The following is a 131,027-nucleotide window of genomic DNA, read 5'->3' as shown; positions in this document are numbered from 1 at the left end:
TATGACCAAAGTTGTAAGGACAACTACAAAAAGGGGGCATAATGAAGAAGTAAAATCGGAGACTGCAGTCTAAAAAGATTATGTCCAGACATTGGCAATTTTCAATCTAACCTGTGGTGACTCTGCGATTGCAAACAGGAATCTAGTTTGTTAATCGAACCATTATCAACAAAGATCACAATGGAAAATAATGAAATCTTATATAATCCTGGTCCATCTCACAACCATTGAAAAGAAAACATTCCCTCCATTCCCCCCTCCCCTCCTCCTAAAAAAGAAAATGAAATGAAAAAAAAGATGAAACAAACACGGATGCAGGAACTCCTTTACGGACATTCCCATGCAAAGCCTGTAATATTTTCGCTTAATGAAAGCGGATATCATTACGTCATTCCCACACACACTTTAGTAAACTGTAGTTATCCTCAATGATAGTGTTTGGCAGAGATTCAAATTAACGATGGTTTAAAACGTTGATGTGCAGACATTTTGGTTTTTCTTGATGTCTGGACTCCTTTGACACAACATCCAATCAGCAGAACGAAACCGACTGCACACAGCTCCACCTGCTGTGGGAAACAAAATCCCTGAGAAGTGTGCGCTTATTTTGCGCAAGTGTGGTAAAGTATGATGTAATGATAGTGGCAAGAAGTACATTTGCAGGACGGTATGTTGGGGGTGTGTTAGAACATCAATCCCATGAGTGTATGAGGGCAGTACAATTTTAAGACGCACAAGAATCTTTCTGGCATTTAAAAAATCGTTTTACAATTCCTTACGGTTCCATTTTCAATTTGCCTCTGCAAAATACAGCTCATCGGGCCAGCAGAAATGGAGAAGTTTGAAATTTTTAATTCATTTCGTAAACAGAAATGACAAAAATCGTATATTTCAGCTGTATAAATGTAAAGCTTGCCTTAAAACCATCCCCCCCCCCCCAAAAAAAAAACCAACAACACACGAGTGGTAACTCTGATATATCTTACATGCATGGGAATATTCTTTTATTTGGATTTGCTAAAAATAACAATTTTCCAAAATTCATATACAACATACATAAAATTTGTGAGGGCAGATATGACATCATCAACTCGCTCATTTGACTAATGTTTTCCAAAAAAAAATGAAATTTCAAAATGTCACATTTTCCTTATTTCTCATCCGATTTTTTTTTTCATATCGTTCTGTAGGGAATTTTTTTTTTCATGGCCAACCTTACGCGAATTCAACATTTAGATCGTGATCATCACAAACAGAAATGTAGTTTCTGCATTTTGATAAGATTTACCATACTGTTGAAACAAGTTGTGTGTGTGATTGTTCTTTTTTGTTTGTTTGTTTGTTTAATGCTCAGAATAATCTTGCATGCTAAAATTGGTCTTACTTACGGCATCCAAATCTTGAATATAAGTAATAGACACATCAACTTTCATGCGTCTTTCGTATACGAATGTTGATATTTTTGATTGATTAGATTTATTAGTGAAAGTGATGTACGGTACCTGTGTCAAAATCCATCCTGGTATTTTTACCAAATTTTATTCTCATCGATCAAAAAAAACCAAACAACTTTAAAAAGTATTTGTTTTGAGTATTTATATTTTTAAATATCAGTTACCATTCATATGCCTTCATGCATTTATGGCAACAGCGAGATTGCTTAGGTATGATTTTGTCTCCTTCTGTTGTTTATTTCCTTGGTTTACCACCCCGGTAATTTCGAGATGGAAAAGGATAATCCGTGTATATCCTTATTTATTTACACAGTCGCCTATTTTCACAGACAATCTGGCTTTGATATCAATTAATTTGCTTTCCTACATATCGCTCTCAGACGTAAGGCTGGTAATAAGAAATATGTAAAGTTGAATTATCTCCACTGTAGTTGCCGCATGTGTCTACAAATATTTTTTTGAGGTTATGACTTGAATAAAGGAAAACTAAAACTGTGTGTATAAGATATCAATCGAGGAGGTATCATTTCTTACAGTCACAATATTCGTCCCTTCTCAATAATATAGTGAAATTACGTCATATTTTGAATAAAGAATCAAAATGCCCCATAAAAGCGTTTCCACTATGAATCGCGGAGGTGAGTAATTGACATAACTTAAATCATAAGATTCGCAGGGCGGCGCTTCTCAGCAATTCCTGAAGTTTCGTGGCATTTTGAAGGTGATATCTTCATTTTAAAAGTGCATTGATTGTTGATATTCTTGTTTCTTTTCATTCTTTTTTGTTTGTTATTGTACCAGTCGGTCCTGTGCTATTTCGTCTGTTTGTTGTTTGCATTTTAGCTATGATATCAATCATTATCATATGCCAGTGAATTAAAACGGCAATTAAAATGGTTGTGGTTCGATTCAGAAATTTAATAAGGATTATAATTTCTAGTTGGGTCCATTGTGGATACCTATACATCCTCTTAATGGTCTCCTCCCACCTTCTGGTATTTTGGGACGATTACTGTTGTTGTTTGCTCCTATTTATTTGTGGATTTTCTAGGCCGAGGACCCAGTAAAATTTATTTGCTTGTTTGTTTGCTCTTATTTTTCATATAATGAAATTGTGTACGCTTTGTATTCATAATTCTGTGTTCTAATGTTTTGTAAAGCTTCAAATATTTTCCATTTGCTTCCGTGATTACATGTGTTTTGATGAATTCGTCATTGGGACATCAAATAAAGATATCGGATAAGGAAATAGATTCAACTTACTCTCAATTTCCATTAGGTTGATAAGTGTTGGACTCCGGGGGTATTCCCCACTTCTTTCCCATCAATCGACATTGCACTACTCTTATACATCGTTGTTCAGGAAAAAGGTGGAAAGTCCTGGGGTTATCAGCAAATTGTAAAATAAAAGCAACGTTCAACACATACATCTATCTCTATAAATCTATCTATCTCCATTTGTATCTCTGTATATTCATGTATACAATGAAGATATTATTTACCGCGTATATGAATAGCTCATTATTATTTTTTCAAATGATAGGATTTATTGATTTATTATTTTTTTATGTTCATTATTTTTTGTATGTTAACATAGTATTATTTGTAGATTAAGATAAGATCATCAAAATATTATAAAATATTATTAAAATAAGCTCATTATTTTTTATGTTGACATACGTGATATGTATACAGCGTACTTTCATTAGTCAGTGGGAGTTCGGTTGTATATGTATTTAAATTATGAATAAAATACACGTGTATATGTTAATGTATAATATACTCATATGCATATATATATATATATATATATATATATATATATATATTGAAACAAGAAAGCAAAAACTGACCAGAAACAAATAAAAGATAGTGGAAACTTTTCTTTGCTCAAAGTTTTCATTATATATATGTATGTATATATATATATATATATATATATATATATATATATATATATACATATATATATATATATATATATATATGTGTGTATACATATATCATAGATAAATATGTATATCAATCATTGTCTGTATAGGATATCATCCTAAGTATATTGTGTTACGACTGACAGCCATGTTTTGTAATTACATCAGAGCCCCCTCGTTGAAGATTCTGCAAGAGATGTTACAGCACATTGCTCAAATCAATGTGAAAACACAAGACGATGTAAGAACGTGTTTAGAGATGTGTGGTGTGCAATACAAAAATACATTTAGAAATACCAAAGGCTCCGTCATCAGTAATAAAAAAAAACAACAACAAATGTTTAATTCAAGTAAATGAATACAAATTAGTCAGAACAGAATATACTGGAGTAATTATATTGATATCACATATATAGCAAAGATTACATACGCGTGAAACTAGGATCTACTCTGAAGGCATACGTGGAATAACTGTCGATTATCTTACTTTCATTTACGAATCTTTCTTGATCCATCTCGCCAGAGGAGGGATCCTAATGGGTTCTACCACAACCAAATAGTCTTTAGCAATTCATTTATGCCTAGTACGGGACAGGTTAAATGCTCTAGTCGAAGATGCTTTCGTCTCCTAAACTAGTCCCGTTACCATTACCTGTCTATCAATCACCGGAGGGATGCTATGAAAGTCACGTAATATTTCTCGGGGTTACCTTTACTTTTTTTTTTACTGCATAATGAGAACCCATTTAAACCCCATAATACCTAAAGGTGAATAAATGAAAGACTTGGAAAATCATTATTGTTCGCCACTCAGCTCGTCACTGCCTTTTGATAATGTCATTTCAGTTTTATCTGTCGAAAGTTCAACAACATGAAACTACCAAGTAGTCTGTATCACAGAGATATAAATGAGGACAGAAAAGGAAAAAACAAAAACAAACAAACAGAAACTCCACACAAAAACACTTTCTTTGGCAAGATAACGCTCACTTTCCTTGAAACACTTGCATTCAGGTGTTCCTGCTTGGCGCAAAATGACCCGTTGCATATATACCTTTACCACTGTTCATCATATTTTTAACTCTGTCACTGCAAATGATAAATCTACGGTGTATGATATCTGTGACTGCTCTTAGCAGTTGTCTGCAGAGGATTAAAAGGTGACGATAAAGTCGTGGGAAAGGCAGCGTCAGCGTGACATGAATACATCAGAAACGGCGCGAGACATCGGATTGCAAGTGAAGCACTATGCAGGGCTCGGTTTCATAAAAGATGTTAGTATGGCAACTCTTGTTGGAATAGGAACTTCTCGTAGCAACATCCACTCAGGGAGCCGGATTCTTGTCGTTGCCATGACAACTGTAATTCAAGCAAGAGTTGCTATCATAGCAACTTTTTATGATATTATCATCATCATTATTAAATGTGGCCCAGAATGGCTCACCATCCGAACTTAACCACCAAAGAAGAACTATATGGAAAAAAAAAATTGGACGCATTATTGACAAAGATACTACGGAGAGCCATATTCTTTTCTCAATCCCTTAAGAGTACCTTAAACGCGTTTCTCGTTGTTACACAGGAAGCTTGCGCGTGCGGGACAAGAGATAGAGAAATAGCTTGATTCTTGGCATAATAGGCAGAATGGGCGAGGCACGTTGTACTCGCATGCAAATAATAAAAGGACGAGATTGTCTGTTTTTGATAAAGGAATAGTCCCACACCTTCCATATAGTTCTTCTTCGGTGAATTGAAGGACAGACTTACACCTGCACAGGAGGCTTCTTTTCAGCTGCTTCTATCTCTTTTTCTTTCCATCCTGTGCTACTTTTGCAACCAAAATAATTGCGGAGTACGGGCGGTGCGTAAACGGCGCAAAACAAAAATAGTATCACGGTCGTGATCGACATGATTACGATCAAAGCGATGAATCCTGGCGAGGTAATACTAACATCCCCAGCTTGCTTGATATCGGGTTCGTCATTACCAGAGCGTGGTTTGGCATTGATTTGATTGGTAGATTCCGCGCGAAGTGGGTCTGTTGGGGGCGCCGGGGTTGTACAGAGTGTGGCCACGGAAACGATTGGTCTTTGAGCCATGGTTGGGGGCTCGCTGCAGAGAACGGTCGAGGCCCTTTCTCCCAGCTTTTCGGCCAAGGCCTGGCGAAAGGGATCGAGGGAGCAGTCACACAACCAAGGGTTACCAACAGCTCCAATCTCCTCCACTCCCTCCAACTCGACTTCGGACAATGAGAAGGTGGACAGGTGATTGTGGGAAATGTTCAGACGCACAAGATTGATTGAGGAAAACGTGCCCGGCATGACACTAGTGAGTCTATTTCCTGATAGATCGATCGTCCGTACGCTAATGAGCCCGGTGAAAACACCTCTGCGGAGGACTTGCAACCTGTTGTACGACAAATCGACAAAGTCGAGTTTTCTCAGGTCTTTGAAGATGCCATCTGGGAGATCTTCTATGAGGTTGTTATCGAGGAGTAGCCTTCGGAGGTTCACAAGGCCCTTGAAGACATCCTGGTCGAGGTGGTGCAGCTTGTTGAAGTCTAGGTGAAGCATCTCGATCGTGGAGGACTCCTGGAAGACACCAGTAGCAATGGATCGGATGCGGTTGTGGCTCAGGTACACCCACTTCAGACTGGAGGTGTCATTCAGGGCGTGAGCCGGGATGACTTGCAGCTCGTTCCAGAGAAAGTTGATGCACTTCAACCGATAAGCCCCGGCAAAAGAATTGCTAGAAATCTGTAGACAGTCAGCACACACACACACACACACACATACACACAAAAAGAAAAAAATAGCACTCGTCAGGACATGTAGGAAACATGGTATTCAACTGACAGATAACCTTATTCGTGATGGCAATACAATTTACATCTCTCAAAAGAAAGCTACGACGTTCGATGGTTACTATAACAGATCATCACTCTTTCTCGTTCACTGAGAGTGTATATTAACTGATGGTAAAGTCACCAAGAGAATGAGACAGAAATAGACCGAGGGACAAAAAGAAAGACAGAAAGGGAGAAACCTGATCTACAACTGCTCTCATTCTCGGAACTTTCCTTACCGTTGTCACGTGGTTCTCCAGTATCTGTAGGTACTTCAAGTGCGAGAAGGTGCTGAACGTCCATGGTTGCACGGCGGTGATGTTATTCTGGTTAAGGTTGAGCACCTTCGCTGCGGAGCATTCTTGCGGGACGCTCATCAAGCGTCTGCGAGAGCAGTCCGCGTTTCTGGCCCATGAGACGTAGTGGCATTGCCGGTTGCAGGGGTTTCCATCAGTGGCCTCGATCAGAAAGATGTTATTGTCGCACAGAAGCAAAAAGAGGGCCACGCAATACCAAGCAAGGAGGCGAGATGTGAAGACTTGCTTATTGGGATTCATGTTCGTCCTACCGAATGGGAAATTAGGGAGCAAAGTACATAGTATTATGCCTGAGGAATCACACAAACACGTTGTACACAGACACGATCATCAAATTTGATCAGGCTGGCATAATATTATGCATAGGCCTACACACTCACATAAATTCAAGGCGACCACTTTCACAAAAATGGTCGCACTCATTGTACAGCATTTGTAGTTACCAAGGTTACAGATGGATAATAACCAATCAAATGCAAGTATTTTATAGGTATAACCACGGTATCTACAGTTACTGCACCTGCTGGGCCCTGTTGCATAAAAGCTGAGATGACAGATAAGTAAAAAAACAAACAAACATGAGTCTCTGAATACTCAATTCTGATTGGCTAATGCCTGATTTATGTTTGATATTCTGACTTATGTTTGATTTCATCTTTTAATGCAACAGGGCCCTGGTAATATAGTGCTTCCTCGTCTCTATAGAGCTTGACTTGGTGTCTGAATGAATAACAACAACAACAAACTACGAAAATGACACTGCAAAATTACATTTCTATTTTGTTAATTGACTGCCATTGTATATTATATAAAACCTATAGAGAACTCTTCAAATTAAGTTGTAGGAACTCCTTGTACATTGTTATATGGGAGCTCTGCATGCCATAGTCCCTTCGCTCAATATCTGGCATGTTTCGCGTCAGCACTGGTATCAGGTTGTTGTTGTTTTGCTTTGTTTTGTTTTGTTTTTGACTCGTTTTAACACGATCTTTCTCTTGATGTAGGTAAATCTGTAAGTTTTGAGGACTAGTATTGGGAGCGGTTAAAGATACTATTTTCTTTTAACCACAAATTAGTTTGGGATATTTTGAAAATGTTTTGTTTATCACATTGTCATTTCTTAAAGTTATTGATTGACGAGAATCCGCAGCACTACCTTGTAGATAGAGCAAAAACATCGGAGTATTCTGGATGCACTGTTGTTGCAGCTCCTGAAACGATGAGTGTGTAATTATTGACATTTAGATCTCAACGATGCATGGGTTTTTCCACTGTAAGTAAACAAGGTCACAGGACGCCACTTCAACTTATGATTGACAATCACTTGTAGCCTTACCAACTGATATGGGCTGTGTGGTGAGGTATTTCAGATCTTCCACTCATACTGGTCGTGCATGTCCATGAACGTGACATAACATGGGTTACAGTCACGATGAACTGTCACAATCGTCTTTACTCAAGCAATTTTAGCATTGACATTGGGCGGGAAAACAGACCCGATGGCACTTAGTCGTGTACATAACTTTAACAAGTTAAGACATTAGTAAGGCCTACTATCATTGCGGCATTCAATACAAATGTACTCCCCAATGCTGGACAAAACGACAACAGCAACAGCAAAGAAATCGCGTAAAGTCTAGGTTTAGGCTCGGCCCGGGCCACTCAGATACCGTGTTGATACGACGTTCCAGACGTGTCGAACGACCGAATAACTGTCAGAACCACTCGCAACTAGGCCTACATTTTGTATGCTTTACCCCTAATATTTTTGTCGCAATTTCTGCCTTACCTATACGTACCGTTTTCTCTACAGCGTATACACTTTTCTTTATAGGAGATTATAGGACTATATAATTGGCCTATATAGGCCTACACCCATTATACTCCTCAGGTACGCATCGTATTTGAAAAAAAGCCTCTTCCCGGGACAGCAGTTACGACATAAACACGAAAATATAACCTGTAAAACCTTTCCGTGCTGATTTTGTTTTGACTCGTTTTGTTTTGCTTTTTTAGTGATGCCGTAGTTTGCTAAGTAAGAACCCCCACAGTATACGTGATCTATTTTTAACAAACTGAGTATTCTTTGAGAAATTTCATGAGAGTTTTACTAGTATTGCGACTCTGATGGCTGGGTACCGTATTCTATTTAACAGTGGTGGGAAGTCGATGTATGCCAACAAGACTAAGTATATAAAACTTACCTCCCCCCCCCCCCCCCCAAAAAAAAAAAAAAAAAAAACTCTAGATAAGATTTAGTTCGAACAAGTTGAATAAGTTGACAGACGAGTAGGCCTACTGGCCATCTCGTTTAACGTCGTTAACACAGACCTAATAAGAAACGTCAGCTCTTTTTTGTTTGTTTGTTTGGGTTATTTTTTTTTTGCATCTATCCTTTGTAGAAACGGGAATGGTCAATAATGCATGTATAGTTTACGTGTAAACAGTCACGCTTAGGGGCATACGGTGTGTACCCGACACGCACTCCATCACCCACCCCACCCCTACCTCAGCCCGCCGGTACATATTCAGTAAAAGGCGTAAACTGTCCAACCCTGGTACCTGGTACGTATTTTGAGTGAACCGCCTTCTGCAACAGAGTATGCTGCTACACACATTGTACGATATTGTCGAGCTATACACATAAACAAAATTACACACGGTCCATCAGCATGGACAAGGCCTGTTTGCTGGCTTGACTTAAGTAATACTAATGGTCACTCACCACTGGAGATTTCTGTTATACGTTGTTGTGGATAATGGTTGCAGGACGTTTCGAGCTTTCAGGTAGTTGTACAGGGAATTCACATTGCGCCTTCTTTCAGCAGCTGATTTTGTTATTGCTATTCAAACGATCGTGCGACGCCACCGAGGAACAGCTATACAAAGAAGAGAGCATAGAAGCGCACTGCGCTTCTATACTCTTTACAAAGGGGGTACAAAGGTTACCCAACTGTAAACTCAATAATGCGCGTCGTCAAGATTACGATCCTCATCGCAACCCCGCTTCCAAACTGCTGAATACAGATGCAATAAACAAGTCTGTGCAGCAATAGAGGTACGCTACACGAGGACAATAGACGGGGAATCCCCCCGGCCGTAATCGGTCCATGGCGCATTGCATGGTACACGCATACACCACAAGCCAGCGACCACCTCCCAGGATGCACGATCGATACCATCTGGTAACAAATAAAAGAGGGGCTGGTAACGGCCGCGATATGTTGTCACGTTTTGAATAAGTTTCGATTTCAAATTAGCAAATCTATTAACAAATATAGGGTTGATAATTCGAGACGGTTTTTGTTTGTTACAACTACGTATCGTTAAAGCATGCATGATAATTCACTAAGATGATTGTGTATTGAAAATAAAATCGTTAATGAAGCCTGCAGCCCGTATAACGAAGACAAACTATGGCCATGCTCGGTTTCAAGAGTTGGTATATGATTCTACAATGGTTTTTTTATTCTACTATCTGGCGTATATAAGTTTTAACCCCCTCCCCCTTTTTTTGAGGGGGGATGGAGGGATGTTGGTTGTTAGTTTGTTCACATTTATGTAGTGTTTGCCTGGCAGCTTGAATTTTAATGATACAGCACATATTTTATTTTATTTTACTCCCTAGTATTTCATTCTCGGACTTGGTCACCATGGATACGCATGGTCAAGTTAGTTCTCTTTTTAATGACATTAAAATTCTGAGATCACTGTTTATTAAATCATTTTGTTGAGGTCATGCGTCAAGTACCATCATTGCGATACGTGTTTTTTACCACTGGGGTTTCGACGAAAAGGTGGGTCAAGTTTGGTGGGTCAAGATGTGAATATGTAACGAGAGACTGTATACAAGCCCAGATGAGGCGTCTGTCAGTATGATACACCTAATTTGCACAAGCAACCCTTAGTGACCTGAAAGATGCCGAACCGACATTTTGAGGAACAATTTGCTAACTTTTGTTTAAATTCGAAAAAATAATTCGAAAGAAGACGGGATGAGCCGCCATGATAGCAAAGCTCATGATAGTGTCAGGGCCACGTCTTTAAAAGTATGTGTGTGTGTGTGTGTGTGTGTGTGTGTGTGTGTGTGTGTGTGTGTGAGTAGGGGGGGGGAGGGGCCCAGTTTATGTTTCTGATGACACTTCCGGGTGTCATCAGCTAGCATGAAAAAATGGTGTATTCAATTATTTATTTTAACGGTTATACTACTACTATTACTAATAGTACTAGTAGTAGACGTAATAATGATAGTAATAATAATAATAATAATAATAATAATAATAATAATAACGTTAAGTAAATTAGCAGTGTACCAGTGAATCACACATGATGTACGTCATCGACAGAATCTTGGTTAATAAGAATTTTTTGTGGGCGTATCAGAGCAATCTTAACCCCCCCCCCCAAAAAAAAAAAAATATATATATATATATATATATATTTCTCGACTCACAGTTAATGAAATATATATGATTATATATATATATATATATATATATATATATATACATATATATATATATATGATAGAAAGCAGACAAATATGAAACATATGGTATATATTTGTATATTCTTTCATTCTACACCAGTCCTATAATGATCAGAGAATGATAGATTCACAAGTCAACATGTATGTGCTTTGCATAGGTCCTTTTTGGTGAAGTTTGAGTAGGATAAACACTCGCTCCTTGCTGGAGTGAAACATGGACAAGAAAATATTACAGACAAATTATTAACATTTTCATATATTTCATATCAAATGTGTTGAAATGTAGTTTTCAACATAACGTGTCTGCACTGAGAATTATTTACCAATGTAAGACCTTAAACATAACTGAATTTTAGAAAGGGGGCGTGAACGTTACTATGAAGCTACACTATAGTCGGGTTTTCACCTTCTGGGAAAGTGCGTGTGACCGTGATCTCCAATCTCAAACTACAGCTGCGTACCAGCCTATTAAATCCTATATTTGGTCATCCCACCCATCTGTCTGTCTTTCTGTCTGTATGTCTTTCTCTCCCTCTCTTTCTCTTTAAAGGACAAGTTCACCTCCATAGACATGTGGGTTGAGTTATTGCAGCAATATTAGTAGAACACATCAGTGAGAGTTTGAGGAAAATTGGACCACCCGTTCAAAAGTTACGAATATTTGAAGTTTCTGCTCAGTCACTGCTGGATGAGAAGACTACTACAGCTTATGATGTCACGTGAGTACAACGATATAAAGAAAGAATAAAGAAAATTCAACATATTTCCATTTTTCTAGCATAACAAAAGAACACTCGACTTCTCTCTTTCAATAGGCAGGGGAATTGATATTACCCTTAACATACGTCAGTAGCAAGTCGAAGAAATGTGCACTTTAATCAAAAAGTAAAGTTTTGTGAAATTCTCTTTTTATTTTCCTTATATAGTTGTACGCAAGTGACATCATACACTGTAGTATATAGTCTTCTCATCCAGCAGTGACTGCGCAGATAATTGAAATATTCGTAACTTTTGAACGGATTGTCCAATTTTCCTCAAACTTTCACTGATGTGTTCTACTAATATTGTTGCATTCTCTCAATCCTTATGTATATGAAGGTGCAATGGACTCGTCCTTTAAAGGCATTATTTACCATTTGCAGATAAAACAAAAACCCAGCTTCAGTGCTTCAAATAGTTCTAAGATGTGAGTTAGGGATAGAGACAACCAGTGTAAAAGAAAAAGAAGTTAATAAGTATAATCAATGTTAAGTATTGTTAGATATAAAATATGAACAATATTTAAAATGGAACTCTCTCTAGACTAAATCGTTTACAGATATGGTTTAGTGAGAAATATAGTAATATCTTCTTATATTTTAGGCTTTATTGCAAAATTTCTATACGGTAGGATGTTTAGTGATACTACAACTAACCTAGACATGTGCATGACATGTGATAACTCAAATTCTTTTTTAATCACTGCTCGCGATGGAAAATATCACCTTTAATTTATTTCTGAGAATTGATCAATCCTACAGTTGACAGAGAATGAAAAACAGCGGGTATATTTCCACCGTCCTTCTTCTGTCAACAGATTTATACACGTCACTATGGAGTATTGTGAGAGTGGTGTAATCGATAATTACTGAATACAGCAACGCGAAGACCCTGGAGCGTACATTCTCAGCGATCTATATATAGAACAATGAACAATCTATTTATGCAAAGCTAACAAAGGGCAGTATAGAAAAACAGAAAGTGAACATTTTCTTCGGTGGATTCACGTCTGGTAAAAAAAAAAAAAGTTCCCATTCCCAATATAGCTCATGAGTCTCCTTTGCAGGGTCGACCACTGTGAAGGGAGGGGGATTCCCGTATAAGCCACGTCTTGATGACATCACTCGAAAACAGCACAAACAACTGCTCAAAACAGATCTAATTTAAACAAGGAGATCGTTTATGAAATACGAATATAACATTCTTTTAAGAGAAGAAAGTTTCAATAAGGAGATAGTCTAGTATAATTTCAACATAGACTGCATGCATGGCTGCTTTTGATCAACAAATTATCATTCAACAAAATACTGGAACCTGGTGGCCTGTGTATTAAGTCTATGGGGATTTCAGAATTTAGTATGGAACTGGTCAAGTTATTCTGAATTTTCAAGTACCTTTACATTACTATGTATTTCCTTTTTCAGAGTCTAATGATACAGTCTTTAGCTCGCATGCCGTTCTATTTATATTACAATCTATATCAGTGTATGATCATACACAATAATTATACAATCATGCACAAATCATACACAACATAATATTCACACACAATGTATATTTCTTTCGTCAATTTTTTCGTATTTATGACACTGTTATTGTTGAGTGTGTCTTTTATTAGGTAAGATGTATTTACATTTTATTCTGTATATTTTCTTTGTCTTTGCCTTGTATCTTCTGTTCAATCAAGGAGGCAACCTAGGCCTTTCACGTCTAATTGATTATTGATATAATAAAGAACGTTGAAAAGCACCATTCGTTAGTATTATGATTCAATCTGTCCTTGCTTGCCAAAACATTTGACTCATCTATAACATTTTGTCAATGGCGTGGAAATTTACCCTCTATTATACGGTGTACAAGTCATAGCCGCACGAGGAGGTGACTGGACCTACTCGAAGTAATGTTGGGGAGTAAACCGCTTATAAAAGCTTTTAACACCGATACTGAAAGAAGTCAAACAGGAAGTACATACCAGACATGGTTTGGGGGCATGCTCATCCTTATTGATTAGTACACGTATCACCATAAATCGGGTCGCAATAACATGACTTGTACAGATCTGTCTTTCGTACATTTACTGATCATGCTTGTCCATCCATTTTATATTTACCTTCTGTCGTTTATTTGTGTGCATGTGTGATTGATTTTATTGTGTTTTTATTCTATTTCTGCATTCTGTTTTCATACAAGAATATAAGAGGAAGCCAATTGAATAAAGCTTCTGAGCAGTGAATTACGTGGACACATGTTAAATGTGTAATGCACCATTACTTTATAGTTATAAAGACAATACAAACTCGGAGTTTTCTGATTTCCTATACATGTACAGCCAATCTAATAGTGTCATTCACCTCAGTTTTGAGTGTGAAGTGATCACCAATGTGAATACATCTACACTGATTTTGTCATGGATCGTATAGAAACCTCGACACTGCCAAAATTTGAGATACATCCCCAAGCAGGGATGTGGGAGACCTGAAAAGTAAACCCAGAAGGAAACTCAAGACCGTAAAAATCAGCGGAACAGAATGAATAAAATTTTATAGGCACAACATTGAAAACTTGATCAAAATTGGATAAAAATGAGGGAAATTATAGGAAATCAAAAGGTTTCGTTATTCTAATAAAAAGAAGTTCTGGGGGCGTTTCATCAACGAGTTCGTCGGAGGTTTTCACCGACAAATTTGCTATCAGCCAATCAGACACAAGGATTTCAGTAGCTTTTAACAGTTGTCGGTGTAAATCACTGACAAAAAGTTTCATGAAACACCCCCCTGGAACAGTCTATATGAATATTTAGATATGTAAGCGGACGATGCCAACACATGGTGATTATCATCTCACAATTTTCCATTAATCGTATACAAAAAAGAGAAAAGTATAATGAAATTCAATTTATGTGATTGAAATGCGAAGTATGACGTCATTCCCGACTCACTGATATCAAAACAAGACTGTAGCGTAATTGTGTTTAACCAAAACACTGAAATTTCAAAATTTTATGTACAAGCTATAATAATGGCAGCTTACATGACTGTGTTGCGAAGACAGTCATTATCATATCCATTGACTGTACGATTAATAGCTGTTTTGAGACGATCCACTCCAAATGTTCATAACTCTCTTAACTTTTATCCGATTTTGATCAATTTGTTCTCTGTTGTGCTTATATAGAATGTTACCACATTTTCTTTCTTTTTTTTTAATCAAGTTATCAAACTCTTACCTGGTCCGGAATTCTCTTTTATAAATTTGACCCAAGACGAGAAGATGAGAATGACCAAAGGTTATTTCGAACCGGACGTAAGAAAAATAAAACATAAAACGAAGTTTCAGACATTTTAATAAAAACAATGATGCTGGTTGCGACATGCACTATCATCATAAAACTACACTGTAATTATGCAGCGGGGAACAATATTTTTGTTTTCGTTGTTCTTCTAACTTTTGCTTTCATGTGAAAGTAATAAAACAAAATTTTATGACAGATTTGTCCAATACCCGTTTAATGTAAAACAGGTCGGCAGTCGAGTAAGGGGTGTACTTTTTTTTTTTGTGCATACGATAAGATAAAGATCTACATGACCCGGTTACCTGGATACAAGAACTTCATTAACTGATTTGAGCTGAAATTTCTGAAGTGAAATCAAGAGGAATTATTTGCATCAGCGTTGTATATAGGAAAGAAAATATTGCAGTAATTAAATCATTCACCAAAATAGTAATTTCAAATCGACGCGAGTGCCGAGATGACGTCACTGTCTCTCTTAACCCTTTCAGTGCCAAGGGGTCAAATACGCACAATTTTTATACACATCCCTGTGGACCAGAAATTATTGTGGCATTCAGAGGATTAATAAGCAAACACTATTGTGAAAAGTATCCCTGTTCCATCATGGAGCTGATACAGAGCTTTAGTAGCTCAATGGTTTCATGAAAAAAGGGGGAAATTTTGATAACCTATTTACTTATTTTTATGTCCCGGATTTTTTTATCAAACATCTGTCATTCTTTTCGTGTACTTTGATCGTAGACACGAATGTCAATGTAAACATGATGTAGTATTGCCCTTTACACTCTATACAAGTACTTACAGTGATCGCAATGTTACGAAAACACGTACAATAAGGATCACACTAAAAATACCATATGACAAAATCTCATAACATGTAACGCCCCCCTCACATTAACTCTGACAGATAGCATGTATGTCTATGTGTACTCACGCATAATAATGAATGTATGTATGCCTATAGTGTATGCTAATTATGTACTCACGCATGAAAATGAATGATACTTGATGGTAATGTTATTGCGTCATGCACACGAAGTTTGTGTTTTTTATACAAAAGTAAAACATTATTGCAACAGACTTGCACAACAGACTTTTAATTTGCACCAAATATTGCACTAAATATTGCATCAATATTGCACCAAAATGATCAGTCACGTTAGATTCTCGACGAATATTCGGCTATTGTGCATGCAGTTACAGAGGCCTCGACAAAAACTTTCTCTCTTTTTTAAGACTGATTTGACACTGTGTTTGAAATGAGCCTGAAGTCCACAACTCGACATATCAACGAAATATATATATATATATATATATATATATATATATATATATATATATATATATATGTATATACATATATATATATATATATATGGACGTACATGGTATGTATACACATATGCATATATACATACATACATACATACATACATTCATACATACATACACTATATTCTAACATGAAAGAGTTAACCAGTGTTACCAAGGTAGACTCTTTGCAGATAAAAAGAATGTCTTCTCAAGGATGATGATTTTCTTTCTTTGCTTTTGTTTGGTTTGTTTTCTTTTTCGAGGAAGGGGATTTCATATTCCTTCAAGGGGGGTAAGCTATTCAATGGACTGCATTTGAACAGGTTTCACAATACCACTGCTATTGATCGAGGGGATGTTCGATAGGCGTCGATCCGTTTTCAGGTTGGCGGGGGAGGGCGCAAAACTTGGATGATGATATGAGCTAATTTCAAAGAGACCGATCTGGGGGAAGTGTGTAGGAGGAGGATACCCCCCCCCCCCCTTTAATAAGCACAACTGATATGTGCCTCTAAGCATATTCATTTTAAAAGTATTTCATTTTAATGCTATTTTTTCGCGTAGTTGTATATAAATTGTAGTATAATTATGTTCCTCATCTCTCGTGGTCTGACCTGGCAAAGTCCGAATATTTGATGTTTGTTGCATGCAGTTCGCTTGATTCACTTACATGTTTTATCAGCTTAGGTGTAATATTTTCCTAACATGGTGGATGGGGTGCAAAATAATAAATGTATTTGAACTTCTTACCCCTGAAAGGTTCTTACAAGGCTGGGATTCAGATAGTGGTTGTAAGACAAAATGCTGTAAAGATTAATTTTGTGTACCCTTAATTTATAGAGGCTTGATGGGTGTTGACATTATTTTAGTTACAGTTTATTATTCAGAAGGTTCGTTGGTCTGAAAGTTTGTTATTCCGAAGGTTCGTAATTCCGAAATGAATTGAAAGTCGTTATTCTGAAGGTTTGTCAATCCGAGAATGAAATAAGATACGTTATTCCGAATGTTCGCTTATCCGAAAAACGAAATGACGAAGGTTCGTTGATACCCACCTGTTTGCTTGTTTGTTTGTTTGTTTGTTTGTTTGTTTTTTGTTTTTGTTTGTATTTTTCTGATTAAGGAACCTTCGGAATTAAGAATCTTATTTCGTCTGCTGATAAACCAGACTCTTTTCATTTTCGGAAATATGAAACTTCGGAATGTTCGGATTCACGAACCCTATTTCATTTTCGGTTTAAATTTCTGTGTTCCGAACAACGAAATTTCAGACTAACAAACATCATCCCTTTATATTATCTCCTGGTATAATTTGCTTGATATGCGGTTCTCGTACTACATGAAGCTCTAAACTTAAACTTCGAATCGATATGATTTTCTTAATTTATTCCTCAAATTGATATCATACAATACCATGAGCAATGGATGACGTTATTATTCAAAAAGAAAATGACCATGGCCGATGCCAATTTCAAAAATATCTTACCATGAATGATATCACGTCGTTTGTGGGTGAATTTTTGTATATCCCTTGAAATTCCCGGATAACTGCTTGAAGTTTTGCAGCTCATTGACCTGTGTTTTCATTGTGCAAACCAATCTGAAATTCCATCAGCTTCATATTCAGTTCTACATGCTTAATTAGGATTAATTGGCATGATTGGGGCATATATCCTCACAGATTGTGGTGCATTAAAGTTAATCGAATTGACTGTATCCTTGATAAAGTACAGGAGACAAACATGACAAAGGAGGACGCGCTGTTGGTAAACCTGCTTCTCTTACCATCTGCTATTCTGACACGAATTGCTTTTATAGTAATGCCAGCAGTCAACTCTGGGGCATATGATTATACAAATGAATCAGACTTGCAAAGCAACAACTTATTATGAAAACATTATTTCAATGCATGAAGGTTTCATGACAACGGTTGATAATATATCAGCAGTATAAGTACTTGGGTTTACTTGACTTCAGCGACCTAAATGAAGAGGGTTCAAAACAGTTCCCCTCACAACAATCAAAAATTATTGGTAGAAAAAAATCCCCCCCCCCCCCCCTCGGCAGCAAAAAAAAAGACACAAAAATGGCGCTAAAAATAGCACTCAATATCAAAATCAAGGCATTTTATATGTCGTTTGAGAATAACAATATGAGTTCATTCCTCTCCGCTGTCACAAACATCCATTGTCCATTCGGACTCTTTTCACTCTTGACTTGTGATACGAATCAAACTCTATTTATAAACACCCCACATTATGTCCTCCCGCTTTGTTAAAATTATTTTCCATCACACCCTACCCACGCACTGATTACACAATCCAACAAAAGAGTGTGCTGCAGTTTATTCTTTGATCAGAAAAATGTGCGTGACAGTTTCAAGGTCGTCAAATATGTTTCCCTCCTTTGATTTTTTTTCTTCCTCCTTTCTTTTTATAGTATAGATGAAATGAAGGATATTTATAGATTATGACTGGCCTGGGAGCGAAATTAAGCTAATTGTAAAGACTTATTCATCCGAAGGCTTTGATATAAATGAGCAAATAAGTAAATAACAAAACTTATATATATATATATATATATATATATATATATATATATATATATATATATATATATAAATATATATATATACATATATACATAGATGTGTGTGTGTGTGTGTTTGTGTGTATGTGTGATAAAATGGCAAAGGATGTTCGAGGATGTCAAGTATGCACAAACAGATGGAGTAATACCATTTTTGTTGAGAAATAGACATAAAGGGAAGTGTATGTTAAAAAACATTTTCATATGAAATATAAATGCTCTAGCAAAGATGACAACAGCTAGTAAAGCCAACGGCACATTGTATCGGCAATATGTCACCCATTCCTTGAGGAAGTTCATACGGGCTTTAAGAAAATCAAAGAGCAGTTTGTGTGAGAATGTGTCTTGACACTTCTGCTGTCTTGATCAGGGAGCATCAATAAAACATTAGATTTTTTTTTTTGTTGAGAATCAACACCATGTTTTTCCGTAATTTAGACCATAAAGTTAACCATCGCGCTCATCACACATGACTTGCACAAACATTGCATCACAGATGCTTATCTCATTGAATTTAAAAGCAAACATACCCTGTTGGTACGAATGACCTTTTTCTTCTCATGTGCGAATTGGAACCCAGACTGACTTATAAGATCCATAGAGGGCGCTGTGTGTGCTCGGCGTGTTTTTGTTTTGTTTTGTTTTGGTTTTGTTTTGTTTGTTTGTTGTTGGTTTTTTTTGACGAAGTGACACTAAGGAAAAGATGAAGCGGTAATGAAATTTAAAGAATAAGTGGTTATTCCTAATTTTGTTGTCATTTTCCTCCAAAACGACGACCATAATCATAATACTCTCATGACTTATCAAAAATCAATCTACGAGTAATTCAAATATGAACGTGCCACACTTGTCATTTTTAAGACTTCTATTTCAATCTCCAAAATCATAATGTTATTCTATCCCGTTAAAACTGAAAATATTCTCAGAGTCTTTCATGTGACTTCTTCTTGAAAGGAACGCATCAGGCGACCGTACATGGCGAATTACAGTCAACCTTGCCTAACATGCCTCAGTTGAGTCACACAAATCGAAAATTTTGCTAAGTCGAAGAAAAATTCCATACCTGGATGGTTATCAACATGCAATAATTTATCGTGTAAGTGAAATTTCCCGTACATGCAAAAGTTTTTTTTTTCTGATCATTTTGAACTTGACTATTCAGGGGAAGTATAAACTCTTTGCTACGTGATACGAAAAGTGTCATTTTTTATTTGTAAATCAAATTTACTGTTCTTTCATATTCCTTGTAATTTTTGTCATCTATCTATTTTTTGTTGTACGGTATTGGACAGTATTTTTTAGGTGTCAGATTTGTATTTTGTAAATTTGTTCTGACTTTGTTCAGAATGGGTGTTGATGCAAGCATAATGGTGTGTAAGCAAAGACATGTCCCTGCAGTCGCCCTTAGAATGCATTTTTTATTTATGGTTGATTTGTATGTGTTTTATCGAAAAATGGAAACGCGTCCAACAAACTCTAGACTCTAGAAAGTTCCAGTGATCGAGAGATTCGCTACTGTCGTGCAGACTGTTGGGTGATATATATATATATATATATATAATATATATATATATATATATATATATATATATATATATATAATATATACATATATATATATGAATATATATATATTCATATATATATATATATATATATATATATATATATATATATATATATATTCAGGAGCAGACGTATACTCTTGTGTGTATGTTTTGCTTCAGAAACGGATTTTTAATCTAACATCACATCGCATCCTGGTCGCTGATGAAGAATGCGATGACTAACCTGTTTGGTGTCTTGTTCTAAAACATGCGCTTTCATCGCCAGGATAAAGCGTTTTAATGCCATTTTAGGTTTTAATCTCATATATATATATATATACATATATATATATATATATATATAATATGGTTGAGATTATACGCATTGCTTGCGCGAAAAAATGAAGAAACAAACTGGTAATGCATTTTGGGCCAATAAAGCATGAGTTTATTTGGCTCAAATTTTCAGCGTCCTACCGTCCTTCTTTGTCAAGACTCCTGAAGAAAAAAAAAATGCATTACAAGTTTGTTTCTTCATTTATATATTTATCTATCTATCTATATATATCTATATATATAGATATATATATATACATATGTATATATATATATATAAATATATATAATATGTACATAATATGCATATACATGAAGCAGTTTATGTTTATTTCTCTCTCTCTCTCTCTTTCCCTCTCTCTGTCTGTCTCTGGTAAGCAGTTAAATATTTCAAAAGATGGGTTTCAACAATTTAAAGATGTATTCTATTTATTCATAATATATGCAATTAAACAGTACTGTATCAGAAATAGTATACAATTCTAAAGCTTCAGTGACTTACATAAAATTGCACATTTTACATATACAACGAGATTATGATTACACATACAGGATCAAGTTGAAGAAGTAATTTCTAAACTTCGGCTAGGATTAGGAGCATACTTCTCTCATATATCATCATAGATATCAAAATATCATGATCAGTCGTTATATATCCTTAGATTGTTAGATGTCTTCAACTTTCTAAAACTTCCGTTTGAAACGGCATGTATTACATGGCAAGAGTTAACTAGACCGCTCCTTTTTCCAACATCGAAAGAGATCGTTTATATTATCAATCAAAGAGGAAGAAAATTAGATTTCTACACAATAAAAAAGTAGAGCCAACGCCATCAAAGCAATATCAATCGGATTCTGAAGCATATTGTTGACGTTATTTGCACATAGTAGTCCGACGCGAGCTAGTTGCAAGTGCAACTATTTGAACAAACACAAACGCCTCACATTCACTAAGTGATTGCCGAACATTGATTATAGACCAACAGCAATATTGCTAGGTAAATCACAAAGTACAATCTGAAAGAGCAGGTACACGAGGTATATAATAATTATGTGCACGTTAAAGTGAGAGATCTCAAATGTGAATAATCAACCATAACTTTTTTTAAAGCACATTGAAAATGACATTGGATATCAGTCTCCCTCGAAATGACACGTAAGTTGGTATAAATGAAATTTGGTGAAATAATGAATACACAGACGATCAAAATACAGCAATGCCATCCGTGGGATCAAGTGATCTTCTCCAGGTATAGATCGAGTGCTAACTGATCTAAAGAGATGGTAGAGTTGTAGGTTAGATAAGGTTTCATGTTTCCAACTTAGTTGTGAGATAATGAGAAACCTCCTATGGAGTATGAAAGAGTGTACAGTTCTAAGAGGAATTCAAAGCTGTTTTTTTTAATGAAACTTGGTTTCAAAGTAACTGAGATATCCAGAAACAGTGGTCGTAATAAAAGGAGAGACCCACCTTTTATTAGAACCACTTTGTTTTACTTCTATTTTGATATCTCAGCCAATTCAAAGCCGATTCTCATCAAACAAACTTTGAATACCTCATAGAATAGTATGCTCTTAAATATTTCATACAAATAGTTTCTAATAATCTCGCATAAAGTTAAAGTCTGAATCTCCCATCTCAATCATAAGACAATAACCGTCCCTTTAAAGGGAAGATAAACCCAAAGAGCAATGTGGATTGAGTGAAAGCAGCAAAATTAGTAGAACACATCCGTGAAAGTTTGAGGAAAATCGGACAATTGATGCAAAAGTTATGAATTTTTAAAGTTTTGGTGTTGGAACCGCTGGATGAGGAGACTACTAGAGGATATGACATATGAGTGGACAACAATACAAAGAAAATATAAAGGAAATTCAACAAAAATTCACTTTTCTAGAATTATGAAAGAGCAATGGACCAACCGCTTCCAGAAAGCAGGGGGAATAATTGCTACCCTTAACATATGTAAATATCAAGTTGATGGAATTTGTAATTTTCATGAAAAATGGATTTTTGTAGTATTTTCTTTATATTTTCTTGGTATTGTTGTCCACTCATACGTCATAACATCTAGTAGTCTCCTCATCCAGCGGTTCCAACACCAAAACTTTAAAAATTCATAACTTTTGCATCGATTGTCCGATTTTGTTCAAACTTTCACTGATGTGTTCTACTAATGCTGCTGCTTTCACTCAATCCACATTGCTCTTGGGGTTTATCTTCCCTTTAAATGCCGGTAAAGTGGCGAAGCGGCGCAAATTTCCCCCTTGAAATGTAAAGTTAGATCAGGGAGGTGGAAGAAGGTGCTCTTCCACCTCCCTGGTTAGATGGTACATCGCACAAACAGAATGTATCCCCATCATCTCTCTCCGATTTGAAAAGTTACAGAAGCATCGGCTGTTCATTTCCTGGAGTGTAGGTTGACATCTGTTATAACCATGTCTCTCGATCTGTATGACGACAGTCTTTTTTTTTTGGGGGGGGGGGAGGGGGTATTGTTCTGGACAAAATGCCAAAAATGTTTCATTGGAATTTGGAAAACGTCTGGTTTTTAATCGCCAATTAACATAAGCCTTTGTTGTAATCGAATGTACAGATGAAACGGAATTTCCCCAAAGCCGGATTCCGATTCATCGGATGTCATCTCCCTGTAATTTCATTTGCTTGATTTTTAACACAACCCGACAGGACATCCCATTTCCTCAACCCTGAAATATTTTAGGGTGAAAAAAAAATCCATTGTCGCATCGTGGTCGTTAGAAATGAAAGTAAGAGGTCAAGATGCAATAGATTTCAAGTAAAGTTGAAACAAAAGTGCATAATGACTCGACCCTTTTGCAGTTGCCATGGTTACGGTGCATGCCGATTTGGGAAGATGAATGGTGCATCGTTGGGTAGTGATTGATAAACATTAAAGTAATAATGATACGTAAATACACTGTACGATGTGAAATAACTTATTCACCCTTAAACATGAATAAGTCTATGAATACATGTTGAAATATTGCATGACTGGACGGTATTTTTATTGGTTGAATACATGTGTTCATCCAATTAGCGCAACACAAAACACAAACTACAAGTTGACTGATGGCGACACTTGGAGTTGACCAATCAGGAGAGGAGTTATAGCGGATCTGACCAATCTGGAGAGAGGTTATAGCGGACCTGAATTAGACAACGGGTGTTGCCGATTTGCAACAATGCACTTCGTCACTGATTATGATCGTGAAATCTGTGCTATTCAAAGTGATATAGTATCCTCTGCTCGTATTTCCTCAGTCGACTTCCTTGGTCGTGTAGAGCGGTTCTCTGACGATCTTTTCGTGCAAGTCGATGAAGAGGGGGATGTAGGTGAGGAAATCCAAAAAGTCCACAGTCCCTTTCCCGTTACGATTGAATTTTTCCATGACCTGGCAGATTGGAAGCAAAAGATGGGGAAAAGCACTGTCAAATGTAACTGAAACAAAAGCTGTGTGCAAATGCCTTAACTAAACCATTGCAAAACAATCCCGTTGAATTTTTGTATCGACTTATCAAATTATAACATAATTTGCTCGTTGCCTGGATTATTTTGTCACTTGTATCATGATTGTTCCGTACTTATCACGAAGGCAACACATCACAATATTCATGCAAACATACAGATGCCTAACTATGTAGTGAGAAGTATCACGGAAGGGAGGAAAATATTGGTGGCATAGCAACATGTCACACGCATTTTCTCTGAGAACAAACAAATCACCACCACCAAACCAGACTTAAGTAACAACAAAACTTTATTCCTTCCCTCCGTCGCCTCGAGACCCTTCGTCCCCTGTCTCGATCCATCCTCTTCTCCAACATGGGGCGAACAGGCCACACCCACTTTGCACAAATGCATATTAATGACAGAAGAATTCTAAGCACAGATTAAGTGTGTACGCACTCATTATGTACACACATTACTTACCATTTCCATGTGTTCCTTGCTGAGGCCTCCAGCCTCCAGCTCCACGGCCAGATTCTTGATGGGGACTTCCCCGGGATACCCTCCCTCTTCCTCGTCCTCCAGGAGGTAAAAGAGCGCCTTGGCTCGATCCATCTTCACGTCCAGGGCTTCGAAGTTGAGTTTGTTGATGAGCTTCTTGATGAACGGCCTTCGGAGGGAAAGATTTCAAACAAAACATGTTATACACTATTAGATAGATACAGTATAGATAGGTTGCATTCCTGTAAAATGCTACCAGTAATCTATTCATTAAAGGATTGTGATCTCCTTGGGAGGGGGGGGGGGGGGGGCGCTGTGGCATAGTAAGTGAGACTCCCGACTCCCAGTCGGAGGACGCGAGTTCGAATCACCCAGTGCTTACGTCGTTGAACAAGATGTTTTTAACCACTACGTCCCTCTCGATCCAGGTGTATAAAAATGTAATGGACACCGGGCAATGCTAGGGTATAATTAATAACATGGCTCTCTGGTAGAGCAGTGGCAATACTGAAGAGGTTACCCTGGGTAAATAAGATCTTATTATTATTACTATTATTTCAAGAATGACTATTGCTATCACTGCTCAGGTAAGCAAGATGTAGAATTTACAAGTGGAAATCCAAAGTATTCCTGGATGATGTTCTTTAATAGGACGAACTTTAACGGAGAAAATACTCCTCTCGAAAAATATTTCTGTTGGAAATGTATTGAATATTACATAATTCAAAAACGTACAATTTAACAAACAGTGTGATGGTAATAATGACGTATGCAAATTCAAAGAGAAAATATGTAAAAAAAAGGATATAAAAATGATGATAAAAAGACTTACTCGAGCCTCGAGATCTTCTCGGAAAGAGCAGCAACAATGGTGAAAAGTTTGAAGTCGATTCGATGTCTCTGCGGCAAGTCAAGCACCTGTTGCATAGCGAGAATAAAAGAAAATCGAATGTTACGCAACAATCGGATCACAAAATGCATTTCAGACACGTCATGACACGTGAATTTTGGCCCAATCCGACCAAACTTTGCATACTCCGTCCCCCTCTGTTTTTATCACAGGTGTCTAGAAAATTGGAAAGTGAGAAATCTTCTGTACTTCGATACCGTAAAATTGAGTTATTAAAAAAAAAACGAAAAAAATGTGGAGCTGATGACTGCTACAATGAATGATCAGAGCCTCGAGTTTCATACGGAAAAGAAAAGATAAGTTGGTAGTATGTGCATTTCTTCCCCGATAAGGGTGAAACATTTACCCTTTTATTTGTTTGACCTTACTCTTGTTATTCATGTCAACTTAACCCTTTCTGTGCAAGAGTCTTTGGACAGTATGTATAACTCTATGATAAAGGTGGAAGTTTTAATTTAAATTGGGAGAGAGCGCATGTACTTTTTTTATCATAGAGGGCGTAATCTCTAATTTGACAAGTAATGTTTATCTCTTCTCACCCATACGTGATACTTACGTGGTAGACATACTGGCACTCTTTGTCCGATATGAGGTGGCTGTTGATTTGATGTAATAACCTCTCCACTTTGTCTGTCTCCACTTCGAAGTGCTGATGGGGAACAAAGAGAGCAGTATACAATTGCGTAAGATTCAGTAAGGTCACAGAGGTCGGTAAAAAAAACCCCAACAACATAAAACGCGAAAAAGACAACCCCACTCCCCCAGATTATGATATTAGATTACAACTTGCACTGGCTACGCTTTCTGCAGAAGCTATCTGGCGGGTTAAGTGCATGGATCCCTAACATAAAAAAATAAACAGACAAACAAACGAAGAATGAGCGTAGTATGGAATCAATGATACGCATAGAAAATGAACAATTTACTCATGTCAGAACTAATGTCCCAATTAGTACATTCCACTTATTAAGGCACATGGTAATCTTTCTCCTACATTTATCCCAAAAAGGCACGCTTGGAAGAATGAAAGATGGATTTTCGGGGTTTACATCGTGTGTATAAGGAGTCCTTGAAAGGATTGTTGTTTGGCGAAAGAAAATCCTACATAAAGATGAGAGTGTAGGAGAGAAGCGACATAGGAAGAGTGTAAAGAAGGCAGATACTGAGAGTCACCAAAACATCGAAGGGAAGCGGTGAGCTGGAAGTTGAGGTTGCACTATAATGGAAACTGGATAATAGGAGACAGGGACCATGGTGGGGACAGTTGTCAGGAAGAATAGAGCGAGAATCATGCGAAAGGTTCCAAAGTCGGTGGGAGGAGAAAGATGGACAAGAGAGGATGGAGGAGACGGGGAATGATGTGATGCAAACTTTCAAGAAGAGAGAGAGAAAAAAAAGCATAATTCCAACGATTCTAATCCGTTTCCTCCCAAAGATTGTACAGTATCCTCCAAAAGATTCTAATCTGTATCCTCCCCAAGTTTTTCATCCGTATCCTCTCAAAGATTCTAATCCGTATCCTCCCAAAGATTCCAATTCGTATTCTCCCACAGATTCCAGTCTGTATCCTCACCTCCTCCTGGTTCATCATGTTGTAGAGAGGACTCTGTTTCCGCCTGAACTCTGGTTTGGAAGCGTCTCGCGATGACGAGACGTTCTCCTTCAACCGATCCTGCAGGTCCTCCAGCAGTTTGGTCTCTCCTGGAAAAAGGGAGGGAATTCGGAGAGGACTTTAAAGCAGACGGTCCCGGAGTTAAAGGGATAATATAGTTTTGGTTGAGATGGGGCTTCAGCTTTTTTTTGCGAGATGATTAGAAATTACTTATATAAAATACTAAAGAGCATACAATTCTTAGAGGAAATAAAAGTTTATTTAATGAAAATCGCTTTTGAAATGACAGCGATATCCCAAAACAGAGTGTTCCTAATAACTGGTGGGTCCCACGTTTTATTAGGACCACTTTGTTTTACTTTGTTTTTGGATGTCGCAGCCATTTAACTGCAAAACCGAATTTCATCAAATAAACTTTTAGAATTAATTCCTTTTAGAATTAATTCTTTTTTAATTAATTTTCAGATGCGTAGTTTATAATATCTCGCAAAAAGTTTACATCTGAATCTCTTACTGAATGTTCCTACAACATGTCATTGCTGACTTTAAAGGGGAGGCTCACTGACTGCAAATAGGGGGAACATTGTCGTCTGCAAAGAGACAGGAAGCTGTGACGTATACGAACCTTGAAGCTCTTTGACATATTTAGCCGCCGCCTCCAGTCGCTCCTCTGTGATTTGCTTCTCTACCGACAGTCTGCATACACTGGCATCGCTCTCCGCCTGCCAGAGAAAATAATACACACGTAATATTTATGAAATCGTGCTGGGGGAAAAGACTAACAATAAGGCAAAGACTTCCAGGCAATTTTTGTAAAGAGTTCGTTTGCGGACATTCAACTTTTCGTCGTCACAAGGCGTCGATAGTTAATGCTCTTCACGTGTTTTCTTTACAATCCTGAAGAGCTATGTCTTTCTCTATGAGCATGAAATTTGTAAATTTGTGTGTGCGTGTGGATCACAAAGCTAAGTTTATTTCCTTTCATTTGAGAGTGTAATAAAAATGTGTGAGAGGTTTGAGTCATGATTCAATGTTTACCCCCTGTGGTGTACAAGCTAGTCCGGTACTGTGATATTTAATATGGTTGTAATGGATCGAAATCCACTGAAGTTGGCTAGTTCGTGTGTTTCTTTGAGGCAAAATCATTGTAAGGGAAACCACAAGCCTCCAACGCCCTCTTCTAACCAACAGTCATATCCATCAATTTGATGGAAGTCCGCCATCTTGCAACCGCGTTTCTAGGAAGATAGTCAACTGACTATTTCAGATGAGGGCACCCGGCTATGCTAGCGTATTACTGATGGCACAGCCTTCTGGGTAAATAGCATTACCAGTAAATACTGCAGACGCATGCGTAGATAATGCCGTTATAATTTATTAGTCTCATCTTCATTTTCTATGTTTGTTTGACTAACTCAATCCGTCAATGCGTACCATGGCGTACTGTTTGTTACTCATCCGACTCAACACCCACTCGTCCGTGCCGGACTTCAGGATCGGGAAAGAGAGCTTGGTTGCCGGCTGGGGCAACGCCGCCCCGGCGGTGGTCGAAGGCGTGGGCGAGCTTTCTCCCGACGTCGTCGCTTCTTGGTTGATGACGACGGTCTTGTTACTTGAGTGTTTCGAGTCTGCTGATGGTAAAAAGAATAAAGAACACTAATGATATGCAATGAAATACAGAGGTTCATTTACTGTTGTCTGTTCCCACAACGAGTGCGCAAACAGAGCCACGTAAAAATCAAGCTTAAATTAATCAAAATTTTCCAAATTCATAATTTCTATACGAATAGACCTTTAACCAAAATTGAGGCCTTTCGCACATATCAACATGAGAAAGAGTATTAAAAATGGTGCCTCAAGATCGACTACTCAAGTCTTAAACTCCAGTGTTTTTGGTTTTTCTATTAATGTTACTTTTTCTGCTATGTGATAAACAGCGGTGAAACTGAATAGTTGAGATAATCATAACTGCCTACACTGTAAAAACATCGGTGTTAGATTTAAACCATGGATGTTAAATCTAACACCGATCAAACTTCAATAGAGGACCACACCCACAGGTGTAGAAAATATATTGTGACGGTGTTAAAAAGTGTTCACCTGGCCTTTCTTCGTGGTGTTAATTTGACACTGTGGCTGGTGATATTTTTGACACTGCGCTAGAGTTAATTCATTAATGACACCGCATGGTGTTGATTTGATATTGGTGGTGTTAATTTCAATGGTATAACACCCGTCCAGCTTGAATAGGAGACCACACCAACTGGTGTTACTGTGGTGTAAATGTATTTACACATTTTTTCAAAAATCAAGTACTTTATCGGAAAATTCTTCATTGCCTTGTTGAAGTTCAGAATTGACAAGAAATTCAGTAACTAAGAAACTATTAAAAAAAAACAATTTTATATTTTGAAATGACACCCGGAGGTGTTAATCTAACACCATGAATGAGCACCGGAAATTTAAGACCAGCTCGGTGTTTCATATTTAACACCGGACTTTTTGCAGTGTAGTAAAGAAAGCATAAAGAAATGTACTTTCAATCATCATTATATTAATTTTTAATGTTTATATATTTATACTTCTATTAGTATATTTGTCCTTTCTTTTGATAGATGGTAATATGCTTCAAGTCACCTTTGTCCTTCTTCTTCTTGGATTTCTTTCCCTTCTTGCTTTTCTTCGCCTCGGCGTCAGCTGCTACGGGGTCCCAGTCGACTCGGAAGATCTCTAGAAACTCGTTTTTGGCGATGTTCGCGATAGCCTTGTTTCGAGACGCTATAGAATAAAAAGCGCGAAGGTCAGTGGTCAATATACAATAATGATGTTTAGTAACTCATTTCCTCCGAGAGTATTCTTTTCATTTGTGTACAGATATAAGCAAAGCGTATATGGCTATATCGGGTCTATTTTGCTTTCTTCACCAAACGTGTGAGTTACATTTCATTTGACCTGGGTCCTTACATAACCAAACACATCTTGATTTCTATAACGAAATAATTCGGTCATCGGATATATAAATCACGGTAATACATACAAACTAGACTGAACATTTTGATTTGAATAACCAAGAAATAAAGTACTTTACATTCTAGCAGTAACGCATATTCTTATATTTTCTGCAAAGAAAATAACTATAAAATTTCTCCCCTCATGGTTACATAGGATTTTACCGATTCGGCAACTGACTGCATTTTGCAAGGAATGAAGGTCAAAAATAAACTTTCATTTGACCACGATTTGAGCATCATCCACATTTCTCTGGACCTGTAATTTGTAAACAAGCTTGTGGGCATAATTATATCTAATACTTCTTTGACAACGATCCAGCAAAGATCATCGTACACCGTTCAGCTATTTCAATAGTGCTCTGCTCGTGCTCCGAATGATGAACCGTATAACATTTTTGGAGTTGTGTCCACTATACTAATGTTATTATCCGATTATCTAGATAGAGCATTATGGTTAAAAAAAGGACTCAATGAAGTACCAAATGTAACAGACATTTTTTTTTTGGGGGGGGGAGGGGGGTATATGAGTCTTGCCTTTTCTTTTGTAAGTTTGTTCTCCTCCTCTTTTTCTTTTCCTTGCTCTGCTTTTCTCTACCTATCTCTGACTGTTATTGACTCTTACTGTATCAATTCGGTACATGATTTTCATTATTTTTCTTATGTTTTGTATATACATTGTATTATTTTTGTATTGTATTGTAAATTCGGGACTCTGTGGAAGAACAGACATATTTTGAAAATATGACTGAACAGGCAATCCCCCGTTTCCTCTGTACGTATATGTAATGTATATGCAACTTATAATATGTGAATTTTTATATGAAGACGGAAATAAAAACAAACAAACTAAAGCGACTCTCACCTTCAAGATGTTTGATCTTTTCTCCCAGAGTTGCTACTTTCTGAGTTTGTCTACTCAGCATGAACCGTGATTTGTCCAGTCGCTGCTCCACGTCAAACTACAGAGAGTTTTGAAAAAAAAAGTAAAATAAAAATGTAACTCAGATGGATTTTATCTTTATCGTCGCATCGAATAAACACAACGAGCAGTTTGTTCTTATTCTACAATCACTTGTTACACTCTTGACTCTCAACTGCTGCAGAGCAGTGAAAAATGATATCGATTCTCAAGGTTAAGAAATGTATTTTGATTTCAAGAAAGGGGAAATTGCTTATACTAAACATGCTGAATCATGTTAGGAAAGCAAAACACTTTGAAATCATGCTTTCGCACTTTGAATGGAAACAATACAGAGTAAAACACACTTCAAGTAATAATAGAATGGAGTCACCACTGAAATTCAGCTCTGCAAAGACTAACAGTTGCTCTCGGCTCTGCTTGTGAAGTGACGACGATTTAGCTGAGGTAATTTCGAAATCGAACAAAGTATCTTGTGGAAAGGCGAACGCACAGGACGGGATTCGAACCTGGAATCTTCTCCGTAAAATCCAGAGACTTAACAACAACACCGCGATGGTCCCGACCAAACGGGGTAAGATTTAAGAACGGTAAAAACTTGTCAAAAAAAAACTTTTAAAACACACAAACACCCGCACAAATCAAAACACGTACCACATCTTGTATGGCGTAAGACGCTATCTTAGCTCTGAGGAACTTCTCCGGCGGCCCGTTTCCGTCAAGTCCGCTATCAGAATCATTCCCTACACCCTCATCATCGGCGGCTTCATTTCCGTCGACGATCTTCTCCGGACTGATGTAGTCGTCTTCGTTGACCTCGATCGGATTGCTGCCGAAAGTGGTTCGGAACTCTTCGAAATCGGCCTTGACGTCGCCGGTGATGCTGGCTGACCGGCCGACCGTACTGCCGTAGCCGGATGATTGTTCCGTGCCCACGGATTCCGCGTCCGAGTTGTCGTCCCCTGCCGCGGGGTTCGCCCGCGGAGCAAACCAGTGCCTGATCGGCCGATCCGTCACTCTGAATCCCTGGCTTCGCAGATGGTTGTTGAAGACACGCTGGTAGTGCGGAATACGCTCCTTACTGTTAAGATTAGAATATCAATTAAAATATTATGCCGTCTAGCATTCACGTAATGCTGTATACATTTATAAATTTCATGTAATGGAATTAGTTATGAATGCCCGTATGCTACTCGTACTTTCTTCCTTTCTAACTCCACATACATACTGACATACACGTCCAAATCATGCATACAGACAAATATTAAGGGGGGAAATGTGCTCTTCTTACTCACAATTACAAAGTTGTAAAACAGCTGAGTTCATATTTCTGTGGTTCTAGCTTTAGAAACAGAAGATTCTGCTTTTATAAAGCCTGTGTACTCTCTAAAAAAAAAATCGAGTGAAAATATTCACTCTTAAAAGAGTGAATACAAAAAAGAGTGAATTTAGAGTGAAATTGGAGTGAATTTTGAGTGAAATGTTAATTTTCACTCGTTTTAGAGTGACCTCAGGGATCACTCCAAAATCTTCGAGTGATCCCTGAGGTCACTCCAAAATGAGTGAAAATGAACATTTTCACTCAATATTCACTCCAATTTCACTCTAAATTCACTCTTTTTTGTATTCACTCTTTTAAGAGTGAATATTTTCACTCGATTTTTTTTAGAGAGATAGTTTGCTTAGCTCCTAGCACGTTTGTTTTGCTCATTTTGTTGATGTATTAATGTTAAAATTGTAAATAGTTTTGTCGAAAGTCCTTCTGTTCAAAACATTCACAATTCTGTCCCCAAGAAAAATAAAGAAAGAGAGAAGAAAAGGGAAAATAGTTTCTCTTGCGGTCGGTGACGTAAGCCTAAAATTATACTTACAAGACGATGCAGTACTTGGCGAGGTAGTCGAGCGGGTCCCTGACGGCCGGATCTGGACTCTCCGGGGGTTCGCTGGGTTCAGTTTTCCTCCATTTTCGCTTCTTCGGCCTTACAAGTAGAAGAGGGCAGGACAGAAAGAAAAGAAGAAAATAATTTAGCGATACTCACTCACAGCAACATAATAAGTACGTTATGACTTTTTTCTTTCTTTTTAAACAACAACCTCATATCATACTTTAGAATACCGTCTCATTCTGTACTGAATCAGGCAAGGAACTTTGTGATGAGTGACCCATAAAAGCAAGGAAGATAAAACAAGGAAGAACGTCTGTTGCAATGCTGAAGCGGTATCTTTCTTCTCTCTATGAAGCGTAATTATATCAAAATCAATCAGCTTGAATACAGCTATGCCTTAGACTATGTGTGGAGGCCTCAACTAAAGAATATCCCAGTGATTATGATAATCCTGACGATGATGACGATGTTGAAGATGATAATGATGACAGTAGCAATAATAGCATAGTAATAATAACGATAAAAATATCAGTAACAATAAATGATTATAGTATTGAGATTAAACTGATGATAATGACCATCACTGTAGTCATTGTCATAATGAAGATAATAATTACATGCGAAGAAAACAAAGAAAAGAGTATAAAGACGAAGGAACTGAGAAAGAAATAAATGAATGCATTTTCCCCTGTCAAACAGCGCTTGACACCAAGCTACATCATGTCATATAGCCAAGTAACGCAATGATTATATTCAAATCCACATCCCTATTCAATTCGGCATCAGTATACAGACCCCCCCCCCCCCCCCCCCCCTCCCATGATGCTCGTTATTGTACAGGGGAACCGTGGGATACAATAGCTCGTTATTATTGTGAAGGAAAGTACACATGAACCGTCGCCCGTTTACCATAGAGACCATCTCCAGGGAAGAAACCAGGCACATGATTGTTATTGCTCCGATTTGTCACGTGATCATTCCTTTGGAGATTCCCCAAACAGATTAATCGATCACAGCACATTGGCACATTATGTATACTCTGACACACATTGTTGCCACACAGCACTCAGCAAACACCATTTGTTCGATCGCGCTGTTGATTGAACATAAAACCATCGCACGCAGCTTGAGTTGATACTTTTTGTTGTTCTTTATTTGAACGGGATCGTAAATGCATTTCGCAACCTTGGAAAGAGTCAGAGGGATATTAAAAGAATTCCCCGCACCTGTTGAAATTGACCTTGATATGCAAACACAAAATGTAGCAATTTGTCGTAGATGGGGAAAGCCGAGGGATTTAGCCGTGCACAAGTCAAAAACCAGTTAAAAACAGCACTGTTCCTCTATATTCTGACTGTCTTTGCTCCAAACCTGCCACATAAGATTGTAATAAATCTTATGATTATGTCGGAATACTTTACAACTACACTTACTGATCATTTCGGTGTGATTACGTTTTCACGTGGGAGAACGCACATTTCGGTTTTACCTCGTTTTCTAGTGTTTCAGAAAGTTAAAAATAAAAAGATATGTATTTTGATAGTAACTGTTCATAGGTCCGCAATTGTTTGTGATTTTCAAGCATCTCTTGATAAGTGAATATGATAACCGGTCATTATATTGGAATATTGGAACATTTTCGAATATAAAAGATTTCTCTTTCAAGATGAAATGCCTTTGTTAAATTACAGGAAGATTTAATGAATGTGGCAGGTTTCATCTCATCTTTCCCCGATAGAATAGAAATGTGAGAGAAAAAAAAAACAATTTTAATCTAGTGTTGCCATTTTCATGGTTACAAAATGATAAATTTCTGATACGAAATTTCTCAAGGAATTGACGATATTAAACCATTGCATTTTGATCACTTGTTCGTTGAATCAATAAGGATATCATATGAACAAAGTAAATGTGATGAAGAAAATGGGCGAGATGTGTATGTGACAGTAAGATTTCGTGACACGCAATAGCTCATATTCCACTAACAAAAATGCATGCGCACGCAAAAAGCCTACTAATTAATAAGAAACACCGACTGAAATGAAGACCATTTTGAGTCCCAGCCTTAGTGTATAAGTATACGCTCGGGTTCCATGCACTCTTCTAAAACTCAGCTACTATTATCCTCGCATGATGTGACGTCATAAAAGACCCTGCTTCTCACTTGGAAATGTGTGCGTGACTTATCGGGTGCCATACACAATGAACATGATAATTATATTTATTGTACACTGCAGGATGCCCTGCGTGTGGTAAAGTCATCCATGCGCCAACACACGAGCAAATAGTGCACAGTACCAAGAGTGATTAGATTAACCCATGCAGATAATGGGTTTGACATTACCTATAGAACGAAGGCATTGCGAAATTGAAAAAAAAATAAGTAAAAAGTTGAAGAAACAACTAGTAACCGACAAGAATTTATCCGAAGGAGCCTACTTTATTACAACTTTACCATAAATTCTTAATCTTATTATGTAATATCTATATCGAATCAATTCGATTTACCCCATAAAAAGTTAAAGCGAAAATCATACAAGTGGCTGCAAAGTCCCCAAAATAGAATGGCAAAAATAGATACTGTTGGACTGTTGTTTGGTAGGGGGCGTAACGCACACTAGGCAATGCATATTGATTTTTAACTGTCGAAAGTTTAATCGCTCTCGCTCCTCCGCCACAAACACATACTGAAAAAAAAACCAGGCCCACACATACACAAACACACTCACACCAAACTCCAAGCAATACTACACTCGTTCAAATACCCAATTGATAGCAGACTACAAGAAAGTGTTGTTGTATCTGTTATTCGTGAATTCTATCACAATTTCATGCACGCATTTGCCTTTCCCCAAGAAATTATGATAATTATAGTGTTTCGTTGTGCAAAAACTTAGCAGTCCACAATTCATCTACGGACATGGACAGTGATTAAACTTTTTCAAAGTGCTTGTGTTTCTTGTAATTATGCCTTGTTGTTCTGAATCAACGTTTTAAACTTTTTAAGGGGCATTGAAAAGGTACAGTGTGCGAGCTTTAATGCTGTGTAGGAATATGTCTTCTGCTATGTATAAGGTTCCTTATACACCACAATCAGATGAAAAGCCAGAACATGTGAAAGTGTAAAGGAGAATGTGTGGGAAGCCACTGAAAAAAACAACAACAACAAGCAATTTGCTTCAGTCCCAAAACCGTGAGAGAAAATTGCATGTAGATTGAATGAGATGCAGACACGCTCAAAAGAAAATACTCCAGAAAAAAGGGGAAAAACAATCTATGAATTTGTTGGCATCGCAGTATACCTGTCCAAATATTCGGAAATATAGTTTGCGTCATGGAACCAGGCATGCTTCTTAGTTTTGTGCTTTATTCAATCGTGGTTTGTGGGATTATCAAAATTTATAATTCAAACCAACAACGACATCCCATTTTTATTGGTACTTCATGTCGTTTGAACGAAGCGGAATGACATGAGAATTCACTGTTATGTGTGTTTAAGTAGAACGTCAGTTTCTTACTGGACGTCTGTTTGTAAGATTTACGTGTACTTATGCCAACAGGTTCTGGACCAAAAGAGCGAATGTGGGATTCCGAATATCTTTGACGAGTTTACTGCCCTGCCGAAGTCAAATTGCAGGAGGATTCACTAAGTTAAGCGTAAGTTCCTTTTTCCCTCTCTCTCCCCCTTTCTCTGTCTCGTGAAATATAAAATCACAGGATAAATTGACACATTGCACGTGTGCAAAACCAACCAAAAAACTTCAACATGCTGTTTATACTCAGTGATAATGCTTGATAGTTTTGTCACCTTAGCGCCTTTTGGAGAAGCATTTCAAGTCTTGAGTGAAGAAACAGTGAATAATTCAAAGTAAAAGCGTTAAGATCAAAGGAACAACGCTGTCAAGCAAAAGACCTACTTCAACAAAACGAACGAACGTTTTTATATAATATGCATTGAGAGAGCATTTTGGTGGATTCTAAAGCCCTCATGAGGATGCGCAATAACTTATAGGCGATAAATAGCCCCTTAAGTTATAGAGTCATGAGAGTTGAACAATATTGTTCAACACAAACATTATTACACAGGCGCCCGTTTCACTGATACTCATAACATTGCTTACCAATGCCACATCACAAAGTAAAAAAGGAATATTCTTTGTGGCGTCACAGAGGGTTCGTTATCATCATTATCATTCTTCTTCTTCTTATTATTATTATTATTACTACTACTACTATTATTATAACTATTATTATTATCATCATTATTATCACTACGATTATTGTTATCATTATTATTATGGACATTATTTGATTTGGTGTTGTTATTGCAAGAGAAGCTGCTCAATATATATGTGACAACATTTAACCTTATACATTCAATGCGACCATAATGTGACTTTATCTAAGTAAAATAAAGATATATACAAGTATAATGTGACTTTATCTAAGTAAAATAAAGATATATACAAGTATAATGTTGTGTTTGTGTTTGTGTGTGTGTGTGGTGGGATGAGTTACTTCTTAACAAAATGCAATGCGTGATTTGTTACTGTTTCTGCCTTTACATCATATACCTGCCACTGCACCATACAAAATCATGGTGAAGCTATTCTATTCTATTCCAATAATTCTTTGAAATACTCTAATAATTAACATTTCCAAGGTAACGTCAACATGACGGTTTTTCTATTTCCTTTCTGATGTCGATGCTTTGAGAGGATAAGTAAATCAAGCGAAATGGCCAGATTTATCAAAGTTTTGAAGGAAAAAACGCACACAAGAAAAACAGGTTAGATACAAGTTACCGTTATACCATAGAAGTCATGAATACAGCTGAAGAAACACAATTTTGTCCATCCGTTATAGCAATGCGTCTCACAGAATTTGGAGAGAGGACTGTATTCGAGACAAATATTTCTCTATCTTAGGAAAAGGATGATTTTAGTTACCAGATATCCCAAACCCTTGATATGAAGAAAATGAAAGAAAAATGATTTTATAAAAAGACTCCCAAAAGATCCCAAGATAGAAAAAAAAAGAGCTTTGACTGTTAGAGACTGTTAGAGAAGTTATTATCAATATACACGAAAAATTATTTAATCCACCAAAGTACTGGTATACATATTCAGCGCATTAGCTATTAATGAATACCTTATCCAATGTCTCAAACTGTAAGTTTTATCCTACAATTGACGTGATTGAGTGGAAGTCTTGTTTCAACTTGCAAATTACCATAATCAGTTAATTACGATGACTGATATTCAATCGAATAGCGAATTTCGACGGCCTTACTTGTACTCGGGTCTCCTTCGCCAGATGATTGGCTCGGGGCGTGGGAGCGGGAGCGGAAGCTTCTCCGGTTCGGGACTCGGCTCCTTCGCAGGCTGCGGGTTCTTAGCGGGAACGGAGATGTCGGGAAGAGCGGGAACCTGCGGCTCCACCAGGGGGAACGTCTCGGGAAAAGCCGGCATGGGCATGTCCGGCATGGGAGCGCGTGGAGGCATGACGAACGGCGCCTGTTTCGGCGGCTGGAGAAAAGAACGAGATAGGAAAGGGGGCAGAGAACGATTTTGATGTCTTTTCGTAATTTGGGTGATGTTATAACATCGTCTTTCAAACTTGTTAACAACTTAAAAATGCCATCAAGCCATTCTATCATCTCGCCATATGATCCTAATCGGTCTTCCATGCCTTCCTAGTCGGTTGCCATAGTGATTGCACATCATCCAGGGGCGCATACTATACACAACGACTATAGTACTGGCACTGGTATACCTGATCTGTCATTCTTTTCTTTCTCAATCTTCATCCTCCGTCCATATGTCGATACTCTAATATTTTCCATCATCATTGTCGTTGCCATGATGCTATGAGAGACTCTGTTTAATTTCATTCTATTTCATCTACTTCATTAAAAAAAGATAATTACTGTAAACATTTAACATATATGGTTTTAAGAAATCAGTGCAGCTCTGCATTTATTTCATGAATTGCTTACCTCTTTCTAAGAATTGTTTATTTTTTCCGCATATTGCAAGCATATTCCTCTATAGTTGTCAAGAGGCAGCTTGCTGTGTAACCCTCTCTCGAAGTTGACTTATTCAGTGTTGGGCAGAGATTGTTCAAGCAAAAATGCTCGATCGAAAAGGTTCGAAGTAATCCCCAAACTATTATGCAACTGACACATGAGTTTGAATCCACGTGTTCGACAGACTGGAGTGCTTAGCTCCTTATGGCAAAATCCTCCGAGCTGCATTTTGGAGGCTTCGCGGCTCAAAATAGCCGCAAGCTTTAAAGTTTGGAGTTTTTGGACTTAAGCTCGGGATTACTGTAGAATGGAAAGGTAGTTGGTAATAAATGGTACGAACATCTTGTAAAGATAATGATTATAACCGTCAATACTTTTTTGACTAATTCATTTTCATCTGGCGCTCTGAATTCCCTTCGTTTTCATCATATGTTAGTTTTTTTGGTTTGTGTTTTCTTAAAGTCATTCATGTTCTTTCCCAAATCCTTTCTGTTATCCCCCTCTCGCTTTGTTCCCTCTATCTTGCATTTATCATTTGATCTCTTGGCATTCTCTGAAAACTCTTTTATCTAGACTCAATTTTCCTTTTTCTCCCACCATAAACTCGTTTACCCAAACTATATCTTCCTCAAATAAGGACGTAAACATGGCGATGTAACTTGTAGCAAGTTGTATATCAGATTGATAAGAGGGGAAATTGTTTAACTTACCCGTTTTGGCATGGGCTTCGCCTTGCCCAGCGGTTTGGGTTCTTTCTTCTCGTACTTCGGCAGCTTCGGTTCCTTGGGCGGTTTCTTGACCGGTTTTGGCTCCTCCTTGCTCGCCTCCACTTTGGTCTCTGCGGGGAGAGATGGACCAAACTTAAATGGGTGCCTGTGCTGGCTTACGTCAATCCTGAACGTGGGGCTGTCGGCCAATTTGGGCTGCCTAGCTTCCATTTTGGGTGGCCGGAAGTTCACAGAGTCGCATATACAGTTAAACCCGTCTTTCGCGTTACGGCGCTCGAAGAAAAATGAATGCCGAAGCACCCACTGATGGCAGTAGCACTGATTTTTGTGCGGATGTCTTCGCTTCTACGAACAATTTCCCCTGAGTGTTCCTTCAAAATTCATTTTAACTTTGAATATTCAGCTCTCAAAACACGAAAACGATGTGCAACATCGTCACCAGTTCACAGTCTAACAGTACAAAGAGCAATGCTTTCTACACGAGCGATTTAAACTACCGAAGAGTGCAGCGCGTTGACAGCACTAATCCGGATCAAAGTCTATGTCTGGAAGACCTTGAAGTTTCTTCGCCACACGAGGGCTTATTCCGTGTGTATCTACGCACGCATTATTTGCCAATTGCAAAAACAACAATAACATAACGACAGACAGACTCAAAGGAAGACTAGTAACATCGGGTCGGCGCGGAACTATTGGTAAAGATATAAAGTTGCTGCAGTCGCCTAAAGTCGGATATTGACAAGCATACACTCATCGCTCTTTGATCGCCGTTATAATTATGACTCCATTATAGACCATTTACAGGACGAGCCTATCTGGATACCGATGATCCCATCTGCGATATCGGCGACCCTATCGATACCGACGATCATATCTAAGATACCAGCGATCCTAAGATACCGACGATCCTATCTGAGATATCGATGATCCTATCTAAGATACTGGCTATCCTATCGATACCGACGATCCTAAACCCCTGTGTCCTTCGATCCTATCAACAAGATACCAACAATATCATATAAAGATCTTTAACTCCTCCCCTGTTCACAAGATTGCCCCCATGTTGGTAGAGAAGCTAAATACAAGTCGTGTCGGACCATTGAAGGTCTCCTTAATGAGGTCCCGCGAAATATTCTTTTTTTTTTTTTAACTCTTTCAGACGAGCACAATGTCCATATCCGTATCCACGTTTTTTTTTTGTTTTTTTTTACATTTGATTTGATATTTGTCAATCCAATATCACGTAGGCTAGCACATTAAATCTATGAGCCGTGATAAGGTGCGACAGATCAACAGGGTGCCAAATATAGACACACAATGCCTCGTGACCCCCTCATCGAGAATGAAAGAAAAATACTTTAGGCCATAAAAGTTTAATGCGTGCAGCGCAGATGTTTGGTTTAAGGTTTCTTAATTTTTTCGTCAAACTTCCGGATCTATTCAATGAATAAATGTTCAGTTGAATAGATGTAAATGATGTATACGCTTTGGAACGAACGCAATCAAGTTATGCTCCAAAGAATACTAAATTTTAATAGGTCTGGAGAGAAAAAAATGAATAAAAACAGTGCATACCCTGAGGATTTACGGTCGAGCGAACACCTGCGAGCATGAACGACGATGAATAGCAGTGAACAGGCTACGTCATTTGGAACACAAACGGGGATTTTTGGGGGGAGCCGATATGCACTATATGGGGTAGGGTATAGGGTTTAGTCAAGGAGGTACTAGTACCTCCTTGGTTTAGTGAACTCATTTTGGGGGCTGCTTATTGTTCACACGGAGCAATACCAACGTTATATGCCCCAAAAAAGGTTCGTCAAGGAGTATAATTACGACAGGTTCGATTGAAGTGCAGGCAGTTATGGAGCCCAAAAGGTTACAAAAGAGTTTGCCTCAAAGACGCACCTCGTTTCCCGCGTCCTTGGTCTCAATACAATTGTTTTTTTAGATTTTTTTGTTTGGTTGTCACGAAAATTCCCAAAACTGTACCAGACTGGACGTTATGGCATCAACTCCCCCTCCCCCCACAAAAAAAAACCAAACAAACAGAAAACAAGAACAAAACAGCAGCGGTATTGGTTACAGGAACAATCTGGGATAAAAGTATGTCTTTTTCACAATAAATCCATACATGCAAAACAACTTCCACCCTACCCCACAAAAAAAGAATGGACATGCAAAACAGTAACTTTGAGCTACGATTATTTTTTTTTGCATGGTGAATGTCTAGTAGGTGGAATATTTAAATTATAACTGGAATTTGCTTCAAAATGCTTGTCTGGGTATATAAGGTGTCAATCAACTTATTTGCAGACTTCGGGGGATATCAATTTCAACTTGTAGATGATGCTACAAAGTCAGACCAAAAGGGGGCTCGTTATGTGTTGTTGTTGTTGTTGTTGTTGTTGTTGTTGTTGTTGTTGTTGTTGTTGTTGTTGTTATTATTATTATTATTATCATTATTATTGTTATCGTTGTTGTTGTTGTTGTCGTTGATGATGTTGTTGTTGTTTTTAAGAGCTCTTTACACTGGCAAAAATCGAACCAAAAATGTCACCTTCGACTGGGGGCGGAGATGGTGGTTTCTCTTGAACTGCTTCCGGTTCGTGACCTGGCGTGACCTCCGTTACCGATGGGTCGAGAACGGCCTCTGGTATCTGTGGCGGTGTTGGATCAACAGCAGGAGGCGCTGGCTCCGTTTCTATGATAGGAAGTGGCAGAGTTTAGTAAAAAACTTGCTAAAGATGGCGGTCTTTATAGGAAGCTTCTTCTCCCCCCCCCCTTTTTTTTTGGGGGGGGGGGAGGGGTTGACTAAAAAGCAAAAGTTATTGAAGTTTGCGTAAGCATACGTAGGTATAATCACTGTTTCATCGGTAATAGCAACGATTATGTTCTGAAAGGTGTTAACATCTCAAGTTTGATTTATCTCATATTGCAAACATGTCGTCATTTTGTAAGTTTTACGATTATTCCAACGGTGACACCATCTCCATGACAAAGTATGAGTTTGCTCACCTGGTGCCTTGTAAGGAATGCGAGGAATGTCCACGAATTCCTTCGATGACGATTTATCTGCACAGACAAAACGTAGTACAGCAAATAATGAATAATCAAATGCACATGCCAAAAAAAAAAATGATAATAAATACATAAATAACTAAATAAAAGAAATATAAAAATGTGCGGCTATAGTCACCCCAAACATTACCAGTTAGAGTAGAACGCACTTTTCGGAATTGTCAAATGGCTTAGTGGTAATGCAGTATGATCACTACCCAGTATACCAATAGGACCTCTATTACACGAAAACGAAAAACAAGACTTTTACTTACAGTGTACAATGTATGTTTTGATTTTATGCATGGCCATCTTTCACAACTGCATCATTCATACACCACTATTCAAGACACATGAAACTCGAAGTGAGCCCTCCTATGCATGTTGTTCAGCAAGACATATTTCATGTGTCTGAATTTGATATCTAGGCCTCTTTATACCGTAAACCCCAAATGAGAAATTTTGTCGGTTTCTCTGTAATTAGTATTATACTTGATGTGATTTGTTTTCTTCAAATCATTGGTACTTCAGTTTTTCTTTGTCTTTAACAGAATAAAAATTTTGCCTCTTTGGGAAGGATTAACCTTCTTAAAACAGTTTACTGTAAAACAACAATCAAGATCTTTGGGGTTTGAAAAAAAAACGACGTAGAGAACAGGAAGAAAAAATTAACATGATTATTCACAATCTCTATGAAAGCAATAAAGCACTTGCGCTCGTTCATTAAGTTGTGTCTTTGTGAGACATTTATTTTCTATTTTCGACTAGAATATTACAAATTGGAATCCACCATTTTCATTCATGTGATATAGATTCGAGTTCACGGAATTAAGAGTCGGAGGGGACGAAAGGAAAATTCAAACAACTTTGAATTAAGTTGCCACACCGATAACAGCAAAAGGTTGTGATCACGATTAAGATTAGCGTGCATAGTGCCTTGAAGAATTTTCGTGAGTGTTAATTAGCGCATCCCATCACCAGAGTAGTGAAACATCCCAAATATTTCAACCATTAATAAATCCAGACACAAACACCAACTATACTGCTACCCTATCATGCGCTACATGAGTGAAATATTGATAACATGCTATGGAGTTGTGTGTTTTTAGATTTGCTGTAAAGTAAGTTTGCCTGATGCACCCTTGCCATTTTCCTCACTATCAATTGAGCTTTGTAAAGGATTACGTCATTCAGAATGTGTGTTTTGCAACTTTATCTTTAAACAAGTACATTTAATAAGAAAGTAGATGAATATGTCTGAAAAAAACTAAAGGTTTTGCATCCAATATTAACATGATTAACTGGAATCATATTCATATTATTTAGACTGTTTGTAGCTGCCTGTCAAATTGTTTTTTTTTTTTGTCTTTATGTGTCATAATGTGGCATTTATTTTTGTACCTGAATATTAAGTGAATAAAATTTCTTTTTAAAAAAAACCTTCATCTTCAAACACACTAAAAAGGGTGCTTAATGTTGAACAATGTTGAACCTTTTCATTAATTGATACTTCGGAATTCAGTTCAATTCTCCATTCATTTTTGCTGTGTTCAATTATCTGGTTATTTAGAAATTGCTTATATTTTATTGCATACAGAGGAAGCGATGCCATTGCATGACGATGTCGCGCCATGTGAGGATGGAGAGTGACCTGTTTACATTATAGGGATAAAATACTGGTTGCTATTGGGTGGTGATATGAAGGGTTTTCATTTTTCTTTTCTTTTCTTTTTTTTTAGAGATAAAAATTAGCTGCTGAGATCTGAAGAAGATGGAAAGTGATATGAAGTAGAGTAGACCGCATTGGTCATATTATTTTGCAGTGGCTAAATCCAAAAATTTCATGGGGATATCATAACTGGAAGCCCGCCGCACACTATACGACTCAGGACTTATACGACTGACAGACTTCGGATCTGAAATAAACAGGCGTGTTTATTTTGAGGCTATTTGATTTATTTCGGATCCACAGTCTGTCAGTTGTAAAGTCGTGCGTCGTATAGTGTGCGGCAGGCTTTACTCTTTAAAGTTAAAGCGTCTTGATAAGGTCTATCTAATCTGGAGCGATGAGCAATGGACAGAGATGGACTGAATAGAAAGAAAAAGATGACGACAACTCTACATGCCAAACTGGTCAACATGGCAACAATATCTTGCCATTACAACTGTCTAGGATATTAGTATCGTATTACCGTATAACCCACTAAGGAACGCTGCTTTGAAATACCAGTGATATAGTGACGGAGAGTTTTTCCAATGGTAGCTAGTGAGTTAAACGTTTTGAAGATCTCTTAGACCTTAAGCAAAATCTAATGCTCATTTTTCAGCTACGCGGCGCGTAGATTATTTACTGCGTTTTGAGGAATAAAACTAAGTTTCCACCGGCTTCTTGTGAGAGATGACACAAAGAAACCGATGATCATTAAGCGTTTTGCGTTACTGAAGATGAAAAGAAAAGGAAATATCATTACAATTCATTTTATTTTATGTGAACAGCGCTGTGAGCAGTGGGGGGGGGGGGGGGGTAGATATATCATGATTCATGAATACATGCTGGAAATATGCTTCTACTTCTCTGGTTGAAATTTGTAGATCCTCGAATAGTACTTTGATATCAAAGCACTACATATTCTTTGTTCATAATGGTGCTTGATACACATACGTCACTTCGTACCAGCGTATTAGAATAAATATTGCTCTATCACTCTCTACATGTATGCTGATATACTATGGGTCTTTCACGATGAAATGTAGTGCTTTTTATCATTTAAACTAAAAGGAGAGTTCCATCGTGATGATCTAGTTGATAATGTGGGTTAGATTGTGGAAGCACATTAGGGAGCTTTAGATTTCTGCGACGGGGACGTACAGAGGAAAAAAAAACCCAGAATCTAAAGCTATAACTTTTCAGCAAGACGCAGGGGAGAGAGGAGAACGTCTAACACAAGCGTCGTCTCAAACGTCCGCGCCGCAAATCTAAAGCTCCCTATTGTCTTGCTAGTGTCGCAGAAAGTTTGGTGCAGTGAGTGTTAATCAACTCATGGAGAATCCCGACGATGATTATTGACCGGATGTGCGAAAAGACAACTGAACTTACCCGGTTTCTTCGCTTTAGTTTTCTTTTTCGGTTTTAGGGGTTTCTTTCTTTCGCGTCGAGGTTTCGTTTCCTTTGGTGCGGCTGATAGCGTTCAAATGTATGGAGGGGATTGGATTAACACTTCACAAACTTACATAAGCACGTAAAGAAAGGACACTTGTGGTACATATCAAAAGAAATTATGATGCCATACAGTCAACGAGTTACAATTATGGTGCAATAGACCTACGATTTTTCTCGTCGAGGTAGATAAAAGACGTGTAATGATGACGAACCATACTTTTAAGCTGCGAGAAAGAGGAAGTAAAGGAACTATATGTTCACTCCATTAAAAACATTCGAATAATGAGTACTACAGTGTATATCTTTATATTTATTGTGCTTTAGTTTGAGACTTTGAGACAGATCACCGTTTTAAGCAAGGCTCACATTTCGTTGTTGAAGTAGTTGCATTGAGGAGCATACCTTTTGTCGTTTCCACAGGCGGGGCCGGAGGTGGTGGGGTGGGGTCTTTGGGTTTAGGTTCTGGGCTTGGCTCCTTGGGAGGGGGCGGTGGTGGCGTGGCCTCTTTCGGTGGCGGGGGTGGTGATGGGGGAGGAGGGGTGGGATCTTTGGGTGGTTCTGGGGGTGGCGTCGGCTCCTTGGGCGGGGGCGGGGTAGGCTTTGGAGGTGGGTCAACTGGAGCTGGGGCTGGTTCTGGCTCCTCTTTCGGAGGTGGGGTCGGCGTTTGTGGGAGGGGCGATGCAGGGGGAGGGGTCGGAGTAGGAGAAGGGGAGGGCGAAGGTGAGGGGGAGGGGGAGGGGGAGGGAGAAAGGGACGGGGATGACTCCGGCGAGTCGGACGGTGACGATTCTGGAACGAAAGAGAAATTGTTGCTATTTCAATTGCAGTCATAAAGGGATTCGCTTTAAATCGAATTAGTGAGGGACACTGTGTTATGTATCATTGTTTGAACAAATTGTTTGTTCTCTCTCTCTATTTTGAATTATGATGATAATTTTTACCAGCGGAGACGTCACTTGTGCATCCTCTGTACTTAATGGCTCGTTCTTCATAATACACTTAGTTGAAATTGAAATTTTTAAAAAGAGTTTATCAATTTTCAGTCATTCTACGAACAAACTTAACAACTGGGATGTGCTGTGAACCTCAATCAAGATCATTAATATCCCTAATGCATGCTTAGAGAGTTGAGTGTTACGCAATACGTTAACGAAGATAATATATTTGGCAGCACGATGTGAGCGTAATTGATATAGGGCCTGCATTGAATCTCAAACATAAGACGCACATAGTTGAGAAATTGTGTGAATTTTAAGAGTGATACCAAAAGGGCACATATATGAATCAGTGATAGATACGTTGTAACTTATATATTATGCTAAATAGAATTCTTTATATGAAAGACGCTTTATTGAGATTTAAATTAGTAACAGATAACCTATGTACTTTTCTGTAATAACAGCGAAGAAACAATTATGCATATATTTTGTTCTTGTATATATTCAAACGAAATATGGTCAAAACTTGAGCTTTGGCTGTCCCGTAATGCTATTCATATTAAGCTTACAAATCAAAATGAATTATTTGGTTTTTATGTACGTAATAACAGTGCCCTCAATTGTATTATGATTATAGTAAGGAAAGAAATTTTTACAGTCAAATGCAAAAATTGTTTGCCAGTTTTTGAACAAATATTGTCAGCGATAAAAAGTTATTATGATATGGAAAAGTATATATGTAAAACAAATCTGAAAGAAAAGAAATTTATGAAAAAGTGGTTACATTTTACTAAATGTTTCTGATTGTGTTTTCTTATGAAATGATTTGTCAGGTAATTTTCTGACACTTTGAAAAGAATTTGCAATTTATAATTTATTTTTGTAACTGTTTGCTGTTCTTATTGTATTTAGAATGGCCAAGAATATCATGTGTTAAATCTGCATGTACATACATATCTCTTTTTGTATATATTTGTGTGTATGATATTATTTAATAAAGGAACCCTGTGGAAGGGGGAAAAAAAGAAGTAATTTATTCAACGAAAATAAAAAAAGTAAATTCATGAAAATGAACTTGCCACTGAGCTGTTAAAAATGAACCATCAAACTAATTTCACATTCTTGATAGAAGTCTTCTCAAAGACATATACATAATTCAACAGACAAGAACAAAATGGTAAATTGATGACGTAAGAGGTTTTAATCTTACCTGGTGTTTCCTCTTCCGGTGAATCTCTGCCGGGACAAAGAGGGGGGAAATAAGTTCGAGTTAATATGCGAGTTATAGCGAGCCACTTATAGGTCTACTTGAGAATGTGTGCTCAAAGTTGGCAGGACAGAAGTTAATCAAGCTTAGAGTTATTTTGAGCTAACAACCCGATGGATATAACAGATATTCCAGTATGTAAGAAACAAAAATGAATTCTGTAAATTTATTGTAAATTCTATGTAGCATTTTATATATCTTTATTAATCGCATAACAAAAATACATAGCATGATAAATACAATCTATGGTCAAATACAACAAATGGATTGCAATGTATTTTAATGTAATGTAACACAAAGTGAGACGATATCACAGAAAATTACATCACATGTATGAAGGTAGCGACAGCAAGCGTAACGTATTATGACATGATTGGTAAAGTACATAATAAGCGTTAGTACAAAATACGTATACGTAACGAACGTGTACAAGCATTGCATTTTGGGGCTTTCAAATTCATTAATGATTTTCGACCACCTGCATATGCCTCCGTACTCGCATGATTGCGACTGGATCTGGATTCTCATTGGCCGTAGCGTTAATTCTCTGAGCGTTAGTGGGCGCTGTTACTACGAATGGGATGTGAACGCTACACATTGTCCACATTTGGATTGTGAAATTCATCCTAGCCGTGCGTGCGTGCAGGTTTGTGGGATATACAGGGGATATACAATCCCTTTGGAGCTGTATATACTTAGTACATTTTGGCATAATCGCGCGCGCGTGAGTGTACGTTTAGAGCCAGAGATGGGCCAAAATTTCAAGCATCATAAACAACATCATGGAGTAGATTTAAAAAGACACACTTTCGATGACCTATTTGTTTCAAAATAGTACCAAACGGCACTAAACGTCGCATGATGATGGAGTGACCACTGCAAATGGGAACAGCAATAAATGAGAGATCGTGAAAACTTCAAACATGGTTTTAAATTACAATATCACATAGAATATATGCATACACACAAACACACACAAGTACACACACATATTTGTACGAGAATGAATGAGAATGCATGTAACGCAATTGTGATCAAACGCGACTCAACACCAATGTGTAAAAAGCACTGGAAGGGATAAAGGAATTAAGGAGAACACGGATTGTGGGTGTGTTGGGGTAAAGAGGAGCGGTGCTGTGGAAGGGCAGTGTCATTGTGATATTTCACGAACACCCCCTAACCGCCGGATGGGTGTGGTTGGTGGTACGGGTGTGTGGGACCCTCGTGCAACTGACGATAAACTTTTTCATTATTACATATTGTTATATATGAAAAGGAGAGGGATAATAAATGGTAGCACAGGGATTGGATAGGGGAAAGCTGGGGTAGGGTTGGTAAGGTTCAGCGTGTGGGGGTTGGCGGAAAAACACTGTGTGCACGGCAATGACATTTTGGTGATTATAGTGTGGTGCAGTGTTCCCGAATACCATGGTGCGCCACACTCAAGCGTCTCAAGTGATGCGTTGCCATGGTTACTCACACGGGCGACACGTCCTCATCCTGTGCATCCTGTGCACCCCTGGTAGCTGCCGCTTTGGACTTGCCCTTACCGGCGTCTGCTCTCTTCTTTTGCGCCCCTTTAGCAACCGAGGACATTTTCTCCATCATTTCTCGTCTCAACTTCTCCTTCTCCTCCTTGCGTTTGGCTAGCCGCTCCTGCTTCTCAATCTCCGCCTTTTTCCGCTTTTCGGCAGCAAGAGCCTCTTTCTTCTCACGGGCCTCTTTGGACTTCGAGCTTACTTCTGAATCTTTGGCTTTCGCGCGTTCCCTCTCCTTCCTCTCCATCTTTTCCTTCTCTTTCTTCTCCCTTTTCTCTCTTTCCTCCTTCTCCTTCTTCTCTTTTTCTTCCTTCTCCTTCTTCTTTTTCGCTTCAAGTCTGTCTTTAAGTTTCTGATCATCTTTTACCGTCTTTTCAGTAGCTTCTTCTTTGGGTTTGGGATCCGAGTTCAGAGTGTCGGATTTCTTGTCAGGTTTGGGCTCACTTAATGGTTTACATCAGGGAGAAAAGTTCGGGTGAGGAGGTAACAAAAGAAATCAGGATGCATGCAATATGAAATAAATACGTCGTACAGAAAGGAGAGGTTGGTTAATAAATGATACTTTTACGGACTGGGAAAGAAACTGAGTATTTGCCAGGAAAAAAGTAGACCAAAGGGAATTGAGAGATTGGTATATCATTGTTAGCTCGTCTGCCTACTTGTCTGTTAGTTAGAAAATTCCTTTGCTTGTGTTTGATACGTGCCTAATTTTATCAAGAATATCTATTTGGAATTGTAATATTCGAAATCATATACCCTGTGAGTACATTATGATCTCAAATATCTGCTTGTATCGATGGAAACGACAAAGTATTTTCTCATAACTTCTTTCATTCTTTTTTTTTTCTAATTGAGAAAAAATACACTGCCATCAAAGTTGTAGAAATTCGTGATGCGATTCCCTTGGCGTAAATCTCTCACATGATGAAAATCATAAACTTCTGGAGAATGGGGGATTAAGGATAACCGATCATTCCTAAGTTTCCCTCTGATACAGCCCAAACAATAAATTGAAAAGGGGTAAGAGATCTACTAATGATAGTTGGTTAAATAAAAAATAAAAAGAGAGAAACTCAGGTGAAAATGTGCAGACAGCGTAACGGTTATATTAAGCCATAGAGTACCAGATGAACGATCAGAGATTGACAGTTTTCAACTTCTGTTTATCGGTTATTGATTCAGAAGAAAACTAAGGCGAACTTAAAGGGCATCACTAGACTTTGAAATAGAGAAGGAAAATAAATCACAAGTGGACTAATACTAAATGTGGATTACTACTAATATCAACAGTATACACAATTGAAGGAAAACAATTATCAAACTCTTACTTCTTGGGTGGTACTGTCGGAGCCGGTTTCACTTTTTCGACTTTCTTCGGATGTTCCGGTGGTGGTGGATCGGGCTTTTTCGGCGGCGGTTCGCGCTTCTTCGTTTCAATCGGGACAGTCGGCTTCTTGCCCTTGGGAGGTGGTGGAGGTGGAGGAGGCGTGATCGGTCGCAGACGTTCGGCTCTTTCCGGCGGTTTCCAGTCAGTCCTGGTAGTCTTCGTCTCAGTCTTTTTCAGTTCGAATTTCTTCATTTCTTTCCACTCCGTCTCGTTGCGCGTGTGTTCGATGAATTTCGTAGTCTTTTTCTCCGTCTTCTTAAGCTTGAAGCCCTCGCTCTTCGGAACGTTCAACTTCCGATCTTGTGAGAAGGGATCAGACGCTTCCGTGAACTCCTTTTCAGTTTTCTTCAACTGAAACGCTTTTGGAGCTGAAGCGAAAGAAGAAGAAGAAGTAAAGGTATGATTAAAGCAATACGTGGAGTGTGACAACACGTCATCGGCGTGTTCCCACCAGAACATGGATGTTTTGCTGTTGGATATCGCGGAATCGGTACATACCTGATAATGTATTGTCGTCAAAAGATGTTTATGACGGCTAGCAAACAAACTCTTCAAACAAAGCGATCTTAACTATTTTCAAGAGACCTTTCCATTTTTTTTTTTTTTTAGATTGATGATAATTCAATAGAATGCCCGGTCTTTTTTATGCACCGTCGAAAGAATTTCATTGCTAGAGTGAAATCGCTGACATAACTACGTCGAAATACGCGTGACGTAAGTACTTTAACGGAAGTGATAAGTTTGGAACGACAAGGCTTCTTTCCCATTTTTGAATCTTCATATTATCTGCAAAAAAAAAAAAAATCTTGAGAAGAAGCTAACTATGACAAAAAGTTGATATTCGGCACGTTCACTATAAAATGAAGAAAATTGTGTTGACACTGTTGCGATTGAGACTAGACAAGAAGTACAAAAACGCGCAGCGCCATTCATTCTCTCCTCCGCGCAGAAAGAAAACAAAACATGGTAAAACAAGGCAGAGCGGAAACAAGGTAGACATTCTATTTTCTTTAGTACAAATATAGAGGAATAGAACGAGGAAATCCTCACGTTTGTAGAGATTCTTCCTCCGTTCTGCCTCCTCCTCTTTCCTCCTAGCCTCCTCCTCCAGTCGCCTCTCTCTCGCTTCCTCCAGCTGACGTCGTCTTTCCGCTTGGCGGCGCTCTTCTTCTTCAATGGCTATAATCGGGAGAGCAGCACACAAGAGGATTATTTTTGTGAACCAACATCGGGACAAAGTTGAAGTAGAGCTCATATACTTTTCGCTGCGACGACACCCACACTGCCCCTTCTCTTCCCCTTCCTCTCTCTCTCGCTCTCTTCCCCTCTCTATCACTCTATTTCTCTCTATCTTTCTTTCTTTTCTTTTCTTTTTTTTTTTTGGGGGGGGGGTCTAGTTGTTTATCCGTCTATATCTTAAATCTATTTCTCGATTTGAATACATGATATACTACACTCCTTTACGTAAAAGAAAAAAAAATCACAATGTAAATTAATTTCGGCACTGCTTACTTCGGCGGTTAAATCCATGTTTATTTGAAAACCGGTTTAGACGGAGGTTGACAGATTTAGACTTTAATCTAAACAGAAAAGCAACAGTCTATTACCCATTTTTGTTTATTGCAGCTCTGTCCTAATTGTTATACACTTTCACGCATGAACTTTTACTTGCAGGAATTGCTTGACATAGTCTGCGATATTTGTGTCATTACGGAACCATGTTATATCTTAGTCATTAGCTTCAGTGACATCGTCTGAAATAAAGTCTAAACATTTATCACTTTCACCACGTAAATGAACAATAAACATATTCCATGTGCTGCCAAAAATGTGGAAATGTATATATATGAATAATTCTCATGAACAACCAATGGGAAACTAATGACCAAGAGGAAAAGGATAAAACTGAATTAAAATCAATTAGACAGGAAAGCAAGAATGGAATAAATCATACTTTGTGAAGTGATGTGACGAAAATAGCATACAATGTGTTTGAAACGTGTTGCAGACTTTGACTACACACACAAACATAGCGTATCTCGTGATCAGAAATTGAATACAAATGTATGTATTTCAATCAAAAGGACGCAAAATGAACATGAAATGAGCGAGGGGGGAGGGGTAAAAAAACATAGTAAAGTTGATGACTGATTTATCAGAACTATGATGACCTTCCGAAGTGATGGACGTTCCAACACCGGACGTCGAGCCGTCGGAGCCAGCGGCTTTCTCGATGAAGTACTCGGGCCAGTACCGGCGGAGGGCTGTGGTGGGAGTGGTGGGGTGTGAAGTGAGAAGTTTGTAGAGGGTGGTGTTTGGAAGAGGTGGTATTGACAGCGGGGGTGAGTGATGGGGAAAGAAAATAAATTAATTCATATGTCGAAACAGATGTAGAACGATATTACTGAAGACTGAATAAGTGAATCACATCCATATTTATTATTTTATTCTACACTTACATGATATTACATGATAATACGTCTAATCATAACGTCAAATCATAAACGGTTTGCATAGTAGCTACCTAAATAGTTACCGATTCAGATTGCAAGTACGTTTGAAATTACCGGAAAAATGTTTGAAACCTTCACTTGTTTTCTTTTTCTTTTCATTTTCACAAGCATTGTCTACACATTAATGAAAGTCCTTTTCCGTAACAACTATTGGAAAATGGACTTTCTAAAATTCTGAAATTTGCGATTATAATTCAGACAATGAAATCAAATTTAGTTTGACCGAAATGTGTACGGGTACTTGTGAAATTAGACATTCCAGATGTGATTCATTTTACTGTCCCCATCATCGAATCACAGGACCTCATAATATTTTTGTATTTCTATTTTCTATCAATGCCTGAAATCAAGAATGTATGTCCCTGCACTAAAGTAGTGTTGTGATTATCGTTTCAGTTTTGCAAGTTCACAATAATAATTTATTATCGATAACACATGATTCTAAGTTTCTGAAGACACTACCGTGGGAAATAACGTCATTATCGCTCAGGAAATGATTTTTTTTATAGAAAACTCTTTAATTACAACAATTACATCACGGTTCTAATCGCTATACTTTCACACACCGTTACAGACAGACAGCCCCATTCTTATTTTATTTTCCGTATTCCACTCTGTGATATATTTAAGGGCTCTAAGCCCATAACTGTTTCTTTACAAGACTTATTTTAATTTTGTGGACCATTTATGACCAGTTACATTGCTTACCTTCCATACACGCGTAGCAGTGCACTGTGTGGAAACAACAAAATGATGTCACGGTTGATTACTTCAAATAAGAAAAACTACCAACATATCACGACTGATAATTCACATAACAATGTGAATACATGATAAGATAAATACAATAATTCCTTTGTTTTTCGAATCATGCTCGCACACAGAATGTTGGAAATTCATTCATCAACTTCATGTAGTAGAGGGTTTTCTTGCAGTGACGATTACTAGGTATGATAAATAAGACACACTCTATGACGTCAGTCAATCAATATTATAAGCTTAAAGTAAATCACGGATCACTACACAGCTCAGTCGTTACGTGTTCTCAACTGCAGTCAAGGGAGCTGTTTTACGTATTACCAAGGAAGTTCTAGAGAATGGAGTCACAACCGTCTTATTTCCTTTGCTAGATGTTCGAAGCCGCCGCTCAAAAATATTTAAAGCATGTGCCAAACAGGATCTGCAGCGCAGATAGGAAGACAATTGACTCCTGTCTCATTGCATAATCACCTGTCACTTTCAAAGGAAGATAGGTCTTTGTGATGGTAATTATTTTTCGCTATCCCTTCTTATAAAAGGTAGGTGGTACAGACACGAGGATGCGCGAATAGAAATTGAGCAAAAAATGCTGAAATAAAGATGGAAATTAGTAATTACTCGACTGGGCATATCCGGGCATTAATCTGATATATCTATCAATACAGAATTATACTTGAAGATTATTCCATATTAGTTTCATTTGTGGAAATTAAGCGGAAAAGTGATAAAACCAGCTTTCCAGGATGGTACAGTTTTAAACATTTTCACATGATACAGAAGCTCTCTGATTTACACTTTTGCGCAAATTTCTGGACGGAATTGACTTTTGTTTTACATGCTTTATCATTAAGTGAAATTTCATTTCATTCAATAAATAAATAAGCAAAATATGGCCAACATTATGATAACGGTCAAAATGAATCTTCACATTGCTCAGCAAGACGGCGGCGTCGAACATCGATCATGAAAGGCACAAGTGCACCTGTGGAATTCTTTTGTACATCAATATAAATCTGACAACTGTTTGAATAATTACAGCCAGTTGGAACTCCATGTATAAAACCTCCTTGGTATTACAAAATAGCGCCATCTACTGAGCACGGTGCTCGGAGCGCAATTGCCAAATAAACGCAAAACAGTCTGAGCTGCAAGCTAGATTACATTAAAGCAATAAAAAGACAACGCTTCATTTTGACATAATAGCAACTAGTTATATGATTCACAGGTCAATAATGTTTCATTGTTTATGGTGATATTCTTTTTAATGAAAATGTCGTATGGCCAATACAGGATATCGTACGTGTAATATTAGCATATTCACTCTCTCTTCTTTTTTTTATTGTATAGTAAGTATAATGTGCCGCATGTTACATTTGCCCCTGATCTTTTATTGCAGAAGACTATATCACTATCTATCTTGATATCTATCTATCTATCTATCCATCTGTCTATCTTTCTATTCATAAATCTGACTGACTGTCGTTCTGTCTGTCTGTTTGTCTGTGTATCGATGTACAATGCATGGGTATGAGTATGTATGATATATCAGTTGTGTGTGTTTTAAGTGTAGGCCCTATACTCACTTTCATGAATCTTCAGCTTCGGCGGTCCCCTTTCCCGAATATGCTCCATGACGCACTGCGGGACTGGCAGGGGTTTTTCCCGCGGGATCGACGGGAGGGGCAGCACCGGGTCGGCGAGCTTGGAGACGTTGAGCTGAAAATCGCCGATGCCGCTATCACTTTCGAACTCGTCATCATCCGCCTCGACGTCGCTCTCGAGTTCTTCCTGGGAAGCCAGGTCTGCTGCGCCGTTTTGGAGGATTTGTGGAAGGTAACGGGGGGGGGGGGGGAGGGGGAATGGGGTGGATGGGGGAGATTTGGGACAACAGGTGTAATATGGAGGAAGAATGCGTGAAAGTGGAAGGAGTGACCATTCGAAGGGAGAGTGACTAAATCTATAGAATTGGAGGTAGGTATAGCCACATGAAATGCTCTAGATTTGAATATAATGCGGTTGATTGGTAACAAGGTAATGAACGACAACCCAAATGGAAGTGTCTCGGACACAGAAAAAATGTGGTAAAAGTAATGAATTCATGTCGGGAAAGAGAGACTGCATGCAATTGTGAATACAGGATGAATGCGATTGACGGCAAAATCTTACCAAAAAAAAAATCTACTAAAAATTCCCGTGAAAAACATTCACAAAAAACGGCAGGCAGTGCAAATACGAGCTACTTTCACGTGCTTGCTTTTTCAAACTAATTTTGTTCCTTGGAAGAGGGTGTGGTTCGTAGCACATGAAGAGTGGATGCTAAACTCTGAAGGTGGACATTTCCCAGGGTGACGAAACCAGTTGGTATGAAAAAAAAAAGTGGTACTGTGTTTCTCATGACACGGAACAATGAATAGAGAGAAAGACTGACATTTGACTACTAATTAACGTTTATAGGAAATGTCGGATGAAGATGAATTGGTATTTCTGGTAACCAAGGCAACTGAAATAGACATACCGGACGTGAGAGCAGACGGATGAGGCGACGTCGGCCTTCCCTTGATGTGGGAGTGGACCTGCCCATCGTAGGGCTCGACCACGTTGTCGACGAAGGTGTAGCCACCACCCACGCGTCTGGGTTTGATCACATGGATGCTTCAGAGAGGAGAAACAGAGAATAATAATGGTAGAATTAAAGACAGCTACAGCAAAAAGAATCTACCTGACATGCTAGATGAAAAAAAAAATCGACGTGGCCAACTGAAGGCGCCCTTTCCATTCTCCTCTCAGAGCCTTGTAATAGAAGGCTCTGTCTCCTCTGAGGCCAGGGGAATCGAATCAGTAAGAATGCATTCTATAATTGTTTTTGAGAACCATACTGCAATTGTATTTCTACTTTAGGAAGTGATTGGGTTGGGCTATATCCCTTATTTTCAATCTGACTGTTGTGAAGAATTTCTGGAAAGGCGACGAGTAAAACGACTATTTAGATAATCGTTTCATCATCGTCATCATCATCATCCTCGTCGTTGTCGGTATGATGATAGTAATGTAATACGTTGTAGCAGTAATTAGCATGATACATGTAGAAGTAAATGTCTGTGAGTCAATGTTACTATTATCCTATTTGATTATGCTGATGATGATGATGATGGTGGTGGTGGTGGTGGTGGTAATGACTGTGATAATAAAAAATATAATTCTTTCATCTTCCAAGACACCTTCCTCATTTTACATTGACACTGCGATAACTGCATATTTTATTAAAAACATTAAATCAGTGTCAATATTTCTCATGTTGAACTCCATAAAAGCGTGATTTATCGTCATCTTTCTGAAGTCAAACAATAAAAACACGACTGGCGTAATTTCACAAAGAAAGTCTATCCCCACTATCGCGTCGTATGCTTATTGCATCCTGCATCTGATACTCCAGAATGGCCTTGTTGAGATTGAAAGAGAATCTGAAAGGAGTCACCTGATTTCTCAAGAGCCCAATACGTCAGCTTTTCAGGACACACACTACCTGACCACGAGCATGAATTGATTTCGCTTGACTGGTACGTGCATGTCATTAAATCTAGATTAATGAGGTAAGATGACTGCTGAAAAAAAAAAGAAAAGAAAAATAAGAGAAAACAATACAAAACTCACTGCGGTACACGGCAACGCGAGCACCCGTCGCAGATGCGGCTCTCCGCTACGTGGGCGTGCTCTTCCGTCGGCGCCAAGCGCGCCTGCGCAATGTCCCCTGTGACGTCACTGTCTTCTCCTTCCTGGTCAAGGTAGACGAACGGACCCTGTTCGTAACAACAAGAACAACACTGTAACATACAAGGTAACCGTTCGTTTGTACATTGAAGCCACTAGTTAGCATTTGCAGATTTAGAAGGAAAAAAAATCTTCAAAATAGTTCTAAAATGTGAGTTATGAATAGAAACAACCACCGTAAAAATGTTAATCAGTTGTAATAATAATCAGTTGATAACTTAATCAGTTGTAATAATAATGTAATAATCATAATGTAATAATAATAATCATAATTATGTTGTACAAAATGCATACAGTAATATCAACAACAAACAGAACAAAATGCATGGACCCTCACGTACAAGCCTTACAAGGAAGAACTAATATACATGACACCTATAAAGAAAAGTTTGATTATCCGTATCAAATAAAGCCACATTTGTGAACAGTGTGTGAACAAACCGTGCCTGAATATTAACTAATTGAAAGTTCATTTTAAACAATCTTTATGCTATTTAACCGGAAGTCTAGGGAAATTAGGTAGGAATAGAGTGGCAAAAAAAAAATACCGTATATTCTCCCCGCTTGTTCATCCGCTCTAATTCGGCGGCGCATCCGTAGCAGAACTTGGGCGGAGGTTGGCTGTCATCCCGCCTGACCGTGGGCGTCAGTTCCTTCGGATGAAGGTTGGCCGACCCGGTGAAGGGCAGGTACGTGCTCTGGTCGTACAGAGACGCCGGAGCGGCCGGGGCACCTGCCGCCACTTCCCATCGCTTGCGAAGGAGGTGCGACGGGTAGCTGGCTGAGAGGTTGGCGAACAGGCTGTCGTATATTCTATGGAGAATACAATTAAAAAGTGAAACTTTGTCAACAACAATGTCATTCTGTCGTTTCGTTTACTGTGTTTTGTGTGTAGTATCTTGTTCCAGGTATAGATGTAGAAAGGGCAGATACTTTATATGGTAGCTGAGCATTTGCTGCAGAGAAATAAGTTCGATTTAATCTCTGGATTTTTTTTTAAATTTTACTTATGTAACTCAATATCTAGTACCTTTCCCAGATCTCTAGTTGACGGCGCCTCGACCAGTACTGTCTGTGGCGAATGTATTCCGTGAATACTCGGCAACAGTATCGATCGGGCCGATCGGTCTTGATCGCTGGTAACCTAACGTCGTCTGTCGGCTGCTCATCATTCATAGCAGATAATGCCGTCAACTTGCACAGCGGTCACTATCGGTGCGGGTCAACCGATAATTCGGAAGAAGTAATTTGATGCACAGATTATTTAGCGCGATTGGAGATTTGGACAGCACATACGGTCATTTACTCAAGTCGTGTGAAGGCAGTCAAATCAAGTACATATGTCATGGTTATTATAAATCAGTGCAGAAATCACAAACCGTCGTTTCAAGAAAGATCATTGAAATTCACCGGCCAGTAATCGTCTTGAATCACAGAGAGCTGAATCTTGCACACATCTTCTCAGATGGAAATAAAACAAACAAATTCCAATCAGGTTTAACGTCATCATCGAGAATGTTTCCACCCTGCCGTCACCTAGCGATCACGAAATTCTCGACGTCTGTTTTTCCTGCTTCTTTTCCCGAAACCTCCCATTTTCTCTCTCCTCTCTATAGCTCTGTGTGATAGCGGTGTGAATAGTGTCGCAGACGAGCATCGATTATTTTCCCTCCGTTGCTACCCGGGGGCGGGAACAAGTGGTTTTTCACCTGCTCCCTGCCACCAATAAATTGATTCCATCGCACCAAATAGCGTGAATTATTAACTCCCTTTAGTGCTCAAACTAATCAGGTTCAGAGAGTTTTTTGTTGTATGTGTGTGGGGTATTTTTTTCCCTTCATTTTAGGGAAAATCACGCAATGTCATTTTCAGAGCAATTCCAAATGCAATGGTTTCCTCTCACTGTTTACTGGAAATACAATAATATTAATAGTTGCAATGCTTTTTTTTTCTGTTTTGCTCTTTTCTAAGAGGGAACAATGCTACGGGGAAGTGCATTATAATAGCAGTTACTAATTCTCCTTCGTTAGATAATTTTTCGCAAATGAATATCCTAAATCTACAGGTGGCATTTCAATTTCAGAATGTCACTCGATCATCATTTAAGTCTGTTGAAATTACGGCTTGCTGTAGATTTCTTCTCCATCTCCTCAAGTGCTGAATGAAGCATCTTTTATAGCAAGAAAGGTAAAATGCCCCTGTTTGTATGGGGAGCCCTTTCGAATTTCACCAAATGTACCTTTAAAGGGGATGGCTAGTAACTGATCAGTGGGAATCAGTGGGAATGCTGGAGATGATTGTTGCAATCCTTGTGGGATTCATTTTAGAGTACATTATATATCTATTGTTGTGTGAAATTATTTGCTTCAGAATGGTCTCATATTCGAGTAATGTGCAGATCAATGTTTCCAGGTTAGCATGCCTGTACAGTGACGGGGCGATCGTTAACGGGCCTTTAAAAATCAAATCATTCTACAATGTAACAACATGCCGTTTTGCAATATTCTTGTTTAGTGTAAACGAACTTTCTACCCATTCTATGTGTTTGATTTTGTCTATTAATAAAAGCCAATACACCAATGGAGTTTAAATGAAATGGAGTAGAAATTATTTTTATAGATTTCACTAAAACCTAGTGAGAGCATTAGATATGTAATTTTAAAAATGATGGACAGTGCTATCAAGAAAACCAGGTCATGTTCATGGACGTGCAAACGACATCATGTTTATTTTAGGCGGGAAAAAGTACTGGCGAGGTGCGTCATGTTTCAATACACACGTTGTAATGTTTGTTGCCTAGGAGCTGGATATCGTGCCCTACTTTTAATTCGTGCTTAACAGTTGTTTATACGACTATGTAAACTTTCAGGTGTACGGTTTCATTCAAATGATACGCATGTTTATGCCAGAGGAGAGGTTTGTATAAGGACCAGTATCTTGAGTCGATGGGTTGTTTAGTTTGGTAAGGCAAAATGCGGAAGGAAAAGACAAGAAAATGCACGAACGCACAAACTTCCTTCGCTCTCTTATCTTTAAAATCAAGATCAAGTATTGACATATGAAAAGACAAAAGGGACTTTTTGAAATTTCATTATCTGTTATCCCTTTACCCGGTTACGCTAACCGTGAGAGATTTTACGAAGTGCCTAATCTTGATACTGGCAAGTTTGTGACCTCGTTGACCGTTTTGTTTGCCGAATCCAATCACCTCTTATTATATATTACAGTTATGTCTCGGTTAAAGATCATACGCGATTGAAATGGCTGACAATTCTTAAAGGACAGATAAGATGTATGATATCATTATATACATGCTGCATATCAAATGGTCTTCGGAATACTGGTCGGTAATGGGTTATAATGCAATTACGTAACAAATGCAGCGAGGATCGAAATGGTTACATTGCCTTCCATGCCTGCATTGACACCTCAGTTGATATAAGTTGATATAATTCTAGAAATTGATTGGTTGCCGATGCAGCTGTATTTATGTATACCACAATAATACTGAAACAAAATACAAAAATTGCCTTGCCTATCGTTGTGATGTAACTTCTAGAAAGGCAATATCTGTGTAATATATACAATATAAACGCATTTATATTACACAGTATTTATATTCTGTTCTGTATTGTATACTTCATGATGATTTCATACAAAGATACTCCAACTTTTTCTTCTGCCTGAATTTATTAAGCTAAAACGCTGAAAAGTAAAAGCAACCCTTAGATGAATGTACTCACCTGTCTATGGGAGGAAGATGAGCTTGTCTGGCTGCAGCTTTGTTCTCCTGTGACAAATAAATAAATAAATACAATAACATAAATCACTTAATCTTCACGATCATTGCATGTGCTATATCAGCAGTGATGCATGGAATGTCTTATCAAGTTCGAAAGGAAGACAAACGCTCAAAGAAACAACATTAAAGTATAAACACTCAATTGTGATCGAATACACAATCGGCAGCAAAAAAAAAAAAAAAAAAATGTCTGCAATTTTGTTAGCCATCTGGAAGGGAAAAACTCTTTGGAAATTTCATGCATCCCAAAATGGCAAGGTTGTGTTTGACAATGTTTAAACATTCAAATTTTATCAGTATATCGGTATACCTAGTTGTAACACAAATACTGAAAAGCTGCACAAGGTTGTGTGAAAAAAATACACGAATTTTCCTCTGCAGATAGGTAACTAAAACAAGCTGATTTTCCAAGCGGCTTCTTGTCGCGAAATGAAAACATACCAATAAACTTACCACATAGAATGTGTTTAACACAGGAAACTTAAATTCGTAAAAGGATAAAGTCGGAACTTGCACTGTTCCTCCGTTCGCCATGTTTTCGATTATGTGTCCAAAGTAAATGAGTAACAGCTTGTAGACTCAACAAAGTCTAGGTCCTAACTTAACGAGGTCTACCTTACACCTTAACGAAGTAATACCTCTTCAGTGAAAAACACTTTCTCCTTTGTGCGGAGTGTATCAACTTGTGACATACATAGAGACAAAGAGAGTCAAAAAGAGAGAGACGAAATGTAAACACTGCATAATAGGATTTTACAAACATTTAGGCAGAGAATGAAGTCGGATGTGGACCGACTTTATCCCCCGATACATCAATGCTTTTAGCGCCACCATGCTGTTTGTTCGTGTATGGAATCGAGACACGCCGTTGGTTGAAAGGTGCAGGAGAGTTGAGTTACGGTAAGTCAAATGCGCGTGAGCAGACGATCGGATTGTTTCACCTGATGCCGTGCCTCTGACGTCATAATCATGCACTCATGCATTCTTTTCCCTTAATATCGATTAGCGCTCAACGGTATATAAGTACTTCTGGCAAAGTAGCAGTATAAGGGAATCTGATTCATAATTGGACAATTACTGCGTGGCTTTGTATGGAAAGCAAAAAGTGGATTTAATTTCATTTTTATTAATCTGCTTGTTTGAGCATTTTGTTGTTTGTTTGCTTGCTTGCTTTTATCTATTTCTTATACATGTCGGCCAATCTTGTCTCAGTTCTGTCACGTTTGTTTCTATCAGTGGGGGCGCTGTGGCATAGTGGATAATAAGACTTCCGACTCCCAATCGGAGGACGCGAGTTCGATTCCTGCCCAGTGCTTACGTCTTGGACAAGATGTTTTTACCCACTACATATAAGTCCCTCTCAACCCAGGTGTATAAATGGGTACCTGGCAACGCTAGGGGAATAATAATGGCAGGGCCCTCTGGTAGAACAGTGGCAACACTAAAGAGGCTATCCTGAAGGGTACAGAAGACCGTAATGTATATCATCATAGACATGATGGAGCATTTCTGGATTGATGGTAAATGATAACGGTAATAAACACATTTCATTTCGATGATGATCCCTCGACATATTGCTAAAAATGTGGATGCATGATAGACCACAACTATTTACGTCAAAAACTCCACAGTTCAGTGATGTGGCGGTAGATAATTCATCATTTCATTACACTAACGTTCCAATGAAAGAAAAATCATTTGGGCATCGGAAGAGGAAGTGAGTTGTCTTAATAGTCACACGATAATGATGCTCATATTTGATCAGAGGATTCGCAATTACCCCCCCCCAAAAAAAAAACACACACACAACAACAACAACAACAACACACAAACAAACACCATGCTCAATCCTGCCAAAGAAAAAGAAATATGATAATCTGTAACGCGGTTCGTGGAACCTAATTTACATGAAGACTTCACTTTATATATTTTTCTTTATTGTTTTACTATTTGGTATTGTAAATATTCTAGCTTTGTTTTATCAATCATTTCAAGAGTAAGTGGGTTGTTTTTGTCGAACGTGGCATGGTGATTGTGCATTATGGGTAAAAAAAAACAACAACCCATGAACAAGAAAAATATCATATCGCGGGGAGGTAAATCCGATCAAAAGTCAAGTGCTACTCCAATCGACCAGCGATGGCAAAGTTTATATTAACATGTCATCTTTTCTTAATGATTAATGAAATTTCTCTCTTTTTAATGGGGATACAGTATCCAGGGTAGGTGCGATCGTATCAGAAATGTAGCAATCATTGAGAGTTGTAAAGTGTATCAAAGTGCACCGTTTGCTAGGATATTAATTTTAAACATGTCAAAGCCCCCGATCCTTGACTAAAATGTAAAGTGAACTCTTCGACTTTCAGAAGCTTTTATCGATGTCGCCATTTTAAGGCATAACCAGTCCGTTGCATACTGTGTGGGGAAAATAAACGTCAACAGAAACGACGTGAGACAAAGCATGTATTTCTTCTTGGACCCTTTTCGTGGCTTTTTCTTTCTCTAAACTGGTTAATCCGATATATTAATTGCACCTGTTTTGATAACACGTTTCCTCAGGGGCCCGTTGGAATTTGTTTATGCGATATTCTAGACATATCACTGATGTTATAAGCCCTCATTTCCATCACCAAAAAGATGATTACCTTTTATTGCAGTCGGAACCACTGCGGTTTCAAGTATATTTCGTAAAATTCCGTTAGAAATCAATTTCACATAGTTTAAATTGTTGTGTAGAGGACATCGTTGTTGACATCATTTTGATGTTGACATCATTTTGATGAAAATGTTTGAAGAGTTCTAGGTGCATTTGAAACTCAAATTCACAACATATTATTGCATGATTTTTAGAGGAAAACTCCCCATATGGTCATTTCAAAGTCTGACGGTTTTACTAATGTTGCGGGTACTTTAGTGCTTAGCTGTGTTTGTGTGTATAAGTGTGCCTAGGATGGGTGTCAAAGGAATTAGAAGGACTACATGTTCTGTGCCCAGGCTCTGTGCATAGAATTATGCTGCGGAATCTGCGATCTGAAGTTTCAGTCCATCACATTAATTTTGATATCATATCAGGGAATGAAATGAACAACGTCTTTGTAAATGATTCTAGCTCCAGTCGTCTGATTTGGCCACGCCTGTTTAAAAATGCTTTCTTTTTTCTTTCTTTCTAGTTAGATTTCCTTCTTACACATCCTGTCTTTGATTGCTTATCTCACAGGTTTTCTGGGAAAAAGGAAGTAAAGTATATAACAGAAATTTAAAAAGATTTTGGTGGAACGTTTAAGACTTTGAATGGTAATTCCCTCCCGCTATTTCTTATTTTGTAAGTTATAGACCACCACAATGGGCGATTAAACAGTGGCAATATTTCACACAAGACACGGGAGAGAGGAGATCCGCATGGAATAATGGCTATTGTCGTCATAACAAGCAAGATATTAGTCGACATGTGTATCTGAATAGAACGATAGGACGTAATCGATCGGTGACGTGTTTCGCTATTGAGGGGTCACTACGGAAAGTGACCATCGTCACGCGCGATGCGGCCAGAGCAGACAGCCACGAGGCGAGAAAAGGATCACCACTCCCGTTGTCCGGGGCAACCGCACACGCTATATCGACCCGCCCTCTCCACTCAAAAGACCGGTAACGTGCTCACGCATACCGCGACGTGGAGCCACGGACAGAACGACCGCTCTCTGGGGGTAGTTTGGTTTGCTTGACCTAGGGATTACAGCCCGAATGCCAACAATCTGAGTCAAAAAGAAACATTCCGCAGTACACTTGTCACCAAATTGTCATGCATATAAAACTAGGCTCTCGATTCACAGTCGTGTTATTTGTTTTTTGTTTTTGTTTTCAAGAACGCGCGTTCTCACACTTGTCGTATTATATATACTATAAATTATGGTAGCAATTCACTGATACACTTACAACTTTCAAGTTGTTTTGGGGTGTTAGGACGAGGATTATACGTTCATACGGCTTCCTATAGAATCTTGATAACTTGTCAAGAATAGTTTGGTGAGGACAAGGCAAAATCCACGCATTCTGAGACGGAAACGCCAGACATTACCCAGTTTCCTATGTTCACAGTTTAGTCTCGGTTCTACTATACTTTTTAGAGTAGCCTTTATCTCCAATAATTGCGAGCGAAATGTGGCGTATCTCTCGTATTATGAATAAGTGCGTGAAATATGTTTTACATACGCAATTCATTTGCTTCAAGCAACGTCAACTACCTGGCACCATTATGTGGTGACACATTTTGTCTTACGTTTTAATAGAATGTTTTGTTAGTTTTTACGATGTGTATATCATTAGCTATGAACAATGAATTTGATACATTCTTTCATTGCTTTAATGTGCTAATATTATATATTTTTTTCATTATATAGGCCTACATGTTTCATATGTTACCTGTGTGTATGTGTGTGGGTGTGTAGGTGCGTGTACATGACCGTGCAGCATAATGTTTCAGCATGACGAATAACGCTATTTTTCTTAATGTTATATATTTTGTGACGAAATGCTGTCTTCCGTGTGTGACGTAAGAATATTTATATTATACATGTCGCTATACAACACATCTTGTATAGATCAATGGTATACATGTATGTAGTCAATATCGTCTGGTCACTGTCTTGAACGACGCTAAGAAATGAATGACAAAATAATTACTGGATAGAGTGGTGGATGGATTAAGAAAACGAGCTTGGGATTGTCGATTTTCTGTTGCCTGCATTGCTGTTGTCTCTACACCATCAAGTGTCACTGGACGGTGGTTCTTGTAAAACTTATCTCCCGTTGTCAAGGACTAAACATGATAAAACCCCGTTCTGTGCAAGCAAGCCCTTATCCGAGTACACCGGTCATTAATGGTTGTCAACGATTTCAACTCAGATATCATTGACGAAAGGAGTGTGGATCTTTTTAACATCTCTGAATTCGAAGCTCCTCTGTTGTTGATTTTTCTGATCTTTCTTTTGATTTGCGGCTGTTATGCCAGAATGATCTCTTAATAAAATGCACATTCAAATTAATGAGTTTTTCGTCTAATTGATTTTACTGCATTTGAGTGACAAATTGCCTTTCATCGACGTAAATACACACCGATAATTCAGTATCATTTATTTTTAATAAGCCTTGATAAAAAACATTGTTCATAAAGACGATTGTTCAATCAGTTGTGAAAAATTAATGTACACTAAATGCTCCATCACCCATGCAGTAGCCACAGTCAAATTTTCAGTCATCCATAAATTATCTTTTCCAAATTCCCACCATCCCATTATGTGTTAAAAGAAAAATCCAGTTAACAGCGGGACTGACTTTAAAGAATGAATACAATGTAGGTGCTCATTTATCTTTTTTTTTTACTTGACAGATGGTGTAAATTTGCAAGTTTGTTAGGATCAAAGATGAATACGCTTCTTCATATTCATTTCCTTATTAGTTATATGTAATTACAGTTTGATATTATGTAATACTTTATACACTTGAAAACTTTGTAATGAAAGTATAATTTGACGTTTAAAAAAGGTACAAAAATGATAGTAAGATCGAACTAAACGCGTGCGTCAACATGATTATAATCAAACAAGCGTATCAATGTCCACATCCTACAACACTGAATTGAAACGTCCTCCATTTTCGAATTACAGCTTTGCTTTGGTGATACATAATTGAATGAAATCACAAAAATAAAGCAGAACAGGAAAAGTTCCATCGTCTTCGCACCGTCCTCGAGCATTTCAAATTACGTCGCAATACCCAAACTTTACTGCCAGCCGTTTTCTACTTCAACCAATGGATACAATCAGACAAGAAGAACGGTACAGAAATTTCAAAATAAGTGGGAATTTATAACTTTACAGTTTCATAACATTCTCTTTTTAATGCCGCCACCGCCATTCTATTTTTACACTTTTTTCCTCTATTTATCAAAATCAACTGGTGCATGGGGAAGAATCGAACTATGATGATGTATGATGACAATGGGATGTGGATAGCATGGTCGTCGTGAAAAGCAAACATGCGCGCAATAATCTATCGTAGCGGAATCGCCCGTTTCTTGTCATTTTTATGATGACGGCATGTGTGTTTTTTGAAGTTAACCGGAACTTTTATGGCCATTTGAGATGGTCTTTCAGTAAATAGTTAATAATTCATTTTTTTGAGTGACACAAAACTTCCAACACACGCATCTGTTTTCCCCTTCCGTTTTGGTCTATTGCGTAGAATATACAGTGTACGTTGCCTCAAAAGATGAACTTTCATTAGTTTGTTTGATGACACAAGAGAGACGGAGAAACAAAAAACAGCTGCTCCATTTGTTTTGTTCACACCGAATGTTGTACCCTTTAACGTTAAATCTCACCAAACAATATCATTTCTTACACGCAATGCATGCATTGATTATATAGGACTGCTTGTCTATGTTTTGTTTTTATATAAAAATCGAAGATCATGGTATGGCTATTACGAAAGGGGCACATGTAAACGTAAATAATCATATATAAACACATTCATATTGGGGTGTTTAAAACAATAATGACACCGATAGTTTTCATGGTCTTGATAGACAGGGTAACCTCTTCAGTTTTAGCACTGTCTTTCCAGAATGTCCCGCTTTCAACACTACCAAAGACTCGACATATTATCTTGTCTAAGGACGTAATCTCTTTGCGGGATTCGAACTCGGGACCTCAGTTTGAGTAGTAAGAGTCTTATCCATGTAACCATATACTGTTCACTATTTACCTGACAATACTGTGTGACTGAGTATAATGAGGGGTTTCTTTTTGGGTGCTGCATTATGAGAAGAGTCTCGGAGAATTCGAAGAATGCAACAAAATAATTCTGAAAACAAGCTGTTTCACACTCCTCAATTACCTATTTCCTGCACGTTCTTAGTTTTGCCTCGGAAAGATTATAGTCGTCTAAAAATACCATTTAAAATTACGCATTTCTATTACATTATCGTCAGCGGAAAAGATTTTCCACCAGTTGTGCCGTTCTGCATATTTGATAAGCCGTTTTCCCCTTGTCAATGCTTTGACAGTTATTTGTTTGGCTCTACCATTGAGGGAGGTGAAGAAGTGAGCGGCAATCAATCAAATATCGATCCGAATCAGAGTCGGCAGCAATAAAACTAACTCTTCAGACTAACCATGCAAGCGAAATCTCGGACAATGCAAGTCGACTGACGTTTTACACCCATCAAGACAGACACGTTGCTTTGCCCAAAGACAGTATCAACAGTTTCCACTGATAACTGAAAATGTATTTAGTTCCTCTCGCGTCGAAGATTGCGTAACTACAATCTATTATGTTCAAGGAATTGTGTTCCTTATCAGGTAATTTGCTTGCTTGTTTGTTTCTTATTTTCTTCCCCGTTCTCATGTTTTCTACGTGTATTTTTCTTGAAGCCCCATGAGTACCGAAAGGTGGACTTGTGCACTATAATAATGCATCCAATACTCATCAAGATCTGCTGCAAAAGTTTGGAATCTATACTTGTGGAAACGTTGAATGATTTAAATCCTTTTCAGGACTAACTTAATTCCGGAGAGAATCTATGTAATGGGGTGCATCGTAAACCAAATACAGTTAACGCCTTTTACCATGAAAACATTCATAAAATTCGAGTCATTTCTGTCTTTGTCCCTTTTTTTGCCATGGAAAACTTAAAATGATGTATAATTCGTAGATGGGAGTGATAAAACTGGCATATCTTCTCAACATTATTTTACATGACAGTAATTGGTGAAAGGTATAATGTCCTCGGAAAGAAACACCTTTACAAGTGTACCTTATTTCACACCAAAATGCACGTCTGTAAAGTTGACATTTTGTGGCGTTGAACCCATGTGCTGTGACTTCTTATGTTCTGCCTTGAATATGTCTATAATAGCATGTATAGGTTCAAATGGACGGAGATACAGATGACGTCATAATCGATAAAAGAAAATGATTAGAAGACCAAAAGATCTCCTTTAATTCCTACCTTGCATAGTTAATGAATTATGAAAGACTATAAAAGGGCGTGTCAACTAAAAGATTCCCCCCCCCCCGCCGCACATTGGTCGTTCTCATTGGGGTTTTTGCGCTTAGCAATATGTCCACAGGGGACCAATGAGGTAAATGGTATAAGTTGCCGCTCTAAACAAAAGAAAAAAAATCGAAACTTCCATTGTTTAATGTATATTTCGTTGGCCTTATTACAGTCATTATGTGCTCCGTCGATCGTCATGATTCATATAACATGTTTGCTTGTTGATTTGTTTGTTTGATTTTTGAGGAATTGTTCTTATGTATGTCAAGAGTTGCGGTTGTGCGATGGTTTTCAAATCCAGATAATTCGATCATTGTCTGGAGGTCTAAACGAAAATACATCCATTTGCTCGTGTGAGAAGATGATTTTTGATTGTGTTCAACAGTCATATAAGTTTTGAAAAGACTGCAATATACACAAAGGCGTGTGGCTTGCGGTTATTGATAAACAACGCCCTTTTGTCACGGCCACGAAGACAAAGCCTTCATGAATTTACATGAATCGATACAGAGCCTTGCATTTCCATCATTCCTTTGCGAGGCAAGACGTGCTTATTTGCGGCTTTCAATATTACTCATGTGCGTAATCGGACGAAGATATGGATGATGCAGGGATCGATAAAGAAAATGATTGCGTATCCCAAAGATCTCATTAAATTTCAAACATGTTTCAACCTCTTTATAGTACAATGAAATTATAAGTTTAGAAGGTTACCTCCCCTCCCCCCCCCCCCCACTCTTTCCTTTCCCACAATCCACATCATTCCCACTGGGACTTGTGGATCACACAGTCGCATCCTCTGTGCTCAGCAAAATATCCACGGGGGACCAATGAGTAAAGGTTGCCTCTCTAAACCAAAGAAAACATCGAAACCTCCATTGTTTTAATCTATATTTCATTGACCAATAGACATCACACTTCGATCATGATGATCTAGATAACACAACTGTTTGCTTGTTTATTTGTTTATTTGTTTGTTGTTGTTGTTGTGTGTGTGTTTTTTTTTTTTGGGGGGGTGGGGGGATGCATATCAGTAGTTGCGGTTGTGCGATGGTTTGAAATCCAGATAATTCGATCGCTGTCTGGAGGTCCTACGAAAATACATGTACATCTATTTGCGCTTGTGAAATTACTTTAGCTTGCATTCAAGATTCATACAAGTTTTGAAAAGATTGCAATATACACAAAGGCATGTGGCTCGCGGTTATTGATAAACAACGCCTTATTGTCACGGCCATGAAGACAAAAGCCTTTATGAACATGAATCGATACACAGTCTTGCATTTTCATCATTGCTTGCCGAGGCTATTTCAAGACGTTCTAAGCTAAGTATGTATACTGTATGATTGTGCTATGGCTACCCCGCGCGCAGCGCTCGAATTTCATTGTGCGATTATGAGCGGCGAGATCGATACTCTCGATCACAGACGAGAACGAACAATCACAAAAAGACGTCTGCTTAGAAGCGTCTTTCGACTGCATTAATGTGACGATATCGATCGGGGCGCATTTTGAAGTTGCTTAAAGGAAGTGATTTTACAGGTGAATAATACGGTATTCACGCGAGGAGAAAATAGATGTAACCTAAGATACACGCAAAATAAGATAGTCTGGAACGATAGGAAGTAACGCAGAGATTGTATTACTATGAAGACTTTAAATTATGCGATTGATCATTTTCTAGTATGAGGTTCCTGTCTTACTGAATTGGAATCTACTCTTCTATTTGCCTCCTTCCATGTTATATTATTACACAATATTATCTTCATACAGAACATAACCGCATCTTTGTTCTGAAAAAAAAAAAACAAAACACACAGCTGGAAAGTTTGGAAATAGGTATATCTGTCTCATGTAATACACTTTGTGTTGTGAGCTGTACCTTGTTAAGTACCAAAAAAGAAAAAAACCCGGAAAAAAGTCCATCGAAGTGAAATCACACTCATGAATTCGTGGTGTGTTTCTACTGTGCAGGTAAAAAGCTTCTCTCCGCTGGCATAAACTGAGACACAATACATAATGAACTATAAAGGTACGATGACTAGACAGTTACGGAGTGAATGCTTAAACAAAGGCAGCACTTCTGAATTACTGCTCGTCAATTCATCTTAAAACGAAAATAGCCCCTGATATCTAGCGGCGCACACACTTATATACACCTGTCTTTTGTCTATATTGTTGTTACGGCGATACGGAGTGACCAAAACGGAGATTTCAGAAGCGTTGCAGGGTACGAACAGATCACCCCCTTTTAAAAAGCAGATGCAAAGAACTGGAGAAGAAAAAAAAAACGGAGAGAAAAACACATCCGCGCTTAAACGAAACAAAGGTGGCTGTTTGGACACAAAAGCGTCTGGAGTTACTAAGCAGATCGGACCCTCGATGGGTGTGGAATTAAAAATAGTCCAAGAAGGCTTTAGATGGAAAAGAAGATTGAAAAGAAGAAGATGCAGACGGTTCAACCGTGAAAACTCTTCAAGCAGATTTACCGCCTCTTGCTATCCCTTTCTATCCAAAGAGCACACAATATTGCAATCCGGGTTTTTTTTTTTCGTTTCCTTCTTGTAGTTCCAACATCCTCTTCAAGTGGATGTAATATTATCATGTAAGATGAGTTTCAACTTTATTTTTCATGCCAAACTGACAAACGTCGACATAAAATTTATTCTGTTCTTTTTTTTTCTCAAGAGACGTAAATGAAAATGCCATCTCTTGTAGCCTTGGCAAATATTATCTACTCGAACGCACATTAAAGAATGGTGAAATTATTTCATGCTTTCTGTCCCTCTTGCCCCATGAACGTTCGTTGCTAAAGTGTGTCATATCTTAATATCATGTCTTCTTTTATAACTTGATTTCGAAGAACCTAATCACTTGTAACCTAGTATCCTATCAAACAACCAAACGCTCTTCTCCAAACATTTTGAACTGTAATGGGTATGAATTTATTAGATTAGGGTCCAGTAGGTTAAGTCAAATATTTTCAAGCGTTTAATATATTGATTTGCATGCACTAAATTAATCACCTCCTTAATATTATCATAAATATGCCTCACTCGACAGATGAAAGGAAATGTTGATATCTATTGGAGCATATATCCATCCATCCGTTTATTCATCTATTTATCTTACATGTCTTATGTCTTATGTGTTGCAAGAAAGTTGCAATCAATTGAAACTCCCCAAATCAATCGCAACTCCCCAAATCAATCGCAATTGACTGCAGCTCGACTTTCTTGCAACGCTAATCAACAACATTAATCTATCAATATGCGTTCTTATAATTGCAGCAGAATGATAGAGAGAAGGGGAGACAGACATACAGACAAACAGAAAAAGAGAGATATATATATACGAGGAGGAGCTATATAGATAGTGTTGGAGTGGTAGTTATCGATCGATATATTGCCACAATAAATAGAATTATAGTGGGCACGCTTTATACTTTATACTCATACTTTGTGATTTATCATTATCGATTCATTGCTCCCTGTGAGTGCGCCGTGTGTTCTGCAGCGAGAGATATGAACAAAAGGGGGATTCCTTTCAGCCCTTAAACAAGATTCTTATTTCATTATTTTGGCCTCAATAATCAATGACAATGTTCTTCGCGCATCGCCTGCGATGAATGCGGGATGTTTTCGTTCGTTGTCAAGCTCGACGCGGTAAATTTATGCATACACCATTGAACTAGAAAACGAGATAGATTGAAAGAAAGTGAGAGGAAGATAAAGAGATAGATAGATAGATAGAGCGAGAGATAGATAGATAGATAGATCGATCGATCGATAGAGAGAGAGATAGATAGATATAGATATAGATAGATAGATAGATAGGTAGATAGAGATAGAGATAGAGAGATAGAGAGATAGATAGATAGATAGATAGATAGAGAAATAGATAGATAGATAGATAGATAGATAGATACAGAGATAGAAAAAGAGAGAGGTGGGAGACGTATAAAAGAGAGAATATGCAAGACAGGGGTGGTGACATGGGAGCTGCCGACGAGATGTGGACATTTAACTTTAAAAAAAGAAGCATGCAATTGGTGTTTGATGTGCAATCCAACTATGGATTGAAGAGAGCCTCTACAATTCCTATTAAAGTCATTGAGTCACTGTCTTGTGAAGTATTTTTTTTTTCTTTGCTCGTCAACTTATCGACATCACACAGTGTCAACATCCTTTGAGCAAGTTGAGGGCAGGGAATGTAACTTACTTCAATTTTTGGGGTTGGATGATGTTGTATGTTTTCAAGCCATGTGCATGGCAAATATAACCCTATCCACAGGCTCACCATTTCAAAGTATATCCCAATCCAGGGCCGTGCTGTGTGATGATGATATCATGCACAGTATAGTGTCTCTGTCAGCTGGCGTGTGAAAGTTCAGGGAAAATATTTTCTTACCGCTTTAGTGATAATCGTGATAGCTCAAAGCGTGTTCAATTTCAAAATATGGGCCTGTCCCATTGCGCGAGGGTTAGAAAGGTTATCTCCTCGAAAAAGATTCCACACAATTGTCAAGGGACGCGTATAGATCGAGTCTCATGAATAACGTGTCATTTCCTTCCCATAGGAACAATGGGTGTAGCGTTGATGCTCATAATATGAAATTTTTGGAATACACAAGTGGCGGTCCTGTTGCAAAAGACTTTAGGTCTCGATAACCTTTTAATTCCGCGCAGACACATTTCCTTCATAACCCTTTCAGTAGCAAGCGAAATAAAAAAAAAAATAAATTATTAATTTGGTAAGGCTCAGAAGAAGAAAATCATCTCGAAAAAAGTTGCCGAATCAAATTCTTCACATCTCGAAATATGACGTAATAAATTTCTCAAAAATATATATAATTCCAAATTACCAGTGTGCATGTTGCATTGTCTACCAAACTTTCTCGTCTTTTAGCACCTTTCATATTTCTCTGCTATGCTTCTTGACAAGACTGCGAGCATAATGGGACTTTATGTATGGAGAGCTCAAATCAGAAGGCAAATCTAATCAGTTTCATGTTTACCCTCATGTTTAATCATCAATAGTTCATAATCTGTGCATTCCTTGTAGCATTCTTAACCGAAAGCTAGCAGATTCAGTTAGGGCACAGATAGATACCTTTGAAATTGTGGCAAATTGTTAATATCATATTCCTACAGAACCGGTATGACAAAAAACCCCAAACAAACATAATTTTAATTCAAAATACTCTAATCTGAGCTAATCTAATCTAATCTGATCTACTATAACCTAACCTAATCTAAAATGGTTATAATCTGATATGATTCTCATCTAATCTTATCTAATCTTAGCGAGTCGAATCGGATACTATACTGATATGAATTACGTTCATCTTATAGTCACCATCATGTCACTGTCTGCCATTGGCAATAGTTCATGTACAATGCAATTTTGCGAAGGGACCTCTTTCTTTTTCTTTTTCATATCTCCTTTTTTTTTGCTATAATTATGATGCCGTGCAATTCAACTACAATGCATTCAGTGTACGAATTACGTACAGAACCACTCAAGGAAAAAATCATTTACTAGATTGTGGTAGCAGTTGATAACGTTCATATTGTCGGTGAAGATCCTCACAATAATTTGGACAATCCGAGGTTTTCTTTCAATGAGGTGACGGAATCCTTACTTCTGTTTTCGTATTGTCCTTCAGTTTGCCATTGATAATAATTGTGTTTGGATAATCCATTTACCGGTACATATCCATTTCAAATGCCAGATGGCATCTGCACATATTTTTTGTTTACATTAATTTCGTATCGAACGAAATCAAATCAAACGAAATTAAATTAAATCCACTTTCCTATCCATAATTTCTAATTGATGGGATACATTCATGTGTCATGATCTTTATTGTTAGTCGCATCTATCATTATGGAGTCGATTTTCCCCAACATGTGTTCTTTTACTTTTGTTTTTTTTTTTCTCATCGTCCGGTGTTATGCTCATTTTGACATTCTCCCCCATGTAGAGCACCATTTTTGCCCTTCATGACTACCGGACACAAAAGACAGAAATACCTTTTTGCACAAAGTTCCAGTAGTTTACCTGTTTCGCAATATTGAACAATCTTAAGTATCATCAATTTTCTCAGTCTTTTAGATTCAGCCTTTTCAGTCTTTAAGATTATGGATTGAATGGGTAATTACGGCAAAATTAGGCGCCGATAATAGGGTATCGTCTGTCATTATCTCATTAAATTGTGTGCTTCGAGTTGAAGTCAGAGGTGTAAATCAAAACTCGGGTAACGTTCTGCTGTTAATTGGTGCAACAATAGGATCGTGTATGTGTTGTAAATTAGGGGTGTAACGGCTCTTTGGCTGCAAGAGTGCGAAGCTGAAACTTATTACAAGATGGACTGGTCAATAGATCGTACTGCGCGACCAAAGCCTTGTTTTGTAATGTTCGTTCATCTCAGATATAGGAATATAGATATTCATATGGCACAATTTGCGGGCACATATGCAATGTAATGTATCATTTTTTTCGTGTGTGTTTGTGTGTGACATCATGATGTTGTGAAATATATGTGATTAATTAGAATTATCTTATGGGTGTATAATGATCTTTTTTTTTTCTTTAGATTTTCTGTTCAATGCACAAATTACAGACTGATTCTACGCACTACCAGAACTTATAAACTTACTGAAACAATTACAGTTAACTCTACTCCTTTCGTAGGCGAGAACCATTTCGGAAAAAAAATAGAGAGCTAATGAAGAAAGAGCGATCGACCTATACATGCTAATAAGTTCTTTATGACGGGTTTTATGTAGGGTTTACCCTGCATGGGTAAACGTAACAATTCGTTAAGAAATCGAAACATTGATCAAGTTTATATTATAGCCAATGGTAGTGACTTCTCGCTTATAAACTTTCTTTAAAAACAAAAGCGAGGAGGGAGCCACAGTGTTTATAATTTTGGACGGATGTAAACAGGCCCATTATACTTATACGCTGTGCTGTCAGCGCTTTCTGAAGCTTGATAAAAAAAGATAAAAAGATGTCGGGGTTTGACAAGCAAGGATCTTACTACACCATTTATCTGCAATTTAAACACTGTTAAAGCAAAAAGCGCAAATGGACATGAGGCATGAGAGTTTGACAACGCCCTCCAATAAGAAGAGAGGAACAGAAAGAATGAAAGTGAGTGACATAAATTTTTCTCATTGAGTGTGTTTGAATGATCATTTAGGGGGAAACTTACCTTGCTTGTTCCTGGAAAAGTTTCACTTCTTGTCCGAGCTTCTCGTCTCTTCCTCTGGGTGACGAGGTAGCCACTGGGGAGGGAGAGTACTGGACCAGTTCTAGTGTAGTCGGGCTTGGCTGGTAGTGGGGCATTTGGTAGCCGCCATTCCTCGGGGTCCTGGGGCCAGTGGCCCTTGGCTAGTCGGGCTCTCGCCCTGGCTAGAGCTTTCTGATAGGTGTTGTCCAGCCATGATGCTTTGATGCGAGATGTCGCAATGTAGACGGATTTCTTCGGCACTGGGACGCTTAGGTGGTGGGCACTCGACACCGCGTCGTCCCCAAAAGATATGACGAGTTGGTCCTGTTCCGAGGTGGACCCGTCGATTCCCTCGTCATCGTCTTCTTCGTCGGCGACGCCGTCGCGGTTATCTGCCCTCAGATCGCCGATTACGGTCGGACCAGCCTCCTGTCTGGTGTTGGGCTTGGCGACGCTCTTCGTCGTGTTCGAAGTCAAGGAGGTGATCTCCGAGCCGGCAGCGATTGGGTCCACGGCAGTGCTGTCGTCGGCCGAAAAGCCGCTGTCGCTGCCGAAGCTCCGCTTGGGAAACACTCCCGAGGGAGCCAATAGTGACTGCAGCAGCGCCATGATTTCCCCCGGCGAGGAAAAATAAAACGTGCGACAAACTTTAAATGTTAAAGTGCTACATTACACGTTCGCGATCTTCCCCAACGACGTGAGTGAGTAAAACCTTGAAAACAAAACACGAGACTGGGTATTAAAGAAAGCAAAGACATCCATGTCTCATGTTCGAGAATCGCTCGCATTAATGAGCCCCACGCATCTTTGTAGACGAGCCGCCGTCCTATGGTTGTTGTTTATCCCCATGGAAGTTTACGACAATACCCTTTACAGCTTGGAAGCCGATTGTCACACTCGGGCAAATTCCTTTTGTAGCCCTACTATTTGGGCTGTTATCACTGATCTTTGCTCGTCGTGTCGCTCTGCGGCGGCGGAGTCCACAGCGAGTGGTTAGACTGGTAGCCGTTCATATCTTCGAAAGGTAAAGACTGGCCAGAAACGATCATTCGAATCAGGACAGCACTGAATCTGGCAATACGTATAGTCATGAAGATAGTATTTTATTCGCGTGTTGGGTTGCTCGTGCATGCTTTATATTCTCTTGTTACACTATATAAATAAAGGAAATAAGAGAGACAGTTGACAGACATGATAGAACAATGTTTAGTACATTTTTTGCACATCATATTGAAATTGAATTCAGTAAAACTATACGACGCAATAACTGAGTTTCACTAAAATTGAATGACAGAATTTCATCAAAAATGGTCTTGAATAATAAGAAAGTCATAAGTTTTTAAAGTGTCCAATGTTTTCCCTAATGTGGGTAACATAAAAGTATTAGATAAAAACATGTTTTTGTTGATAATTAAGCAACCACTGTTCTGTTCCTTTCCCCCTCGTTGTAGTTGTTACTGATGGGTTATCAAAAGATTACTTTTTTATTTCGTGGGAAGGATAACACTTATCAACATCAAATTTATGTAAAAAGGAAGCTACATCAAGATTGTGTTCAGGTAAATTGGAGACTTGTGAGGTAATGACAACAAGCCCCCCAACATCCAGGGTTGAAACGTAATAATTTCTTAACTTTTTTATACTATGTCCAATTTTGATGACGCCACTACCAAAATGTCTTTCTCTGGTCCGTCTCCACGCCAGCTATTGAAATTAATTGTTTTGGATAATAGTTGCTAATTGAATGAAAATGCCACTCCGTGATCAAATTAACTGCACCCAACTGGTGAAATCCAAATTTGCAGGATGACAGAAGTTTTAATAGGAAATAACATTACAAACAAGAGGGGCAAAGTAATATAGAAATTACATCAGTGCGAAGATCAGGCATTAGTTGCGTAGTCATTAAGACTTGTGAGTTTTGAAATCGCAGATTGTTTTGTCTCCCATGAAGAGATCCCCCGAGAACAGGCAGAGAGATGGATGAGGGAGATTTATTTACTGCTCTTCTTCAATCACGTGACTTCTTTTACTTTGACGCTCTGACTTGGTGCGCGTCAACTACATCACTCCAGTCACTAGAGGACAGCAGTCAAGCTGCAAAGAAAATAATAGTGAGTCTCTCATAAAGTTCTACGATTAACCCTTTCTGTGCCAAATGAGTCAAAATGTGCACAACTCTCACACACAAACCTATGGACAGGTGATATAATGTAGGTAATAATAGGTATAGATAATATAATGTGGCACCCATAGGGTTAATGGATCGTGTTGAAAATAATTATTAACAAAGAGGACAGCACCATATCCTATTTTATTCTCAAACTCATACTAAATGTATCTCGAACTTATATTGTCTCCATGCGATCTTGCTCAGCACAATTTCGATATGATGTCCGAGCCCCGTCTTATAAAGCCTTCAAATCAATCACAAGTCCCCAAATCAATCGCAACTTGCATTGCAGCTCACAAGAAACTTGTGATTGATTTCTATCACAAGTCTTTATAAGACAGGCCCCCGTTATGACATTGAAAGCTTGCTTTATTTCTTTCTTTGAGCGTTAATTTGCTCTTTTTTTTAAAAATCTACAATATAAATGGATATTCAATAGTTGCATTTAAGTTTACAATGTCGTTTCTTTGAACTATTATTGAACCCTGACCCCGCCAGGAGCAGGTATGTGAATCCCGCCCCATACACCATAGGGTAATTCCTGTACACACAATGTATAATAATTATTCCATTCTGAAGAGTTTAGATGCAAAACCGATATCCATTTTTACCAACTTTAGATATCTCAGATTAAATCTGCTGAAAAACAAAGAAGATGATAAAATGTAGGCCTGTATGTGATGATTTTAATAACATCTTCAGTAATATTTCTTGCTGAATGAAGGGAGTGCCATAATCAGTGAAAAGATTTAATTTGTATCTGTTTGATAATGACGAATATGTCTACCTAAAAGAAAAAAAAATGAAAATAACGCTTAACTGTTTCTGCATTCAAACTCTTCACAGTATAGCGTATACACTTCGCCATTAAATACCATGGCCAGCGGAACCGAGGGGGGGGGGGGGGGGCACTTTTTGTGCACCATACTAAGGAATACATTATGGTGTCATCACTTTGGCGCCCTTGCCCCCCACATTTTCAACCCGGAAGTATGTAAGTAGCACTAAAAAGAAATAGAGATCTTGAAGAATGAGCGCGGTAAGGTTATGTTTCTGCGCTGAAGACCCCTTTTTTTATTTTTATTTTTATTTTTTTTTTTTGCTTGTCAGCTGAAGAAACCCGGGAGTGGAAGGAGACCTTTTTTTGTGTGCTTGTTAGCTCATGAAAACCCGGAAGTGCCCCCCCCCCCCCACCCACTTTTGAAAACGCTCCGCTGGCCCTGATAGGCTAGAACTTGTGATGGAATAGAGATCGTGATGGATGGACCTTAATGCATTTACCGTATAGGCCTATATAAGGAGCACATCCATGTTTAGAGTGAACGCGGGTACAAAATGCCACAGAACTCAATAATTATTCTATAGCGAGTCGGACATGATTACAAAGTGTCGATAAGAATTGATTTTGTTTTACAGTCAATAATTTGGCCTTAAATTCTTTGCTTATAAGTTCTCTTAAATGTGTTTGAGCGAATAGCGGACATTGAAAATTCTTATAACAAAATGTTTACAAAAAACCTGAACAGAAAAGGTAGCGCTATGTGATTCATCTTTAATCACATTAAATGTGAACGCACAATTCTTTTGACTATATATTAGGCCTACTTTGTGACTACAACCAGAAATTTTGAATTTGATCGTGATTACTGGGTAGACTTGTTAAAGTTTTGCCAGCAAACTCTAAAATGCAACACACAGCCAGCGTAATCATAATTGTCACAAATATTAGGTCCTATACAGATAAACATGTAAAAACGCTAAGAAATTCGCATTTCACCGCGGATTTAATAGAAGAAGATGTCAACTTATCACAAGGTTTTATCGCGTGAACTGTTCGAAATGTTCAAGTTAGACATTTTACAGTACAACATAAATACGAAATTTGAGCCCCATTTGCCGATTTTTTCTTTGTCGTCCTTTCGGTAAGAATGTGTATGGTGAATCGTATATAGGTATGAATTGTGATTCTGCCACTGGTGCAAGGACAAGGTGCGAAAGACGTCGATTATTCCATTTTATCATGTCCGGAATTATGATGCGATTTTACACCGCGCAAAAAGACAACTTTTTGGAAAGGGATATATTTGAAGTCTATTTTCCAAAAATCGGAGTGAATAATTTTCATAATTTGCCGAATTCGTAATTTCCAGAACTTTGTGAATAACTGATGCTACTTTTTGGCCGAAATCTCATCCTTCATTCAGTACGGAATTCAGAGCCACGAAAAAAAACAAACCCAAAAAACAGAAAGCAGAGAGAGAGAGAGAGAGAGAGAGAGAGAGAGAGAGAAAAAAAAAAAGGGCGTCCGATGATGCGATCCACTCGAGATCCTACTCGTATTTCATGACATGCCCGCGCTTGCCTAGGTGACGAAAGCATTACTAATTGCAAGATTTTTCCGTAGTATAGATTATACATACTGTAAATGAATGAAAAGTATAAAATAGCTTGATAAAAAAGTGTATGGTGCCTATTGGTGGTTAGATTTTGAGATCAGTGTTTGAGACTGTATAGGCCTAAATGTTTTCTTTTTTTTTTCAACAACATAGGGCATATTTACACAAGTTCACATAAATGCACAGTTCAATAATATAGAGAGTAGGTAGAAAACTACTTGATTATAAGGCAACACTAGTAGGCCTATAAGGGCCTATGACATTTAAAAAAAAAACTTTATGGATCCTTGAGGGGAATACAAGCTATTAAAAAAAAATAGGGTTAAGGTACAACATTTTGAATAACAAAATATCTGTAATTCTTGAGGTGGACCTCCGGCAATGAAACCAAGCTCATTTCTTTCTTTTTTTCCCACTAATCAAGATATGCCAATGACCCTATTACTCGATTTTTCTGTAGTTTATCATGAATGAAATGGAAGCAGAAACTTCGATAGCATTTTTTTTTTTAAATTTGCATCTGTAAAAACAAACAATTCGTATATCTGAAATTTCGGTGAAAATCCTTCCAAAAAAAAAAGTAATTTACAGGTAATCAGTTAATAAATCGATGTCCTACTGTTCACCCAAAAATGAAGCTATCACGGCATGTCAAAGGAAAAGCAATTCCGCTTGTTAGAGTGTTTTGATTACCGTTTTGTTTTTTTAGGTTTTTTTCCGCTCTCCTTGATAACATTCGGGATGGGCTAGATTCTAAGTGACATTTTTGAGATGCGAGGTTGGCGCCACCCCCCACAGCGCAATGTCGTAGGTATACTACGGAAAATAATAAGGCACATGTTTGGTGCATTTATTGTGCTCAGTTTGTATGTGCAGCGGTAGTAGGTGTCTCGTACCTTGTACAAAGCAGCTTGTCTAGAAGCTAATAACGACTCTGAAACAGAGCGAAGAATACGCAAAGGATGGGTAGTAGAGAGAAGGTAAGCTATGTGTACATTAATCAGTAAAGTTCTTGTGGATTCTAGTATTTTCTCAGGTCACTCCCTCACGTCTGGAAGACTGCCTTCTTCCTTAAGTCGTTGAATCGTGTAGTGAACGAACTCTTTCCTGTAGATTATAATTACACGCGTAGTAGCGAACTAAAATGGAGTCGCAAATTTCTCCGTGTGTTATTTTGCGCGGTGGTACAATATGTATAGAATTGACAGAAAGATCCGTCTGTCCGGAGGAGTCTTTTTTTTTTTTTTAAGGTTATCACTCTCCTCCGTGTGTACTTTCTATAGGAGGGGATCCGTGATTACTGCTGAAGCCAGACGCAGTCCCCGCCGAACATATCCCCGACGACCGGATACAGACTGATCTTTCGGTTAACAATTGTAAACTACTGTAGTGACTTGTTCTTGTTGTTGTTGTTGTTGTTGTTGTTGTTCTTCTTCTTCTTCTTCTTCTTCTTCTTCCTCTTCTTCGTCTTCTCTTCCTCCTTCTCATCGTCCTCATCTTCCTTGGAAGTTGTAGTCATTCTTCTTGTACTGTCTCTAATGAGTAATGTAGTGTAGACGAAACTATAATACACAGCCCTGTCGCTGTAGTGTCAGTAAACAAGTGTTGGCGCACGGGGAGGCTGTGTGGAGCACGGTGTCTGGTCAGTCAGGCTAGTGTAAACGCAAAGACAGTGATTTCCCTCTGCAAGAAGCAATTAACATTTTAGGCAAGCAATTAATAAGAAGCAAGTAAGATGAATTACCTTTTTCTCTGATCAATGGTGATTTGTTGGTACTATTGAGTGCAGTTTTCTTGAGAATACTGCCTGCCTATCACAGTACTAAACTGTTCTGCATGCACTTTCTCGCGAGTCCTAAGGGTTTGTTGTGCAATGAAGTACGAGAATGCCGATGGAGTACCAGGTATGAAACTGTCTGGGTAGTGCAAAGACTGAAATCTATAGCCCGGCCAGACACCGTGCGAACGACACTTGTGTGCAGCAACAGGGCTGTGTATACTCCTACAATGTAGCTAGAAATCTATCTGCTTGTTAGATATTAAAATGTTTTCATTCATTTTCTTTCTTTATTAAATGGGATGTTTGATTGATTTACTGAAATACTATCTTCCACCACAAGTACGTACCTGGTAATTTACACTGGGCGACTGGTACAGTGTGAGTCAATTGCAAATGCGAGTCGATTTTATATTCTCCACCACAGGAAGCCATTGTAATCTGCCTAGATGTAGGGCCCTCCATGAACCAGGCTGCCCCAGGGCACTGCACCAGTCTAGAGACAGCTTGTGATGTCATTACAATGATCCTGCAACGCAAGGTGAGCCTTTCTTTTGACTTTTGTTGTTGTGTTGTGTTTTATTTGAATGCTTCTGTTAATCATATGTTTCGGGTGATTTTGTCCTTTTTCAGCATGTTAATAGTGTATGTAGAGTCCACTAACTAGGCATTTTGTCTATATATTCTACATTTCTATGCTTGAGTCCAAAATGCATTGTATGTATGTGATAATAATCTTTTGGCGAATGGTGATCTTCATTTGACGTATATTTTATAAATTCAAGATTCGCTTCATAAAGCAGAGATTGAGCAAGGAAACAGGAGTGCCCATGACAGCCCACAAAATACAGTGGCAATAAAAGTTGTAGTGCATGGATATCACAGTGGATATCAATGAACTTTACCATTCTCAGTGTGAAATAACTGCTTGAAAAAAGAAAACAGAACATGAGCTGGACACAGCTGTTTGAAATTTTCTGTATGGGTGGAAACAAATACGAGTTGAGATGGATTTATTTAGTATGACCGGTAAGGAAGAAATGAAAAACTGTTACTGTTACTGTTACTGTTAAACCAGAAATATTCATGGCATGAAACTTTAGCGTATTGCCACTAACATCCATTGTGTTGTGTAGACAAAAAACTTACGCTTGCATTTTGCAAATCTTGGCTCCTTACGAAATTGGCGAAACTTTCATGCACATGAAAATTTCTAGTTTTACAATACTGTGGCATTATACAGAATCTGCTCAACAGCAGGTAAGTCCCTCCTCTAATTTTTTTTTAAATTTGTTTGTTTGTTTCTGTTTCACTGAGTATGTTAGAATTATTCTTCATCTGCATTTGTTGGTGTCTTGATAGGTCCTTGCAGAGTCCAAAGATGAGATCGCCCTCCTCCTCTTCGGTACACCAGGTACCGCCAACCGTCTTAGCGATGAGGGGTATGAGAATATCACGGAGGAGCGCCCCTTCAAGATGGCCGACCTGGATTTCATCCAGCACATCCGTACCAACATCCACCCGAGCCCCGTGTCTGGCGATTGTATCCTCTTAACGTTAGCCTTGAAAGTGTAATGACGGTAATGATGATGATGATGATAATACTGTATACGCTGTCATTTCCGTGTACTGATATTTTTGCAAATGAGGAGGTCATGGACATTTTCGTGAGATGTTATTTTCACAAATTGATACAGAGGCTTTCATAAGCGCACTATCACCTTAGTGCATGGTGACATTTTCGCATATTGTTAAATTCGCGGTCCAACTGATTTGCGAAATTCGTAAAAATTAAACCCTTGCAAAAATAACAGCTTATACAGTAACGATAATAATGATGATGATAATGTTGATAATGGAAAATCAATAATAGTGATATTGAGTTCTTGAAAATGCCTTGTACCGTAGGATAGGCTTAGCAGTGAAACAAAAATTTCAGTGTTTATATAACAGTGGCATACAGTTATCAATATCACTTATCAAAAACAAAACCTTTTAATGCAAATTTGAATAAATTTATCAAAATCTGTTATATATTAAAGGGGATGGCTAGTAACCGATCAGTGGGAATCAGTGGGAATGCTGAGGGATGATTGTTCCAATCCTTGTGGGATTCATTTAAGAGTACATAATATATCTACTGTTGTGTGAAAATTATTTGCTTCATAACGGTCTCATATTCGAGTAATGTGCAGATTAATGCCCCGTCACTGACCAGGGACGCTTACCTGGAAACATTAAACTGCACATTACTTGAATATGAGACCATTCTGAAGCAAATAATTTTCACACAAGAATAGACATATAATGTACTCTTAAATGAATCCCACAAGGATTGGAACAATCATCCCTCAGCATTCCCACTGATTCCCACTGATCAGTTACTAGCTATCCCCTTTAAGTGTAAAGGGGAAGACTGTTCTGTATAATGCTGGTGTCATTTTTCCAAAAGCCCCGTACCCTTTATCTGTATTGTGAAGTAGTAAGTTTGTCATGTGTGGATGTACATCAGTGCTCCAGCTTTCTAATAATGGTGCATTTGAACATTTGACTTTCTTAATATGCAGCTTGTCACTGGATTTATGTGAAGTTTCCATTCTCGTTAGGATCTGTCTATGCTGCATTGTACTTGGTCACTCTTTTTGTGTTGATGTGCTGATCGGGTTATTTCAGGTATTTGTTATGTGGTGTACAGCTGTATATCTTGTTTATTATTATTTTCCCATTTTTAGTGTTAAAGCACAGATGGGGCACTGTGGAAAAATATAGCATGAGATTGAAAGGTGATTGTGAGTGATTTATTAGGAGTAAAATAAATGTAAGTAAATTGGGTGACAAGTGAAGTCATCATGCTCATCAATACAGCAATGAGTTCATTAGTGAACTTACAGATAAGTTCACTGTATAGTATTCTATGTTCCTAGGCCTAGGTGATGACACTTCAGTTGTACTGTACAGCAGATTAAGTTCATAAATCAAATCATTAAAGTCACGATGGAAAGTATCGTGTCATATGATATACAGGTAGGGAACGCTGCACATTGGCACTGATCCGACGGTCCCTCACCAGTAAAGATCACTGTTGGACCAGTAACTTTTTTAGGAGTTTACCAGTAAAAAAATGGAAAAACTGGGTACCTACTGGGTACCTCAAGGCTGCACACTAACCCATTTTTTCTACTGGTCTGACCTGTCTGTCAGACCAGTTGTAGAAATGGGTTAGTGTGCAGCCCTGAGGCAGGTATTTGCAGATGATATCATTAGCAATGGACATATGAAAATGTTGTCGTTGAAAGTCACCATGCAATGCCATTCCTGCTGAGATTATCCTTGACGACAAGTTTGCTCCCTGACGCACATCAGGCATTGATGCGCTGGTCGTTGCCATGGACATGATCCACACCGCCATCAGCGACAAGGGGGCAAAGTTCACACAGAACCGCATCATCCTCTTCTCCGACCTAGGAGGAGAGTTCGCTGACGACAAGCTCGAGCAGGTCATCGGAGGGCTAAAGTCCATGAAGACCGAAGTCAATCACATGTGAGTCCTTTGGGTACAAAGACCAGGGATCCCGCTCTGCAGACAAAAGCCTGGGTTCAGGCCCTGGCAGTGTCAAATTTCACGCACGTTCATTTATAGACCAGCTTCTGGCAGCTCTGATTTTCAAGTCTTCTCTCTCATTCTTAGTGGTCTCCCTGGAAGACATTGCATTCAGGGTAACAATGGACCGTGTCATGGAATGGCCGTGCAAAACTGTACAGTCTACCTCGCCTAAGTTGAATCTATTTGGACTGAAGAAGGAGCTTCGACTTGCAGAAAATTCAACTCATGAGGGATTAAAATCAATAGAATATAAAGAGAAGAGGACTTGAGAAGACCTTTGACGTAGACGAGTATTTGGCTTATGTGAGGTTGACTGTAGTCTTTTAGAGCCTTCCCAAGGTTTTTTTTTTGTTGTATCTTTGTATTAAAAATATTTTTCAGGAGACAGCAAATGCCTTCAGAACAGCATGTGTTACACTTTGAAAATCAAATTGCAACTTTTATGCGTAGGAAATAAGTAGAGGAAATATTATTGACCTTTCTATTTCCATCAAATCCTTCTAGATTTGAATGACTGTGGTACTGATAATTTTGATACGTTCATCATACCAGTCATTTTTTTTTCCAGCTACAATGATGTACCTTCCTGTTGTGGACCCACCAAGACTTGTACATTCTTCTCTACTCTCATCCAGTTGTGCATAATATGATACTGCCTTAATGCAACTGATTGACAGATTGCCCTACATCGATGTAAATGGGTACTGAATCGATCAGTGCTTTAGTAGAAGCCATGATTTTTAGCCATCTTTTATCATGGCTACTAACTGATCAATTCAGTGCTTATTTATGTCGATGTAGGGCAGTCTGTCAATCAGTTGCATAAAAACCTCTTGACGGAAGAATTTCATGAATTTGAATAATACTGCTTTTGCTAAAACAATTCTGTAATCCTTGGTCTGATCTCTGGAGTCACACTTCTCCCCTCTCCCCACCCCTCTAGAGGACTCCAGTTTGAAGAGGACGAAGATGAGAGTGAGGACCACGATAGACCCTCTACCAGCTCCAACAGCCGAGGGGGTGGTCCGCAGAAGGCAAAGACCCCCCAACAGAGGGCAGGGGAGCAGCTGATTAAACACATCCTCCAGCAGGTTGACGGGCAGAACTACACTTTCCAGTAAGTTTAGGCTTTATCTCGGCAGAATGAAGGTTCTCTGTGGAGGGTTGTGTAACTTCTCCTTGGTGTGATGCAATACATCCCCCTCCTCTTTCTTCCATTTGGCCCGAATTAATGAAGGTGGTTTCAGTTTAAACTATAGTTTATGCAAATTTCTTCTGCGTAAATACGATTGACAAACAGGCCTATGCGAACAGACGTCCAGCGACAAACGTACGTTGAAACGTACATGTCAAAGGTACCCTTATTTCATGCTTATGTTAGACCAAGACCATGGTCTATATTTGTACCTGTCTAAGTTTAAAGAACCTTTGTGAATCTTGGCCAGATGTTCGGAGTATCAACAGAATGATGAAATAAGCTTAAATTGTAAAGCACTTTTTTATTTTTTGCAAGTACGCTGTGGTGTAAAGTTTATAATTATCAAGAATTATGATCTCAATGTTCTTTTTTTGTTTCCATTCTCATTTTAAATACAGTATATCTTGATAGATGTCTATGTAGCAAAGACACTCCATTATTTTGGTGCTCAAAGGTTATGTCTAGACATAGATATCTGATTTACTCCTTTCCACTTACTACTTTGTTACCAGGGAAGTGATACCAGCCGTCACCATGTTTGAGAAGCGAGCTGTTCGCCCTACACCATGGAAGGTAAACCTTGAGATTGGGTCGGAGCTGAAGATACCGGTGTCAGGATACCTCAAGGTGCTTTTCTTCACTTTCTCCACTCTTTACAATGCACATTGTGTGTGTACCTGTTGTACATCTTTCCCTGGTCGTTTACCCTTTGGCAGTATTTTATTACCTGATTTCTGTATGGACAATCGCCAAGGGATGTATATCCTTCAAAGCATTATTGTCCCCGCCGAACGAGTTCGAGCAGGGGACTATGAAACGGGCTCCGTACGTGTGTGTGTCTGTGTGTCCGTCTGTCCGTCCGTGCGTCTGTGTGTGATCAAAATGTTCAAAATGCTACTCCTTTGCCATTTCTAACCCGATTTTGATTCTGTTTGCTTTATATGATAGCACTACATGGGAGCTTTGAAACTTCTATACAGAATTTCAGTTGCGACCTTTGACCTTGACCTTTGACCTATATTGTACATTTTGCTTCAAAATGCTACTCCTTCGCCATTTCTAACCCGATTTTGATTCCGTTTGCTTTAATATATGATGGCACTAGGTGAGGGCTTCAAAACTTCTACACAGAATTTTGACCTTTGACTTCTTTGACCTTTGACCTTGATTTTTTACCTATATTGTACATTGGCTACAAAATGCTACTCCTTCGCCATTTCTAACCTGATTTCGATTCCGTTTGCTTTATGTGATGGCACTAGTTGAGGGCTTCAAAACTTCTACATAGAATTTTGACCTTTGACTTCTTTGACCTTTGACCTTGATCTTTTTACCTATATTGTACATTTTGCTACTAAATGCTACTTCCAGCGGGGACATATATTACGCACCGCGTAATTTCTACTTTTCCTTGTGTTTCTGGTGTTCCCATGTGTTTTGTTCATATAGTGATGTCAGTGGAGGGGGGGGGGGGGGGGGGGGGTGAGGGGGCGGAGAGAAAAGTTGGCTGTTGACCAGAGATGAATTTTTCAGACACCTCCTCTTATTCTAATTCTTACTTCTATATTTTATGAGTCCTATTTTTTATTTTCATATTCTGTTTTAATACTTATGATGCTATAGATATACATAATTGAATGATATATTTATACATTTTCATCCGTCAGTCATAGATGTTATGATATTTTGTATGAATATCTATGGTATGATTTTCAAATGTAAAAGTTGTAATGTTCCATCAGCTGTGTGACACTGTCCAAAGTGTCTGGTCTAGGAATGAATCATGTATAGTGTTACTTGCAGTATGTAGCAGCCATTAGTATTGTTTTTTTTTTTTTTTTTTTTTTTTTTATAGAATTCATGTTCAGAACATGGACTGCGACATCACAGCATCATTAAAGGGATTGTGCATGGTCTAGGTTCTCCTGAATGTTCAGTACCAAATCAGGCTGACTCGTTGGGGGAGGGTAAAGTCATGGGCTCATGATGCTCATGTCATCAACAATGAACATGCATACTGAATATGGAAGTAAATTCTAACTAGGTGAAAGTAATGAGTGGACCGGTACCACAATTCTAGAACGGGAACAGCATCCGCATCCACACAACCGAAAAGTCCCTGTTGCTATAAATTATTTGGGGATGCGTGATGTCTTCTCTGCACCCTTAGGTGAAGGAGACCCCAATGCGGAGCTGGAAGTCCACCTACCAGAAGGGACCCAACCGGGAGTATACGCCCAAGACCATCCGCTCCAAGCATCTCAACGACGACGAGGAGACGGAGGTAGAGAGCGAGGACATGGTGGAAGGTATGCCAGTATTGTCCGTTTCTTTCGCTTGCAGGTGAAGAGTAAGTTTCTCTGTGTTTGGCCACTGTGGCATAAGGAATATTAGACTCTTGAGTTCAGTTGGAGATACTGAGTTTGAATCTCATCAGGTGCTTTCATCTTCTAATTTTACTCCTGGGCCTCCATTTATGTCAGAGATTGGCAGATAAAATTCACAAATAAGTCTTTAGTATGGATCGGATGTATTCATAAAATATTTAATATTTCAAAGAGCAGGGTTGGTGGGATTGAAGTTAACGATTAATGTAAAGTTTAAGGATGAAATGATAGATGATATGTGAAAGAGCATTCAAAGGGTAGAGTAGTTTCAGGTTGCTGTGGGTCCAATGCGTCTGGAGGGTGAGTGAGGACTTGAGAGGGATTGTTTTTCTGAAGTCCTTGTGTATCACTGTTGTGTTGCTGTTCTAAATGAGCTGTTTCCAGTGGAGGTATGGCATTGGTTGGTGATATTTCATCAAGCTTGGGCAGGTCATATTCAGCTAGAATGAACTTCACAGCAGAAAAAGTTGGGTACAGCAGCTAACAGTGTGAAGGAAGGTATGGTGCTCATACCTTGAGTAGTCTAGGTTGAGGGTTTGACCAAAGCAGTAAAAGGAGTTTATGAAGGTCAATCCGTCAGGAGATTGGGACTAGACTGGTTAGAAGATAGACACTTTCACCCACAGAAGTTATTGGAAGACCAATTTACCGGTTTGGATAAATGTGTTTTTGCCTAATCAAGTTAGGCAATCATGCTTTTATGAGAAATTGTAATATGGTCACCCCATATAGAGTGCGAGGTAGGCCGAAGGTGTTCCATAGATGTGCTGATTGCAAGGGCATGAGGCAAAGAGTATTGTCTTCAGTACTAGAGAGGGATTAGAAGGTTTTCAGCCCTGTCTTAATGATGGAGTCAGCTGGGTCAAGATGGGTCCCAGACTTTTTTTATCCTGAGATGTTCGTAGGATGTTTTTTGTTGAGTGGTTGAGCCACTCATTGTCAATTGCAGTCGGTTGTCAGATCTTTTTCAATTCATCACCAGTATCGCACTCTTTGATGGGTTGATCTTGTAATGCCACTTTTCAGGGTAAGACTGTGTCACCATAAGCATCTCCTGGAGTTCTCTGGGTGTAGAGCTCAGCAGCGCTACATCATCTGCCAGAAGGATAACTCTTTGAGTATCTATTGAGGGAAGGAGCATCGGAAGTCTCTATCGCATAGCTCTTTGATGAGATTGTTGATGAATCTTGTGTGGAGGGAGTTGGAAAGAACTCCACCTTGACAAACTTCCTGGGTGATATGGAAGGACGACGAGATTCTCTCTTGCCAGTAGACTCTTCTTGCCATCCCATCGTACATATTTTGAATGTACATGCATCTATGCTAGCAGGTCTGAGTCTTCCCAGAAGTCCCTGATGCCACACTTGATCGAAAGCCTTTTCTGCATCAAGAAAGGCAATGAAAGTGGGTTTCTTGGAGACACTGTTTAATTCGATGACAAGTTCAAGAGTGAATGAAGTAAAAATTGGCAGGTATATCCCTTATGAAACCCAAATTGAGGTTCGTCAGGTATACCTGGAGATGAGAGCTGTTGTTCAAGGTGCAGTTTTATGCAATGCTCCAGGAGCTTGCCCAAGATGGAGATGAGTGTGATCCCATGGTAGTTTTTTGTTTTGTTTTGTTTTGTTTTGGTTTTGTTTTGTTTTGTTTTGTTTTGTTTTGTTTTGTTTTGTTTTGTTTTGTTTTGTTTTGTTTTGTTTTGTTTTGTTTTGTTTTGTTTTGTTTTGTTTTGTTTTGTTTTGTTTTGTTTTGTTTTTGTTTTTTTTTGGGGGGGGGGTCCGATAAAGTTGATGCCTTTACCTTTGTGAAAGGGGAGGATAATGCCTTCCTTGAGGAACTATGGGCAACACCCTTGCTTGATGTTTGACATTCAGTACTAGTAGAAGCAGCCTCCATGCGCACATCTCCAGATTTTTGAGATGCTGCGGGCTGGTGTTATCTGGACTGCATGCTTTGCTGGTCTTTAGTCCGTTGATTGCTTTTCATACCCTTTCAGGGGCAAGATTCGAAAAGCCATAGGGTATTTTCTCTCGAAAGACCAATGAGTGTATATGTACATACATGTATATGCCATCCTCCAACCCTCTGTCTCCTTGCCTCCTTCCCCATCGCCAGGCCATCGCTACGGCAACGACATCATCCCCATCTCCGAGGAGGACAAGAAGAACATGGACTACCAGAAGCCCGGGAAGGTCATGCAGGTCTTGGGGTTCACCAAGGACACCAACGTAAGTCAACCTTTTTTTGTACCTCATGTTTTCCTGGAAGCACCTGACACTATACGGTTGACTCTTCATTCCAGTTTTTGCATCGATGATGGTCCTTATATAACATATAAATGCATCCTCCAAATTGCCATAAGATGATTCTAATGCAGTGGCTGCCCAGTGGTAGACACCAGTGTTAAAGTGTTTCTGGTCTTTCTCCTTAGGACTTCCTAATGGAGAGGGCAGATATTATAAAGCTTCTTCCTGTTTTGTTCTCATCTTCATTCTTTTCATATGCATGCATTTTTTTTTTTTCATGATATGGTTAATGGCCTCTATCTGTAGCCAATACACGAATCAATAAAAGTTCATCAACGCAGACAAAAGTGTTGGTAAGAAGTGTCTGAACCATTCAAGGCAGCATATTGCTGCTCAACTCTTCTCAATAATTCATGAAAGATTGTCTTTAATCTTAGCTCAACTTGATACTCATATTACAAGATTTTCCACGTAATGTCCCTCGTGTGTGACCAAGTTCTATTTTGTGAAATTGTTCATCAAAGGAATACTTGACCATGGTCAGTAGGGCCATGACATGGGCTGCTTCCCTATCAAACATTTTAAAAGCACAGTTGCAGCTTGGATTAGTTGCAGTTACCATGGCAGCAGTTGCGAAATAACCAATCGACTGTGAGCTTCGAGATTGCTGCCATGGTTACTGCAATCATTACACTGTACAAGAAATCACAAAGCCTCTGGCTGGCATGCGTCTGCCAACTCCTGCAAACGAGGGCACTAGATTCAGTGTTTCAAGTACCGATATCTGAGAACAACCTTACAAAGCTCCTCCCATTCTCATATCTGTTACCATGGATACCTAGATCAAGAAGCACCACCAGATGGGTTCCAGTGTGTACATCTTTGTGCCACAGCCCGATGACCAGGCGGCGGCAATGGCCTTCTCCGCCCTGACCAACGCCCTCTATGAGACCAACTCTGTGGCCATCATCAGAAGGGCGTATTCGGCTAGCAGCAACCCTCGCATCGGATTCCTGGTCCCGCATATTAAGGCCAAATATGAGGTCAGTAGCAGTCGGCCCTCATCACAAACAACATCAACAACAATCAAGATTTTTGTACTCTGTAAGAGCTGTTATTTCTGCAAGGGCTTAATTTTTTTTATGCAATTTCGCGAATCATGATCAGGACACAAATTGAACAACACACAAAACTATCGCAAGGTACAGTAATTGGTGGAGTGAAGGAGAGCATCAGTGTCAAAGCACAGAAATGTCTCTCAAAAATGTATGTGACCTCGTTCACAAAAATATCTGTACATGAAAATATGGGTGCTACATAAGCACTTGCCCGATTGCCCGGGGCAAGTGAAAATCAAATTCGGGCAAGTGTTTTTGAACAATGAGAACAAATGCTTGCCCGAATGGGCAAGCAAAAAAGTTTTGAAGACATCGTTTTTTCACTTATTCCCCCCAACAAACCCACAACAAAGTCAACCATACAGAAGCCCAACAATAATGGCTGTTTAATGATGCAACACATCATTTCAGCAACTTTCCAACACTTACATGAAGAAGCCCCAATACATTTCAATGGCAACACTTGATCAGACCAAGTTTGTTGTGATGTTTATTCAAGTGATAGTGTTTTATTAGGCCCTTGACTTACACATGATTTTCTATATTATTTCCTTATATTTTGGACTTTCTTTTTGGGCAAGTGAAATTATTATTCGGGCAAGTGTTTCACAGCAAATTTGAAAATCTGCTTGCCCGACTGGGCAAGTGGTAAAATAAAGTTATGTAGCACCCTGAAAATGACAGCTTTTACAATGTATTTCAGAATTTCCCTGTCGTCATTTCTGTGGCATAGTTTTACATGGAAGAATCCCTTCCTACCAGATGTTTTCTTGCATCCTAGAATCTGCTATTGCTGGTGGATGTGAAAGGAAAACGATCACATCAAGGAGGTTCTAGAGAATGGAGTCACAACTGTCTTATTTCCTTTACTAGATGTTCGATGCCGCCGCTCAGAAATATTTGAAGCATGTGCCAAATGGGATCTGCCACGCAGATAGGAAGACAATTGACTCGTGTCTCATTGCATAATCACCAGTCACTTTCAAAGGAAGATATGTCTTTGTGATGGTAATTACTTTTCGCTATCCCTTCTTATAAAAGGTAGGTGGTACAGACACGAGGATGCGCGAATAGAAATTGAGCAAAAAATGCTGAAATAAAGATGAAAATTACTCGACTGGGCATACCCGGGCACTAATCTGATATATCTATCAATAAAGAATTATACTTGAAGATTATTCCATATTAGTTTCATTTGTGGAAATTAAGCGGAAAAGTGATAAAAGCAGCTTTCCAGGATGGTACAGTTTTAAACATTTTCACATGATACAGTTCTGATTTACACTTTTGCGCAAATTTCTGGACGGAATTGACTTTTGTTTTACATGCTTTATCAATACATAAAATTTCATTTCATTTAATAAATAAATAAGCAAAATATGGCCAACATTATGATAATGTTCAAAATGAATCTTCAGATTGCTCAGCAAGACGGCGGCGTGGAACATCGATCATCAAAGGGACAAGTGCACCTGTGGAATTATTTTGTACATCAGTAGAAATCTGACAACTGTTTGAATAATTGCAGCCAGTTGGAACTCCAATGTATTAAAGGGACTGTACAGTACTGGTTGAGGTAGGGATTCATGTTTTGAACATTCCTAAGTGAGATGATGAAAAGCCTCTTATGAAATATGAAAGAGCATGTAATTTTAAGAAGGATTCAACGTTTATTTGATGAAAATTGGTTTTCAAATGGCTGAGATATCCAAGAAAGTGCTAATAATAAAAGGCGACATGCCCCAACTTTATTAGTATCTCTTTGTTTCACCTTGTTTTTGGATATCTCAGCCATTTCAAAACCGATTTTCATAGAATAAACTTTTGATACCCCTTAGAACCGCATGCTCTTTGACATCTCATAGAGTGGTTTCTGAATATCTCTTAAAACGTTAAAAGCTAAATCTTCACCTCGACCAGAACTGTACACACCCTTTAAACCTCCTTGATCACATATTTCATGGGTGTAATGATTTGCTAATTGGGATTTGTCAAACAATTTCATGACTGGGTGTTCTATAATTTTGCATTTGAGTACCACAAAGCAGGAATAAGAAATATGTATTCTCCCTCTTTGGAGAAAAGCATAGTGATTTCCCAGCTTGGAGACAGTATTAGGCCCATTACAGGATGCCTAATGCGAATGGTTACTTTCGTGAATATTGGTTGACCCGAGCACTTTGCGAAGATTAAAATGCTGCAAAATGCACCGTGAATACAGGACATGTCTGTATCATTAACTCATTGAGGACGGACTGATTTTGCTACAACACGCATTACCCAGAGACACTTGCCCGAGTATACTCGGGACTCGTCCTCAACGGGTTGATTACCCTTTAATATCTGTTTGTCCGTTTCCCTTCACAGGCCTTATTTTACATTGAGCTTCCCTTTGCCGAGGATCTACGAATGTACACATTCGCCTCACTCGATAACAACAAGAAGTGCAAGCCAACTGGTAAGTTCAGTTTTTGTCTCCCCGTAAATGAAAGAAAGAGAGTGAACAGCATCAGCAGCTTTTTCCTGTTCTCACTCATTCAATAGTGTATGTATGCTGATGCAAGTGTAAGTGTGCATTTGTGCGTATGTGTGTATGTTTGTATGTGTGCTGATATACATGTATAATGCGCTATCACAAAAGCCATACAATGTTCAGAATGTGACTGTATCCCCGAACAGAGTTCGGTGGATACTATGGATTTTGCCTCGTTGCGCCGCCGCGTCTGCCGCAGAGATTTTCTTGTGAGCACTCTATCAGCCACATTTCTTAATCAGATTTTCTTCAAATTTGGCAAAAAGGTGCATTATAGTGAAATGAAGATGCCTCTTGTTTTTTATGGTGGCGCCCTCGCTTGTTCTGTCTTTATACACGAAGCAGTAAATTTTTCAGGGTCTGCTTGTGTATAATATCCTGGCTGTGTTTCTTGACTGATTTGTTTTTTTTTTCCAAATTTGGTATGTAAACATATAGTCAAATCTAGACACCTTTACATATTGATACTGCTGCCCCCACTGTTCTATCTTTTATAGGGTCAAAGATCACCCTGATCAGGACAAAATTTGCAAAAATGCTTATTTATGCAATAACTTGATTGTTACTCACTGGATTTTATGCAGACTTGCGAAGGAGGGGTGTATGAGTGGTCATTCTATAGTAAGACACAACAGTTTGTGGTGAAAAACACCCAAATAGCAAACATTGGTTCCCAGTTGCCGTATTATTCAACGGTTTAACCTACAAAAAAATCATCCTAGTGGGGTATGGGGGGGGGGGGGGGTTCGGGGATACATGTGCTCGATCGGGTCCTCTGGCCGAGTGCTCTAGGTTTGTTTTTTTTGTTTTTTTTGCAGATATAATTTTGTCAGATGCTAAGCTCTCAATTAATTTGCTCTGCTTCATTACAAGGAAAATATTCTCAAAAAGAATTTAGTGTTAAAAATCTGTAAAGATATTTGCCAAAGTCAGCTTTATTTGCATTTTCCTTCATTTTCCTTCATTTTATGATCTTTAAGTGGGTGTCGTGATGATGCACCACATATTTTGGGTGTGTGTGTGTGTGTGTGTGCAGATGTGTTTTTTGGCCATGATTTAGCAAAACAATGTATCGGTTAATTCAAGATATCCATGATTTACAATTAAACACAGTTACCTCTCCAGTTGAATTTCTTTCCACGATATGTTGTCTGCTAGTAGTGGCTAACAGTCTTCTGCTATCTAGGGTAATCAAGTAATTGTGATGAAGTTTTGTTTTTGTTTCTTCTGTAAACTTCTGGACTCCTTTTTCTGCAGATGAGCAGTTGGAAGCCATTGATGGTCTAATTGATGAGATGGACTTAATGAATGCCAAGGAGTGAGTATATAGGCATTAGTATCTAGTAAATCATTTCATATTCTTTTTGCTAGGATCTGAGATTGTAAAAATGTTTCATGCATGTGGATTAACCATATTTCAAAACCAGGAGGGAGAGGAAGAGTGAACCTTAACTGGCACCTTTGAGACACTTTTTGCAAAAAAAAAGAAAAAAAAAATAATTGCCCTGGAACATCTATTATGAGAAAGCTTTATACATGTGTAATACATGTTTGATTTTTCTTGCATTGATTAAGATGGTGATTCAACATTTTAGGCATTTTTTAGGCAAAATAGAGATAGATTAAGAATCAACAGGGTTTTTTTATGTTAGAGAGCACATGTTGTATTAAAGGGATGGGATACTCATTGATTTGTGCAGTTAATTGGTTATTTCTAATAGTCTTTCCATCACCATGCTATGATGTTTTGATAATAATTGATACTTTTTACATTTAATTTATTTCCATAGGGATGAAGATGAGGATGAGCCACTGAAACCCAAGAACACCTTGAATCCATATACCCAGAGACTGTGCCAGGTAAGCCCCATAGATTTACCTTCATGGAGTGTGAACGCACCCAAATCAGTGTGAAAGCATGATCACTGAATGGATTGTTCACTCTCACATTCCATTCAATGCCTTCCATTGCCAGTCATTTACCTCTGTGATAAATTTCTGTGTGGTCTGTTCTCAATTTGGTCCATGTCCTACTTCATTCACTGGTTTAATCCTTTCTGTGCCAGGGACTATGGGTAGTGTGTATAAAGTTCTGGGCTTTTCAATACCAATCGGCATTCAAAGCACAATATGGGAGTGAAAAATCAGGAAGTGAGAGAGTTAATCATAATCTGGCAGTGTGACTACTTTTTGGCTTCTGGATTTGGATCTTTGGTTGTGTAACTAATGCAAAAATTGATATTGCAAAGACAATATTTGTGATGACATGGGAGTGGGGTTGGGATTGAGGAATTAATAGTGCATTCCCAAAGTGCATTGAGCCGACTTTTAAGTCCCTAATATTTAGAAATATTCTTAAATTTGTGGACGTACTGGCACGAGGAGTACAATGTTCTTCAGTGCAATTATCAAGGCTATGTGATTGCTTTGCCCTGCCCAGTATCCTCGACATGACAAAAAAATTTTGTAGACGTGATAGAAAGGAGTCACTTGTTCCATGCATGATGCAGCCCCAAGCAGGATGTATTTCCTTGTGTGAAAGTCTTTGTCGATAATGCCATTGTAATGTTAGAAACAGGTGGATGCATTTAATCAGTAGACTCTACTGTATTCTACCCCTGCATCTTGATTAACTAACATTCATATTTCCTCTCTGCCTGTGTGTTCTGTCCAGTGTCTGATGCACCGTGCCCTGAACCCCGATGACCCCTTGCCGGACATCCAAGAGGCCATAGCCAGCTACCTGCAACTCCCTAGGGCGGTGGCCGTCCGCTGCGAGCCCCAGGTCGAGAAGGTCAAAGGTCTCTTCAAGCTGGAGAAGGTCAAGGCCAAGGAGAATGTGACGGGAGACACGCTGTGGAAGGCAGGGTGAGTCGCAGGGTTGCCTGGACCGCATCCCAGACCCAAGTTTGAGAAGACTGGTGGGCTGCGTTCGAGCGCTCGAAAGTGAACTGAACCATATCGTATTGTACGTTTGCCAGATTAGGAGCGTTTGAGTGCTATGTGGAGTTAACGTACCTCAGGACTTATTTTTTGACTCGAGTCAGAAGGGTCACACATTTTTTCCAAACAGGGTCATGCACCTGGTGGGCTTATAAATTATGCTACATACAGGTGTCCCTAACCAAAAGAATTAACTCCTTGTATTATGATGTAGTGTTTTATGTGCGCATTCTTCTCATGTCAACAGTTGGTACGGTATGCTTTTGGACCACTTTTCGCCCGGGCACTCGGTGACATGGTACAGTAGAGTACTGTAAGCATTTGGAGCTCATCGGGAAGGGGTCCACTTTTGGCATGGTACGGTAGGGTACAGGATGGCACAATATTCTTTAGGAACGTTTGAGCGTTCCTCTGGCATGAGTACAATGGAGTATGCTTAAGGAGAGTGCTCAAACATGCACATAGACCTTGATAAAATGGTCTCCAGGAGTGAAATAAAACAAAGCAAAACTATTAATTATTGCCATTGAGTTAAACAAAATGAAACGAGACCTCCTAATGCTTCAATATAAAAGTGCTTCTGTTGAGTTTCCTTTGAATAATGAAATGTGTTTTCCTGTTTCCCAGTACCAAATGACCAAGAATCTCCTCCATAATAACATCATTGCAAGTGTGATAAAATAATGAATAATAACAAAAGTTTGACCTGCTGTCTATTACCTGACCTCTCAATTTAGGGCCGTGATGACCCTGTTTGAGTTCACAAATTCAGACACATTTTTCCCAGTTCGGATTTCCCCGTAAGAGTAGAAACTTTTGTGTGCTTAGTTTTCCATACTGGGCCAATTTCGGTGAATGTGTTTACAATGGCATTAATAAAAATACTTTTCTACAAAATCTGACATCTCCAAAGAAGTTTCTGAGTTATTATTCATGTGATATTGTGGTCAATAGCAAAACTTGCACAGAATTTCCACTCACGAAACATTCCGTGTGTAAATCACTGTATGACTTTTTACTCATAGCAACAAAGCATGGCCATCATGACCAATAATGTATGCAAGGTAAATACATGAAAGGCCTGATGTTTGATGCAGTGTAACTGCTGAACTTGTAAGATCTATGGTGCAGATTGTGTATCAATTTTCTCTTGGTAATATTGTTAACAATGAGAGTGGTGTTCCTCACCGACAGAGACCAGACCAATGGTGAGCCTGCATCCAAGAAGGCCAGGATGGACGATGATGCCAACGATGGTGATCTGACCCTGGCCGGAATGACCAAGGGTGCAGTGACCGAGGTGAGATTCGCCACAGCAAATCTTTTTAATGGTATCAGTAGTAGAAGTGGTAAGAATAGTTCATTGGTTTAGAATGATAAGGGCGTTATTAAAAGTTGCCACTAAAGCTACAGTGTTCGGGGCACTTTAATGCATTTATCATTCTCACCCGACGAGTTGTATTAGTAGTGGTAGTAGTAGTTCAAGCAGTAGTAGCAGTAGTAGTAATAAAAATAGCATTTATCCTACTTGAAGAAGTAGTAGTAGGTGTAATAGGAGTTGTAGCAGTAGGTAGTGCTTGCACAAGAAGTACATATGTATTAGTACAGGGGCAATGGAATGGGGGGGGGGGGGGGCATCTGCTGCTCCCTTAAAAAAAAAAATGTACACAATATGAATAGTACTGTATACGCCACATATCTCAAATTCAACTCTCTTGAAAGTGGCTGAATTTGCATTTGAGATCCACATTTGTTGAACTGGGCAAAAAAAAAAAAAAAAAATCATTTTTGCAAGAGCTAATTTTTTTATTTCAAGTGATTTGTTTTGACTGTCACGTAAGCATTTCCCTTTTTTGGTCCTTCTGCATATATTAAATTAGGCCTCTCTTGTGGAAGAAAATATATAGTAACTGGTATTTTGTGTATCATTGCCATTAGTGCTGTTGAGTGAGGACAAAAAAATAATGTTTTGGTGATTTTCAAAGGCATGTGCTGAAAGGAATACTTTCAGTCTTCAACACACTTTCAATTATTATTATTATTATTATTATTATTATTATTATTATTATTATTATTATTATTATTGTTGTTGTTGTTGTTATTATTATTATTATTATTATTATTATTATTATTATTATTATTATTATTATTATTATTATTATTATTATTATTATTATTATTATTATTATTATTATTATTATTATTATTATTATTATTATTATTATTATTATTATTATTATTATTATTTGTCTTCTTATTGCTTGAAGGTTGGCACCGTTGATCCGTGCGGCGATTTCCGTGCCATGATCTCGCAGAAGGACGAAGACAGATTCAAAGAAGGTAGGTTTTCACCGACGTTATTCAATAATGATAATAATAATAGTAATTATATGATATAATCTATTTGTGTATGCATATTTGCGATTGTATGTTCTTCAATATGTACGTAGATTAGTCACCTTTTTCCAGTAATTGCATAGTTATTGCTTTGGATAAACGTGTCTAAGATTAAAGGACAAGTTCACCTTCATAGACATGTGGGTTGAGTGAATGCAGCAATATTAGTAGAACACATCAATGAGAGTTTGAGGAAAATCGGACAATCCGTTCAAAAGTTATGAATTTTTGAAGTTTCTGCTCAGTCACGGCTGGATGAGAAGACTACTATAGCTTGTGATGTCATATGAGTACAACTATATAAAGAAAGTATAAAGAAAATTCAAGATATTCTCACATTTCTCACATAATAAAAGAACACTCGACTTCTCTCTTTCAGAAGTCAGGGGAAATAATATTACCCCTAACAAATGTCAGTAACATGTCGAAGAAATGTGCACTTTATTCAAAGAGTCAAGTTTTGTGAAATTCTCTTTTTATTCTCCTTATATTGTTATACGCATGTGACATCATGCACTGTAGTAGTCTTCTCCTCCAGCAGTGAGTACACAGATACTTTAAAAATTCATAACTTTTGAACGGATTGTCGGATTTTCCCCAAACTTTCACTGATGTGTTCTACTAATATCATTGCCCTCACTCAATCCACATGTATATGAAGGTGAACTTGTCCTTTAATAAGTTACATCACACTATGCTGCCATGTTTTATGTACCTCTTCTCTGTCTGTCTTGACTGTGAAGAAATTTCTAAAGAGAAGTTACAAAATCTTAAGCCCTTTTTATTGTATTTAAATTGCCAATGTTTGCAAGGCTGTACAGATTTCTGTGAGTGTTGCGAGAAACACCCTGCACACCCCTCAAGCCTAACTGCTGTCAGCTTCATGACAACGACAACAACAACTAATTACTGATAATGCTGTTATTGTAGCTATCAGTTGGTTTGAAGTGCAACTTGGCAGGCATAGAGGTGAACATCTTTGTCGCTGCACTTTCCAAATAAAAAGCTAACAAACAAGAAAACATGCTAAACTGATTTCATCATCGTGAGTATTCTACCATCCTGTCTTGATGCTGATGATGGACATAATTATTATGATCATTTCCCATGGCAGCTGCCAAGCAGATGGGTGAAAGGGTTCTGGAGCTGGTGCGGAAGTCGTTTGGAGCTCAGCTCTACTCCAAAGCCCTCGAGTGTCTCCGAGTCTATCGCGAGGAGGCCATTAAGGTAAGCCACAGATGGAGGATTCCTGCGTGCTGAGATATCAGATTACCCGGTTCCATACTGAATTCTGAAATCCCCATAGAGTCAATACACAGGCCACCAGGTTCCCACATGGAATGGGTTAAAGAGGAAATTTCATCCTGATATTATGTTGCTTTGCATTAAAACGGACAAATCAAAGAAGTGCCCAATAGATCAGTTAATGAATATCTGGTGAATAAATCAGACACATAAATAGACATGAATTGTCAAAGTTTAGAGATGCCAACACTTTGGCATCTCAGTGTGATCCATTTGTTTGGCAGCTCTCCATTTAGTTTGTACACAAAATTTCACCAGTTTTAATTTTTCTCTCAAACAAAATTTTTCTTCCGACCCGTTCGTGGTGTATAATGAGAGTTGTACATTTTTGTGTGTCCTCCTCAGATAAGTTCTATCAATGCCCATATCTTTGAGAAAAATTAATTGTGGAGAAATTTGTGTACAGAACAACATGGAGAGCTGCTCCGCACCTTCATCACACAGAGTTACAAATTTGATCATACACTACACATTTAAGATGTTAAAACATAAACCTAAGTCTCTGTCGTCTATTGGCATCTAAGATCTTATCAGGATTTTAATGTAATATCAACACCCATTTTACAAACTTTCTGAGAGAAATGGAGAGTAGAAGGGATTATCTGGGAAATTTCCAACCATTTAACTAAAATGCTTTCCTGATTATCCAGCGAGTATGACTCGCATCGAAACTTCAACTTGTACATCAATTACCAGGTATGAAAGGGGTGTATCTGATTAAGCGTTACCCGATTATGTAGAGACTACTGTATCAACATTACATCAATGTTACACAAGGGGGAATCTGGGGTATCTTTAAGGCCTTAACAGGGGGCGTGGATGGCATAGTCCTATGCTTTTTCTATAACACATTTCAGTATTCCCTCTACGCATGAACCACTAACATTGTATCATTGTATTGTCGATTTGCAGTTGAGTGAACCGGAGACCTTCAATGATTACATCAGGAAGCTGAAGGAGGAGCTGAAGGAGCTTCAGAAGACTGATTTCTGGCAGGACGTGACCAAAGGTGAGTGTTAGGGTAACATACAGGAGCCTTTATGGAGGGGTTATAGGGGGTAAGGAGGGGGGTAGGGAAGGGGGACGGTCTACCGTGAGGGGGTGCAGAGAGGCATTTTGGGGTCACTTAAACCTTATGTTTTGGTATGGGTGACCGTCCAATCGTGTCTTTCATATCTATCACAGTACCTATTTGAGAAGACCTTTGCAACACCCATCTCACATAGACACCTGCCTGAGTATACTGTAAAATGAATGTTCGCGTGCATTTTAATTTTGTGAATTTCGTGAGAGCCAAGATTCGCGAAATTAAATGCATGCGGAAGTTCTTGTTTACACTATATGCTTTGAATGTTCGAGAATATCGCATTTTACAGTACTTGGGACTAGTATCAACGGGGTTGATAGAACCAAAAAAAAAAAAAAAAAATGTGTGCAATTGAATGTATGGGCCTTACAGTGTAAAGTATGTTTCCTTTGGTTTAACATTTCAGATAACGTGACTCTTATAGACAGCTCTGAATCCAGCGACAGTAAAGTAACCAGAGAAGAGGCCGAAAAGGTATGTATTTTTTTTTCTCTCTCTCTCTCATTGTAAATATTGTAGAAGACATTTTTTTCCCTTTGTTGTTATAGTTGTGGTTTCTCTCACAGTGGTTTTTTTTTTTTTTTTTAATCTTTAGGCATACAGTTTGGCTTGAATAACATAGAATTGTGCAATTGGGCTAATCTGCTGCCACAGAAGCGGTTCCCACACTTTTCCAGCATTTATCTGCTGATACAAGCAATATCAAGTGAGGTCAGCACAAACTTTATTATTATTATTGAAGTAGTAGTTGTAGCAGTAAACGAAGAACAGAAGTGTAACCTTAAAGAAACAAAAGTTGATATAAAAGTTAAAAATTTTTAACTTTTATATCAACTTTTGTTTTTTTAAGGTTACACTTCTCTGTGCTCTCCTGCCAAATTTTAGTGTAGAAAAAAAAGTTGCCAACCAAATCTTTTTCAGTTTTGAAGATAATTCTTGCCTCATACCAACTGTAAGGATATTCATAGCCTCATACTAAATTCCAACGATTTTCAGAGGTGAGATAGAAGACTGAAGAAACGTAGCGAAATCCACACATTTACATGCAAATAATCTGAAAGAAACAACAGGATCCTTCAGTTCTGATGTTCATTGAGCATGGATAAAAATATCTTTTTAAACGTTGGGATGTATCATTAATGGCATGGCGATCAAATCACTACATTTTGTAGTATGTGCTCTTTAATCTTGTTGCCATGTTCGATTGCAGTTTATCCAGGAGGAGGAAGTGCCAATGGAGGAAGAGCCAGCCGCTGCAGAGCCTGAGGAAGATGCAGATGATTTGGTGAGTTTCTTGTGTTTATTCTCTTTGGAATACCTTGTACATACATTAAGCCAAGAGCAGCAATAAGAAGTCGTTATAATATTGTATATGTTTACCTCATCATATACCAGGTTCATATAGTACATGTACAAGGTGCTTCCTTTATAATGAACATGGTTATAATGACATTTCATTACGATATAGGGCCCAAAATCATTATCATTAAAGTCTATGGGGCCAAATTTCCTGTGGCTGTTATGAAATTTTGATATAATGAAAGAAAACTGCTGGTCTGGAGGACTTGTTATGATGTGAGTTGTCGGTATATACAGTAGGACCTCGATTATCCGGACATTGATTATCCAGATTCTCTGTTATCCAGACATCGACTGGATGACTTTTGTTTTCCTTATGTTTTCATGTATTTTCAGTGCCAAATCTCACTCAAAACGAACACCTTTTCAACCATATCGTGCAAAAACACAACGAGACATATTCCAATCATCGCAACGGACTGTAACTTTTAAAGTCAGTTCGTGAGACAATGTCAAAGACTGGTGCAGCTCTTGTCACTGGCACTGAGTGCACAGCAGTGGTTACAGTACAATGCAACGGCAGTATTTGACGAGTCGCAATTTTGATCTCTCGCGGTCAATATCAATCAATCAAACAAGACATGAAGCGATATTTTACTTGTATTTTGTTTTATTTCCGTCTCAGTTTCTGAAGTATGAAACATGACAATGTCATGCAGATAATCATAATGTTAGTGAATTGGTAATAACACGTTGTAACGTAATCCTTACTATGCTTTCTTTGCCAATGGAAACAGATGTCTAGAAACTAATTGTCAATGAAAAGAGATTACCCAATCCCCTTAGTCCCTAATGTGTCACCATGGCGTTCCAGCACATTGCCATATCTGAATGGGCTTGCTTTAAACTTTATGATTATCCTTGATAGGTCAAGCTGTGATTGATTAGTGAATGCTGATGATAAAGCTTGGCAAGTTAACCCTTTTAGGATGGACGGATTTTGCTCTAACACACATTTCCCAAAGATACCTGCCCGAGTATTCTCTGTACTTGTCTTCAACGGGTTAAGCTAAGCACATAAGGGTTTATGTGGGTGTTTGAAGTGTGCAGAATTGCAAGATATAAAATGTCCCTTGTATTTTGCCCCATCCTTTTCAGCTTGATATGATGTAAGAGACCCAGAAAAGGCCAGGAATGAGAACATTGGAGAGGAGTTGAGGATGTTGGAGAAGAGTCGAGGGAACCATGGCAACAGAAATCATTCCTCCATCACGGGAAACAGCGGCTTTACACATCATAGGCTCCCTCCACATCTCTGCTGCAGCAGCTCTTCTCTCGTAATGTCCCTACCACGTCATGAGCACTCCTGAACTGGCGTTGCTGCAACAGACAATCAACACACAACAGTACTGGATTCATAGTTCTTTTGTCATGCGTATTATGTCATGTTGTGATATCAATACTTATGCAGAAGACAGGAACGTGCCTTAGGAGCACACAAGAATTCTAAAAGTGAATGTAAATCCCTGCTCATAACTAGACTAGGGCTGCTATCTGGGTATTTTTTAAATGATATTTTGTATGGTTTTTTTTTCTGCTTCAAAAATTAGAAAATATGTTTTTGTAACTGAAAGATACATGTCTTTTTCCTGAAATTTCATGCAGCATGCAATGCGTGCACAAAAAGTTAATTTACCAACCAAAATGTTACTTTTGATTTTGATTTTTTTTTTTGTTGGTAGTAATGCAAAAACAGTAAATGAAAATAATGCACATTCTTGTGTTCTGTATTCTTTGCATTCATTCCATGTCACTATCATGAATAATACCCTCTTTCATGTGCTAAAGGAGATTGCCTGACAGATGTTAGCACTGGACAGCTGCCTCAAAATGGTATTTTTTGTTGATATTTCGAGGGTGTGTTCACACATGAGATAACAACTAAGACAGCGGTTGATAGGTGAGGATTACACAATATTACATTGTCTTGGGATCACAGATGTGCTGATGTTACATGACTGTGCCTCCAACATGGGAAGATTAACTATGTAGATATTTTTACGTACTCAGCAATGAATTTTGTATTTGGGACTCAACACTTGCTAGAAGCATGTAGCTAAAAGCGTGCATCTCCCAAACTTGCCAATTTCCATAGGAGGCATAGAGTTAATTGTGCCGTTATTTGCGATGCCTTACCTCCTGAATGATCGCATGTGAAATATTCATAGGTAATTCTGGTCATGGCGGCACTGTTCCATCATGCAAAAATTCTGTGTAAGTTCTTGATAGAATGAGAAATTAACCATAGCAAATGTGGAGCATTTAGCAAGGTGAATTTACACTCCAGCATTTTGTGACAAGGTATACACTTGAAGTGTATAATAATCATCATTATTCAGGTACATTTGTAGTTGAATTTTCTTGTTATTATTGACATTAAGTTCAAATTATGTTGACCCAAATGGCATATCATTTATGATAACATCTCAAACACTGTCAAAGCTGGTTGCTTTTATGTACCACAGTGCTACGATGTTGTTCCATGTGACTAACAAGAAAATCTGGTGGCTGGGTCACCTGAATGAAGCCAGCCAATCACCATCTACATCAGTCTATCTTTTTCTTATTATTTGAGAGAAAAGGATTTGAAAACAAAAGAAGAATCAAACAACATTTGGCTTTTGAAATCCTTGCCCTTCATTTTGATTCATAATTATGTGGAATGTGTTATTACATATTGAGCAGCCAGAGTCATTCTATTCATTTGACTTTCTCAATCTTAATAATATGTTTTCATTCTGTGTTATCATTCAGATTAACATTTTTGATTGGAATGCGACATAGTCTGGATGGATGGGGAAACGATCTGAGGAACTTAAAGATGAAGTTGCCAATTTCAGTGATGACCAAATTAGATGAAATTGAGCATTCAAGGAGATATATTCTACTTTATGAGTATGCATAATGTCATATTCTTTCTTTTTTTTTACAATGGGTACGCTTTTAAACACCTTGCTTGCTACAACTGGATGCGCAATGTATCAAAGGTGCATCGCTATTCAATATTGTATTCGATAAGCCACCTATATATTTTTTTGAATTGGCAGATCATAAAGTTTGATGCAAATACTGTAAACTTCCCTTTGCCTGCTTCAGCGATTCAATTGATATAAAATGAAGACCACATTGGGGAAGGGGGATTGGAGTGGAGGGAGTGGGATTGTATGATGTCAGAATGAAATGAGCTCATTTCAATGTCAATGTCAATGTCAGTTTATTCAAAAACCAAACATAAATAACAAGATAACACAAATCGCTGATACAAAAATCTACATCGTTTTTTAGGACCCCGAAAGAAGCAAGGCTTGTGAGTGGGGCCCTATGCAAGGTACAAATAAGTTGGGACTCAGCAGCACAAAGGCCAACCGCCAATGATGTAAAGTGACATTCCCCATCATAATAATCAGTTGAGAGAACATTCAGATCAGTCACTGAAACCACCGTAACAGCAGACCAAGGTACCATGTAAGTTCACACACTAATACTACGACATAGCAAGTATATATCAGAACAATCATAATGTATATGCAATGGCAACAGATAAAACTACGTAAAAATGGAGACCATAAACACACTAGCACACACACACACACACACCCTCACACCCCCATACACAACCACACCACACAGAGCACTCAAAACTAAAGTAGGCTGGCCAATCTGTATAACATCAAATAAATATTTAACATGTAGTTTAACAAATTTATTTCAAATTGTCTAATAGATATTTTTTACACTGAACTTTGAGCCTAGAAAATGTTGTACTGTTCCTAATGTCAACAGGTAGATGGTTCCACTCTTTAATACAATTGGTTCGGAAAGAATTCAAGGAAATAGTCAATGAGCTCATTGTGGCTTTTGCTTACTCACGCCGAGGAGGTACCACAAATTCCCTCAAAGATGATAGATATAAAAGTGCCGGAGCTTTTAATGTTTCCTTCCACCTCTTTAGCAGGAGGTAGCTATTAGTGAGCTCTTTAGTTCAGCTTGTGAAAGTTAATGAAACTTTGGGTGGGCTTGCCTATTAAAAAATGGTGATTTCCTTTGATATGAGAGCTTGGGATAGCCCGACCAAAAAGTTTCGAAAGTTTTCTTCTTCTTTTTTTCCATATACATGAATACATTTTCCACATTGAAGTGTGATTAATTCTAATCCTCTTTTATAAAAATTCAGCAGCTTTTTCTCTTGAATCTGTCAATTTTGATTATGTCGCGGAGTGAAAGTTCTCAAGTGAGATGTAGGTGAACTCCACCTCAATTGATATCACTTGGTGTGTAAAGCCCCCTCGGGTGGCTCTGGTTTACTCATTCAAGTCCCTGATGTGTTTGTAATGTATACATGGCTTGTTGGCTGACAGTGATTTGACAGAGTATAAGGGGTACTATCTTGCACTAATATCTATACTATCTTGGTGCAGAGGTTGAAGCTGAAACACTGAAAGTTGATATATATTGTGTCCTCCTTTTTCTTGTAATGTTTTCTCTTACCTTCCATGCAAGTCATTGCATCAGGTCATTATATTCATCAATCCAAACTTAGGATTTAAGCCCAAGCATCATTATTCTGACATAATATTTTGAGGTAATACAGTACTCAACTTATTATATTTCTGCTGAAACAAAACAAAACAAAACAAAACAAAACAAACCTGGCGCATCACTGTGGGAAAAGGTTACCACACTTACAATTGTTACTGCATCAGTTCACAATGGCTTTGGCTAGAAACTTGTAAAAACTTATCTACATGTAGATTATAAAATGCCATCTTTAATGACTTGGAAAAAGAAGAATACATGTCACAAAATGTCAAAAGAATGGTCAATTTGGTTCTTGTGAGGAAGAGAATCGATGCTAATACTGTAGTATGATGGCAGCTTTCAGCCAAGCTTCAACGACAGTGTGCTCATGTTTATTCTTTATGAATCTCTGTAATATTTGTTATACACCTGTACGTGTTTCCAGAAGTTTATTAATCATGAAATGATGAAATTCTATGTTTTTGAATGGACAGATACTTTTTTTTTCCCTCATGAAATTCCTTGCCAAATTGTTCTGTTTAGTTGGTAACTGATTTTGATAAGGTGTTGACGCAAGTCTGTTTTGAAATACAGGCGTGTATCAAGAACAGTAAAATGAAATAGGGGTTGACATTTATATGACTGTTCGCTACATGTGTATTTTTGTGTGCCCTGCACACACTAATTGTTTTTGTTTTCGGCACAATTACATTATTCTGTCTTTCAATATTTGCATTGTAATTTGGGATCTTGAAACAGTGTTGTTTCGATCTGAGAATTTAAGAAATATAGAATGGAGAAATTACACACAACACACACAACACACACACACACACACACTAAAACACACACACGTGCACATACAACCGTACATACTACACCCAGAAATGTACTGGTTGTTCAAAATGCTTGATGCTAGACCAAATCAATTATCAATTTGAATTCACTGAAGGTTTGTGGCACAAGTGGAATGGCTCTAAAGGCCTCTTTCCTTCAGACCTGGCAGCATGTCCTTTGCTTCTTGGGTGTGATTGCTAGGCCAGGCAAGTCTTAGGTCAAGAGTAAGGCTAGCCCTGGCATTATCTGGGAAAATTTCTTCTTCTGTTTTTTTCAGAAGGTAGTGTGCGTAACTTGGATGAAAACAGGTGAACCCCCTGACATGAATAGTAAAAGGCAACTCCATGTGCAGATGATTACAGAAAGCAATGTAGGTTTGCCACTCAGTGTAACGTGGCATCAATTTGGAGCTGACATGGTTAATAATTATGGTAAATTACCACTTGGTTTAGTCCCAATTTGTCTAATGCCCGTTTGGTCTCTTTCCACATGGTCTAATACTGTTTTGTTTACAACAAAACATCTAAAAGCAACATTATTTGGGCTAATGGCCACCTTGCCTACTTACCATTTCGTCTATACAGTGTACCATTTGTGACAGTGCACCTCAAAACAAACAAAAAGTCGCCAGACATGAATTTTTAGTTAAGTCCATATTCTGAAAGAGCAGACTTTAAGCTTTAAAATGATGTATAACTCAAATCAAATGGACTCTCCTAACCTATCTAAATATTGGAAAGAAAGCACAAACTCAGGAAAAGTGTGAATTGAGAAAAGAGGCTCTGAAGTACAGTGTCTATTCAAGTGCTTAATCTTTACTAAACCGTGCTGGCTGTGCGATGAATGGGACAAAAAACAGGAAGTAAACCACCAGAGTAACAACAATGAAGGGATTATCAGATTGAACTAAAATTAGGCATGCCTCATTAACACATTCTGTCCATAATCAATGCCAACTTTCAAAGCAGTAGCACTATCCTTTCAAAAGTTACTAGAGTTGAAAGTGAAGAGTGTGGACAAGGTTTTTCAGAAATGAAAAAAGGATTCTAAAGACACACATAACCACACTATTCTACCAAAAATGTTCGAGATAACTGCTAAAAAAACACACTTTCCTGCCCGTTTTATGATACCAAATTTTAGCATAATGTAAAAGAAGACCCGCTCTTTCAGAAAATATGAAAAAGTAAAGTTCGGCTAGGTTGACCCATTTCACTTATTTTCAGTCCTCACGCAAAATCAGCGTGTGCGACTTTATGTTCGTTTTGAGGTGCACGGTCACATTTAGGCTGTGCCCATTTCATCTTATACACAATTGGTTCATTACCACTTTGAAACTCCAGTCTATGTCGAGTAGATGAGGCGACAATTAAAATATTGGTTATTAGACAAAATGACTGTCAGCCAAAGTTGGTATTAGACTGTTAAGTGATTGTTAGACCAAATAACAATAATTTAGATAGACCAAACGGATCAGTCGTGTTGCTATAAGTCAACATAATAGTGCAGTGATCTGTCTTTATAAAGAGCAATGGTATTAACAAAACAAAAAAACTACAGTATAACGATGTTTTCTTCTTTTCTTTTCTTTTTGCCCCAATATTATTCTGAGCTTATTTTGTAGATTTTATTGTTTTCGGTCCCTAATATATGACACATTTTAAATGTGACAAGAAAGTGTTATCTGTTCCCAGGGAGTATGTTGTAATGAGCGTCCGATGTTGTAAATTAGCATATCAGCGAGCTTTAGATCAGCGTCGCGAACGCTATTTAAGACGACGCAGCCTCCCTAGTTAGACAATAGAAACGGCTGTCTCGCGCGCGTGTAGAACACCAGTTTTTGCCTAATAAACGTCGTCTTAGTAGCGTTCGCGTTGCAGATCTAAGCTCGTTAATGTTACCGTATGTAATCGTTGACTTTTTGTATTCGTATTGTTTCTGTGTAGTTTGTACTTGTTCATCACGAGCACGTGATTATGAGCCGAAATAAAGAAATGCCTTTAAAAGGTGTTGTCATTTCTTACACAAAAGACTCATGAATTGACTGTGTCATTTTGAATGTTGTGGCGTGCACAATCCACTCAGTGCAGAAATCAGATATATCGAGTGAATCATTAAGAAACGAAAGGATAGAAGTTTCATCGAAATTGGATAAAGAATAATAAAGTTATGGAATTTCATAAAAGTTTCATCGTTTCACATGTTTCACGAATTAATAATATCAGTCACAACCACATTCGAAAGTTACATTAAAGTAATTTGGCAATATCCTGATGATAGGCCTATTTGAATGTATGCTTTCATGAAAATTGTTATTACATACGCAGAGAACAGAAAGCTTTCTGTGTTTGATGTGTAGCGGTATGTTGGCGCGCGACAAACTGGATAAGGGATGTTATTCATTCGCGACATGTACAATTGTCCACAAACATTTTGTTGTTGAATTTATTTTTTTTTTTCATTTGCGCCGTACAATGGAATGTTGTTTTGACGAAGTTTCAAAGTCGTAATTCACCGTGTGATCGCACTTTCGACGTCCATGGAATGCTAACAGGAGCTGTATCGAGATCTGAACGTATGAAATGAGAACAAGCTTCAACGTTATTGTTTCAAATATGAAGGCTCTGACTAGACATGTTACCCGATATCCTATGGAGGTAAATGTAGCTGATGGCAGATCGGATTTTTTTTTTTTTGTTATTATTATTATTTAACAAAGAGCTCTTTCATGAGAAGAGTGCGCATGCGCACTCCACCGATGAACATGCTGGAGCGGTGCCACAACGCACTTATTGTACTTCGGGGCAAAATAAACAAACTGACAATTATGCTGTGCACTGTAATTAAAGAGACTCTGATAAGATTGAAACACGCAGTTTCTCGGATAACAAAAATGTCGTTTATGCTCGAAAGTTGAGAGCGTTTTGTTGTATGCATAAATGTATGAAAAATCATCTCTTTTGGGGGTTATTTTCACTAACGTTCTCACTGACGTTCGCTAAATACATTAAGCATGCTCACGTCGGCAATAATATGTTTGTCAGGGAAAAAATACTATACTTTGTCCCTAGGATACGCGTGTCGATACAATGTATTTCTGTAATCATACTTGTAGATATCACACGTATGGTGTTTTTCGCGGCTTAGGATGACCGACGTTATGGCCGAAGGAACCCGAACCCTGCCAATAGGGTGGCGCTCTGAAGCCAGGCGCTCTGAACAAACTAAAGCCAACCATCATCCTCCATCTTTCTAATCTCGCTGTCTCCCTCCCTCTCTGCTCTCCATCTCTCCTTTCTCTCTCTCTCTCTCTCTCTCCCTCTCTCCCTGTTTTCCTCTCCTTTTCTACTCACTTTCTTTGAAGTCTTTTTGTATCTTTATCGACATGATATTTTCACAGCTGATATGTATATTCTTCTCCTCCTCTGTAAATGCTAACTCTCGGGGCATTTTCTCTGAAGGAAACCACCTCAGCCTTTAAAGTTTAGGAGCGATGTATTGTGGGAATACTAAAGCAATAAACCTCATCAAATGATCCGGATTTCTCGTATCCAAGGCAAACCCTCATCAGTGGGCGATTGACAAGATAACGGGTTTCGATTCCGCCGTTGATACCGTGACTTTGATGATTGTCGACAATATCTGCCGAAAGATATTAGAGCAAATTTAGAAGTATACCGGTAAAATAAATGGGGCAATAGGTAAATTCAAATCGCGAGGGTTATTGTAAAGGAATCGAGATTGCAAGATTAAAGCAATTAACGTTACCGAACGTCAGGATACCACCAATGAAAGATTGGACCGATGGAGATGACGGGGGAGGGTGGCTCTATGAGCCCATGAACCCTTTTCTCGCTCCTCATGACTTTCCCCAGTCCTGACGGTAAGTGACGGCTAAATAAGGAATAATGCGTTGGCTATAAAAACGTGAGGCGAGGAGACGTCTTCTAGAAGTTCGACAATGTTCCTTATTTGGGGTGAGAATGCGAAAAGATGATTTGTTCGAACTCGCTAAAGCGCCTTTATTAGGATGAGAAGGAGGAAAACGCAGTTTCCCCAAACTCGCCTATAGGCCCTTTGCTTGTTTAGAACAAGAGAAGCGTCCTCTCAAAACTTGAGTAGGAGCTTTCATGTCGGAAAAGAAACCGAGAAAGCGACCCTGTTGAAGTTGAAACTAGCTCATCCGCCTCGTTGAAGACGATTGGCACCAAGGCGCCCTTGTTAGAGGGAAAGGCGCCTTCATGTCCTTTGTCTTACACATTTAAAGCACCTTGACGAGTTTTGAAAGCAGCCTTCACGCCTTATTAGCGAGGTTTACATCTGAGACGCGAACGCAAAGGACGACGCTATTAGGCTAAACATGGTGCTCTGCGCATGCGTGAGATACCTGTTTTCATTGTTCAACCCGGGAGGCTGTGTCGTCATGACGTTCTCGTCGATAATTGTCCTAAAGAATGTGCTTAAGCGACTTTGCATAATTATAAACGATTTCTCGTTTCACGTTTCAAACGCTGCGTTGGCCATCGTCAGTTTGGTCCGTGAGTATTCTGGACATGTTGTTACATTCACTTTGCCTACAGGATGATGAAGAGATAACTCAGGTGATTTCCCTCAGCTGGAGATATAGACCTACCGAGTAGGCCTACTTGAGTATACATTACCGTCACGAGAAATCAAACAGATGGCTAAAATCTGAAGAACAAAAAGAAAATAGCGATTATACATGGCAATGCTTAGACCCCTATTTATGAGTCCTTGTTGAAGTAACAATAAGTTCAGACATAATGAATTGATGAAAAGTATACCAATACAATGTATTTACAAAATCGGTTTATAAGATATTCTTGTATAATACCGTCATCGTTATATCTGCTACTGAATTCAGGAAAATAAAGAAGAAATACATTAGGTTATTATCCTAAGTCAGACATGTTTACATTCATACATAGCTTCTAAATTCGGCTCCAGTCTTATCTAAAAAGAGATATTTTCTCTCTCTCTCTCTCTCTCTCTTTTTGTCATCAGTTAGACAAGTTAGTATCATGTTCCAGTTATCTTTCTGAGAAACATGGAACGAGAAATGAAAGTGTTCCGCGAATCTCCTTTTGCTTCCTCTGCGTGCCGATGAGCCATTATAGTTGATAGTAGCCCAAGGGTAAAGTGTGTCAATTCTGTACGAGACTTGATAAACCCGTTCACACTAACCAACATTTTGGGATCGGAACACGCATGTCTGTATAGGCCCTATGCTCACAAAATTTGCTTGGAAACGGAAATACCAACGTTCTTATTCCAGGAATCGAATCAAATACGGGCATGTTCGCGATCGTCTCCACTCTTGAAAACCCCTTACTTTAACTTTCACCAGGGACATTCCCGCGCATAAATTTTCCCGCTATGGTTAACACGTATAGTGTCCCGCAAAGAGCAAAATACATGTAATATACTCTCTGGGATACGATAATTTCCCGCAAACTGTACGAATTGATGTTCATACTGCATACAATTAGGAACCATAAACGGAGTAATTTGAGCAGGAAAATTGCACTTACCGTGGCCTGAAATCTCGACTCTAAAATCGCGATTCGAAAAGCTATTCAACTTGCAGTTTGGGCCTTCTGTTATTGGTTTAAAAATGTGCATTTTCCGCTGCAATTTGTATGGTAGGAGTTCAGTCACCGGCGTTTCAATTGGGGAATTCAAATCTTGATAGTTTGGCGTGGTGTGAAAGTTATCTATACGTCACCCACATGTTTTAAGATTGGACAAAATGAAATGACATGTTTGCATTATGAGTCATCAACACGAACTGCCGACTTTAAGTTTTCTTCTTCTTCTTTTTTTTTTTCATTTGAGACCACCCGCATTGGGTTCTTTTCTCTCATTGCGTCAATTATCTCCGTTGTGGTTATTCCCTCATTATCACACGCATGCGCATTATGAACGTCTGGTGTCTGGATGGGAATCGATCTAAAATCGCTTCTTTCAACGTTGAAATTAAGATTCCTTCGCTAACCACACCATGGCAATTGCTCGACTGTCAAAAATTTCCAGTAATTTGGGTTTGTTTCCTATACTGGCTTAGAGACTAACGCCTTGTATCACTATAAAACTTGAAGAATAATTATTATTCTACATTTTTTGCCTTTGAATTTTCACGAACTATCTTTGAGACAAGGTTTTTCTTGACACCCCCCAAATAAAAAGCAAGTGGGAGCTATACTGCTTTCAATCGTCAAGAAGAAAACGTTACATTAAGTTTACAAAACGCATCAGGTTTTCTAAAGCAAGACTATTTTTATTTTTATTATCATTACTATTATTATTATTATTTTGCCGGCACGTTACCACATCATCGGTGTATATCTTGGAGACATTTACCTTTCGACTTGTAACACGTGACGTCTTATCAAGGCCTTTAAGAGCCTGTGATGAATTTTACATTACGGCTGTTTGTTTGTTTTTTTCAATGGGAATTTATGAATAGGAGCTGGTACAAATATCAAGATGTGAACTAAAAATAACTCTGACATATAAACATCATCTTCCGACAGTAAAGTACCGTGTATGGAGTACGAGACGGTTTATGTCATTTTAGAAAATTCCTCCTGACCGAATCGATATAATCCGTGAAGGATTACCGAAAGCCTAATCATATCAGCGAATAGGGAATGCAATTTTCCCTGATTTAAAGAATGTTTTCTTACGAAAATGCACCCCTAATTTTGTGAATAGGCCCCCAAATCAAGCTAATTTGGGTTTTGACGTATCATACGGGATCCAAAATGCCCCTAATTCACGTCTTTGTTGATGAGCAAATCAAGCCGGAATGTAGTCTTTTCATAAGGATCGCGTCTTGAAAAAAAAAAAAGATCCCTGCATCGTATTGTGTGATGACGGCAGGGGATAAAGCATGATCTTCGCTTTATAATCTTAGGCTTCGTGTGGTGCGTGCATGGATAGAGGAGACGCTGGAACGAAAGAATGAAAGAAATGACGAGCGAATACATTTCGGTCGCCCGTAGGTGATAAAGCACTGACCGTTGCCTTGTGGTAAATCTCGACAGTTCGTTGGAAGGTTTTAGCCACTGCTGAGGGTATAGACTAGAGTCAGTCGCCTCGATATGGTTGTCGCTCTGCTTTTAATATGTCTCTACTCTTGATAAAGACTTTAAAAGCACACAATTTCTTATATGCATAATTCTCTAGGAAGCATGGATACCTTATGCTGAAGTTGACATGTGAGGGGTAACCAGAAAAACAAAAGCCATCTTTGACTGACTTAGAAAATTAGTTATTTCATTGCAGTTCGCTATCTCGGAAAATATGTAAGATTTGGAAAGAATTCAATCAAACGTAGAACCTTTCAACCCCAAACAACAACAAATAAGGGAATAATCATCAAAATTTAGAGAAAATAGAAATCAGACATTGCTCTTCAAAAAAAGTATAATATTCATCACTACTGTTTTCACAAGTATTAAGGTAGAATCACTAAAGCTCTGCCAAGAAATGCACCAACTTGGTCTGTGTAGCAGACTAGCACATATTTTGGCAAATTGTGGTAATCTGCGATTACTATTAATCTCCTATCAGAAAAGAAAGAAGTCTTCAGACCCATCACTCAAAACGTCGTTCGGAATTCTCAGTGCATTGTGCCAATTCATTCAGAGCCCTAAGTACCATGATATAATAGCATGATGGGAGGTCCAATTCTACATACGACATACAGTGTCGTAGCCCGAATCTAGCCTTTCCAGTAAAAAAAAAGAGGAAGAAGATGAAGAAGAAAAAAGTAGCAATGAAAGTCCAAACCTCGTATTTCCCAAGAGTAGAAGTTGGTATCAAACTAAACCTAAAACCCTATCACAACCCTAACCCTTACCCTAGTCCTTGGAGAAAATTAGACGCGAATAGACCGGTTCTGTGATGATTCAGATTTTAAGCATGCTTTGTCCGAGATGCTTTGTTCACAAAGGTTGCCCTAACAACTACAAAGCTTGCCTGACCTAGCAACAACCAAGCAAATTCCTTCCTATGGAACTTAATGGGAGGGAGCAGGTGCATGAAATGTTTTGTTACGATGCTGTTGGAAAAGAAACATACATGAATTGTAATATAAAATTACCGAGACGGTCTGTTGTCGCAGAAGCAAAAGAATGTCGTGTCAACCTGTTAGAATAATCTGATAATAGGCAGCTGCGCTAGTTCGACTTGAATGGCAGTGAATGCTTTGTCCTTTTCAAGAGCTAAGGAATTACACCTGTTTTGAGCACGGCAATGACAGGTGTTCATATTTCACAAATAGGTACATTAATGTAAATTTCACAAATCGATAAATTCAGGCCGGTAAATTAGTCCATGGGCCAGGCCAGATATTGGTACCATCTGAGGTGGCAAAACCTTTTTGGTGTCATTTTGTTTGTCGGGCATAGATATGCTTATCAAGCTATGATAGCATTTCCAAATGAGTAGCTTAGTCATAGTAAATGAATTTTTAACCAATTTGGTTTCGTTGTTATATCACTATACTTCTGAATCGAAACTAACCGCCATACAAAGAAGAGCACAGTCTTCTGTTTGTTCCATAGAGCTGTAAAATGCAGCTCTATGGCATGTTCACAGGTGTTCTGTTGTAAACGCGGTGCGCTTAGTCTTTATTCAAGGCAGCGAAGGGAATATCCAAATGTTATGATGTCCACAGCACTTAGTCTTTATTCTAGACGGCGAAGGGTATATCCAAAGCGTATGATACAGTGTATATCCTTTTATCTAAAAACAACAACAACAACAAAAGCAATTCCTAGTGAATTTTACCGTATTTTTCAATCATTTATCATTTTCCGGTGAAAACGCTACGGTGAAAATGCTGATACCACGCCAATGTCGCTTTATTTCCCTCCAACAATATAAGATAATGCAAAAACAATGTACCGGTACACTACGATACATTATAATGAATGATAGTGTAAATGAACAGAGTGATTTTTGTGTAAAACTGATGTATTTGTCGATAGGGTAGTATAAAAACAGTATAGATAATCCCTTTTATGAGGAACTTTAGATATGATAACGGTACATTGGTCTAGATAAAGAACTAAGCGCACCGCGTGACAGCTGTGGACATCATAACCCTTTGGATATTCCCTTCGCTGCCTTGAATAAAGACTAAGCGCACCGCGTTTACAACAGAACAACTGTGGGATGTGGACATACAGAAGGCAGTGCTCTTCTTTGTATAGCGGTTTAGTTTCGATTCAGAAGTATAAGGATATAAATATGAGACCAAATTGGTTAAAAATTCATTTATTATGACTAAGCTACTCATTTGGAAATGCTATCATAGCTTGATAAGCATATCTATGCCCGACAAACAAAATGACACCAAAAAGGTTGTGCCACCTCAGATGGTACCAACAACCCATTTTTCGGGTCTTGGCCCATGGACTAAATTCTTAATAATGGATACAGGCTGTAAACAGTTGTATGTCGTGCAAATAAAAATGAATAAATGCCAGGGGCACTGCCACAGGCCTATTGTAGTGGATAAGAATAGACTTTTAAACAAAAGTCTCAAGTTCGAATCCCGCCGAGTGGTAGAATAATTATTTTTTTGATTTTCTTTTAATTTTACTTCATTTTATTAATTTTATCATTGATTTTTACCCCACGATGGTCCTCTCAAACCAGGTGTATGTATAAAGGGATACCTGACAACGCTAGGGTGATAACAATTGTACAGGACAATCTAGTCTAGTAGAACAGTGGCAACACTGAAGAGGCTGCCTGCCTACCTTTAAAAAACAACAAACCTTTGATGTATCATTTCACTCTCATCACCACCAACATTAATATCGTATATATAAATATAAGACATTTTCAAGTAAAATGTCATGCAGGTCCGTAAGTAAAACCTCCCTCGTCAAATAAAGACATGTTGACTTTACAATAAAGGACAGTTATTTTTAAAACTATATGATTTCATCAGTTTACTATTCTACACGGAACAAACCTTATATCTTGCTTCAGTGTAACTAGCAACCGTCATACAATACACTGTGGTAGGGGATCTTTGAAAAGGGTAAGCTTATAGCTACTGACCTGTCATTATCAACCCTCCCTCCCCCTTTCTGTCCATCACTTTCTTCGTGTAATGAGTCGGTCCCTGTCATTCATTTCGTCCTATCCTGTTTCATCTCATTTCTCCTTCTTTTGTCCTGAGATCTTTTGTCGTGTGACACGATAGGCCTATACAGGTGTTACTGTACGCTCAACGCTCACTGATCTCTGGGATAGGTTCACATGACCCATTCAAACGCACACTAAAAACGCAGCATCGCTTTGACTACAATATTTTTACGCCGAGAGGAGAAAAATGACACCTTCAAACAAAGCAGAGCCCTTCAAGCTATGAATGGCGCCACCTATGGCTGTGGCCAATCAACATGCCGATCAGACGATTAGCGAAATTACGACGAGTCTGCCCCACCGTATAAGGGTCTCAGGCAATTACCCCCTGGGCAATTATCCCGTACCCATCCCCTGACCCTAAACCCTAATCCTAATTCTGAACCTAATCCTAACCCAAACCCAAACTCCGAACCCTAAACCTAACCATGACCATAATCTTCACTGCATCCTTATCACTAACCAGTAATTAGCCGGGGGTTATTGCCCTCGGGGGGTAATTGCCCTGATACGCCACCATGCATCTATAGTATTTTGCCGTCTTTCGTTGACCCAGTTCGAACCTTATTGAAACTACCAGAGACAATACTGTGTGTTATCATGTCACCTCCTCTGTGTACACTACACCGACTCACGGATAAAACCATTGAACTACCATGATAAAACATTGAAATGGAGGTCGCGTGTGTATAAGAGCACAGTTCATGCACATACTTCCGTACCTTTGGAAAGGGTGTAAACTCGCTGCGCTATAATTAGTTCCACGACAATCATACACACCAGAAAATGTCGAGAAAAAAAAAATTAACCACTGACTGGTAATACCGAGCGATAAACCATAATGTGTTGTGTTCTATAACGGAGTATTACGAAGAAATAAGGTAAATATCCAAAACTATAATTTTCTTCTGGTTACTCTGACGACTTGTTACTAATAACTTTGTGCTTTCTCTTTTCTCTGACCTACCATGCGGCTGCTGCCGCAATGCGCCGGATAAGTAGCCGCGTGCCACTGGGAGCAGTATGCTGTGGGTGCCGCGGGCGGCCGCGATGAAGGAAGCACTTCAATTACGCGCAGATTTGCTCATTAGCGCTTAGGCTCCATGAGTATTACGAGCCTATTTCTGGCGGTTTATGATTCCAACCAATGCATAGTAATGGCCGAGTCAGAGACACCGAGGGTATGATATCCACTTCATTCTAACTTCTCCGTCAAACCTTCCCACTTCAATGATTCACCCTATTCTGTTGGAGATGGGGTGGAGGGAGGGAGGGGTGCACGGGTAGGTCGGATGGGGGTGAAGGTGATTATAATTATCAATGAAAGGGGTTATTATTGTCGCAGAACATGATGTCTGGTAAAAGACAATCATCCCAAAGCCGATAACGATGCAACCCTAATTTCATAATCGAGCACTAAATGAATATGCCATCATCATGTATTTTTTTTAAATTCATACCTCCACCTTTTTATTAATCCTTTTAATTTATAGATTCATTCATTCATTCATTTTGTTTCATGCTGTACGTGCAGGAGAAAAGAAAATTGTTCGGAAAGATTTCATCATCACATTATAAAGATCCAATGGCACAACGAAAACAAACGAAATAGGCAGGTGAGACTCGACCAAAACAACAAAAATGAAAGGGAAAAGAAAAATGGGCGCGGTGGATAGTGATATTTTGAGTAAGGTATACGTGCTGCCACATCGTACTGCCGAGATAACGGTATTTACGTGACTGTTTGACGTCACCAGAGAGATACACAAACATGACTGCGCCGAAAGATTAGTTATGACGTCATAAATACTGGATTCTAACCTTCCCCCCAAAAATAAACATTTATCCTTTGACTTCATTATATCTGGATTCATTTTCTGTTTGCTAATAAAGTAACGTTGAAAAGGACAAAATACCAAAGACGGTCATTTTGCCGTGTGATTTGTAATGAATTCTTGGTGAACTATGTCTAGGAATATTTATTCCTTCACGTATCAACATTCCCCTCGACATCACCCGACATATACTGAGTTCGTCTCACAACGATAAACTCAAAGGGAAATTAAATTGATTACAATAAACAATGTCAAATCAAACTCTCCTGAATGGTAGATTTACGTCAAATTCGTATAAATGACATTATAAAGTAATGTGATTTGGGGCTTTCAAATGGGTTTTTTTTTCATGTCGGCTACAACGCAAATGCAAATTACATTGTATATAAGTTTCTGATGTAATGGCCTTTCTTTAGATTCGTTAATCCGAAAATGAAAAAAAAAAGTGCTCATAAACGCACCATGGGAATAGCGAACTGTAAATTGAATAACCTAAAAAAAAATAATTTTATGACATCTTTGTCTTCAAACCTAAACGGATTGCCTTGGAGTGATGACATCATACTCTTGTATGCCTACCTGATGCTAGTGATATTACTGTTTTGAAGGGGAAAAAAAGAACTGTGAAACTTTACAAATCCGTAATTGATAATTTTGAGCTTGCTCCGCATGAATCTTCTTCCACGCTGTTCTGTCAGATTTTATTCGATATGTTTGTGTGCTGAAATCAGCTGAAAACGGCGAGGTGTTTAATCTTTAAGTCTAATTCATCACCTGTCGATTCTTGTCAATGTTCACTGTAATACCATTATGCTCTTCACAATGTCATCTCAACGGAGAAGTAGTGAACAGGTGTTCCCTTTAAGGCTTCCAATCTACTGTTTTGATGCAAAGTGTTCAAAAGAACAAAAGTATCCAGAAATTATAGATTCTCAGGGAGAAAAAAAAAAAACGCCTCCATATACTTCTTATTAGCTTCCTATTTGCGATCATCTCTATATGTATGATCATTATGGCTTGGCTATTTCGTTTATCGCCTATCATACTGCCTATATATATTTTGCAGTAGCGTATCACTTCGCGTCGTTATAATCACATTTTGAGAGTGAGATTTGTTGCAAGGCAACGTCCCGCTCCGTTCGAACCTCTCCTCTTCAGTTACTCTTCACTGTCATCAATAGATAATATGGGTGTGGTCCCAGCCGAAGATCTCTCTAGACGCATGAAAAAAGCAGAATGTGAATTCGACTAATCTCAAACTTCCGTTGGTTCTCTCTCTCTCTCTTCTTCTTCTTCTTCTTTCTATTTCTCCCTTTCTCTCCCCTCTCTTCTCTTCTCTCTCTCTCTCTCCCTCTCTCTCTATCTCTCTCTCTCTCTCTCTCTCTCTCTGACAGGACAAAATAGATAAGACAAGACTGGGCAGTTGCCACTGCCATTTGAAAGATTGACTTTGAAATGTGAAATTCCAACTAAGGAGGTATCATTAACAAAGAGGTATATCATTATACCTCCTTGTTCCAACATTCGACTGAAAATCTAATGGAGCGCTCCGGAACCTGTTGCATAAAACGATGCAATAAAACATAAAAGATATGTCCGAAAATCAATTATAAGTCAGATACCAGCCAATCAGAACTGAGTATTCAGAGACTTATTTTTGATATCATCTTGTATGCAACAGGGCCCTGGTCGCCGCTGCATGATGATGGCGAGTTATAATTGCGAATAGTAGGTGTGTACGCACGGTTGTTAGCATGATACATAAACAGATAATGTGTGGGTATAAATGCTTGTACACAGAGTAGGTACAATTTCTTGTTCACCGTGCGGCAAAAGAAGTGTAGACAGTTAATCATTGCTTGCTGGAACAAGTTGATATGAAATGTATGCCACGTACACGCTCTGTGGGTAATTGCACACTCTCGAGTGCAATGAGTTGAATAAAGACGAAGAAAGAAAGCACATTTGGGGGAATAAGGGTATGTGAGGAAAGTATTTTAAGATTGCTTATAGCCAGGATCCGGTTTCAGTGGCAAGTCCCCCGCGTGGCAGATTGCAGGAAAATAAATGGTGAATTGACGATGTTTTGACATTGACAGTGTATCGAAACTCCTTTCAGTCGGTAAATAGTTCCACTGTCGGAGAGATTTAAGGCTATTCCACGTGAGGGTTGGGACATTTGCACCGGACAAAACCGTGACAATTCTTGATGGTAACAAAACGTGAGGTATTAGGAGAAAGGAACCGAACAAAATAAGACAAATTCCTAACTGAAAATGCTTAAGAGAGATCTTCTTCTCTGTATACCATCATCCTGCCAACCTCTCGGAACATGCTACAGAGGAGTTATGTCGTGGGAAAACGAGACAATTGTGATAAACATCCCGTTCACGGTTGACTTGAAACTATGGTAAATGAAGTCGAGAACGGTTGTCTTCATTTTGATTCATCACTTCTTCTCAAAGAGATGTCGACAGCACGTACCGAATCTATCTTCCAGTGCATGTGCGGGGGCGTATTTTGGCGAATCACGAGAACGAAGCTGTTGAGCAGAGGGGTGCATGTCACGAGATCGACACCCACGAATCATACAGTCATTATACAGCCGACTACATCCCACGACTAATACAGCCCACGAGTTATAAATCCCACGAGTCGTACAGCCATCAGTTCGACACTAAGCAAACAGGGCTTACGAGACCGACAGATTAAATCCCGTGTTGTAATGTCGAAGTCGTGGGCTGTTTTTCCCTGGTATCGAATTCATGGGCTGTATGACTCCTGGGCTGTATGACTCATTGACCTTTTTTTTTTCAATGTGGAACTCGTGGGCTGTATGACTCGTGGTTATCGGTCTCGTGGGAGGACCCCAGACAGAGCAACGCTACAAGGTGACAACCCCGAAAATAACTGTTATGGCTTATCCTCCGCAGATGAGACTCTCGCACATGACTCTCAGTCTTAGGTTCTCGGTTCGAATCCCAAAGCTGCTACCAGCAGTGATGCCTGCCTAGGACAGAGTTTATCCACCTTGCCTTGTGTTTTAAAGGGTATAATCTCATAGCTGTTGGTTCCGTGTTAACAAGTGTTATAATTATGCTGGGACATTTGGAATCTAAGAGACCAAAATCAAACAAAAAACGAACGAACGAATGAACGAACGTACAAACAAACAAACAAACCAAAAACAAATGTACATACATTTTGATCTTTCTACAATGAGCTCACAATCTGCAATAAAAATCATTACAGATCATATCATAGATATGTCCAAGCGATACCCTATATGAAACATTAACAGAAAGATATGCGAGAACTGAATATAATGCCTTATGAATAAATAGTTACTTTTTCTATTCTATATATTCTATTTTAAAGAAGTGACTATGAAGCCATGAAATGACTCATTGTCATTGATCATCTAATAATTCCTAATTTGCTCATCCTTTGTTTGCTCCTTGTACAGATTCACTGTTGTTATTTTTTTTTTTTTTGGTTACAGCAATGAACCAATGTAATTTCACTACCGCTTTCATTTGTTGGTATATATTTGCATACTCTTTTACTGAATTTGACAGAGGCGATAAGATCGAAAACGTACATCACCAAACCTCCCAACCCTATAATCAAGTTAAACCATTAATGACACTTTTTATAAACCTTTCCGCGCCATGGGCTTTGGACAACGTGCATGAAGTCTAGGAAGCTTTTCTAAGCCAATTAGAGAAGATTTAAAGGGAACCCAAACCCAATGAGAAATGTGGATTGATTGAAAGCAGCAACAGTAGTAGAACACATCAGTGAAAGTTTGAGGAAAATCGGACAATCGATGCAAAATTTATGAATTGTTAAAGTTTTGGTGTTGGAACCGCTGGATGAGGAGACTGCTAGAGGTTATGACGTAATGAGTGGACAACAATATAAAGAAAATATAAAGGAAATTCCTCAAAAATTCACTTTTCTAGCATAATGAAAGCACAATTGACTAACCACTTTCAGAAAGCAGGGGGAATCATTGCTACCCTTAACACATGTCAGTATCAAGTTGAGGGAATGAGTAATTTTCATGAAAAATGAATTTTTGTGGAATTCCCTTTATATTTTCCTTATATTGCTGTTCACTCGTACGTCATAACCTCTAGTAGTCTCCTCATCCAGCGGTTCCAACACCAAAACTTTGAAAATTCATAACTTTTGCATCGATTGTCCGATTTTCCTCTAATTTTCAGTGATGTGTTCTACTAATGTTGCTGCTTTCACTCAATCCACATTGCTCTTTGGGTTTGGGTTCCCTTTAAGCGATACTATTGGCTAAGATTTGAAATCCAGTTTTCATTGACTTAATGAAGGTTAATCTAAAAACAACTTTAAAGTAGGATGATAGTTTCCCAAAATTTTGAAGGGGATGGGACGGGGTTCTCATACCTCCCCCCCCCCCCCCCCCCCCCGTCTTTCAGGTACCCTAATTACCTGGGTCTGCCAATAACTGTCAAGGGCTTGTCTCGCCAATCATGTCAACAAAGCACGATTAGTGTCTTTGAAGGGTTTTTGTGTTTGTTTTCGTTGTTTTTTAAAGTGCCATAACAGTTTCCGTTTGTCTTATTTCGCGTCTGTAGCAATTCCCTGTCCCTCCAAAACTTTGTCTGGTGAAGGGTGAGTCACTCGGAGCGGGGGGAGAGATCCACCCGAGAGTTCCCGCTGGGATACAGGAGGCGAACAGCCCTCGTTTCTGGCTAACCCCGAGGCCTCATTACGTCTCGCAAAAACGTTTCTGGTATTACAAAGAGCTGATAAAGCAGCGTTTCAAAGTTTGTTGTTGGCTGGTAAAATGAGACAAAAACATAGAATCAGGAAAAGGAAGGAGAGGTATTGGGAGAGAGGGAGACTTAAAAGAGAGTGGAAGAGAGAGAGAGAGAGAGAGAAAGGCAGACATACATACTAAATAGCAGTTATGTAAAGTGATGCACTCGTGGTTCAGAAATAGGACAACACGTCCAATCGCTCTAACGAAATTCACAGAGAAATACAAATGAGGGACAAAAGATTTAATACCCCTGGAGCGATTGACATACAAAAAAGTACCACATAAAATACTACCTGACTTCAGGATTTTAGTCTGTGGTCCCTTATAGGTCTTTCTAGTTCATTGTCATCTATTGGCCAGGTTCGTGGCAGAGGGTATTATTTACAAAGATATCACAAGGGTAAATTGAGCCTTGTTGATTAAAAGCGGTTTTGGAATATAAATCAAGAAGTGTGCAGCAACTGCTGAATTTCTTCATATAGTTGCATCTTCTAATAGTCTAAACGTCCTTCAGTCGTGCATCATCTTTCGCTCCTATTTTTGTCCCTCCTGTTAAGATCGTAACCATCGCACTTTAAAAGGGAAATGAAATATATTCGTGATTGAAACAATCATTCATTCATTACTAGTAGAAATTAGTGATTATACTGCCGCGGGAAAATCTTCTTGAAAGCACATCCTTTTAATAGGGAAATAATGGCATTATAGGACGACAAAACAATCAAAGAATGTAACCTTAGAGGGGTAGATTTGTTTGTTGTTAAGAGGGCGTTCAGACTTTGTAAGGTAATGAGAAACCACTTATGAAATGATTATTTGAAAGATCTTAAAGAGTTTACTGAAAATAGTTGGTGGCGGTCATTTGATGTTGATGAGTAGGAATTTAATTGCATTTGAGTGCTCGAAAGCAAATATAGAAACAAACAGAAGCACATGACAAAAAATATCGATTATATGAAAAGATTAGGTACAAAGTTTGAATAGATTATCTTGGTTATATTGTTGAGATGTGCTCTTGTTGTGAACTTGCACTTCATGTTTCGTGGTGAAAAGCCACGGTGAAAATATCTGTATAGCGCCCTCAGTGTTGGATTACATAGTTGCTCGTTTTCACCCCAATTCCTCCAAAACCCGTCACTACTTCATATTTGCTTGAATTTTTAACACTATTATCTTTAAATTTCTATGTGTTTGACATAATCAAGTGATATACAATCGTTAAGTGAAAATACAAAAAGAAATTTTGCTGACCACTCAATATCAGTTTATTTGCAAGATTGCAAAGAAAAAAAAGAATATTTCACGATTATCGTGAAGTTGCTGAATTTACATTCTTGGCACTTTCTTTAAACTTAGCTTTTGTCGTCAGTGGCTCTTGAAGATTGGAGTATTGCCTCAAACCCATTAATTATTACTTTTGCAATTCTATTGTTCCATGACGGTCGATGTGTTTTCGTCGTGACGTGATGATGAAGACATCTATATTATGAAGACCAATTTTTTTAAAAGAAAAAAACGGAATAAAATAGTCAAAGAATTAGCGAGTAGAATGCAACGCTGTTATCCACATTGTCACATATCAAAAGATGAGTTGATCTTAGACTTAGTCTTGGGTTAGTCAAAGATACTAGGAATGAAAAGATGAGAACACACTTATAAGATTCGAACCAACATGGACGACAAGGTATAATCAAGAGCTGGAAACCTCTAAGTAGACTTCATTTCCCGTCACGGATCACCTAAATTTGGTTAACCCAATAGTCGGCGCGGTTGCACTATGTCATACTAGTGGTAACCGTTTTGTATATTCGTTTTCGTCGAAATTACGTCATCAAGGTTATAGCAGTCCCGTTCCGCAACTTCATGTCATACTATAGAGTGGCAACCATTTTGTATATTAATTGTTTTCGTCGAAATTACATCATCAAGGTTATAGCAGTCCCGTCCCGCGAACTTCACCGTTCCCATAGCATGGCGCGCCGGCTGTCCGTGTCCCCCGCGTTTCTTCGATCAAGCTGTTGACGGGCTCCACGCCGCATCTGTTCGCGGCATCCCCGGCGATAGTCGAATTTGACATGACACCGGAAATATTTCCCCCTTCTTCGTCATCCCCGATCTGACAAGAGAGATGCTAGTCTGAGCTCAAGGCAGACGCCCATGGCCATTATGTACAACCATAGCTAGGTCGTATTGCGTTGGCCCCTTTCCCACCGTAAAGTAAAGATTCGAAAGGTATGGACGTAAAGTGATCATGACGATATCTATAGATTATATTTACCTATCATACTTACCGCCGCATCTATCTATCCATCTACCTTCCTACCTGTAAATCAATCAATCTATCTACCTACCTATCTATCCATCTATCTATCTATCTGTCTTTCTTTCTTTCTTTCTTTCTTTCTTTCTTTCTATCTATCTATCTATCTATCTGTCTGTCTGTCTATGTAATATAGCACTCACACAGAAAATACACACACACACACATAATATACATTTAAAGTGCGTTATTCTATCTATAGCCATTGAATACGCATCTTTCTTAATAGGATAAGGAAAAAAGGGGGTGTGCATGAGATTAAAATTTTAAATGCACAATCTCCCTATAATCATTACCTGCACAATACGGGAATGAAGTTTGATAAACTTGATTTGAACAGTTACCCATTCAGAATTATATTATAACCTTCAACATGTTTCAAAGATTTAACATAATGTTGAAAGAACGCTCGTTACACAGGTGTTCTTTTTTAAATTGAATAAGTCCATGTGACTCAATTTCATGAAATTAATGTCCAATATTCAAATGTTTACCTTCCGCATGGATTGTTCCTTAAAGAAGCACTATGTTTCTAAGAATTCCTCCTCGATGTTGTTTTGCACCATGACTCAAAATCAT

The 131,027-nt window shown here is 38.5% G+C and overlaps 4 protein-coding genes across 5 annotated transcripts; 1 reads left to right on the top strand and 3 right to left on the bottom strand.

The window, feature by feature from the left end:
• Positions 1-3,765: 3,765 nt before the first annotated feature.
• Positions 3,766-9,519, bottom strand: LOC139736426 (uncharacterized). 2 transcript variants are annotated; one of them, XM_071647179.1, is made up of 4 exons: positions 9,273-9,519; positions 7,704-7,758; positions 6,470-6,794; positions 3,766-6,141 (listed from the first exon to the last, which is right to left on the bottom strand). In XM_071647179.1, the coding sequence occupies exons 3-4, from the start codon at positions 6,785-6,787 to the stop codon at positions 5,149-5,151; spliced, it is 1,311 nt and encodes a 436-aa protein (XP_071503280.1). In that variant the 5' UTR covers positions 6,788-6,794; positions 7,704-7,758; positions 9,273-9,519; the 3' UTR covers positions 3,766-5,148. The 2 variants fall into 2 exon arrangements, with proteins under 2 accessions (XP_071503280.1, XP_071503278.1); XM_071647177.1 differs by lacking the exon at positions 7,704-7,758 and having other exon boundaries at positions 9,273-9,517.
• Positions 9,520-23,852: 14,333 nt separating this feature from the next.
• Positions 23,853-58,124, bottom strand: LOC139736436 (uncharacterized). The gene is made up of 27 exons (XM_071647185.1): positions 58,081-58,124; positions 57,073-57,209; positions 56,141-56,359; positions 54,507-54,530; positions 53,457-53,549; positions 52,336-52,464; positions 51,227-51,653; positions 50,266-50,341; positions 49,841-50,067; positions 48,304-48,329; positions 46,558-46,944; positions 46,093-46,173; positions 42,954-43,010; positions 42,496-42,639; positions 39,918-40,045; positions 38,472-38,707; positions 33,165-33,272; positions 31,948-32,374; positions 31,237-31,333; positions 30,001-30,141; positions 28,798-28,991; positions 27,989-28,085; positions 27,325-27,452; positions 26,308-26,400; positions 25,674-25,759; positions 24,824-25,010; positions 23,853-24,284 (listed from the first exon to the last, which is right to left on the bottom strand). Exons 1-27 carry the CDS (start codon positions 58,122-58,124, stop codon positions 24,150-24,152), a joined length of 4,128 nt encoding a protein of 1,375 aa, XP_071503286.1. The 3' UTR covers positions 23,853-24,149.
• An 80-nt stretch (positions 58,125-58,204) lies between these two features.
• Positions 58,205-78,032, bottom strand: LOC139736435 (uncharacterized). Its single transcript, XM_071647184.1, has 4 exons — positions 77,406-78,032; positions 62,069-62,115; positions 58,874-59,138; positions 58,205-58,354 (listed from the first exon to the last, which is right to left on the bottom strand). The coding sequence occupies exons 1-4, from the start codon at positions 78,030-78,032 to the stop codon at positions 58,205-58,207; spliced, it is 1,089 nt and encodes a 362-aa protein (XP_071503285.1).
• A 4,844-nt stretch (positions 78,033-82,876) lies between these two features.
• LOC139736442 (X-ray repair cross-complementing protein 5-like) lies at positions 82,877-107,514 on the top strand. Its single transcript, XM_071647192.1, has 20 exons — positions 82,877-82,972; positions 84,197-84,310; positions 85,132-85,312; positions 87,133-87,310; positions 88,317-88,490; positions 89,084-89,198; positions 90,742-90,880; positions 93,074-93,186; positions 94,047-94,247; positions 96,690-96,780; positions 98,113-98,173; positions 98,646-98,715; positions 99,530-99,723; positions 100,993-101,098; positions 102,066-102,138; positions 103,310-103,422; positions 104,413-104,509; positions 104,994-105,061; positions 105,798-105,872; positions 107,045-107,514. The coding sequence occupies exons 1-20, from the start codon at positions 82,955-82,957 to the stop codon at positions 107,057-107,059; spliced, it is 2,196 nt and encodes a 731-aa protein (XP_071503293.1). The 5' UTR covers positions 82,877-82,954; the 3' UTR covers positions 107,060-107,514.
• Positions 107,515-131,027: the final 23,513 nt, after the last annotated feature.

The sequence above is a fragment of the Diadema antillarum genome, unplaced genomic scaffold, assembly GCF_040938485.1.
Source record: "Diadema antillarum isolate AM-2024a unplaced genomic scaffold, OU_Dant_1.0 seq00000647_RagTag, whole genome shotgun sequence".
NCBI lineage: Eukaryota > Metazoa > Echinodermata > Echinoidea > Diadematoida > Diadematidae > Diadema > Diadema antillarum.
This window is presented reverse-complemented; position numbering and strand designations above follow the sequence as displayed.

What these genes read in the sequence shown, in the direction of transcription:
- LOC139736426 (XM_071647179.1), bottom strand. Translation starts at nt 6,787, where the DNA reads ATGAATCCCAATAAGCAAGTCTTCACATCTCGCCTCCTTGCTTGGTAT. An exon ending in TGGAGAACCACGTGACAACG is followed by an intron (nt 6,142 to 6,469) that starts GTAAGGAAAGTT and finishes GACTGTCTACAG; the next exon opens with ATTTCTAGCAATTCTTTTGC.
- LOC139736436 (XM_071647185.1), bottom strand. Translation starts at nt 58,124, where the DNA reads ATGCACGTACCAGTCAAGCGAAATCAATTCATGCTCGTGGTCAG. An exon ending in AACTAAAGCGAAGAAACCGG is followed by an intron (nt 43,011 to 46,092) that starts GTAAGTTCAGTT and finishes TTGTCTGTGCAG; the next exon opens with ATAAATCGTCATCGAAGGAA. An exon ending in AGTGCCAGTATGTCTACCAC is followed by an intron (nt 25,760 to 26,307) that starts GTAAGTATCACG and finishes GCTATGCAACAG; the next exon opens with GTGCTTGACTTGCCGCAGAG.
- LOC139736435 (XM_071647184.1), bottom strand. Translation starts at nt 78,032, where the DNA reads ATGGCGCTGCTGCAGTCACTATTGGCTCCCTCGGGAGTGTTTCCCAAG. An exon ending in CATCTTCCTCCCATAGACAG is followed by an intron (nt 59,139 to 62,068) that starts GTGAGTACATTC and finishes TATTCTCCATAG; the next exon opens with AATATACGACAGCCTGTTCG. An exon ending in ACAAGCGGGGAGAATATACG is followed by an intron (nt 58,355 to 58,873) that starts GTATTTTTTTTT and finishes TGTTACGAACAG; the next exon opens with GGTCCGTTCGTCTACCTTGA.
- LOC139736442 (XM_071647192.1), top strand. An exon ending in AAGACCGAAGTCAATCACAT is followed by an intron (nt 87,311 to 88,316) that starts GTGAGTCCTTTG and finishes CCACCCCTCTAG; the next exon opens with AGGACTCCAGTTTGAAGAGG. An exon ending in CCAAGGGTGCAGTGACCGAG is followed by an intron (nt 101,099 to 102,065) that starts GTGAGATTCGCC and finishes TATTGCTTGAAG; the next exon opens with GTTGGCACCGTTGATCCGTG.